This window comes from Paramisgurnus dabryanus, chromosome 22 (genome assembly GCF_030506205.2).
Source record: "Paramisgurnus dabryanus chromosome 22, PD_genome_1.1, whole genome shotgun sequence".
Taxonomy (NCBI): Eukaryota; Metazoa; Chordata; class Actinopteri; order Cypriniformes; family Cobitidae; genus Paramisgurnus; species Paramisgurnus dabryanus.
In genome coordinates, this window is record NC_133358.1 from 32,062,660 (window position 1) to 32,206,838 (window position 144,179).

Genomic DNA, 144,179 nt, shown 5'->3' on the forward strand with positions numbered 1-144,179 from the left:
AATGCTTTATTTGTGTTTGGAGCAGTTCTCTGTCCAGAGATTTTCTCGCCTCGGGGAACGCTGTTGATTTTCTTCATGATTTATATAGATGTGTTTCCTCGGGTAGATTCACAACAGCCTAAAACATATTACCTGTCTGTCTCTCTGTGCTCTTTTACATTATATTGTGATGTAGCATAAGGACATCATATTGAACTCCCATATGAATGAAAACTCACTGATGAGATCTCTTTAATTATTAAATGAATTTAATGGAGAGCAGTGGAAACTTTCACCAAAGTCTTATAGATCTCAGATCATTTTTCTTGCCAAACATCCCATAAATGTCTTCATAACAATTTTAGATGTGATCTCAACAAAATCACAAACTGAGCTCAGATGTGACAAGTTTGCAAATTAAAGTCAATATTATTAAAGATTTCATGATTAACTTAAACATTTCTTATCAAATTGACCCAAATTCAAACTGTTTTACAGCTCAAAACTCTCAAATGCATTTAAACAATTTTCTCTTAAGGAGTCTTTAGATCCTGAGATATGGACGACCAAATAATAAACAATAAAATTTGCTGTAATTGTGACCGTGTGGACAGGGAGTGAGAAAATGTGCGTCTGAAATTTATGTTAGCACTTTTTCAGCAAAAAAAATCTTATTATCTCAATATCTTATTATTATAGTGTTGGCGTTAATGGGTCTTAATCTGGGTTACCGGTGGGTCTAAACTATTACTGGTCATATTCAGTAAACAGATAAATGATTATTCAACACAAATAGACTTTTATATGGGATGCATTCGCCCACAGATGAATGATGTTGAGAAGTTTGGCCTTGTCAACAATAATTGATTGGAGAAGGTTAAGAAGAGATTTCTGGAATGAGGAGAGAGAGAGAGAGAGAGAGAGAGAGAGAGAGAGAGAGAGAGAGAGAGAGAGAGAGAGAGAGAGAGAGAGAGAGAGAGAGAGAGAGAGAGAGAGAGAGAAAGAGAATTGTTTTTCTCTCTTTTTTCACACAATACACTTAAATCAAGTGATCAGTGATCAGTCAAGAAATGAATCAACACATGACATCGGTTGTTTAAATGATTTCTTCTATCAGCTCTGTATTCGCCTTCAGGCCCCTAAGGGTCCAATAATATGACAGAGACCACCGGGAGACAGCGAGATAAAAACAGTGAAACTAAATCAAATTAAATCCTAATTTTTAAGAAATGAGTCTTTTTACTTCATTCTGCTCAAAAACGCTCAAGATGTGTTTAGTGCCAAGAGAAGTCACACTAAACACTGACGATGCCTAAAGAAGACATATATATAACATATTTCCTGTATTTTCTGTTTGCATCTTATTAAAATAGATTGAAAAATAAATATGGATGGACTTTAAAACTTCTAAAACAACAAGTCTGGTGGTGGTGGCCTAACTGTGGGTTCACACCAGACGCGAGTTCAACGATTTGCGCGAGTAGATTAAATACAAAATCAATGCAAAGATGTGATTAGACGTGTCCTCGCGTGGGGCGATGCAAATGATGAAGGATATGGGTTGCGCGTTTGCCACGAAAACACGCACTATTCGCCTCAAACGCACCTGCGCCCAAGTTGAAAATATTTAACCCAAGCCAAAAATTTGCATGAAACGAAGTTAAGTCCCGCGAGTGATCTAGAGTGAGCAACGCGATGCTACACGTTTGGTGTGTACGTACAGTAGCATGAGACTTTTGCACAGTACACTATTAAGCAATTTCGCTCGAGTAGTTTGTATTATAGCTTGGCCTCATACCTCTTGCCTAATCACAGACATGATGATATAAAGCTGTAGATCGATATTTTGCTTTTATACAACAGTTCAATGGCACAAGTTAAAAAAAGAAAACTAGAAAACAACCACAGAGTTATGTTAAAAGCCTCTTTGTTGGGGAAATACTTTTTTATTTGAAGGCCAGAATGACAGGTAAGACATTCGGCTGTTTGTTTTCAATGTCATAACAACTCATTAGACGGAATAGCCTTTTCTTAATATTACCGTTTCTTGGTCACAAAGTGTAGTTTTAAGATTATTTCAGACGAGAAGTGTGTATAATATGCAAATCTGCAGTCAATTAGTAAAGATAGTGCCTATGTGAATATTTGCATAAAAAGATTCGGATGTGAGATCCAGTGTTTGCTCACCCCGCAGATCACTGCCTTCTCTGATGTATCTGTGTTTGATAGTCAAAATTAGATTTTATTTGTTTTGGATTGATCAAGCCAGCAGTATTTGTTCTCATAAATGTATAACTTGTCACTTTTATTCATATTTAGTCTTTATGTTATTGTTCTGGCACGAGGTAAAAGTTAATAAAACTTTATTTATATACTATTGATTTTCCATTTAATCTTAACACGATACAAGCACTTGCTTTATTACTGGACTACATAAAACAGAATAATTAAGTTAAGTGTTTTATATTGTATCCAGTTTTTTTAATAAGTCAGAGAGATGTTTCAGCATGCTGCTTATAAATATCAGGGATGATTTCTCACAGCGTGTCAAAGTATCCGTCAAAGTATCCCAATGTAAGAGCCAGTATCCTTACCTGCAGTTACAAATGGCGTTTTGGTATCCTTTTATTGGGAGGAGAGACGTAGACAGATAAAATGATTGTTTTTATTGCTTAATCGCCAAGTGTATTTTAATCGTCCACACAATGTGACATTATTGCAGTACATCCCCAAAAGTTTAACAGTTACATCCAAGAGCTCTGATCTTCGACGGGTTTAGGGATAATCACTTCCCATTGGGATTCACAGACACAGACTTATTGAGACACACGGAAAGTGTTTACAACATAGTTTGTGCCCATGGATGTGTGTGTGACCATCCGCTCTATAGTGGCAGTTTTTCCAGTCATAGATCTATGTCATGTCCAAGTATAACTCACGTGTAGCCTCATTTACTAATACTAAAATGACCAATAGGTGTCAGAATGATAGAAACGGTGAAGCAGTTACTGTAATGTTATCAGTAGAATATGTCACGTCTGGGAAGGGCTCTTAGCCATCAGATTTGATAACCAGAAATAACTGCTGTATAATATAGTATAATATGTTGCTTTATGTACATTGTGTTGATCAATGTCTGATCAAACTAAATTTAACATATATATTAAATGAGTTTTGCACGAGAAAGTAGCTCCAACTCTTCTGAAAGTTTGCAAAGTTTTATTTTTTGTTTTAGTGCAGTTTTTTCTCTCCGAGGATCTGTAAAGTCTGAACTCATCTGTAGTGGTGTATCCGTCCAGCTATGCTGTTTAAGTCTCTCTGTGGGACTAATAAACTGAATTCCTGTCTAACAGGGAGGTTAGTTGCTCAATAGAAATGCATCAGAAGCTGAAACAGCAACAAAGAGAATATTGAACAGAGAGTTCGGTAAAGTTACCCATCATGCACCAGTGCTGTCCAGACTGCTTCTTCATTGTTAACACACTGCTGTGAATAATTTCTGGACTGAATTTATTCAGCTGTCAGTCTGATTCAAATAAATGCAGGTGCTTTTGATGTGAGAAATGTGATGCAATCTATGCATCCATCCCTCCATTGCAATTATTAATAATCATAACTCTTTATTGATTTATTGTATACAGTAGTGTGTATATAATAAATGTATGGACACTTAACATACAGTACCCATACATGAGTGTATTTATAAAATGATATACTGCCTCCATCTGGCAGTAAATAGAAGTGCATGTTATGTATGTTTCAAATAAAGTTTAATGAGACTCCATGGGAATTGTGTTTAAATAATCAAATGTACACAAACAACAAAGATACAAATAGATTATCATGAGCTGAACTCTGTGTGCCCGTTCCTTTAAATCTCTCGTCCACTGAAAGTCTATTAGTCTAAAGTCCTGGCAGACGCCGGCGAGCACAGATATGATGAATGAAGTTAAATGAAAGGAGATCTGCATTAAAGGTGATACAGTGAGCGCAGCAGTGCATTGTGGGAAGGGATGCTGTCATCTGTCATCCGCTGCGATCTGTTAGCGCTCTGTCGTGCGTCTCTTTCAGCATCGGACCGGTCGTGGGCCGTGATCGTTCATCTCTCTGAAGATGTTGATGAGATTTAGATTTTTTATTAGATGACTATAAATACCTCACTGTGTAAACATGCTGTTGATTTAAATAAACATCAATAAATCTGTGTGCCATCACATTCAGTTAAATCTCTTCACAAACACATATATTTACATTCTTGACACTTATTATGCAAAGCTCATCAACAGAAGAGAAATTTGAGCAGAAATGTATACTTTATTTTTCACTTATTATAATGATCTACTCAATTCAGAAAACAAGCTCAGGTCCTATTGTATATTTTTTTATATTCAGTAAAAACACTGATGAACAATGAACTCAGATCAGTTATTCACTGCTGATTCCACATCCTTCACATCATCCTGCGATGTGTGAAAACCATTTGTCCCCATCAGTGTCAGCGATCTGATTGGCTCCCAGCAGTCCTGACGGCTGACCCATCAATAACATTGACAAATCATCACCAGTGGGGCGGAGTCATCCATCAAACTGTGCCAGCCCCTTCAGGAACCGTGACCCGACGGCGACGTTTCAGTGATTCAATGCGTTCTGTTCACCTGTAGCTTGTCAGGGTTTAACAGATCCTCATCCTCAGAGAGCAAACATCTGTCACGCTGAACGGATCTGAATGTCTCAATTATTACTCATGACAGGTTTTTCCCCGGCCTGGCGAGAGAAGCAGCTCTCTTTACATCAGTTTTATGAGAAATGAGTCTTTTTAAAACATGTAGTTTCTCAGTCTCTCAGCACAATGACAGAATTTAAATTTTGAACAGATGAAATCTCTATAACAATATTAATAATAATAATAAAGTTGATTTAATTGTGTCAGTTGAGAGAAGTTTATCCCTGCATCTGAAATCGCCTACTATATATAAAGTGGAAATCAGTTTTCAAAAAGTTCGAGTATGCATTGGATGGACACTTTTCTATCCCATGAGACCACAGGAGCTAAAGAAGACAAAAAAACTGTGACACCCGTTTCACACCACACCCGTAAGCAGCACATATTTTATTCAGCACCCATGTTAACAAGTTATGGGGCGTATACACCAAATGCAAATTCAATGATTTGCGCAAGTAGATTACATACAAAGTCAATGCACAAACATACTAATGCTACATACACACCAAACGCGGGGCATCACGTTGCTCGCTCTAGATTACTCGCGGGTTTTAACTTCGTGCCATGCACATTTTTCGCTTAAGTTGAATATTTTCAACTTGGACCAAAGCGCGTTTGAGGCGAATAGCTTGAGGCAAATCATTTTTTTTTGCGCGAGTAGATTACATACAAAGTCAATGCAAATGCAAATGACGCAATACGGATGGTGCGTTTCTGCGAAACTCGTGCTATTCGCATCAAACGCGTCTTCACCCAAGTTGAAAATATTCAATTAGAGCTAAAAATTTGCATGACATGAAGTTAAATCCGGCGAGTAATCTAGAGCGAGTAACGTGATGCCTTGCGTTTGGTGTGTACGTAGCATTAGACGTGAACTTGTGCGAGGCGATGCGAATGATGCGAATTGGGTGGTGCAATTGCCTTAAACACGTCTTCGTGCAAATTGTAAATATTCAACTCAAGCAAAAAATTTGCATGACTTGAAGTTAAATAATCTAGAGCGAGGATTCAGGTTTGTTGTACGCAGCATTAAAGCTTTCATACTGCAAGCGTAAGCAGCGCGTAAACATTATAATATGAAACTGTTAATACAAAATAAAAAACGATGACATTGTGTAATTTATGTTTGTGTGTTTGTCATTTCTTCTATGTGTCCGTGCTGTTTCAGGCACTTGTGATTTCACTCATAGGGGGCGGGACACTTCAGCATCTATAGAGCATTTAATCGAACAGGACGTGTAGCTGAAGCTGAAGTGTAGGATGACGTCATAAATATTCTAGACTCTTTTAGCTCACATCCCTGTACGTTGTGAATGCTTATATGTTCTGTATTAGAATTTTGTCAGCAGTTTGGACCATAACAGTTTATATATACCCCTAAAGCTGCCTTTTCACTGTACACGACATTCAGACACGACCGTCGCTGTTCGCCCCCTAGTGGCAGTCGTAATGAAGTTCAGTTTAATGGTAAATCTATGGCAGCATTGCAGAGAAGCTCATTCCAGCGCCAGAGCGTTTAATCTGCCACAAATTACTTAAATATTGAGTCATATGTGTAAGGGATCTCAGGTTTCGGAAGGGGAACAAAACTGCAATCATTCCCCGGTTTCGGACACAATATGTCTGAGAGCGTTGCTAGAGTACGAATATATTGTATTGCAATATGGAGCGTTTAAGTGTTAACACTAAATCAAAACTAAAAAACAGATTTGTAAATGAAAAGGTTTAATTACAGTACTGACTTAAAGTTACAGTTGAAATGGTTACACTATAAATGCATGAAATGCTAAATAATACAAACAATTAACTGTTTCCAATGTATGTGAGATATTACCTGCTAAGATAGAGAACAGAGAAAGAAAGAAAGTTTAGAAGAAAGAGAATCACCATTAAGAACTGGAATCTTGGCCTAATGGCCTAAACCCAAGAACTCAGGTAAAGAAGAAAAGCAGAGGGCAGAAAGCAAATGGCAAATGCCAAAAGGCAAAAGCCCAGAGCTCATGAAAACCAAGACCTTTATTCTCTATTCCTTGACCATGTGACTAAACCTAACATGATACATGATACATTCAAACTGACCAATCAGAAGACCACACCTTTAACCCCCACTGTATTGAACAAACAGCTGTAACAATAGTCCTTGTAAGCACAGGAATGCAGATGGTACAGTATGGAAATGGGGGTTGTGACAAGTTGTGACGAAGTAATAAATTCCTATATTTTTAATATTACCAATCCCTATATTTTTAATCCTACAAATCCGCCCTTGGCACCGTGGGCCACACGTAAGAAGACCCATGGTGACATAGTTCATAAGATCATGCTTTCAGTTGTGTGCAGTTGTCATCTTCAGACATATTGTCCAAACTTGTTGCTGATGAGTCTTGAAGACATCCTTCTCCTTACAGCTGTAAGATAATTTCCTAAATAAGATAGCACCTCCCCAAAGGACACTGCATGGGGGCAAAGTGAGTGTGCGGGAAAAGCCACTCTCCACGATTCACAGTGGACTTCCCACTGAGACACATTTGGGTTTCAAAGACACACCTTTAGGGTGTCATACATTTGTATTCTTTTCTCTAAAAGCAAACTGTATATGAAATGCTACATGCACAAAGAATCTAAAATCTGTATCTTATTTGTTTTCTATTGGAATGTCTCATTGCAAGTGGTTACAGGTCTCACTCATATAACAACAGAATTCAATGTTATGTGAAACTTCATTCAATGTTGATAGACACCTCCCTTTCTAAGCATAAACCAATCACCCACTGTATACAGATTAAGGACAGCCCTTAGTTTTACCAACAACCAATCAGTACCAAATTCCTATATGCTTTGTTCTCTGGTTATTTAAGGAGATGTGTAGAAGATTTAGGCGGGTCTTTCTGTTCATGGAAGTTCACCCCCATGATGCTGTATCTTTGATACAGCATCATGTATTTTATTTTACTTTGAGAAATCTGTAACCAGATATTCATCACTTGCCAGGTATGCATTATTCTCATTTGATTATATTTGTTTTCTCGTATTTGAATTGGAATGTGAATTGGCTTCTGAATTATGTTTTACCTACCTGGTTAATAAATTGTTATATTTGATTTTATTCTGTGTTGCTCGGTAAATGTTGACACTGCAAGTAATATCGTTGTATCCGTAGTTACCGTAAGGACTGAAATCAGGCTAGGATCGGCCCAAACCCAGTTAGATAGTGAATAATACATCAGCTGAGGATTTGTGAGATACGAATAGCAATTGGCGTTAGTTTAAGTGTACTTAGAAGCGTGGAGGCTGTGTTTCCGTTTAGAGTAACATTTCTGATTACTCTAAATAGGGTCAGCCTCAACCTCTGTTTATTTCAATGTTATTCTATTCATTAATCTTGATTAGAAATAATAATTGTAATAATTAAGTGTCACCTCTAAGGGGACTAAACAAAGTATGTTTAAAGTTGAGCACGCAGAAAGCGGCCGCTTAAGCGTATAGTCCAACCTCTGGCAGCGACCAACACTGATTCGCTTACGACCGTTGACCAGTATATTAATTATGAGGCCCATACTAGGATCATGTGCGACTGTGAGAACCGAATGAACGAGTGTAATACCAGAGCTTTATCAGAATAAATAAACAAACATCCATCTAAATTCTGTAAGCTTTAAAAGTAATAATCAATCAAATTTGTAATATAATATAAACTAAATCTTTGTCTTTGGAGTCAGATTAGAGATAAATATACCTAAATTACGTAACGCCAAAACGTCATCTGCAAAGCTCCGGAAAAGACCGAACGCGCTATCAATCCTTCCCATGCGGTTTGGACTTCGCCATTGGGCCAAACGGATGGATGGGGGATATAAAATTCACCCCCTTACATATGCACTTATATTTAACTTCACAGTACTCAAAGTATGTATGTGCTTTAAAACTTAAATGGTTTGAGGCAATCGGTTTCCACTAATGGTTTAAGTTGAGTTAACTTATCTTAACCAGTTTTACAATGTGGAGCAAAAGTCTCAATATTAAAAATCTTCAATCTCATTACTGTCAACTAAATATACAGGCATTATATCTCATAAAATACCTTTTAGTTTTGAGTTGAAATGGTTTGGTCATGTAAGTTTTTCTGATAGTAAAGTTGTTGACTGATGTTTACCGTGGTGAGTTACACAACCTCTCCAAACTCATTTCAGAAAGACCAGAGGCCAAAAAACTTTAAATTTCATTCGGTCTCTCTTGCCCTCGTATTTCATGAGCATCAAGATTTCTTTTCAGCTTTAAATTGTGCCCAAATGTGTTTTTCTTGACACACAATGCTGTTGTATGTGATTATCTCCATTACACGCTGACCTGTTAGTGTCGCTGACTGCTATTTTGGCTTTGTTTTATTTTCTGCAACGTTTTGCTGCCGTAGGCAAAATGGTAAACTTGTGTGTGTGTGTGTTACAGGGGAAAAAAATATTATTTAGGCCATGAAAATAAGCCCATCTTTTGGGTGATATGTTGTGTTTCTAATCCTCTGTTGATTCATATTCATCAGACATGTGTGTGTGTGTGTGTATGATCTCAGACTGATCTTACAGTCTTACACAGATGTTAAACCAGAAACTCTAACAGTCACTAAATCAGATGGGCTGAGATAAGTTCATGAAGAGCTTCTGGGTTTCTTTGTACCTCTATAAGCACAGCCGATGATTTATATCGTGAACATTAAAAAGAATGGAGTTATAAAAACTGGTTTATTCCATCAGGTTGTGCCGGTGGATAATTTCTCAAACTCTCAGGGGTAAAGTTTACTGCCTGTTTTTATCATTTAAGACAAACACAAATGACTCTGTCATGTGATGATCTGATGCACACCATTATAAAAACACGTCCAGTCGAAACACAATGATTCATAACATTAATAAGCAGCTTTAAGTCTTTTGCTATCACTTTAGCGCTGTCACCTCTTTCCAGTCAAGATCTCTGGTATCTCTTGACATTTGTGGTGTTTAAATATGAGATGATGATGCATTGAACGTGTGATGGTGCTGTACGTTTTGCACCTGATCTCTGGCAACAACAGGACATGAGACTGACCGGCTACCAGTTCGGTCAATCATGCATAAAATCGCCCAATTCTAATCTCTGGCCGGTCGATCGGTGCATCTCTACTTATTTGTGATGTTTCTGTTTATTTACCTGAGTACTCCGTCAAGGTTGAGAGTTAAAATAAGAAAAGTCTGACTCTGTATCTAGGCAACCGTCTCTGAGAAACTCTGATGCTGTATTCTTCTTTTAACTTCTGTCTATTCAATTTGATGATGCTCAAACACAATAAAAGTTACTTTAGTTTGACTCATTTACATTTAGCAGACCCTTTTATCCAAAATGAGGATAAACAGCAAAGCAATAACAAAGGAAAGCAAAAACATGAGATACAGTACAGAACTGTGCAAGGTTGCTGGATGGTTGATGTTGTTTCATTATCTGACACGTAAAAGTGTCTGATCACACTTCTCAACATACAGCAGGATTTGAGGAATCATTCATGTCTGGAATAAATCCTGAATATGTTAATGGATTTGATACCTCTAGCATTATGCCATTATTAAACCCAACACACAAAGTCAATGTTGTGTTGTGTGTTTGTATCTGGAGACTTCAGTTTGATCACAGCTCTGAGCACAAACACATTCAAATACAAACATTTATATTTATACACATGCCAGACACTTGAATCTGAGAGAGAGAGAGAGAGAGAGAGAGAGAGAGAGAGAGAGAGAGAGAGAGAGAGAGAGAGAGAGAGAGAAAGAAAGAGAGAGAGAGAGAGAGAGAGGAAACCCCTGATCAGTTTTGACTCTTGTAGTTGATTTTCAGGTGCATCTTACTTGTTATTGCCCAGAAGATGCTATTTTATATATTAAGAGTGTCATTAGTGTTTAATTTAAAATGATTTTAATAGATGTGTGCATATGACTGCATGTCCTCAGAAAGCAGTAAAACACATCTAGGATAAATCCAGTCATATCTGAAAAAGCTTGTTACCATAACAACATAATGAATGACCAATCATTTTAAGGTTAGGATATGTGGGGGTGTGGCTAAACGAGTGTCACTCTTGTGTTGTCTGGATTGTGATACACAAACTGTGTTGTTGTACTCTTTATTTGCATATACACATGTGTGATTGCTCATTTACATATGTGAGTATATGCCATCATAAGTCTTGTGTGTGTGTGTGTGTGTGTGCGTGCGTGCGTGCGTGCGTGCGTGCGTGTGCGTGCGTGTGTGCTTGCGTGTTTATGTGTCAGAAAGATAAAGCAGATCCACAGAACCTACAAACTGTTCTGTCAGTTTCATGGAGACACATGCACAAAGACACACACACACACACACACACACACACACACACACACACACACACACACACACACACACTGTAACGTCACTGTGATTCCTCAGTGAGATGTCCCTTGAGCTAAATACCCACACAGTAACACATGTGATCATCACGCAGGGTTACTCTTATTGCTCAGATGCTCTTTTATACCTCAGGAGTCATAAACAGAGTTTTTAGTTTTGTTTTGTTTTATTATTAACTTTATCTCCAAAGTCTCTAGTAACATCTGAAGAAATAAAAACAGACACAAATGAGAGAATTGTTAACATACAGGGCTACAGAGATATAAAATGAAAATGGTTTGAATAGCTGAGATCATTTGTTCTTCAAAATTTATTTAAGAAATTAAGAAACTAGTAAAATACGTACAAATTACTTCATGCAAATTAGCCGACTCTAATAAGTTACTCTAATAAGTGCAAATACGTACGAATCACTTCATGCAAACTAATGCAAATTAGCCAACTAGTAAAATACGTACAAATCACTTCATACAAAATCATGCAAATTAACCGAATTGTAAAATAAGTAAGAATCACTTCATGCAAACTCATGCAACTCAGCCAACTAGTAAAATACAAACGAATCACTTCTTGCGAAATCATGCAAATTAGCCAACTCAAAAAATATGTAAGAAACAATTCATGCAAACTCATGCAACTTAGCCAACTAGTAAAATACATACGAATCACTTCAAAATCATGCAAATTAGCCGACTCTAATAAGTGACTCTAATAAGTGCAAACTCATGCAAATTAGCCAACTAGTAAAATACAAACGAATTACTTCATGCGAAATCATGCAAATTAGCCAACTCAAAAAATATGTAAGAAACAATTCATGCAAACTCATGCAACTTAGCCAACTAGTAAAATACATACGAATCACTTCATGCAAACTCATGCAAATTAGCCAACTAGTAAAATACATACAAAACACTTCATGTGAACTCATGCAAATTAGCCAATTAGTAAAATACAAACGAATCACTTCATGCAAAATCATGCAAATTAGCCAACTCAAAAAATATGTAAGAAACAATTCATGCAAACTCATGCAAATTAGCCAACTAGTAAAGTACGTACGAATCACTTCATATGAAATCATACAAATTATCCAACTCGAAAAATACGTACGAATCACTTCATACGAAATCATGCAAATTAGCCAACTAGTAAAATACGTACGAATCATTTTATAAGAAATCATGCAAATTAGCCGATTCGTAAAATATGTATGAATCACTTCATGCAAACTCATGCAAATTAGCCAACTAGTAAAATTCGTATTAATCACTTCATACAAAATCATGCGAATTAGGCAACGTGTAAAATATGTATGAATCACTTCATGCGACATCATGCAAATTGGCCTATAGGGAATGTTAATGTACGTCACCGCAGTGTTGCATTATGGGACGTGGGCGCCATGTTTAGAGGCACCGCCGACCGCTATGCCATTTAATTGTGAGTGTGTTAAGCTAAAACTAAGTAAACTTGAAGAAGAACCGAAGAAATTGAGGAGTTTAAAAGAAAAAGAGAAGGGACCCTATCGGGAGAAACTAAGTGCTACTGCCAAAAAACTTTATTTGGACAAATAAACAACAGATCCATAGGATTTAGCAGCCCATGACTGGATTACGGATCCAGACGCACTACCTCCGCTCACATATCTGTTATTATTACCTTGTTTTTGGATTGAGTGCATACACTTTGCAGGAGTTTAAGAGCTATAAATCCCTACAAGCTCATAGTAAGATGACATTCTTCTTTCGGAGTTTTATGACGGTTGGCAAACCAGCTAAAAGAAATATGCCATTTACTTACAATGTATTAATACCTAAGTATCTTAATGATTCTATAAAAAATATCCGTTGTATTCTGTGCAATGAATCAACACATGTTCATAAGATGGCACTTCTGTTCTTGGCCAAGTTATTAAAACAAACAAAATGCTAAATATTTAGCTAACGTTATGTTATTTTAAAGATTCACAAGCAGTGGGTTTGAGCAGTTGCATTTAGTAAAAAATATTTGTTATAATCGTCAAAATTGTCTAAAGATTTATTTTTATAACTCATGTGGTGAGGTTGATCAGAAATGTATAAATAACGTTACATAATTTACATTTACAAGTTAGTTTGACAGTGTTAGCATAAAAACAAGACAATTTAAGTGGTTCTGCTTTTATTAATCACAAATTACTGAATGACTGAAAATGCAGCAAACACACTCTCGCTGATGCAGGGATTTTTTTGAAAAGTAAAAGTTTTTCTCCTGATTGCGGCAGGCAAACCACGCGATCCGGCGTCTTTTCATCAGCTCCTCCACCGGCTTCCCCCAAATAAAAGCTGAAAAAAACGTATTCCGTTGTTCAGTTTCCTCCCTGAACGATCGTGTGACCTGCTGTGGCAGTTCTTGATCGAGCAGTACTGACCAAACATATCGAAGTTTATTAAAATCTCGACAGAAAATACAAAAACAACCTCCAACACACTAACTCAAATACAGCGGGATAGGAGGTGATCCTGCAAATATGGCGGATTACTCATAATGCCACACGGCGTGACGTCAACTCCACATTCCCTATACTCGCACAATACCTAAGAATTACTTTATCCAAAATCATGTGAATTAGCTGACTCGTAAAATATATACAAATCACTTCATGAGAAATCATTCAAAATAGCTGACTCGTAAAAAATGTATGAATTATTTTGAGATCAGGCTGCTCATTTTACAATACTGTCATGCTTTAAACAGATAAAAACAATCTGCTATTATTCAACAATCTTTTGTTCTGATGTTGTTTTTATTTTGTTTACAAAATGTTCCTTTACATTTCATTTAACACTAAATTATTTGTAGTGCTTCAGCTGAAAGGATATTCTCACTAATTCACATCATGATGTCATCTTTGTTTTGCTTGACTTATCTTATATTCGTTTGTTTGGTGTTTCTCTGTGCACATGCTCACTCCGTCTCTTCCCCTTCAGTTATCTTTAAAAGAGCATTCACATGAACGAGCATGTTTTTCTCTCTCTCTCTCTCTTTCTCTCTCTCTCGCTCATTCTGACAGAATTAGGGTTTTAGTAGAGCTTCTGCTCTTGGCGTCTGTTAATATGAAGCGACTGCTGTGGGCGTATGCAGCTGTGTGTAGTTCAGCATCACGCGATCACTAGAGCTTGAGAAATATTACTAAATACATCAGGCATATAAGGAGGTTCTGACTGGAGACGAACGGACCCGTGACCATCATGTCCTGAGTTCAGTGAGGTCTTCCACATGAGGATAAACTCACTCCTGAGCATTCGCACCCATAGCATGGGTTGATGTCTGCGTGTGGTCGTTTAAGACATGAGGAGTTTGTGTGGTGGTGTGGTACTACAGGTCGCTCCATCAGCTCGCTGTCAGCGGTGTTTGTGAGGGGTGTTCAGGGTGTTTGGGGTTGGCGGGTGTAACGGCAGCGGCCCGATGCAGCGCTAAGGATCATGGTCGTAAACCTGATGTTGAATCTGTTGACCGAGGTGCTTCAGTGTTCCGCTCTCATGCCGCTCTGTGAGTCCGGCTGCATCCGCTGGGATGAAATTAACGTCCCCCGTCTGACCACCGACAACACTGAGGTGAGATATTTAACACAGTTTGTGTCTGTGTGAAGGACAAAACCTCTCATTGAGTTGTACTTGAGAACAATCATGCTTAGGTTAAAATTTCTTTATAAATTCACCAAAAATCAAATGATCTGTTAAACTATCTACATTTATTTTAAGATGATGTCAACAGTTGTCTCTTTGTGTTTGAGTATCACTGGGACTGAAATGAAATGAACACATGTGAGTGTAAATGTGTTTAATATACATGCACATGATGTCTTCATTATGCCTTCATAAGTGATCTGATCTTGGTTGGGTTTGGTTGATAGTACTGTAAGCACACTGATCTCAGAGCAGTCAGTAAGGCTTTGAATGATGGTTACGTTTGGCACGATGACAGATGAATCCTCTTAGCTTAACATGGAAGAGCGGAGCTGTAAACCGCTGGACTTGATTCCTGATGGCAGACAAAAGCCATGAATGAGATGAGAAGCGACAGAGTCGAGGGTTGTGGGATTCTTTTACCTTCAGTTCAGTTAGTTATAAATATCACTTTTTAGCTAAATTTGGTTACTAATCGAGGTTATTTTATCTCAGAATGAGTATTAGAAAGTAAACAGTGCCAGGAATTAAGAGGTTTGATCTTAATCCTTAGAGAATAGGTTTGAATGGATGGTCTTTGAAACTATCGGATGTTTGCACATGGATTTACCAGGATTTTGTTTTTATATTTGTCAAATCAACATAACAATTTACTGGTATCATACTTTAAATCAAAGAACAGCATTATGTGAGGAAAATCTTCTGTGTAAACCTTTTTAATCTTCAGTCATGTTTTTAATCTTTTGTTACATCATCAGATTGAGTTTTTCTTAGGATTGTAAGTGCTGCTGTTCAGAAAATCTCTGGTTTAAATCTCGTTTAATATCTATGTTGAATTGGTAATCGGCGACTCTTTATGACAGATTTCTTAGTTTGATCTATTTATAAATAAAAGAACAACAGAAGTGACATCAGAGGCGGCCCTCCCTATACGTGAAGTAAACGTCTGCTTACGGCCCCCGCCAGCGCTAGGAGGCCCCCAAATTACATTTACCAGATTCTGACTGACCTGCATGGGCAACCCTATGAATGTTGGTAATGTTTGGTGATGCTGATAGAGCGACAAGCAAGGATTATGATGTTTGATCAATGGAAAACTGGCAACAATGATGACCTACATTACATACGAAGCAAAGCCTGCTGCCCAGCGTTACCGCTTATGAATGACCTTTGCCCACTGCCACCACCGTTCCCTTCCCAGGACTTGGATTTAGTTTGGACCACAAAAATCTAAATGAGTCTATCATTCAGGCGCAGAAAAGGGATAAAGAAGAAGGATGGCTAAGAGAAGAGACAAACGCAAAGTAATTTTGGCCAAAAAACATTGCCATTAATGTGAAATTACTTAACCTAAACATAACAGCTTGATAAACAAATGCTCTTTTACATGAAAACACGTCAGAAGAAGGCCATGGCTGGACGTCTTTTCTGAGGCCTTATCGTGCCTCGCCAGGGCTTCCTCGGGACCAAAGTACAGTGTTGTCCTATAAATACAGAACTGCCATATAGAAACTGAAGTCTTTCAAATAATGACCAGTCCCTCCAGAAAAACGTGATTATGGGATTGCATGATTTAATGCATAATCAGCCAAAGTCTGCATATTTATGCAGGGGATGCATTTTTTCAAATATGCTGCACTTTCGCAGCATAAATTGCAGATTTCTGTGCGCATAATATGCAGGTATTTTCGTTGCAGAAATCACAAATATCTTAGCAAAAAGTTGAAAAATGTTGCATTTAATTCACACATGCACAGCCATGTCCCCTGTTGCCATGGAAATGTTATGAAGTGACGTGATTATGTGACGTAAACATCATTGAAAAGCTGCAAAAGCTGAAACAGTTTTTGCAAGTTCACGCAATTTTTGCAAGTTCACGCAATTTCATAGCATAAAATTGCATAAATATCCCACATATTCCATCGCATTTTTATAAAATGTGGCGCAATATCAAGGATTTTTGCCCGCAACAATCACAAAAAAACTCTGCATTTCCTGGAAGGACTGAATGACATTATATTATAGATAATGAGATGAAGTGATGTAGTCTGCATGTAGATGCTGTAAGACTTGAACTTCACATCATTTATGTCTCTGTGTGTTTTCCGACTGAACCAGTAAATTTTAAAAGCACATTACAGCACACATTTACACTAAAATTGTGATCTGTCAATGTAGATTAAATGATTGAATCATGTTATTATCTCTGCATTGATATTCAACTCTTTCTATTTATAAAATAATTAAAGGAGCAGTATGTAAGAAATGTATATCAATTAATCATAAAATGGTCGTGATATGTCACTAGACATTAAGAAATCATTTTCATTTCAAATAATTATATCACTGACAACAGTGGTCCGGCCAGGGTATTGTCATTTAAAAAGTGGAGTTGCAGCCCTCAACTGATGTTTATGTTGTCATTTTGTGTATTGGCTACTAGTTGGGTGATTGCAGTACCAGTTTTAGCCACAAGTTTTGTTATTGCAATACCAGTTTTAGCCACAATCCTACATACTGTTCCTTTAAAGGGGACATATCATGAAAATCTGACTTTTTTCATGTTTAAAGGGACACTTCACCCATTTGCATTAAGCTTTGCATTAAGGTTAAAACCCCAGTCATGTTTTTGAATGGTCGTGCGCGATTTCCTCAGTTGCCGCTGAGACAGGAGAAATACAGATTTCAGTGTTGCACTTCCTTCTTTCAATGATGTAAAAATCATCATTTTGCATCATTGAAAGAAGGAAGTCCAATATCTTTGTTGAGGGAGTGAGACTACAAACACCCATTTTCTCTGTCAAATAGGCACCAAATTTGAAATGTATGTTACATTTTGACTACAAATATGACGCACTTTCAATAAAGATTAATGTTTCTACGGGTGAAATGCTCCTTTAAGTAATTGGGTCCCCAGTGCTTCTATCAACCTAATGATCAACCCAGTAACTTAGTTTTGGTAAACCATTCCCTGCAAGCATGTGGAAAAATAGCTCATTGAAACTTGGCTTGTAATGTCAGAAGGGGATCTTATTATGATAATACCGCCCATTAATCTGCACTATCCAACCACGGCACTGCCATTTAGTGCAGAGATCAGCTCATTTGCATTTAAAAGGACACACCCAGAAGCGGCATATTTTTGCTCACAACTACAAAGTTTCAATTTTAAGATGTTATAATAAATTATCTGTGCTGTATTTTGAGCTAAAACTTCACATATGTACTCTGGGGCACCAAAGATTTATTTGACATCTTAAAAAAAGTATTTTGAAATTTCCCATTTAATAGCAAATGAGAATGTGAATCATAATAAAGGAGATACTCACTAGCAGCACAAAAATATTTAATATCAACACCATTAGCTCATAAAACAAATTTCTTTAGTTGAGTATTAAAAAGTTTACTTTTTCTGCGCCTTGTTCGCACAGAGGGCTTTCAGGGAATGTTATGGGAATAGATCCTATTTCCGTGAGCAATCCCAGGACGTGTTTGTGTTCATTTGTTTTCTGGGACCAAAGTGCTGTGTGAATGAGGTTATACAGAGACAAGAGTTCGTACAGTAAAGTGTTTCTGTTCATCTTTACTCTTGAATAGTTTATGACTCTGAACATCACTCTTAGATTAGGATTTTAATAAGTTTAGGATTGAACCTTTCAAAAAACAGTATTCAGTTCAGATTTCACAATGAAGAAAAAAATCTTTCTGCAAAGTAAAGTTTCTTAGTTTTCCCTTTGGTTTAGGGGTAAAATACGAACTGAACATTAGTGTGAGATTCAACCTCAATATAACACAATATATTCAATGTGCTGAGGGCAAACAGCTTCCGGTCTCTCTTCAGTTGGCAAGAATTTTAGATTTGTATTTTTAGCTGTGCTCTAGGATTGAATTATTTAACTGGCTATCAAACCCAGAGGACCTGAAATAACAAGAGATGGAGGTCTTGTTAACGCTGACAGGTCTAAAGTTTGTTTATAGTAGAAATTGAGGCTTTTAAATATTTAATGTGCTATATTTCCAGAAGAATTTCTGAGATCAAACCCTGGTTTCCTTTATCATTCACGATCAGCCCCTGAAATATCCGAGAGTTAGGGATTATAAGAGTTTTTATTGAGTTCCAAAAATGCCAAATAAAAAAACTTCAAACACAAATGTAATATGTTTGCACTCATTTAAAAAAAAAGAAGATGAAGTGTATTCATAAACGAATTCAACTCTGCGTATATGATGTTTTATCATATAGTTTTTGACATTTAAACTAGTCCTCATATGATACAGTACATTTAAATATTACATTGATGTTCTGAATACTCTATTCTGATTGGTCAGTATTTTGATGGTGATATTTTATCAGCTCATTTTACAGATTTGCGGGATTTATTAGATTTTAGACATTAACCTGCATTTACTGTAAAATAAACAGGGAAAGATAAAATTTGTAGCTGTATTTTTTGTCAGTGTTTCAGATGGATGAGTGAATTTTCCTCTGAATGAACAATTTAATGAGACGTCTCAGATGAATCATTATCATTGGAGTTTTATTATTCTGCCCATCATTGAGATTTGGGTCAGAGAAGAATCGATCGCTCAAGATTCCTCTTGAAAAATCATCTGAAAGTCTGTCCTCAGGACTGTAGATTGACTCTATAATCATGAAATATATTTCAGAGATTTATAACCAACACAAAAATTAAAATCCTGTCATCATTTTTTCAGTTATGGATCTTACCCTGTATGAATTTAAACACAAAGAGGATATTTTAAGCACTGTTTGAAACCAAATAGTTTTAGAGCACCATTGACTTCCATTGTATTTTTCCCACTATGAAAGTCAATGGTGCTCCTGCTTACTTATACAAGCTTGGAACAGCATGAGGGGAAATAAATGATGCCAGTTTTCATTTTTGGGTGAAGTATCCCTTTAAGGATTGAACTATGTGTATATGTAGGGTTCCTAATGTGTTTTGCTTCACGCTTCACAAAACAGATTTGTAAAGTTTAGTTTAGTCTTTGGGGTTTCTAAAAATAAGCGGTGATGTCCTTGGGGAATATCTTTACTCAGAGATGAGCTTTCAGAGCTCTGATAGGTGCTGAATAATGCCGAAACACTGAACTGAGATCAGCTCGTTCTAATTCAACAACCGGATGATTTTTTTACAGAAGAGATGAAGCGTGATGCCAGCTGACGTCTGGACATATTTTGATTATTTACATGTTAAATATGACAACCATACATATATCACACTATAAAAATGAAAAAAAGATCATTTTAATGTACATTTAATTAAATAATGGTTTGTTATGAAGTGAACATAGAGTCTGACTACAGTATAAACACAGAGAGGCTGTCAGTGAGTTATGTCAGTATGAGACGATGTGGACAGATTTCAGTCTTGAGGTCAAATGACCTGAAGTTCATCAGCTGTCCAGCACCTACAGTACACACGTCAAACACATTTAAACTCATTCAGACGCGTGACATCACCGACTGCTCTCTCAAAGACTGAGACCTGTGACCTGCCAAACAATACAAATCTTGTTATAGGTCAAGTTTTACTCTGACTCTTTCTCCAGAGATAGTGATTAATCATACAGCTTGTTGAGGAGAGATGTGATGTGACTTCTTTCAGTGATCTGATGATTTTTTCACTAGAGGACTTTTACAGTATATCTACAGATCAGACCTCTGCTAAAACTAAGAAACTACAAAGCATTGTTTTACATAAAATTAAGTACAATGTTGTTACACTGATAATAACAAAGTTGTGACTGCTGAGTTAGTGCTATATGCTAGTTAATGCTACAGACTCAAACATAAGATCTGTTTATACACACAGAGAGCTACTGAAAGAGCTGCTCTGAGAAACAGCCAATCAGAGCTGAACTCAACATTATTATTCATGACCCTTCCAAATAAGGTAATAATAGACCATTTCATTCTAAAGGCAAAACCTAGAGGTGTAAATGGGCATCTAAAACTGACTCTGGGTCATTTTTACACTTAATAAAGCCACCCCTGCTGAAAAAACAGCATCAAACCAGCATGGGAATTATGCTGGTCTATTCTGGTTTGATGCTGGTTTAGCTGGTGGTCACCAGCATACCAACATGGTATGATCAACATGGGATGCTGGTGCTAATGCTGGTTTAGCTGGTGTTAATGCTGGTGCTGATGCTGGTTTAGTGCTGGTTTAGCTGGTGCTGGTTAAGCTGGTGTTAATGCTGGTGCTGATGCTGGTTTGGGGCTGGTTTAGCTGGTGTTCACTAGCAAAACACAACATATGCTGGTCTTGCTGGTATGCTGTTTTTTCAGCAGAGACAAACCTTCTGTGTAGATATCAGAGAACAATTTAACAGATTATTACAACGCATTCTTTGGCACCTTTAAGTCTTGAATACACAACCGCTGATATGCAGTCCGGACCACAACAATTGTTGCAGAAACTTTTAATCCATCTGCAGAGTTTGGGCAGTCGGTGCTGACAGAAGATCATCTTATATGTAATCTCTTACATTTCAGATTCCACTGTTTAGATTTGCATCCATTTGCACTCCAGATTTTGATCATCTTTATTCTTTAGTACTTTGAATGAAATGTGTAAATATCAGTTTGTTTGTTGTTAAAAAATTTCACCTATTGTCAAATGATTATGAGATCATTGATGTAATTGAGGATGATTTTATATTATATTATGCCACAGGTTATATTATATATCTACTACATTGTGCCGCATTATTACTTTAGTTGTGCTTTATTTTCGAATAATTCAATGGCCCATCATCAATTACTGTATTTCTGACGTGGCGCATGAAAAGAAAGATTGTATATTGACTATGGTGACTCTTTGTGATAAATGTTTTTAAATTTGATCAATTTTGTATCCCACACTTGTATGCAGTTTTGATTTTGTTTAACACAACAGGAAAGAAATCATGTTTCAACATTCATCAGATTGTCATTTATTATGATTCTTCATTTTCTTTTGTGTTCCTCAAAAGTAAGTCAGATAAGTGAAGGAATGACTTGAGGGTACATGAACAATGGCAAATTTTTGATAATATGACTTTTTTAAAGCTTGTTTCAATGTTAATGTTAAGTTTTCTACCTTTCCAGGTGCTGTCTCTGGGTGCAGACGTTCTTCCCGAGTATAAGCTTCAGGCTCCTCGCATACACAAGTGGACGGTCCTTCACTACAGTCCCTTTAAAGCCGTTTGGGATTGGCTGATCTTGTTGCTGGTGATCTACACGGCCATCCTCACGCCGTACTCGGCTGCGTTCCTGTTGAACGATGACCAAGACGTCTCGGTGCAGACCTGCGGCTATTCCTGCAGTCCGCTCAACGTGGTGGATCTCATCGTGGACATCATGTTCATCATCGACATCGTCATCAACTTCCGCACGACGTACGTCAATGCCAACGACGAGGTGGTCAGCCACCCGCTGCGTATCGCCGTCCATTACTTCAAAGGCTGGTTTCTCATTGACATGGTGGCCGCCATCCCCTTCGACCTGCTCATATACCGCAACGGTGATGCAGAAGAAGTGAATGCAGAGGTGAGGGGAATTATGGGAAATGTGTATATATGTATAGTATAACACAGTATATTGTTGTTTTACTGAGCATTTGTTCTTAATTTTTGTCTCAAGACCACCACTCTCATCGGGCTGCTGAAGACGGCGCGTCTCTTACGACTCGTCCGAGTGGCGCGTAAACTGGACCGTTACTCTGAATACGGCGCGGCCGTTCTCTTTCTGCTCATGTGCACCTTCGCGCTCATCGCTCATTGGCTGGCTTGTATCTGGTACGCCATTGGAAGCGTGGAACGGAACGGCTCTATTGGCTGGCTCCACTCATTGGGTGATCAGTTAGGAAAACATTACAACTCCAGCATCCCCGGATCAGGACCCTCCATCAAAGATAAATATGTGACGGCTTTATACTTCACCTTTAGCAGTCTGACCAGCGTGGGCTTTGGAAATGTGTCACCAAACACCAACTCGGAAAAGATCTTCTCTATATGTGTCATGCTTATAGGATGTGAGTATGTTGATTTATGTTTTATGTGTTGTTGTTGTTGTTAAAAACGAGGGGAAGTAATAATAAAAAATATTACAAATGTTTTCACATGAAATTGTTATACTAATGGTAAAAATATTTGTCTTTATAATCAGACTGTTATGATAAAAGCGCTTTTAAGCAAGTTTGTGTGTGTCATAAGATATACATTAGTGATGCTAACTGAAAATATACATTATCTATAGGATTATTATTTCAAGTGATATTAAGTAAATAAACAAATGTTTAGTATTGTCTGCTTTGTAACCTTTTATGAACCCCAATCTAAATGCCTCCAGTGCCTCTAGTGGACACCGAAAGATGCAGCGATCTGGAGCAGGAGAAAAGTCTTTTTAGGTTATGCATAACTTTAGGCAGAGCTCGTAAATCAAATGAGCCTGTGTAGCAAAATCTTGTCTTCATCATAAATGTTTTTTTAGTTCAGTGATTGTTAATGGATCAGATGGGTTTGTAATCTCTCTTTATATTGTGCACTATATAATCAAACCTCAGTAAAAACATCCTCCTCAGTTTTTAATTCTTACTGAAGAAATCAAGCTGAGAGCTCATTTCTGCTCCTCTCCTTCACAGTTTTCATGATAAATCGTCTAAAAATCGTTTAATTTTGCCGCAGCACATAAATCAGAGGGCAATAACCAGCGAGTAATTGCTGTTTTTATGGCCTGTTGAAGCATTTATCATCAACGCTACCAAATTACATTTTCACTGGAGGATAAAGTTCAAAATGTCTGCAGAAGCAGCGTGACCTCTCTGATCTGATACAAAATCTGATCTAAGATCAGTGCCGAGGCCAGAAACTGAGCGGACCTTAGTGAATTAGCCTACACAATTTTACAATAGTGTTTAAATAGATTACATTACATTTTTTGAGTCATTTTGGATCAGCAAAAAATGGATATAAGGAAAATATAAAATAAGAACAGGAAGTTATTAAATTATAAGAAATGATAAGCATATGGAAATAGAAAAGAACAAAGTTATAAATAAAGTATAACAGTAGTAAATAGGAAAAGAAATATAATTACATCTTTAGTCTTCTTCATTCTATTAATTAAATACAATCAATCTTTATAAAAATACAGAAGTGATTTTCATTTTGTCTTCTCAGATTCAAATACTCAAGCATCACTATTTTATTAATTTTCAGTTTTAAACTTTTTGTCGAGTACGTGTTTGATGTTACTGTTCATATTTATCATATTTAGGGATGAAGATGTTTTGCACAGACAAACACCTCACATTTTCTTTTAAATGATGTAAACCTCCTGTAAGGTGGAGAGATGATGTGTTTGTCAGAATTTGCTTCTTTCTTTGTTTGTTATTTTTGATGTTTTGTTGTGTAATTTATAGCTTTGAGTAGAGTCACAAAACACCGCAGTAAAACACACAATATAGTAAAGCTGAAGTCTATGACTCATTCATGAGATATAAAAATGAAAAATAAAGGGTTAGTTGTAGATCAAACTTTTTTAGAAACATCTATTATTTTACTGTCACATAATTTGTCATATTGGTATATTCATATAAGGTATATTCTCTGTATTTACTGTGGTAACACTATAGAAACTGTACTGTATATAAATGTGGTAACGTTCAGTATCAAGGACAAGGACTAGTATGATGGATTTATTATCTAATACATCACTTTACCGTGATACCGTGGTAAATCAGTTTTTGAAGTATGACAGGATCAAGGACTTTGCTGCTGCTGATATATGGTGTTAGAAGATTTTTAATCATAATGTTTCATTTCACAGCGCTCATGTATGCCAGTATCTTTGGAAACGTGTCAGCCATCATCCAGCGGTTATACTCCGGAACGGCTCGATATCACACACAGATGCTGCGAGTGAGAGAATTTATCCGTTTCCATCAGATTCCCAACCCGCTGCGACAGAGACTGGAGGAATATTTCCAACACGCCTGGTCTTACACCAACGGCATCGACATGAACGCTGTGAGTCACCTGCTTCTTTACACATTGACATTAAATACTGACAACCTACAGTAAGACCCTCTCTATAGGCTACTGTATTTATCTGTCTGTGATCAATCAATATCATATATAATCTAAACTCTTATTGGACATCTCATACATACACTGTCAGAAAATGGTCAACAAATATTCCCTAGCTGTCAATGGGGCAGAACCCTTTAAAAAGTCCTAATATGTACCATTTAGGTACAGATATGTATACATTTGGTACTAATATGTACCTCTGACGTACTGATATGCACCTTTTGGTGCTGATTTGGAACTCTGAGGTACCGCTATGCACCCTTTGGTGCCGATATGGACCATTGATGTACGGTATGCGCCCATTTGTGCCAATATGGACCATTGGTGTGCCCATATACACCCTTTGTTGGCGGTATGGACCTCTGCGGTACTGGTATGCACTCTTCGGTGCCAATATGGACCATTCAGGTATCTGTATGCACCCTTTGATGGCAATATGGATCATTGGGTTGCCGATATGCACCCTTTGTTGCCGATATGGACCTCTGGGGTACCAGTACGCACTCTTTGGTGCCAATATGGACAATTGAGGTACAGTATGCACCCTTTGGTGCTGGTATGGACCTCTGAGGTACCAGTATGCACCCTTTGGTGCCAATGTGGACCATTGAGGTTGCCGATATTCACCCTTTGTTGCCGATATGGACCTCTGGGGTACCAGTACGCACTCTTTGGTGCCAATGTGGACCATTGAGGTTGCCGATATACACCCTTTGTTGGCGGTATGGACCTCTGATGTACTGATATGCACTCTTCTGTGCCAATATGTACCATTGAGGTACTGGTGTGGACCCTTTGGTGCCGGTATGGACCTCTGGGGTGCCAGTATCCACGCTTTGGTCTCGGTATGGACTGATATGAATTTTAGGGGCAAAGATTTACTTTTTGTAAGGGTACTGTCCCGTTAACACAGAGGAATCATTTGTTTCACCATTTTTTTCTGACAGTGTAAAGGTCATTGATCTGAAAGCATCACAGAGTTTCTAATCTTTAAACATTTCGACTACCAGAGACTCACAGTTATTTTCAACATTAAACAAGATTCTGGGAAATACATTTGAAAAAAATATGACACACTTTAGTCGTAATGTGTGATTTGTGAAATGAATAACATGAATAAGTTTTAAATCTTAATGAAGGCTGATTGCAACAGAAAAAGGATCTTTGCATCAGTCAGTCATTTATTATATAGAATGAATGAATAAAGCAGGTGTTAGTTAAGTTTCCCCTTTACTGAATTTTCTTACCTGTCCCAAACATATGGTCTGAATTATATATTACAGTACGCATTTATTTATGTACAGAAAACAAATGTGTGTGTCAGTTGTGTCTCTGTGTGCGGGCTGAACTTATTAAAGAGCAGTGAAGCGTTCTGATTGGACAGTCAGATCTCTTATGATTGGTGTTTTACAGAGGAAATGGAATTACACATCTGTATTCTGTATACTTATGTACACCAAAGACAAGATTGAGCACTCATATTAATATAAACATGGATGCAACCCAGAATAGGTCGATCTGGTGACTGAAGTCCTGCATTACAGTTTAAAGAATACTTATAATATGTGTTGTGTACAGAACATGGGTCATGGGTTTGATACAGAAAGGTCATGGGTTCGATTCCCATGAAAGCACTGTAAGACTTTATATAAAAGCATGTGCCAATTGCATAAATAAATAACTGTAAATGTGTTATTAATATTTTCTGCTGATCTTCCATCAGGTGCTGAAGGGTTTCCCAGAGTGTCTACAAGCTGATATTTGTCTTCATCTGAACCGAACCCTCCTACAGAACTGTAAAGCGTTTAAAGGATCCACTAAGGGTTGCCTGCGAGCGCTGGCTATGAAGTTTAAGACCACTCACGCCCCGCCGGGCGACACGCTGGTACACGCTGGAGACGTTCTCACCGCTCTCTACTTCATCTCACGCGGATCCATCGAGATCTTACGTGGTGATGTTGTGGTGGCCATATTAGGTAGATCTGCTTTCCTTCATCCACTGAGGTCTGTGTTATTGTCATGTTTTAAAACATTATACTAATAATTCACTTTAAAATAAAGAAATTTCATGCATTTATCCTCTTCTGCCCCCTACAGGATATCTTAAATCTCATACACACTTTTAGTACAAATGCATTTTGGCCATATTTAATCCCATTGTTTTGACTTGTTTAATTAAATGTTAATGGATGTTTTTGAATCATACATCATAGGTAAAAACGATATATTCGGTGAGCCCATCAATCTGTATGCACGCCCGGGGAAGTCGAACGCTGATGTTAGAGCCCTGACGTACTGTGATCTTCATAAGATCCACAGAGAAGATGTGCTGGAGGTGTTGGACATGTACCCAGAGTTCTCAGACTTCTTCTGGAGTAACCTTGAGATCACCTTTAACCTCAGAGATGTGAGGATTTCTCATACACTACACCAGGGGTCTCCAACATTTTTGTGAGCAAGGTCTACCACAATGGATAAAACAATCAGGAGGGCTACTTTTTTAATGTAGTCTATTGAAAAAACAATTGTTTTACTTGTTTATTTTATTTTATTATTGTTCAAAGTGTTAAAAAACATAAAAGTAGCCAAGGTAATATAACAATTTGTCATAAATAAATATTAAATGGAGGCCATTATTTGTGCTTTGGCATCACGGGCATCATGTTGGAGACACTGCACTACAGTAATGAAACATAAAGTCATATTACATTATTCCAAGTTTATTAAGGTGAATATCTGTGTTCCCGTACAGACAAACATGATTCCCGGATCTCCAAGCAGCGATGATTCCGACTGCACCGGCTTTAACAAACTTCGGAGGAGAAAACTTTCATTTCGCCGGCGGACAGAAAAAGGTTTCAAATTATTCACGTTAACACCGTGATTCATTTCACATCTTCTGTGATATTCTGGATATTTATATTTCAAAAGAACAGAATAACTATCTGAGGGATTTTGTAGGATAATATTCTATAAATCATATTAAAGTTCTGTTGTATTGATAGAAGGCATCAGGTCTGAGGTTTCTCGGGTCCAAAGAAATGTACCCAACCCAAAATGAATTTTTGTTTTAAGAAAGACCCAACCCGAGACAAACCCGAGACTGGACCCCAGTGTAAACGGCAATGACATGTGTATGCAGTCTGTTTGGCAAAAACACATTCATTTTATATTAACCGAGACCCAATGCCGCTTTTTATTATACCCGGCCCGTGTCCGAGGCACACGTGAAACTTTTAGACCCAAACCCGCTCGGGTCTCGGTTGGACCTCAGGTTTTCGGATCAAAGTGGACCGGTGAGGACCTCTAGTGTGCAGTCAGCAGCCTGCATGCACCAGAAAAAAATCTGGTGGCCTTGCAACAAATTTGGCCTGCTGCTCCATTTATTTTCATTTGTTATCTGAAGATGACACCAAGGTAACACTGCAGTGTGCATTTAAAATTGATTGACAGGTCTGGCTTAATTAAAATATTACAAAACCCTACTGGCAGCCACTTTATGTCGCAAGCCCTCTTGGCAAACATGTTAAACATAAAATGTTTCCTGTAGGACAAATCTTTAAAATGTTATGATATCGACGATAATTACAGACCATATATACAAGCATAAGGACAATAAAACACATCTACTCATCCTGAATATTCAGTGTGTGTTTGTTTCTCCAGATGATGCGGACGCTGGAGAGGTCAAGAAGAACCAGAAATCCCTTCGGAGAAACCGGAAACAAGCTGCCTGTAACAAGAACGAACTCAAGCCGGGTTGGGAGGAGCCTGGAAATTCAATCTCCTCCCATTCCAGCGGTGAGGAGGAGGAGCCTGTGCACACACGCCCCGCCCCTCCCACTGTGCTCATGGAGTCATCTCAAATACAGAGCACTTATATGAACTTTAATGATGTGAATGAGGGCGAAGCTGATCCCAAAACAGGGAACACGTGTAACGCTCTGTCGGGTGAGACACAGCAGCACCTGTCAATTCATCTGACCTTAGATCTGTGGAAAAGATTTGTCCAACATTGAAATGATTTTAGATGGTTTTATCATAGTTATAATATATCCATCACGTTCATTGCTCAGTTTTTTTTACATTCATATTGCTGAATCTAAAAATAAATAAAGTCGAAACTAATATAAAGTATTTAGCTGTGGACTAGCAGCTAGTAAGAATAGATGTGTATAATATGTCAGTAATGATAATAATGTTTGTTTGTTTGTGTTTTCAGGTGCATTCTCAGGTGTGTCTAATATCTTCAGTTTTTGGGGTGATAGTAGGGGCAGACAGTATCAGGAGTTGCACCGATGTAATCTGTCATCGCCCCCCGTGCATCCCAGCACCCCTCTGCACAGCATCAGTCGACAACAACGCAATCACATGGAGAACAGACTGGACCTTCTCCAGAAACAGATCAGCAGGTGACACCAACACAACTGAGTACTGAAATCAATCATCAGGATTATATTATAGCTGATTCATGTGTAGAAGCCATGCATGGTTAAATAAAGTTATGTGAAATGAGTGGTTGTGCATTACAGGACCTTGGGCACAACCGTTTTAAAGTGTTTCATACAATAGCCAACCTGACCTTAGTACAAGAAGTGTATATGTGTGTGTACAGATTGGAGAGCCGTATGTCGTCTGATATCGGTGCGATCATGGCGTTATTACAGAGACAGATGACTTTGGTTCCTCCTGCATACAGCAGCGTGTCGTCTCCACCGCAGGTTGATCGACTCCTACAGTCTGGAACACCAATGGAGTCTGACACACTGGCATCTCTCTCACAGGTAACAACACACATGTACAGAAGACATACATTATTTAACATGGATGCAGAAGAAGGTTAGGAACTGTTCGAATATGTACAGTCACCGATTTTTAACCAGGTTTTTGGATATTTCCTAGACAGCATATAAATTACTTTCGGGTGGTTTGGGGAATTTTTTCAAGGCTTATTGTCTAATGTAACCTATCGCTGGGCTAATTATGATTAGCAATGTGGATTATTTAAAGAGATCATTCAAAGTATGGCACACACATCTATCGCTGTATGTTTGTTTAACATTTAAGCTAAATAGCGTGGTTGGCGACTTTTCACCTATAAAACTGAAACTGGTTGATTTGTACTAGATAAATCCAACACACCAGTAGATATGCATAGATTATTTTACCTAATATGAAGTGTGCACTGCAAACACGAGCATTATTTATGATCGTCTCCATCCAGTATGTACCCCGTATTGCATTCTACTTAAATTGTCTTCTTGATTTCTGTGAAGGAATGTCTGCCGGGATCCGGTAAAACTTTAGTTTTGAACCAAAGTGCTGTTCCTTCTATTCTGGCAGCCAAAATACAACAAGATGACATTTTAAAGTCAAAACCTCAAACTTTTAGAGCGATTAAGGGGTCTATACCAGTGGTTCTCAAACTTTTTCCGTGTGCGCCCCCCCCCTTGTGTACGGTGCACTTCTTCGCGGCCCCCCCAAAGAAAATTTATGACAAAAAAAAACATTCTAATATTTAACATTTTAATTAAACAACACATATAAAGTTATACAAAGTAGTGCTGTTGGCTAGTAGCCTTATTTTCTTTAGGTTTAATTACACAGAATTCATGCTAAATGAATGTATTTTATAAAATGTCATAAAACTGGGGCCCCCCTGGCACCATCTCGTGGCCCCCCAGGGGGCCCCGGCCCCCAGTTTGAGAACCACTGGTCTATACATTCTAAAAAGTAAAGCTGCTGGCTCTTTGATCGCCTCCTGGTGGCTGGATGCAGTACAAGTCATAAACCCCGCCCTCTTCATGCAAACAAACGAGACTTATTACACTTCCAATAAAATTTTCTGAAAGATGCTTTTGGTCCTTTAAGGTAGTTGTTATCATGCTGATATATGTCCAAGTGTTTATTTTTGTGATAAGCTTCATTTGAGCTAGTAATTTGATGCTATAGATACGGGGCGTGTTATTATGATTGACATTTGGGATTGACAGCTTTTCTGAGCAGACTTTTTTGTGTTATTTCACATTGACAAAATGAGTTGTGTTTAACTTACCTTATTTTAGCAAGCCAAAAAATGAGACCTAAGGGGCATGGTTGAATTGGGCACGCGTTTTTCCGTAACATGTCAGCGCCCATCGTCGTACAATTTACGTTCAGTTTATTACAAATTAAAGGAAGCCCTGTCGCGTCTATGTTGAACAACAGCACAGATAGGCAAGGCATGGCAAGTTTATTTGTATAGCACGTTTCATACACAAAGGTCATTCAAAGTGCTTCACATAGAAATTAAATAAAAAATAAAAATTTAAAGATGGTTAAATTCACAATAAACACACAAAATCTGTGTTTTTAAAACCTAGGTTCAAACCCAGATCAAGGTGATCTACAAAATATGGCCCTGTAATTCGGTCTATACTGTAAATATAAGTGTACTGATATATAGGTTGATATAGACCAATTTAGAGTAGACGTCACAGTTACGTCACTGCAAGCTGCGCGCGCAATGCGGTTGCAGAAAAACAGTGGAAATGAATTAGACACGAGTGAAAAGAGCAAGATAACTCACTGGAAAATGTCCGGTTGTGCTGTTAAGTGTCAGAATAAGAATGCCAAAAAAGATGGCTTTCATTTTTATAGAATACAATCGTCGAAGACATCATTTGAAGATAAACGTAGGTGTTTATGATTACAATAAGCCCTTAAACGGACAGAATGGAGCGAGGAAATCATCTGGAAATCTTTTAATAATTAGAATAGAAAATAAGTAGAGAAGATGTCCGGTGTTCTGTCGAAGTCTGTTCCCTCCATGTGTTTCTTATAGCGTTTTTATCATGTTACAATTATAATTTATTAAGGAAGAAATAATAAAAAACAGGAAAATTATGAAATATTTAATAAACGCTATTATATATAATACATGATAGTATTGCTTTTATATGTACTTTAGCGATTCAGACTGTAAAAATATTTGATTTAGCAAAAAAGAACAATAAATATACATTACATACATGCATATCAGTAGCCAAGCCATTTAAACTTTTTATCTATCTAAAAAAATAAACGTAATGTGATTAAAACGCTATAAGAAACATTGCACTAAAAGGAAACATAGGGGAATCAGACTTCGACAGAACACCGGATCCATAAAAATCACCGTTTAATGCTAAAACACTTCACAACCCTACTGCGGAGCAGTCACTTTCTGCAACCAGTTTGGCTCCGCCCACAAAAAACGTCATCTCTGTTTGCAAACACGAAATTGGTCTATAGATATCAATTTGAGTAATCAGACTTTATATCAAATAAAAATAAAAAGCAAATATACATTTTGTCAAGTTGAGTATTCAAGCGTATCTTTTTCTTGCAGTCGTGTGAATCTTTGGGCAGCACCACAGAACTTCACAATCCTTCAGAGAGTCCTCTGCTCAGTCCGACCGAAGCTCCTCACGCCGGCTTCTCCAACCTCCAGGACGCTCAGCGCCGCTTCTCCTTACAGGAACCCCAGACATCGGCGGATTTACGGACATCGCAGAAGCACGGCTCCGACCCCGGGAGCTAAGGAGAAAACAACGGCATCTCTACAATCCTCTCGCTTTCCTCTAACACATCTCCTCTCAGAGATACACTGGAGGTTCTGCTGGATGTTTTCAATCACATCTGATGATAAAAGCTGGAGATGAAGTTTAGTGTCACAGGACACAAACACACACAGGCTGTCGTCCAGTATTGGATATCCGTAAACCAATAATAATTATTATTACTAATTTATCAAGTAGCCATTATGTCTTGCACTGAATTTTCCAGACTCTTAATCTTTATGTCTGCTGCGCTTCCAAACAACAAACTGACTAAACTTGTTAGTGTTAGCTGGCCTAACAGAAGAAAATAATAATAACAATAATAACCTGATGTTTTCTGTCTGTCTGTCACTGCCTGTCATGTCATTTGCTGTGGATCCATGAAGAGGGCGGAGCCTCTGGCCACGCCTGAGCACACTGGATTGGCTGGATTGCCCTGGTCTGGGTGATTGATGGGTTGGGGAGTGGGTATTTAAAACCACGCTATTGTAAAATCCCAGTGAGGCAAATCCAAGCGAGCACTGAGCAAGAAATGAAATCCACACGTCATATCTAAAGTTCCCACAGGACATCTTTTTATCGCATTCACAACAGATTTACTTCAGCAATACAGAATCATTTCTATTAAAATCAAGAATAGATTTAACCAAATACTTTCACTGTAAAAGTTTTTTTTTTTTACATTATAAGTCCCATTTTATATTTGATTTGACCAATAATGGGTAAACTCAAACCTCAACGCTTCATTAAACCAGATTTTAGTTTCGTTTTTGAATGACGTGTGGACTGCTGAAAAAGTGAATTTTTTTAACCCGACCTTATTAAGCATGTGATATTTTATAACTATAATTATATTAAAATGACAGTAATATTATAAATCGATCTAAGGGAAGCATGATCATTTATTAATTATTTGCAGGCGTCCGTACATGAGAAAGATGACAAAGATTGTATTATTCTGTCTGTCGAATTTACAGCTGTGTTTTTATTTGGATACCAAATATAATATTTAATATTAATGAGGGAGTTTAAAGAGGCAGTACATCTGTATGTGTATGTATGATGTATAACAGATCAAAGCAGCACTACGTTATATTTTACCATCTACCTTGGCGAATGCTGAATTTTGCACATATTTATTTCATGTTTTGTTTTCATTCTTGTGCACCGTGATTGTTTTGCAGTTGTTTATAAACTCATGGTTTAAGATCGGGTCACAGGTTTAATCCTGCTGTTGAACTGGATGAGTTTTATAAATGAAGTTTGTGGTTATTTTGGTTGTTAAAATACTTTATGTCCCAGATTAATGTTGGATCATCTTTAACCTCAGTTTGCTATTCCTGCGATTACATGTGAGCTCTTGTGTATAACCCATCTGTAAGCCTTTGGGATCTAAACTCAGGCCCACTGAAAGCAGAATTAGATCAGCTGACCTTTAATTGTTTGTTTATGAAATCTTTTGGTTATTGGCTACCAGTAAGAGAGAGAGATTCTCTCAGGTCTGCTCATCGGATCAAATCTGAATTTATTCTGCAGATTTTATATTAGTTTACCTGTTTCTTCAGACTTTTACCCTCAAAAAGAGAAGAAATGACTGAATTAAGAATGCTGTGAACCATTTCTGTGTGTCTGAAATCTAATTGGTTGAAAGAAATGTTGATTAATGAAATGACTGATCCATGTTTATCTTTGTGACATCACTGTAAGCATGCGATGCAGGTGAAAAACTAAGAGCCAACAGCAGGTTAGAGACATTCAGCACTTTAAACTTTAACCAAAGCCACACACAGGACACATTTCAGTCAAAATTTCAAAAATAATATTACAATATATCTATATTTTAGGTAGATCATTACCATTAATAGTAGATCTGGACCCCCCCCCCCATTATAGCCACTGTATTTATTATTTAAATATATAGAACAATTTTTACTACCATGAAACTAAACTGCTTAAAAAATAAAAATAATAAAATCATAAGGGGGCATATCATAAAAAATCTGACTTCATGTTTAAGTGCTATAATTGGGTCCCCAGTGCTTCTACAACTTAGAAAATGCTCCTCAGAAATCAACCCAGTAACTTAGTTTTGGTAAACCATTCTCTGCAAGCATGTGAAAAAATAGCTTGTGATGTCAGAAGGGGAACTTATTATTATAATACCACCCCTTAATCTGCACTATCCAATCACGGCAAAGCCAGTGCAGAGATCAGCTCATTTGCATTTTAAAGGAAACACACAAAAAACAGCAAATTTTTGCTCGATTTTAACATGTTATAATAATATGATATATTAATCTAAAACATACATACTCTGGGACACCAATGATTTATCTTACAAATGTCTCACCTTTTAAAGGTGATTGTCATGACAATGATTTGTGGAAAAGGTCTTACTGATGAATAGGCTTCATTTTTATGGAAATTTATTTTGGGTTGAAATACGATAATGTTCTTGATGGTTTTGTGAAGTTCACTGATATTTGAAAACACAGACAGAGAAATCAAACACTGTCCCGACCAGTGATGGGCTAGTAACTCAAACAAAAATGTAATATATTACTCATAACTAGTTACTCTTTTCAAAAGTAAAATGATTACTTTACTCATCTCTCCCAATCAACAGTAATAACACTAGCTATATTACTTCTCCATCGCACCACCAAAAATTGGTAATTGCATATTTTTTCGTGAATCCATGATAGCTACAGATAAATTACTGGCTGAAACACTTCTGTAATTTAATAAAGCAGTAACATTTAAACTGAAATCAGCAGTAGGGCTCAAATATTGGCAAAAACGAAAAAGAGCAAACTTCATTAAGCAACTACACTCTAAGAAAGAATGTCTATTTTTAAGTTTTGTGTTATTCTATTTAACACATTGTGTCGTTTTTTGTTGATTTTGGGTTAAAATAAATAAAAGGGATAACACAAAACAGAGATATGTCTATTTAAGGACAACACATTAAATGTCTTGTCCTTAAAGGAACATGCCCACATTTTGGGAATTTAGCTTATTCACCGTATCCCCCAGAGTTAGATAAGTCCATACATCTCCATGTGTGCTGTAACTGTCTGACGCAGCCCCCGCTAGCTTAGCTTAGCACAAAGACTGGAACTGAATGGCTCCAGCTAGCAAACTGCTCCCAATAAATGACAAAATAATGCCAACATTTTCCTATTTATGTGTTGTGATTTGTATAGTCACACCGTGTACAAATAGCAAGGTCATATGAGACACAGCCATCTTTTAACAGTATACATACTGGGAACTATATTCTCAGAAGACGAAGCACTGCTACTGGGCGGAGTGATTTGCTCACAGCACCCGAGAAGCCCCTGGTGAGGAGCAGAGAGTGCGGTCAGAGTCGTGCAAATCACTTCGCCCAAGTAGCAGTGCTTTTGTCACTTATTGGGAGCAGTTTGCTAGCTGGAGCCATTCACTTCCAGTCTTTGAGCTAAGCTAAGCTAGCGGGGGCTGCGTCAGACAGAGTTACAGCACGCACGGAGATGAGAAAGGTATGTATGGACTTATCTTAAATATATAATATATAAAGCTAAATTCCCAAAATGTGGGCGTGTTCCTTTAACTACATCTGTTGTTTTAACACATTCGTTTTAAGAGTATAGTAAGTAGACAAATCTTTTAGATTATTACATTTTTTGTAATAATAAGTTACCCTACTAGTTACCAAAGAAAGTAATATTATTAGAGTAATATTATTACTAGTAATTAGTTATTGCCCAACACTTTCCCGACACTTTTAATCCGTTTATTATCAGTTTATAGCCCTTACAGAAAAAACACATGAATTTCACATGTTTTTCACTTGTGAAATGTGTGTTTTTGGAACATTTTGTTGTAATCCCATGTAAAACACATGTGAATAATGTGGTGACAATTTTGTTCACATGGGATTTACACAAAAATGTGAATTTGCATGTGAAATTCATGTGACTTTCTGTATAAGGGTTGTTTGTAATCCAGGTTATTCTTAATCTGTGTCACGTGACTACAGCTGAGCTGTATTTCTACCTTGATAAAACAGATTATTGTCTTAATGTCCAAACAAGAATTCAGAGGTGAGAGTGTTTTATTTCTGTGTCCGTCTCTCTGAAATCACTGTGTGTGTAATAGTTTTGTGTCTCTCTTGTTGTCTGCCTCTAGTGTAAACTTCTGTGTTTGGTGTTTGGCTTTGCACTTTACACACTGGATCTCACATTGGTCTATTTACAGGGATTTTAAGCCAAGGGCCCTTTAACCATCACCTACAGATGATGTAAAACAGGCCACACAAATCCTTACAGACGACTAGAACAGAATACCTTTATTGTCATTGTACAGCTTTGATCTGAAAAGAGGCTTTATTATGAAGTCTACCAGGAACATTTCAATTAAATGACGTCCTGTATGTGTACAGATTTTTCAACCTTTTGGGTTTTCATTTATTTTGGTAACTCGTTTACACTGGATTGATATTTTTCTCCTTCCCAATTTTACTGTAAATAATGAAATCTTTGAAAGAACTGAATTCTTGGCATCCCTATAGCCGACACTATGCAGAAACGCATTTCCATGGCATGCTCAGAAATGCTGAAAAAAGAAACTGTAGAGGAAATATACATTTATGTTTGACTTTTCTTTTTTTATAATCATGTGAATAACTCTGCTAATAATGATGTAATGATATGAATTCTTCTATATTATATATATAAATATATATACCATGATATTATGATAATAACAAAGTTAAATGAACACATTTGATCTGCATGCTGCACTGAGGTTTTCCAGCGGTAAGAGATTGCAGATGAATTAGTGAATGTGTAGACTGAGGCACTGTTTATATCACAGCTCATTTAATCTTCTTCCAGATTGTGGAAGACTGGACATTGTGACACTAAACTCTGTACACTTTTAAAAATAAAGGTGCTTTACAATGCTGTATGAATCATTTATTGCTACTTGGTTCCATAAAGAACCTTAAACATCTGAAAAAACTTTCTGTTTCATGAAAGGATCTTTGTGATGATAAAAGCTTCTTCAGATTTTAGAAAGATAAAGACAAACTAAAGAAATTTTGACTGAACAGCAAAAACGCCATTGTTGTTAAGCACCTTTATTTTTAAAAGCGTACTCTTCTTACATTACTGAGGTCTGGATTTATGAATGTCTGACTGATCTCTGATGATCTCAGTGTGAATTCTTACAGAAATTCCAGATGTTGATTGTGTGCTAGCATTATAAACCACTGACTTTATAAAATTTTAAATATTTATTTCAATAAACCGCTTTGAAAATGACTAAAGTGACTTTACTGTGTATAATTTTTCATATGCTGTCAACCTATCTTTAATTAAACATTGAAGTAAAGGCAACTTAATATTTTGTGTTTTGGACCTTAAAAAATTTTTTGTTCAAAAAGAAGCTAATTCCCGGACAGGGATTAGACTAGTCCTAGACTAAAATAAATGTAAAAGCTATCCAAAGTCAAAACAACTTAAAATACATCAGTGCCTTTTGTTTTGCCTCAAAAGCACACAAGTAATGTTTTAATAACATTTGTTTGTTAAAACTAGTTATATTTCCTAGTCCTAGTCCTGGCTTAAACTTATCCCTGTCTGGGAAACCACTCTTAAAGGTTTAGGGGTACAAAATGAATTAAACTAAAACATTCAAGTAAACGGAACTTAAAATCATCAGTACATGTTGTGAGAAATTCTTATAACTCATAAATCCTTTGTGCCTGAATATTTTGATTATTTTTGCTTTATCACAGAATAAGAACTGATAAGAACTTTTAATACATTTGTTTATTAAATGTCATAGAGGTTTAAGCTCTTATATTATTGATGTTGTTTTGTTGTAAATGATTATTTTGTGAAGTCACTTTGTTTACTTATAGCACATTTTCCTGCATTTCTCTCCACAGTACTGACAATGCATGTTGAAAATGCAGTTTTTGTATGTGTGTCAAATCAAATTAAATCACTTTATTGTCACATCACCAATAGCACATGTTAGGACAAAATCACACTTTTACATAATATACATTATACACAGATGTACACAATGTACATAGAAGATATACACAATATATACATAATACACAGAACACAATGTACTCATGAAGTGCACAGTGGGTGTGCATATGGATAGATGTACATTTAATATAAGTACAGATTAAATACAGTGCAGTTATGTTATCCCAGATAGGGCAGTATGTAGTTGTGAGTCCTGTATGTAGTTGTGGTGCAGTTATAAATCCGGTTTGATGTGTATTTATGGCAGAGATAGAGTGGGGATGTGCAATGTCTGTCAAATTTATTCAAAGATTAACTTATAGTACGTCATAAATGTTGTGTTGTAATACACTAAAAGTAATATAAGTTAAAATAGAAAATCTTTTAACTTAACTTAAGTGGAGATGTTGGACAAAGCAATTGATATTACAGATTAAATCAACATAAAATTAAGTTTATGGAACTAGAAATGTTAAGTAAAATAAAGTTAAGCTATTTTTGTTCAACTTAATAGTTAAAACATATCCTCAAAAAAATCATAATGTGAACTAATGCTTTTTTGTTAACACTAATGCCAACTTGATTTGTCTGTTACACCCACTAAAGGTTCATGTTAATACAACTTAACCTGTTTAGTTTCACACTGTGTTAAAACTAAAATGATTTCATGCAACGGGTTTCCATGCAATTTTCTAGTAAAGTCAAGTAATTCGAGGTTAAGAGTGTAGGCATTGCAACAATTTTTAGTTTAGGAATAGGTTATAAAAAATATTTTAAGCTGTAATCATATGTTTATAGATCTTCTTTATTGTATTTGAAAATATTCTGCATTTTTCACCAAATACAGTTCCTTCTCAAACAATTCAAGATGTTTGGTTACACTTTGTTTTGATAGTCCACTTTAGACATTCTAAAAAAATAACTTTGTCAACTAATTTTCTTTAATTTTCAACTCAACTAACTGTCATTAGAGTATTAGTAGACTGTTAGGGTTAGGGTTAGTTAAAAAGTTACTGATAATTAGTAAAATGTCTAAAATGGACTATCAAAATAAAATGCTACTGTGTTTTTATAAAACAAAATATTGCTACACTGTACTACATTATTTTAAATTTTCACTTTATTTTCCTTATCCATATGATAATATTTGAATCAATTTTAATAATATTATTATATATATTTGATGAATTTATTTTCTCTGTAAAGTTTATTCCCACTAATCAAACTAACAGAAGAGTCGTGAGACTTTAATCTGACCAGCAGGTGGCGACGTCCAACCTTCCATTGATTTCACTTTCACTTCAAGTATTCTGGTTTCTGTAACTATATGCATTATGGGGGCAGTATTGCTAAATATTACATATTAATACTTTTAAAGTTTTAGTACATTCTTCCGGCCATTATCCCACAATAAAACACGACATAAACTAAAGTACAGTCATTTATAAATGATAGAGTTAAATGATGTATTTTGCAACTTTCGGTTTCAATAAACCATTGAAAATTAAAGTATTGTATAAAATATAAAGTTTGTTTAATTATATATTCATTGGCTCTACTCTGGTCCGTATAAGGAGTCAAACTCTCTCATTGCCCGCGACGCTTGTCCGTCAAAAGTGCGCCAGTTGGACAGGCGACATCAGACGTGGAGACACGTTAACCGGCTTGTGATTGGAGGAAACACCTATCCGTTATCTTTTCCTGCTCTGTGATTGGCTAAGCCTGTCAAGGGCGGTGACGAGAGTCTGCGGTCAGTGAAGAGCGCAGGGCGGATCAGCGCGAGGCCGCAACGCTGACACACGCGCGAAAACTCTAACAACTCAACGAAAACGGTGAGAATAAACGCATTTCTAATCGGTAATGTCGTTATTTATATTCGTCTTTTCGAACCGAAAGTGTGACGTGTACGCGCGCCGGCGCAGGGCTGTTTGCGTGAGCGTGTGAGAGTGAGTGAACGGTTTGTGAATAAAGTGTGCGTGCGTGTGTTTGAAGAGTTGTTGTGTAAGTGTTTGTGTATTTTGTGGGTATGTGAGTGCGTAAAATGGGGTCAGTGAAGTGTGTGTAGTTTAGTGTCTGTGTATTTGTGACAAAAATGTGTGTCAGTGAAGTGTGTGTAGTTAAGTGTCGGTGTATAAAGTGCGTATTTGAGAATAATGTGTGTGTGTGTGAGTCAGTGTGTTGCTGAGTTGACAGGCTACACACACAAACACACACATACGCAGTGAACTTGTGTGTATTAACCTCTGATCAGATTGAATCAGATAATTCTGCTGCTGACATCAGATCAGTTCACACATCATATGTGTGCTTGTGTGTGATCACTGTATAATGTTGTAATACAGGCTGGTTTATCTTGCATGATGACATGTGGTCATTTTGATATTAATGTGTTTTACCGGCAACAGAATTGTCTATAAAAAAATATTATTTATTTATTTTAATGTTGTGTAAAGGAGGTGTTGTAATATTATAATTATTTGATTAATTTGCAAAACTTAAACAAAATGCGGGGTTGACTAGCAAACAATAATTTTAATGTCTGGAGAAAGTTGGTGACGTCTGTATGCTCTTTGGTCCCCAAAAATTTCCGTTAAACTGTCAGAGAGTCTTCAGTGTGAACACAAACGCGTCCTGTAAATGTTCTGGGATCACTCCCATAAAGAGGACCTAGAGTAACATTGCTGTAACGTTCACGGAAAGCATTCTGTGTGAACAAGAGGCAGAAATAATGCCGTAAGGGGCGTGCCGTAGTGAGGACGCACGTGTCATCGCAACCAGAAGTTATGGTTCAGCTCTTTGACACAAACGCAGATCAACATTCCCGACGAGAAATGTCGGGAAACTTGACTGAAGCAGAGATCAGGGAGCTCGTCACTATCAGCGCTGGAACTGATATCATTCACCAGGATAAAAGAACAGAGCATCATGCACTTCTTATGATCTTGTCATAAAATTAAATGCACGCGTGTGGTTTCTTGAGAGATAATTAGTAAACTAGTAAATACGTCACATGTCTTCACGCGATCTTTAAAGTATGTCTGTTAATGCACGCACAGATTCCAGAAAAAAAATTGGATTGACCAATATGGATTTTTTTGTGCCGATACCGATTTTTGATACAGGTTGACGATTTTCTTGAGGCGATACTGCTTTTGCTCACTCAATTTACATCAAAAAAATGACACACATTTAGAAATAGGATAAACAGGTGAGGTGCTATGGAACCATGAACTGTGCTCTACAGAATAAAGAGGAACTATCAGCAAAGGATATTAATTTCTAGCGCTTTACTACTACAAATATACATAGAGATGAGAAATAAAAACCCGCTTTGTCCAGCTATGATCAGCTGTTAGGCCAAGCTTTAATTGTTATCATGGAAAGGTTTGTTGTTTTTAGTCACTTGACCTGCAATCGCTTGCGGCTTCCTGTAAATAATGCCGGAAAAACACTATCGGCCGGCCGATATATCGGTCTATCACTAGTTTGAATGAACCAAAAATCAACGATACCGGATGCATTTTCCGTGCTTTTTCCGTAATCTCTGTGTGGAAAGGGCTTAAGAAGAGAGCAGAGAGATATTATGCTTTTTTTCCGCTGAGAAATAATAATCCAACTCTTTCTTTGAATGAGTAAATGAGTCCTGGTTTTGCAGATTATAATGTTATCTCTCTTTCATTAGACTTCTGCCTGCTGGATTTGCTGAATGTGTGAAAACGCATGTTTATTGTGCAGTATACGTGACGTAAAGGCTTTCTTTTAGATTATATTACGTTTTATTATATTTGTCTTAGTGATTTTATAGATACTGATCTATTTTTGTAGGCCAGACTGATCATTGAGTAAACATAATGTAAGATTTATAAATTGCCTTTAAAGTAAATTCATGTACAGTAATGTTTTTTGTATTCAGTTCTTGCCCGTTCTGTTGTTATAGGCCATAAAGAAGCACTAATCCTCACTAAACCATAGTTTAATCTGTGGAAAAAAAAGTGAATAGTTTATTTGACATGAATGTTTTGTGTGTGTGTGTGTTGAGCTCAGATTATTTACAAGGAAGAGATCATAGTACAGTGATTTCATAGGGTGTGTCTATGGAGGCATGTGTTCTCATAAAGGTGTAAATGTAAACAGTCAGAATCTGTGTGTTTGTGTGTCTGTGTTTGTCTGTATGTCTCCGTGTGTGTCTGTGTGTAAGGAGTGCTGAGTCACAAACCAAACACCCCCAACATGAGAGAGAGAGAGAGAGAGAGAGAGAGAGAGAGAGAGAGAGAGAGAGGAAATGTGAATGGTAAATGTCCTGCAATCTGTAGTTGTTGTTATTGATCTGTCAGTGTGTGATTATGTAAACTGTGTGTTGGAGGTCATTGCATGTCTCTGTTGCGTTGCTGTCTTCATAGCATACTGTCTAGTTAGTCCCTTTGGATTGAAGCACCTGACAGACGATTGTGAACTGTATGTAATAGATATTTATACCATGTGATGGTCTGGCCATCTATTCAGGGTGTATCCTGTCTGTGACCCGAGATGCTATGACCCTGCTGAGGACAAGTGGGTTCAGAATATGGATGGATTAAATATATTAAGTTTTGCAGTCTTATTTTTGTTAAAGTAATTGATTGAGTTTAAACTGCTGTGTTATCAACATGTTAAGTTTTTTTGTGGATTTGTATAGTCTCATCTAGGGCTGGGAAAAAAATCGATTTGATTTTAAAATCGAGTTGGCAGGTCAAATCGATTCATATTTTAAAAAAATCGATTTTTTTAGATTTTTTTCTCCCCCTCTGCAGTATAGAGCAGTACATACAGTGTTTCCCAAACATAGGCTCTACTGGGCATTCCGCCCAGGTAAAATGGACACGCCCAGGAAAAAAAATCACTTTACGAATTTCCGTATTTTCTGAACTCGACTGGATGACCCGTGTTTTGTTGAGAGAGCCCGTGAAGATGCACGCGTCATAAACTCATTATCCAGCGCATCATAAACTCATCATCCAGCGCGGCAAACTGGATCAACTGCAGCACATACTGAGGTAACTGAGCAGCCAGCGAACTACACTGCGACCAAAATGGTCGCATATGCTTATGTGCATATGTGTTTATAGCATCCAAGTTGGCTTCATTTTGCGTGCAAGCACGTTGTGTCTCTCCCGTTGAGTGTCCGTTCACGTGCTCTTCGTTTCTCAATGAATTGGGTGCGACGCGAAGCAAGCTCAGTGTCACATTGTATCCTTTATGTTTCTGAACTTGAGCAGAGTTTTACCATTAGAGGTCTTTCTTCCCTGAGAGGACCCGTACGGTTCCGGGTTTATATTAGAAATGGTCAGCCTGGTCCGGGTCGGTCCTAGTTTATTACTTTGAGTCCCAAGTATGATTAATATTGTGTGTAAAACCCGATTCGACCGGAGAACTGCCGTGAGCGCTACCTAAAGCTCGAGTGAAGTTTCAGCGTGCCTCCGGTTTCTATGGTGATGACAACTGGCTCTTGTTGCGCCCACGCGCTGCATTTTCTTTAATCCATTTTTTTATAATCTAATCTATACTATTAATAGACCATATCTTTTCTAAAATCTAAAAAGTTTGCACAGAGATTGTAGCAAAAAGCAGTGCTAATGTCAAGCCCATTGCACTGAACGAGCAAAGCTAAAGCTGACTCAGGATATAAAAAAACGCTAAGCTGTAATGTAAAGTCTGTCATCAGGACAGCAAGTAAACTTTTAAATCTGAAATAATGAGTGGATTAAGCTTTTTTAATCGGCAAAAGAGAAATAGAAAGCAGAAGCAGTAAAAGTGCCTATCTCTAGAAATTATTACCATTATAACATCAGTCACATTTATAATCTATAGACCTGCACTGTCTTTTAATATACTGTACATAGTATTGTATATATTGAGTTTGATAAAAGGGGTCGTCAAATTGCTTCATATACCAGTGCAAAAACAGAAAGTGTTTTCGTGGTGCTTTGACAAACAGTGTCAGCTTTGTTCATGACAAAGAAAGTTTGGGGTGGTTAGATTAATGAACTATAATGTGAAATTAATATTAATGTTCAATAATTCAAAGTATTGTGTTGTGTCACACATTATTAGTTCTGTGTCACATGTATAGTAGACCATTTTTTGTCAGTGGATTATAATGATTGCCCTTTTCACCAGCTACCACCACAAGTAAATTTCAGATCTGTGGGAAACACTGACATACATTTTGCATTCGCCAATCTTCATTCCTTCCCAATTTTTGTTGATGCATTTTAATTAAATATAATAAATATATATTTTAAAAATATATACAGTTTGCAATTATTTTGTTTTAAATGGGGTCGGGGAAAAAAAATCGATTCGAATCGTAAATCGAGTTTTTTATAAAAAAATCTCAGATTTTTTTATGGGGACGAATCGCCCAGCCCTAGTCTCATCTTCATGTGTTGTGAGCTGATCTTGGTTTCCATGGATTTATGGGTGGAGCTGAATGATTCCTCATTAATAATGTATGACTGTAAAGTGATAGAGGGGGTGGTGCGCTCTTAATGTGTCTTTTTTATTTCTAGGGTTTCTATGTGCAATACATTACATTAAAACATATAGATGTATACAGCTCTTAATGTTTCTGACAGTGTAGAGATTAGGAGAAATGTAATTTCTCTCTCTTGTTTGTGATTGGTTAAGACGAAACGTCACCTGGAAGTATGCATGTTGATAAGCGTTGCAAAGGGGTGGAAATATTCCAAAATGTAAACTTAACAGGAATTTATGGGAATTTTATATAAACTACCATATACAAAACATAAATTTGTGTTGGGCCGATAAATCAGCAGATGATGCTTGCTATGCTTTTCTAGGGACCTATAATTTCCGTGATCACGGAATCGCAGACGGAATTGCGGAATTGGCAAATTAACACGGAATCTAGTATTAACGCAAAATTTCGCAGAATTTTACATATTTTGAATAAAATTCTGTTTTTGTGTGGGAGAAGAACGTATGTCTGGGGGAAATGCAGACCGGGGAAAGTAAATCTGGGCGACCCACCCCCTCCCGTCGTTTCAGAACCCCTCCAAATCACTGAAACCATGGCAAAGCGGCTCCTTTTTTTACAGTCAATGATTTACACACGCGTCTCCAGGAAATTTTCTAGAAAGTTTCCAGCCATGGAAATTCCCAGATTTTTGCAACCCTAATGTTGATCCATACCTATTATTCCCCTAAAACACACAGGGTGGGTTGCACCAACAAGGATTAAATTAAGCAGAGTTTAGAGCTAATCTAGGGTTTGTTGATCTCAGTTTAATTTTAATTCGAGTTGTGTTGCACCACTTAAATTTAAACACAGATTAACAAATCTTAGATTAAAACTTTAAACTGTATTAAACCCTTCATCTGTGATTTATTTTGTCCGCCATGTTGAATTTTCCGGTGTTAATAAACAGCAACAATGTTGACGTTGTCATTCAAAAAGGAAATAAACAGTTTATGCAGGCAAAGGTAATGTAATTTTTCATTATTTTGATTTTAAATCACCTACATACGCCGGTAGGCTAATCTAAAGGTCTGATTCATATAAAAACATTTGACAATCTTTTAAAACAACTGTATTGATTAACAGATCAGGAAATATTGTGACAGGAAATATCGCAAAGCTCAGATATTGTGATATAATTAAAAAGATGTGTCGACGCATTTGTCATGAAGCGCCACCATGTGTCCGTTCATTCACTGTCGTTCGCCTGACTGGAGCGCGCGTGACAGAGGAGAAGCACATACGAGCATCGCTTTCAGCGGTGCTGTTAATAATATTTTTGAGCCGCCAAACACACTTTGTTGAGACGTTATAATAAACGCATCTTTGAATAGCGCCACCAAGCTCGCGGTATGTGTTTCTAATCATTCAACCAGACATTTAATTGTAAAAAAAAACATATTTAAACCTCCTCATATGCAAGTTTAAAGTTAATCCCTCACTGAGATTTAAAACAGAGTTTAAAGTAATGGAGCAACAGGATTAAAGATAATCTAGATTTACTGTAAGATTTAAACCTGGATCAAAATGACAGTTTAAATTTAAACCTGTTTATTTTTAAACAGGTTTAAAGTTTGGTGCAACGGAATTATTAAATAAGCTTTGATTTAAACCAGATTTAGGCTTAATCCTTGTTGGTGCAACCCACCCACAGTATACTTGATGTGAGTGTTATTGAGTTATTCGTAGGGTTCTGTTTGCTCCCCTGAGCTTTTGTGCTAAATGACTGTGATAGATTAGTGAAGATGTGTAATCTTGCTGACTGGCCATAGCGTAGCAATCTCAAAGCATTACTCCCAATCATCCGCTGGGACATCTCCAAAAAAAACATCATCATGATGCCCAAGTGAGAGAGAGATTTGAGATTGATGTGATGAACAGAACACATAACAGAGAAGAGAAGAGAGAGAGAGCTTGTTGATATTACACATTATGGTCTCTTGACCATGTGTCCTGTCATGATGTGTTGAGTTTGACAATGAGCAGCTGAGTTATAGTTAGTGACATGGTTTGATTTGAACAGAAATAGGTATTTTTATTGGAGGGTGCATAGATATTTTAAAGTATATCAGTATTTTTAGTATCAATATTCTTATTCCAAGCATCAGTATTTATTAAAGAAGATTTAGGTGCAGGGGCTGGTGGGTCGGTGTGTCTGCTGATAGTATTCTGTCCTGTTATAAAGTCAGTCCTATGCTTCGGTCTTAGGTGCACATTTAAATTGAGTCATAGCATAATCTTATGAACACGTTTACATATGAAAGACACGTGTGTGCATGACAGCGGTCGAATCTTGACTCCAGCTGGAGATTATTGATGAGTTGTGGCTGACCTGCTGTATTCATGTCAATTCTCAAAAGCATTTATCCTCTGATGATTTGACGGAGAAACAGATCAAACGCTGTGTTTTAATCTGAATATGCTGATTCATTCAAAACGAATGACTGGATGTAATTAGAGCTGCAACTATCGACTATTTTTTCAACCGATTAATCTATCGATTATTTGTTGATTAATCGAATAGTCTAATGATTTTTTTATACATATAATTCCCCAACAAATAATAAATGTAACATCTGCCATTAACGCTAACATTTTATTTAAGCATTTTCTTAATTAAACAAACACACAAACCAAAATTTTCAACATGAAAAATAAAGTGGCAGTGCCACTTTAAAAGAGGCATTATTCACCTTAAACAATAAAATAGGCATATATTAATATTTTAAACATTAGTTTATGATTAGTACATGCATTAACTCAGCATTAGTTCAGACTGAAGTAAAAATAAGTTCATTGTGATTCATGAACCCTTATATAAGATGTAATGGTTATATTATTACTGTTAATATTATTACTAACTGCATTCTCATTTAACTTTAACATTTAACTTTTCTTAAGTTCCGGGTAAAAAACAAGTTCAGTTAGTATGATCTTCTAATATTTTATAAACAGCGTTTACGCCGCTGTTACTTTAAATAAACGCATGTCAGGAATACCTTACAAGACGAGCTTCTGTAATATCTGCGCACATATTCGCAAAAAAGACGTTCATTGGGAACTCCGCACTGCCAGCTGGCTTTCAGTGCACGCGGGCACATGCCTATCAGTTCTCAATGTGACAGTAACTTATTATTTCATAACTTCTTAATATAAAAACATGTCCTGCTCTTTATTAACTGTTTCAACATACTGCCCAGAAGCGATGCAATGTCACGTCTGTCAGGCGTCTCGCAGCTCGTATTAAACGAAGATGTAAACGCAGCTGTATTAAGCACAATATGTATTGATTCTGTTGTTTATAGAGTAAGTATAAAAACTTACTGTAATAGTTCAAATTCTTACGCTGACGTCTCGTCATTTTGAGGTCGGAGAGCTCCAGGTTTTCTTCTTTTAAGATGATCATACACAGGTGTTGCGCTGCTGTGGTATGCCATTTCAGTTTTACACAGGATGTGTTTTATTTGGTCTCTGCTTAAATTATTCCCACACTTTTGAGCGCGTTCTGTCTGTTTGGTATTACACTTGTATCACCCGGTCGGAGCTGAAGCCGCCTTCATTTCAAAATGTAAACAGTGCGACGCATCGACGCATTTCCGGCAAATCGACGTAATTACGTAATCGACGTAATCGACTACGTCGACGCGTCGTTCCAGCCCTAGATGTAATAAAAAGTCGTCTAAACATTATGCAGCAATGGATGTTGCAAGCAGTTGTGACACGACCTCAGAAATAATATTGGTGCACTTTTTGACACACAGTTTTTTTTCTTAATGTGATTTGGAACACACTAATCCTAATCTAGAGCGAACAAAAAACATAATCTACATAACAGACTGCACAGTCGGCATATAAATATCTTCTTTATTTAGTTCGACATGTTTTTGTGGAGAAAGAAAACCATATTTATCCTACTTGCTCCGGTGAAAGCATGTTCTTCTGACTACAATAATGCTGGGGCTGTTCCGTGGTTATCTGGTTATAACAACAGATGAATCTAACAAGAATATCTGAATTTAACATTAAATTTATTTTAACATGAGCTGACTTTATACCTTATCGCTGACTGCAAAGTTACGAGCTTTACAAAGATGGAGCTATCGCTACTGTTGGAGGTTAAACAGCCATCTGCAGTTATCTGGTTCGTTTTCACAGGATATAATAAATGTTTTCCGTTTTGTTTCGTTCTCCGCGTCAGTCTCGTTTAGCTCTAAATTAACAAAATAAAGTCGGCTGTATAACACAAAGTTAACAAATCTCTCATGATGCAGCAAAGCACGTCTAAATAACAAAACCGGTGGACCAAAACAGACATCCCGGCATTAAAACTCGAAATATTTAAATTAGTATGTGATAGGGGTGTAACGGTGCGTGTATTCGAACCGGACCGTTTCGGTTCAGGGCTTTCGGCACGGTGCGCACGTGCACCGAAAGGCCGAATGCATTTTGTTTGCGCCTGTGCGGAACATAATACGTGCGTTTCCGCACGAACATATTAAGTGGCGGAAGTCTCCGCGTTCAGCGCAAGTCTTCTGTCAAACATATAACATAATTCGGCCCGCAGAAAGATTTTTATTTACTTAGTTGTATATCCGTTTGATTATTGATGTAAACGTTTACGTGTCGTATCTAAAAGCGCATGTTAAACGCGTGTCAACGCGCTGCTTTGTTCTTTCAAAAGTGCGTGAGAGGATGCACGTCTTTCGTTGCTACGCATTCATGAGACGCACTTTCTGTGACAGCAAGAATAAGGAATGCGTGATCAGATTTTTCATCTGCATATCACGTCAATCATATCATTGTCACAATGCGATCAGCTGGTCGGGACCGAGAAGAGCTGTAACCCGGGCTTACTCAGCTGTTACTCAGATGCGGAGGGGTTCGTAAGTAAAGTCACAGCTTACATTGACAACACAAGCAAAGATTAGGAGAAACGTGCAAAAGATCAAAGATGGCTATGTATGCAGCTCACTAATCTCAAAATGAGTGTATCATCATGTTGCTTGCTATGCAGTTACACATAGAGCAGTAATATTATTTTTATACAGAGATGGTACATAGCCAATTCAATTCTGTGAGTTAAACAATCCAAAATAAATCAAAACAGAAAATTTTTAGTGGCAAAAATGTAGGCTAATAGTTCATAAATGTATTCAGGAATTGAATTTGTTAGTTCAAGGTTTTAGTAGAAAAAGTTTAAGAGAAGGTTACCTTCTGTTATAAAATAATGTAAAAAATAACTTTGCAGTAGTATTTTATTTATAATTTTTTCATTTTATATATATTTTATCTGTTATATTTTAATAAAGTGTTTAAAAAAGTGTAAACAAATTGTAAAAAAAAGTTTAAAGTAATAAACAACCTGCAGTTTAATGTTTGCATTTCTCCCTTACTGTACCGAAAATGAACCGAACCGTGGCTTCAAAACCGGGGTTCGCACCGAACCGTGATTTTTGCGTACCGTTACACCCCTAGTATGTGATCTAAATTGCCAAAACAACCCAAAATGCATACAATTTTTTTATGTATATTTTACATTAAAGTCTGTAAAAGACACTACAGATATCATATATTACATTGAATGAAGCTGTTTGTGTGGTTTATCCTCTGTGATCTGGGGAGGAAGTTTTAAGTTCCTAAAGTTAAAGTAGGCCTATGTTTTCATTGTACATAAAGTGTCATGTCTCAGTCGAGCTTCCATATCTTCCAAGATATGTCCACTGGTACTGGATCAGTAAAATACACAGTTTGTATTCTGTTCAGTTGCTTATTTACACATGATGACAAAGTGATTTGTTTTTCATTGGTACACAGATCTTTGGACGTTCATCAGCTGTTTTTAGATCAGGTTTTTTTAAATGACCACATGGAAATATAACCTGTCTATAGCCAGTTTAATTTTACATAGTGAACACTTACAAACAACTGTGACATTGTTGATATTCATGCTCTGGGTGTGTGTTTCATAAATCCTCCAGTGAGACTTAAACCCCATGTCTTTAATATTATTAAAGCGGAAGTCGATCAAAAGTGAACGTTATCACTTTCATCCTTGTTTTTGCCATTATTTTACATTCAGTGCCTGTGTTATGATGATTTTACTACGGTAAATGTTTCAGAGGCTGTATCACAGAAACACAAGATCTCTTACGGCTCATCTCTTTATATCCTCACTGCCGTGTGAAACAGGCTGAAAAACAATACGAATGTAAGATGAGGGTTAAAGAGTCGATCATTGACTGATCATTAGATGACCCAGAGCGAGGTTACGGTGTAAATAGTAAATTCTGTATTTGTGCAGACTGTGATAAGACATAGAGGTGTTGTATGTTCAGTGTGTGTTCAACATGTGTGTGTGTTTAGTGTTGGGTTGAGCTGTGATTATGAGTCACAGACGAGTTCCCCACCAAACTGGCAGTGGTGTCACGTTAGGGAATTTCAAGCATTCCTGGAACGTTGGGAGGCTCTTATACACACACACACCCTGAGGCCAGAAACATACTCTATGCAAATATGCAAACACAGTTGTGAATGGTTGGAAAGTGTGCTTTCCTGTTATACATTCTCAGTTTGTGTTATTACGGTTTTGTGCTCGTAACAGACCTCGTACTCAATGAGGCGATAACCGTTCCTTTAAATGTGTGTGCTGGATTGTAGGGCTGCAACAACTAATCGATAAAATTAGATAATGAAATTTGTTGTCAACGAAAAATCTAATTGATTAACATTTGTTTTATCCGATTAGTCGATTAATCGGAAAAATAATCGCCCGATTAATCGATTATGAAAATAATTGTTAGTTGCAGCCCTACTATATATTTTCAGGAATGTTAAATTTCATTAAAATGATTAATTTAATTATGTAAGGAATAATTGGCTATTGACTAAAATTTAATACATTTGAAATACATTGAAAAATAATTAATACTCATGGAACATTTCTCAACCTCAGAATAAAGCATTCAACACCCCCATGGTATAATTATTATTAAGTCCACGTAAGATACCACTGCAGTCATTGCTAGGATGTACATCACAGTTCAAAATCATTTTGATCTGAAAGCATATGGATGCATGATTGACCAAAGTTGGGCGAAATGTAAAATAATTGTGCCGTATGGTCTTCAGGGGTTCATCATTGTGAATGATCATGGCACTCTCTTCAATTTAAAAGCTTTTAAAAGTTAAAATAACTCTCCTATGAGAGTAAAACATGAGCGTATTGTCAACAGTTGTTGTTTGATCCATCACGTTGTGTTACAGCATATGTGATTATTAGCAGAGAGAAAAACAGAAGTTATATAAGGAACAGAGAAGCTGACTCAGTAGAATATGAAATACAGATCTGCAATATTTTTTTAAGAGCCGTATTATATTTTTGAAGATGTAGCCAAACAGGAACCTGTGAGCATTTGCATTTCATTATTTAAAATAAGACGACAAATCAGACCTTCTGAAAAATCTTGATGAATGCCTTCAAGCACAGAAATTTGTTTTAAAACCTGCAGAGCTTCCAATCCAGTCAGATTTGTTGTGTAGGAATGAGGTAAAGTTAGATTACAAAAGTAATGACATTGCTGAAGACGTGTGGGTGAAGTTAACCAGTATGATTTGGCTAAATTACAGACATTTTACCCTAAATGATATTAAGCCATCTGGAAGCAGTTATACCACCCGTGGTGGGCACATTTAAAGGGACACAAGGCAGCATTTTTATGTTAATAAATCATCTTCATAAGTCGGTATATGGTTAAATGACTCATTACATGACGAATGAAGACTCTCTCGCCCGCCCCTACCGTCTGTAGGAAGAATACCCCACTTGCAAGTTCGCTGTATCCGACCCGGTGTCCTTCAGTCTCGTATAGTCTTAGATATAGAACGCATTTACTCCCAGACACTAGGGGGAGCTAGTAGAGAGATAATACTCAGACTTGCCTTGTGTGCCTTTAAAGTAAACAATAAAATCATTACAGACAAGACTCAGAAACGACATTGGTGTCTGCATTTGTCTTTGAAAGACCAAAACACAGATGAAATGCATGTCTATGACACATTGTCTATAGAGTGTTAATGTAGTGTGTGTATTTGAGTCTCATATAGGGCCTTTTTACACCTGGTCACTTCATGCGTTTTCTCTGATCGGATAGCTATCTGATTTGTTAAAACTGTTCCATTTACATTTGGCCACATAAATGCGTCTTGGCAAAACGAATATGAATCCGATATTTTACCCCCGCCCAAAATGCAAATACACTATTTATTACTCCGCCTTAAAAAACTTAAGATGACGTTTACGCAACAATATGCAGCACTTACTGTATGTTGTACTGTATGTTGGGCAGGGGACGCGCGTCTCCTTGCTCGGCATGAGCTGAAGCGCGCAGTACAGCACACAAGGAGAGTGACAGCGCGATGATTTAATGCAGGTCCATGACGGGAAAAGCATTCACAAAACTCTCTCTTAACGTTATATTTCTTTGTTTCATATCATTAGAGTTTGTCATTAGACTCTTTTATTGATTCTAGGAAGCTTTTTTACCCGCTGTCATCACTCCATAAAGCAATAGGCGTGTCACCTTTGTTTGTTTGGCGCTCTTCCAGCTTACTTGCGAGTGACGTGTTTACGTTTGGGAGGAGTAAAGCGCGACGTATGTGGTTTCATCAACCAGATGCATTTACACTTCTCTGAAATGCGTCCCAGACCACCTCCTGAAGTGGTTTGAGCGATCGGATTTAAATCCGTCTCGAAATCGTTTCAGAGGGCATTTACACCTGGTCTTTTTATGATCAGATAGCTATCCGATCAGAGAAAACGCATGAAGTGACCAGGTGTAAAAAGCCCCATAGATGATGTAATACTCGGATTCAGATGTAATAAACTCATCTCTTCTAAAAACATTTGTCTTCAATGCACTTTCAGAACAAGGAAAAGAAAATACATTGTATTCAACTCCATTCAGGTTTATATTTGATCTGTGTTGTATATGTTTGTATATGTTTTGGATTGCTTTAGTCTGTTCAGGCTGTTGCGTGCTAGATTTGAATTTGTGTTGCCCTTCACAGCTCAATGTGTTTTGTTTTTAGGGATGCACCGATAACACTTTTTTGAAATACGAGTATGAGTACGAGTACTTGCATTTCAGTACGTGCCGATACCGAGTACTTAATAAAAAAACATGATTTAAATTTACAGGTAACAGCTTTAGTCATATAATTTAACAAAAAAACAAAGGACAAGTTTTCCAGTTTGTTGTAAACTCTGCCTCTTTGGACAACACAAGAGGCATTAACCCCTTACACGCCACTCAAACATAGACATTTCTCAGACCGTGGTATCGATTCCAGGTATCGGGGGCATTTTAACGAGTACGAGTACTTTAGAAAATGTGGGATCGAGGCCAATACCAGTATCCGTATCGGTGCATCCCTATTTGTTTTCTTTGTTAATGGCTTATTTAATTATTCATTATAGAAGCTATGGCTACAATTAGGGGAGTAACTGTACAAAATTCATGGTTTTTAATTATTTTCAATTATTTTGGTACAATTGGGGGGGAAAAGTGAAACATAAAATTACTTAGTTTATTTTTGATGTTTGTAAACATCAACATTTGTAAACATAAACAGTTTACATTTTTAAAAAACAATTTTAAATAAAACACCTGCTTGGTTTAAATAAATGAAAATAACAAAAATGAAAGAATAATGGAAATTGCCATGCAACTTTCTACTCTAAAAATGGTTGTCCCGCCTCCGTGATTTCCTGATTGGTCCACTGTTCTGGGACTGACATTGATGAGCTGCGCTGTGAAAAAGTTGAATTTTTTTAACTTGACACAATATCTTAAAAACGTGGTGGTCATATACAAGATGTTGCAAAAGATGTGAGTCGTGCACGTAATGGTCAAACATGTTCGTCTACTGCGTGTTTACATAAAGAAACAATGGAAAAGTAGCGCAGCTATAAGAAAAACACATTTGATAAATGGCAACCTAACGAGAAGTCCTGTACCGAAATGATTCTGTATAAATAGGTGTACTGTAACGGTATGAGATTTTGACGTGATAAAGATAACCGTCTCAGAAAATAGATAAAAAACACGGTTTCACGGTATATGCTTAAACAATCATTATTATTATTATTATTATTATTATTATAGAAACATAAGCTATAATGACCCTTAAATAAATGAAAACAAGTAGGATTTTTGTGTTGGACATATGGTTTATTGTATCAAACTTTTTCTTAAAAAAAAAAAATTATGAAAGTATGAGTCTACTAATTAAAAAAATATAAAGATAAAGTAAAGCAGCACATCTCGCATTTGAATAAAATAAGGAATAAGTTATTTCTCTTTAGATTAGACAAAAATATACCAGGAAAAGCAAAGGCCAGGGCCATTTTCGGATACCCAAAGTATTCCCATACTGCAGATTTTAAGTCTAAGCAGTTGAAAAAAGTTGCATATGTGCAGCAGCGCAGGTTAGATCTGCTTTAATTTTTGCCCAAAACCATGGATAAGCAAATGTTCAGTACAGTATTGTCTTGTATGTCAGTACATGAAGAATGAATGAAAGTGTTTGTGTGTGTTTCTAATGTCAGATAAAGTGTGTGTGTGTGTGTGTGTGTGTGTGTCACTTTAGATAGTATCTGTGTGTTTGGATTCCTGACACACCCGTGATTCAAACTCATGTGTGCAGAAAATTTTGGGGAAAGTTTGCCTGTCTGTCTGTGTGTGTGTGTACATGCGTTTGTGCATTTGTGTAAGGACTCAGCATACCTGTGTGTGTTTGTGTATTTGCTCTGTATTTACTCTAGTAGTTAATCAAACACACTTATCTCTACCGGTGACCTCACTTGGCCAGAGAGTTTTAGTCAGGTTTATTAAATAAAATTGCCGGTTGAAACCCACTCTTTAGCCCAGTTTCCTTCCTTTGTTCAAACATAATGACTTCCGATGCGCTCCGCCACATTTTATTAGGCTCACAGCCAGAATAACTCGTCTTGTTTGTAATGGCTTGAACCAGTGCGCCCAGTGCAATGTTGTGTAATCAGACAATGTTTTCCTAGAGTCTGATCCACTTTGCCAGAAAACATGTGTTTAATGATGAATCTCACCACTGGGACTTGCAGTAAATTTAGACATTGAAAGCACAAATATAGACACAGTTTGGCTGGGAAACATGATTCAACAGGTTTATAAAGAATAGTTGCTGTGGTCATAATCTTACAAAAAATGTTTGGTTAAATATTTTAGTCCCAGAATGTGATGCTAAAATTACCAACTATTGTCTCGTATGTGTCTCCAAAGGTCGCATGCTCACAAGGCGTTGTGTGACCTCATGACTGTTGTCATTAAACACTGTGTACTGGTTTGTTTGTGTTGCCCGGATCTGATCCGGGCTCTCGGGTGAACTGGAGACTCCATTGCTGTTTTTAGGCATTAGTTTGTCTGATGATTGCAGTCATCTCACAATAGTTTGATGATCTCATGAAGTTCTTCTATTGCATGTTACGAGTGCAATAGTGAAAGTTCAAAATACCGCTTGAATACACCCACTTCCTGTCTGAAAGACTTTTCTTTTTCTCCAGAAAGTTCTGTTCATCTTTCTGATACGTCACCACTAGAGGACATCATACAGACTGTGACTCAGGACTGTGAATCATGATACATGAAAAAAATTATAAAACACAGAAAATGGGAGAAGTATTAATAAATATATATATATATATATATTATAAAAAAAGAATTTATAATATCAGAATATATGGTATTAATGTACTCTTACATACTTAATAGACCTTTAAATTAGGGGTAATAATTGGACACAGTACTATACGATATCGATTCTCTCAGCCAGCTATGCGGTTTCGATTCAGGAGCAAATACAACTCAGTCTGTCGCCCTGTTGATTTCAAACCAAGGCTGTGAGGGATGGACGTCCAGAGCGGGCACTTTAAACCTATTGTTTTTATCAGAATGCTGCTCATTCAGCCAATAAAACACAGAAAATAATTTTCAAATTTGCACTGCACAAGAACCTCAGAAATCATGTATTTGTTATAATGAGAAGGGACATATGACTTAATTTTGAGATAAAAGCAGCGCAATGTGTACATAAAATCTGTTTTGTTACTAGCCTATTGGCTAATTGCTAATTTCTAATAAGCATGCTTATTTTTAAGCATGATTGTTTTTTATTGTTTTGATCTAAATGACCAGCATGCTGAAACAAAACAATAGGTTTAAATTGCACGCTCTGGCGTCCATCCCTCACAGCCTTGGTTTAGAATCAACATGGCGGCAGACCGAATAAGGTGTATTGATTGATTTATTGATATTTGGACAGCATCTGATGGAAGACACAACATTTTCTGTGTCTTTTCGCTGCAACAACCGTTTTGTTTCCCAATCTGAGGCAAAGGCAGACAATATTGACAGTAAATAAAAATGCACGCTTTGGCAGAAATTGCATAGATGGATGTTACGTAACGTAAACATGTGGGGTATCAAAATAATGGTACCTAATATTTTGCATGTGGCATTTGTGCAACTTCTCGTTAGACATTTGATCGATGCATCAATCTGTATCAATGTGTTGTTACACCCCTGCTGTATGAAATGTTTTTAACTGTTTTATTAACTATGATTTTAATATTAACTCTTCATGCAGATAATTTTGCTAGTGTTCACTTTTATAATATATGCAATAATACCATGTATTCAGTACTCTATAACACGTCCATAATACACACTGTATGAGTTTTTAACAGAGTTGCTGATTTAATCAGATGTCTGTGTTTGTGATGGACGTTCATCCTTTGGTGTCCCACAGTGATAATCCCGCTGTCAAACACTACAGTCACATGTTTAATCTCTGTGGTTTAGGAAAGCACAAGCAAAATATCTTGAGATTATACGTCACAGCTAGGGTAATACACATTGAGTTTTGGTAGTATATCTGTATACAGTATGAGTCAATACCATCTATATCCGTATGGCCTGATATGACCCTCTTTGATTGCAACAGAAGCTCTGTTATGACTGAGCAAAGACATAAGCTTGTTGTGCACATGTTGTGCAGCTGTATATAAAACAGGAATAGAAACCCTGTTTTTGAGTTTTATTTTTATTGTAAACAGTACACACATCATTCCCCGCCAGTTTTTTAAAAAAAAAGTTTTACAAAATGTCTTCAATAAAATCTTCTATATTTATAGAAACATGCAAATATATCAAATGAAAGAACAGACCCCTGCTTTCAAACAAACAATCAAAAAATAAACAAAAAAAAGTATCCTATCTTCATTTACTTAGTTCTCTTTTTATCACCTCCCAAATATGGATAGGTTTCTTCAAAAATACAAAATTTTGAGCAAAAAGCTGAAATAATTGCATTTTTGTAAAGGACTTTTGTTAGAAATCAGATTCGGAGTGATGATCAAAACATACACAGAGTTTTTTATTTTGTTAAATTAGTTGATGCTTCAGTTTTTATAAGTTGGGTAAGAGCGCCACCTAGTGGATAATAGCAGAATTATAGATTACAGTAAAAAACGTCAGTGGCAGGGAAGTGTTTTTTTCATTATTGATGAGATAACTCCGCAATGGTGGGGAAAGAGTTAATAAATGTGTTTATGACCGATCCCACACGAGGCTTTGTTTTTGGTACCATACAATAAAAAAAAAAAAATGTATTTACATATTATGTAGGGCATCGATTCAGATGTTCCAGATCGATACAAATTCGATTCACAAGCTATCAAATCGATTCGATTCCGATTCTCGATTCCAGTTCTTGGGATGCTTCCATAACTCTTACTTTTAATGTTAAGGTGGCATCAACATTGATGAAGCACCTAAAACCGCCATTTTAAGCACTGAATGAAAGAATGACAGGCTCCTTGGTAACATCGCGCAAGGCAAAAAAGAGTGTGACATCTAGTAAAGAAGAATAGTAATTTGATTAACGTTAATCTTACATTCATTGTTTGCAAGCAAAAATATAAAAAAAAATCGATTCTGCTCTTTGAGAATCGATTCTGAATTGACCACGTATAAAAAAAACGATTAATCGAAAAATCTATTTTTTACCCAGCCCTAATATTATGTATTATCGAATGCATATTATTGCCTTTTATGTGTACTTTAGTGATTCATACTGCAAAATGTATTTGATTTACCAATAAAGAACAATACATATACATTAAATACATGCACACATCTCCGTAGCCAAGCCATTTAAACTTTTAATCCATCTAAAAAATAAACGTAACATGATGAAAATGCTATAAGAAACATTACACTAAAAGGAAACATAGGGGGAACAGACTTTGACAGAACACCGGATCCATAACACCGCTTCTGCAGACACTTTCTTACACCAGTTGGGCTCCGCCCACAAAATACATCATCTCTGTTACAAACACACAATAGGTCTATAAGATTGTGATAACAGATATGATGCACATGAATCCAATGCTTTAAGTACAAAAATGATTTAAATGAATAAGTTTGTCATGATGCATTAAAGACACAGACCTCTTAAGTATTTTAAATGAGTGCACTTTGTTTTAACTGTTTCCTTTTGCAGAAATTTGAATATGACAGCCTTTTATGTTATTTTTACTAAATGTGTTATGACTCTGTGTTACAGTAAGAATCATGGCAGATCTGAGTTTAACCGACGCTCTGAACGACAGCGTTCCTGATGTGGAGAAGGAGGTGGAAAGAGATTTTGTGGCCACTCTGGAGGCGGAGAGTTTTGATGATCAGGTCGGTGAGATGGTGGGCAAGACGGATTACATCCCACTGTTAGACAATGATGGGAAGGGTGAGTCTGAATTACTCAATGAAAACATCAGACATGTAATGCAATACTATGTGAATCACTATAGAAGTTTTGTTGTGGAGTATGGAGGTGAGGGATGTTGTAGTATCAGTATGTTTTTTCTCAACAATAACATAATGCATCGGATTGAGACATTCTGGTAAACAGTCTGGTTTTATTAAATCTGAGTTATTATTTGTGATGAATCCCTTTGAAGAGAAAGACTATTTGTGTCAAGATGAAAGATATTTGCAGACATGTCTTCTGTTTAAATAAGTGACAATGTTTATTGTATGCATGTCTGTGAAATAAGAGCAGGACGCTCCCAATGCATCTGTGCTCAACATCAACGTTATTTACGGCGTCAATCTTTTGTTGACGGGGGTCCGGCTGTTTGCATTGAGTAAATGGTCTGCTTGACATCAATCTGGTGTCTGGTTTTGAAGTTTTATTTGCTCGGATGTCTCTGATTGTTAAGTACATCTGTGTGTGTGTGTTTGTGTGTACGATGAGCAGATCCCAGTACAGTAGCAGAGAACAGAGATCAGAAAGCCCAAGGGGCTCAGAACCTTGGTAAGATACCTCAAAAACTTATCATCGCCCTGATTCAGTTTTTGGGTGTCACTTCATGTTTCCTCATCTTATGGTTTTTTATTTTCAGCTTTGCCATTATTTTCAGTTTTGTGGTAGTTTATCATGATATGTTATTATTTGTGCTTTGGTTTGGTAGAAAGCCACTTTCAGCGGGTGTATTTTACTCTGTTGTTTAATCTAAATGATGCAATAAACACACACATTAGGATTTGAAAGATTTGAAAGATATTGACATGAATATGTATTGGCCAAATATTTAATGTTGACTAATCAGTTCAGTATGCAAACATTAAGATAATGAACAATGATTACATTGGCAAACAGCATCTGTCTCATTAAAATCAATGAAGTATTAGACGTCACTGATTATAACAAAAGTAGTAACAAAAGACATTAGAGAGACAGTGTAGGGAAGTTTTACAACCTGAATGTTTAGAAATGCCAACATAAGACTGAAGTTAGATGAGCTTTGTATGTTAAGGAGCTAAATTTAATGGGAGTGTAATGCTGCGTACACCAAACGTGAAGCTTCTTATTCGCAACTTCTTATTCGCAACGTCTTATTCGCAACGTCTTATTCGCAACGTCTTATTCGCAACGTCTTATTCGCATGTTTGGATTGATTTTGTATGTAATCTACTCACGCAAATCGTTGGATTCGCATTTGTTGTGTAGCCCCATAAGAGATTAACAGGCAGGTGATTGATAACTGATGATGGATGTAGATTGTAAGTCAATACAGTCAAACACTTACGAGCTCTTTGTAAATCTATCAGTTGTGTTTGCTCAATAAGAGTTTTGATGATAGATCTTTACAACTTTATTTACACTGTCACGTAACTAAAGCAAACATACAAATTACTATTGATACTGACTCACCCATACTAACATGTTTACTCAGTGATAAGAATAACTATGTATATGAATATAATACACAGGTGTCCATTATGTATTAAACATGTTTCGTGTTTGTGTTAAAATACAGTTTGGGATGAGTGGAAAGTTTCTGTGGTAATCCATAGATCACTGAACTTTATTAGACCTGACTGATGCTTTATAATGAAATATCCCTCCTTTATTTGAGATTTAATGTGGGGTGCTTGTGAAATCAGATTTGTATATTTAATAAAGCAGAATAGATCAATGCATTGTCATGTAGAGAGTCAAGGAATCAAAGTATTTCCATTTCCATGTCACTGTTCGTTGCTTTATTAGTTTATTGACCTGAAACACAAGTCGGTACACATTTCCGTCGCATTGAATTCATTTGATTGTTGTTGTTGTGAGGTGTAGAGTCTGTAAAGTGGCTTCAATTATTTTATCGTTTCAGTTCATCAATGTGTTTTCTGTTGGCTTATTTTCTTTGTCATACTTGAGTTTATATTTGTGATGTTACATGCCGAGGGGTATTAGACGTTACTGTCGTCTCTTTTAACTCTCAAAGCTTTTTGCTATTCTTCTAAATTAAAGGTTTGTGTTGACTGACCGCATCGGTTCTGGTCGTTTTCTGTCCACACATTAATAAAACTCTGAATAGAAGAGCAGAAAGCTACAAATGGAGAGTAATCAGACTGTCATTGCATGATGTAATCGTTCTGTCACAGACATTGTGATGATGTAATGCAGATAAAGAGTATTTACGGTTGCGTTAAAACAACACAATCTGTTTTATTTTAGGGAAAAGACACTAAACGGTTTGTCAAAAACTAGATAACACAGTTTGTGTTACTTTTAACACTTTTAACTTGTGTTGTGCCGTTTTATTTGTTGAATGAACATAAATGGACACATAATGACACAACGTGTTAAATAGCATAACACAAACCATGTGTAAAAAATGAACATATCGTTTTTTTTTATCTCTGGACACCTGAGGTCAGTGCAGCTCACAGACAGACGGAGGGGTCAGACAAACGGGTGGTCAGTCAGACACACAGACAAAGTCAGATGGACAGTTAGTCAGACGCACATACAGTCGGACAGTCAGTCAGTTTGTGTTATTAAATGTAATTGAACACGGGAGTGTTTGATAACATTTTGTGTTATTTCGTCCTTAAGATGGCGCTGTCGTGCTGTATTTTTCCCCATGAACCCCAGCAAGACCTGGATTACTGCACATTTATCAATGTTATGAAAAGTTTCCGTTTCTTTCTCTTTCAGGAAGTAAGTAGGGCAGTAAATATAGATCTGTGATCTGAAGCTAATACAGGTGTCCAGGGAATAAAGACGCTCAACATTTCTATTTATAAGCATGCAGGCATGACTTTATTTATTTGCTGATTGGGACAATGCATGTGCATGAGGCAGGGCATGGGGCAGTAGGGTTGGGGCTGTAATGATTGACGGATCTAACCAGCTCTTTTGTTTTTTCTCTTTGTACTCTTTTCTGGACTCCTGTCGCACATCTCTCTCTCTTTCTGTCTTTCTCTTTTCGCCCTGCGTTGTGTGTGTTTTCTGACCCTGTGTTTCGCTCCAGACGTCTAGATCTTCTGCAGCTGACTCTCATCTCACCCTTGTGCTATGTGCTGCTCCGTCACCCGGCAGGACCTTCTGGAAAACCTGCCATCCTCTTCAAACGCTTTGCTTAACCACTTGAGTGAATTAACACATTCAGAAACACATCATGGCGTTGTTCAAAAATGTTATGAGATGCCTTGCTTTCCACCGCTATATATTGTTGACTTCTAAGGTGCCTTACATGTGCATTTTGCTGTCATGTTGTGTTTTTACGCCAATGAATGGGCCAAACATTGACCTTTTGCGTTTTTTTACTAAGCATACCACAGTGCATTCTGGGATTGCATTCCTTGTGAAGGATGCATTGATAAATTTGGTGGGATGTCTTAGGCCCTATGATCAAATCACAAGTGGACGACACTATATACAGGTGTAAACGAGGTGTGAAACGTTTTTAACTCATCCACTTTTGACCACATCCATAGGTAGTTGAAAATGCTTTCGACCAGATTGCTTTTGTTGTGTACACTCACCTAAACGATCATTAGGAACATCTGTTAAATTTCTCATTAATGTAATGGTATAATGGTGTGGGGGATGTTTTCTTGGCACACTTTAGGCCCCTTAGTGCCAAATGGGCACCGTTTAAATGCCACAACCTACCTGAGCATTGTTTCTGACCCTGTCCATCCCCTTATGACCACCATGTATCCATCCTCTGATGGCTACTTCCAGCAGGATAATGCACCATGTCACAAAGCACGAATCATTTCAAATTGGTTTCTTGAACATGACAATGAGTTCACTGTACTAAAATGGCCCCCACAGTCACCAGATCTCAACCCAATAGAGCATCTTTGGGATGTAGTGGAACGGGAGCTTCGTGCCCCGGATGTGCATCCCACAAATCTCCATCAACTGCAAGATGCTATCCTATCAATATGGGCCAACATTTCTAAAGAATGCTTTCAGCACCTTGTTGAATCAATGCCACGTAGAATTAAGTCAGTTCTGAAGGTGAAATGGGGTCAAACACAGTATTAGTATGGTGTTCCTAATAATCCTTTAGGTGAGTGTAGATGCTAAAAGACCGCCTACTCTCCGCCTTTTTATCCAATGTGTGATGTACCGATCACAATGTTGTGAACCCACAGTGTTCAGTGTGATTTTTACACTTTCATTGATATACCTAAAGCGACTTCTCTCCGCCTCTTTCATTTCCATTTCATTTTGTGAGGGAAAGTTGCACATGCTTATTTTATCAAAAGCTCTTATGTATACATGTACAAAACTATGTGCAGCATGTTTACTAACAACACAAGCAGCGGTACCAATAGACCATCCCTATGAAGTAATCAGGACAGAAGCGGTCGAAAGTGGACGAAAGAGACGGATTATTACACCAGATGCAAAGCTAGTGTAAGCTAGCGTGCCACAACATTATACTTTTGTAAAGACAAATACACTGACTGAAAAAACATTTAGGTGAGATCGTTAAAAAATGTATTGTCTAAAAATGACCCTCCCTTCTTCCATATATCACCCATTTTGGAATATTTCCAAAATTTACCGGAAACTTTCCGCCCCTTTGCAACCCTAATCTTGATACCAGGTGCTCCTAAAAGTGTCACACTACTATTTAGAAAAGTCTTTGCTTTTTATGCATGCATATTCTTATATTGTCTGCATTTCATCTCACAGTTATGAAACACAAAGAAACTGTCCAGCATTGTATTTCAGACACTACACTCGACCGCACACATTTAAAGAAACACATTTCCTCTTCCTCTCTGGCAAAGTCATTTCAACCACGCTGAACATCAGCACAGCCACAGGACTCTTTGAACAAACGGCACCGGACGAAATCTTTCATTGTCTTGAGAAGCAGGGTCTTGTGAGGGAATCGTAGCTCAGAGTTAATGTTGATATATGTGATAATGATGGCCTGTACACACATGAAAACTTTATCTGTTTACTGTATTAGAGCCGCTCATAGAAACACATTTATCAAATCAAATTATCGTTTGTCAGCATGTCCTACAGAGAGATCTTGCAACTTATTTTCCTTCATCAACATGTCAGATATGTTTAATAATAACGTTGTGTTTATCATCATACAGCAGTCGCCCAAAGAAACCAATAGATAGTGCTTTTATTCTTATTACAAACATTTACATAGATTGGCCTTAAACAGCATTTGGACACTTCAGGCATGCTTACAAATATTTAAGTGTCGTTTTATTAGATAGCAAAATATCAAAGCAAGTGCTCGATTGTTGCTGGAGCTTTTCTTGTAACTAACTTCACTTTTGATTCATTTTTGCTGTTTTAATAAACTGTATCAATGTGATTTTTATTGAATATGAAGTCAGCAGAGTAACCACAGATGGAGATGTTTCACAAACACCAGTGTTACAATACTTTTTCTATTTGTTTTAAACTTTATAGCATTTACCTTATTAGATATTTGTACTTGATATTTGCTCTGATATTTTATGATATAATCCAAATCAATTTGTTCATTAACTGCAATTGTCCAGATGCATTTTGGGCTCACTGTAGCAAAATCTTTTTAAACTTACACATGCACACGCACACACATGCACATGCACACACATGCACGCGCACACACATGCTCGTCAGTCCTCATCTGCAAGATTTCATTGACACGCACACAGTAACACTTCCAGCCCATCTCAGTGACATTATATAACCTCCTTTAATCTGTCTAATACAACACTTAAGTTAATTTCACATCAAATCTGTGTTCTGGATATGCAATTTTGTGTTGTTTCAGCTGTTTGTTTCTTATGTCTTTATGTGAAGCATCTGTGACTTTCTTTGTAAATGAATAATGGTTCTTCTCATTAACATCCTCAGACCTCACTACAAGACTGAAGCTGGTCGCCATGTGCACATTTAGAGATTTAGTTTTATATGCTTACTAGTTTAAGTGTGCTCATAAGTGTGCATACAGCAACTGATGCAGCTTTTCAGAGAATGCATGTTTCTACATTACAGTGTTTCAGTCTGTTATAAGTGTACACTTTAAAATCACCTCTCATAAGATAAATAGCTCTTTGCTAATATCATGTATGATCACAGGTTGAAGCTTCAGTCTTCTAGTGTGCGCTTGGCTTTACTGATGTTTCTGCATTATATGTATTCACAGCCACTGCATGCTTGATTTTATTTTATGAATTAATTTTATTATAGATCTCACTTGTGACCCTGAACCACAAAACCAGGCCTAAATAGCATGGGTATGGGTATATTTGTAGCAATAGCAAATACATTGTGTGGGTCAAAATTAGAGATGCACCAATATATCAGCAAATATCTGTATTGATAAAAGCCATTTTTATCACTTTGGGCCGAACAGAAATATTAATGTTCAATATTAATGGTTATTATAGGAATGAATAACATTTTGAAAAATTAATCTTCAGGATTTAGTTAATGCAAGTTAATATGACCTCTAAACTATCGTTGTCGGCCGATATCAGTTTAAATAATCTGTATATGTTGGCAAATTGAATATCGGTGCATCTCTAGTGAAATCATTAGTATATTAAGTAAAGATTATGATCCATGAAGATATTTCCTACCTTAAATATATAAGAAAATGTGTTCCCAAGGACTCCCAAGGAATTTAAACAACTTTAAATGCTATTTTCTGTCAAATAGTTGTATCTTGGCCAAATATTGTCCTATCCTAATAAATCATACATCAATGGAAAAGTTAATTATTCAACTTTGATGATGTAAAACTTTCAATTTAAAAAATTAACTCTTGTGGTTTTGTGGTCCTGGGAAATATTTCCTAAGATATTAGACTTCAAATAATCTCACATATTGCAAACGCTCTGCTCTCAGGCTCCTGTAGTCTGCAGTATATTATAAATTATATCTTATATATATATATATGTACATGGTGTTTTTCTAGTGTCAATACAGCTAATAAAGTTTTTATTGACTGCAACTGAATGTCTAAATTCTTTCACTATTTCTCAACTTGAAAGCCTGGTTATTTGTTACAGTATTGACTCTGGGATGTTTTTAAAGATGAAGTGTGTAACTTCAATACAACTAGCATCATCAAACATAAGTCAAATAAAAGTCTGGATAGGGGAAAGTATCCATCTTGTATTCATCACTCTTTGCTCTTCCTCATTGAGATGGTGAGACCACACCAGCTCCAGTAACAAACAGAGATACGGCTGGTGTGTTCGGGCGTCATCTATGCAGTGGTATCTCCTACGGGAGCCCTATATGGGTCAGCGTGGCCTCATTCAGTCTGGTTTAGGGCTTGAGCGGCCCGCAGCACATCCTGAATCGCTGTGTCCCTGATTCTCCTGGGAACTAAAAACTCTGTTGAACCTCTGTGATGTCCATCTCTGATCCAGCTAATACGCTCTTCACTAATATGTGTGCGCTTATCTAAAACAAACATACTTGCATATGATTTACAAAGAATATGTACGATTGTAGAGATATATGGGTAAGGTTAGATGAATCATAAATCTTCACCAGTTACTTTAAATAATCTCCTAAACGAACAGTGAAAGTGAATGTGACTTTCATACTTCAAAGTTGTTTAAATAGAGCATTGATTTTTCCCTTGGCTTACTTGGTTGTTTTGTAACTCCCCGTTCAGACCACCAGACACTTTCTCCCGTCTCTTTCAATGAGGTCGTTAGGAAGAGTTTCTAATTCTAGTTGTCAGAAACTTAACTGACTAGAGATAGATGACGTGAACTCTTTACTGCTTTGCTCTCATTGGCAGGCGCTCCCGAAAGTCTCTCATCATTTGTATAAAGTTAAACTTTCCTCAACTTTGTTGTGTCGCTGGAGACACCCGGTCACTGACCCCAGAAGTTGGCAAGGTTCAATTGAAATGAGTACTGCTACTGCTAGTCGCTGGCGGTCTAAATGGGGTTTAACACAACAACTGTTTTGCATTTGTTACAGCACACGTTGCGAGGCCACCGGGGGTCTCTTTCTGTTTGACTGGTGCCTGTGGGGGTGCAGTTTACATTCAGGTCCAGTCGGGTTAAAAAAATTGCTCAGGTCATTTTGGGTCGAGTACATTTCTTGAAGACCTGAGAAGACCTCTAATTGCGTGTCTGCATTTGTAATATCCTTGCTACAATGTGACATTTGATAATTTTGTAGCATTTATTGTTCAGCGCCAACTTCATTTTATAATCCGTTTAATCTTCTCTTACATCTGCTGTCCTGACCTGGGATCAGTTCCATGATATTAATGACATTTTTAGATGGAGGGGACTCGCCATGGACATAGCCAGAGAAGCTGGCATGGTGTTAAAAAGAAAAGAGGGAGTGGCAGACATAATGACATGCAGCTGAACTCAAATCTGTCACTGCGGGTGGTCGGCTTGTGGGATTTTTAATGCAAATGACATTTCTGCTCAGCAACAGCTAACGGGAGGGAGGTTTTATTGTCTACAAATTTAAATAACTTTTAAATACATTGGTTTAGAATAGTTTGTTTTGAATCCTTGAATGGACTTTGTGATAGGAGATGTAATGTGGTAATACACATCCTCTTATAACAAACATGACACTAAAGCGTGAGTAGGTCACAGTGATGCCCACTTTCAAGTCCTTATTCTAAAATCTTTCCTCTTAGTTTAAGATCTTGTTGCCCGTTTGATGACCTTATGTCTGTAGGTTCCCTGTGATGTGTTAGTAAAGCCCTACAGCGCTGAAGCGCACAGTCTCCTCTCTGTTCCTGTCTCATCTCACACCATGTAATACTGCGATAGACGAATCTGAACTGAGGTCAGCTGTGAGGCTGCTTCTGCACCGATGTTTCTGAAGGAGCCGTTACCCATAATCCTTTTCTGCAGAGGAGCTTTTCTCTGTCTCCTCATTCTTAGGATTTGTCTTTTGAAGATGTTTGGATGTATTTTAAATCATTTTTAATTCCTTATATTGCGTAACCACTGTAATCCTTAAGCTAAATGTAGTAAATGTTAATGGAGCGTCATGTTAGGAGGACCCCTGCAGCGGGAGACTTTGAAGGGCAGATGAAGGGTCCTGTCTGCTGCTCGTAGGGATAATTCTTGTCCTAGTTTGACTGTGGTTCTGTATAAGAGCATCTGAGCGACTGTCTGGTCTGATTTTGAAGTTATTGGGTCAGCCAGAGGACGCAGTCTTTTTAATGCGCTCCTCGTCTTTATCCTTCATGTTTACTTTCTCTTTAGGCAGCTACTGACATTTCATTGTGCATAAGTTTCATTGCATTTTTTTTTTTTTTTGCTTTAATGAATATCAAGAAATGTGCGTGTCAGAACAGAAGACATTTTTATATACAGGTAAAAGTAATAAAGACTATAAAGTGCGATAAGAGCCTTTTATGGTAACAGTGGGATAGTCATTTTGACGTCTGATAACTAAATACTCAATGAATAACCTAGTTTATTATTATCATGTTTAACTTAACTAAGAGTTCACATTGCACTTTTTAGAGGTTATAGACATTATAAACATTAACTTTATGTAGCAGACACCTCCGGGCAAGGTTATAGTTGTCCATACTGTAGTTCAGGATACCGACAGCTGATTGGCTGTTAGTGATCACACGTGTTTGTCCCCAGGTGATGTTATTGATATAAATAAAATCTTATAACAGACAGACAGTAGTTCAGTCATGAGGTCACTTAGACATTGTGTCATTGCTCTGATCCTCAGGCAAATGTGTCATGAGATGAGATGTTTGCCCAGCCAGCATTTCTCTGCTCTGCCTGTGTCCTCATTGGCAATGCTGTAAAAATAGATAAGGGTCTGTGTGCGACCCAAGGGAGATTTGGAAGCACAAAGATACAGAAACAGAAAGCCACAAAATATATCGGGAGGTTACCAACACTGTTGTTGGTAAGATTGATGGTATAACGGCATAAAGACTTTCAATAAAACACTAAATAACATCAAACCTCAGCTTTATTTCTCAGAACATAAACCAGCACAGGCAATTAATCCATCTGTATTATCATCCGTCACTCACATTCTTATTATTATATAAAGAAACATATTTTATTAAATGAATAATGGAATGTTTAAATATATTATGCATCATTTAAAAACAAATTTATTTGTGCTGTATCTGTAGCATGATGTCAGCCAATAGCATATCATTATGTATAGCTCAGTGGTAAAGCATTACATTAGCAGCACAAAAAATCACAGGTTCAAACCTATAAAAATGTATACTTTATGATGCACTATAAGTCGCTTTGGATAAAGCATCTGGATTATGAAGATATGCTGTATTATGAATGCCCCAGCACATTACTTAAAAATATAGTTTTTCATAGTGCATTACATTTCATTACTTGTTGTAGCTCTCAAACGCATCATTGCATTTTAAATGAGAAGGCTGAGTTACCATCCTTGTATACCCGAAGAGGTTTTAATTGGTATTGTTTTATATACAAGTCGATTTGTGGTCTTACCCACATTACCTGTCTCTTACCTTTTCAAATTCAAACGAACACTACAAACTTCTTTCAAATGATTTGTTGCATCTTAAAGTTCCCAGGGTTTAAACAGACGTTATGCAGGCGGTTCTGGACGTAGACATTTTGCATGCGGTTCTGGACCTAGACGTTATGCATGCAGTACTGAACCTAGACGTTATGCATGCAGTATAGGATGTAGACTCTATGCATACGTTGCTGGACATAGACCTCATGAATGCGTTGCTGGCCATAGACAGCATGCATGCGGTGCTGGCCATAGACAAAATACATTCGGTGATGGCCATAGACGTCAAGCATTCCGTGCTGGCCATTAGGGCTGTCACTTTTGAGAAAAATCTAATTCGAACGGATTTCGAATATCATGCAATGTATCCGAATATATTCAAATATCTAGGCGCCGCCCCCCACGCGCATCAAAAACCCACCGTAATGGAGATTCAATCACAAAATTATTAACAGTGACAGTCATACACAGGGTTGTCTGGATTACTTTTTACTTTATGTTTGAAACGGCAGGTTATCAACTTATGAATAACAAACTTATATATATATAAAAATGATTCAGAACAGTTACAAACAATAACGTGACAACTTAAATAGCAGCAGGAGTATATAGGCAGACGCAAACGGAATTCGCGCCCACAGATTTCGGCAGAAAACTCCGCGGAATTTCGCGGATTTAATGCCCATCATTGACAAGCACACATATCCCGCGCTTGAGCGTGTTTGTGACCAGAACTGTCATTGACAACAAGCACACACGCGCGTTTGTGAGCCGTCATTCACAAGTACATTAACCCTGCGCGTGCTGTTTGCTTGCCCGTTTTCAATGATAAAGAGCACAAACCCTTTGATACTTGAGATGAAATTAAACTTATAGATGAGTTAATCAGATCTCACTTGACTCTGTCGTCTATGTGACGTGCGACAGTCAGCACATGATCATTTAAAATCCGTTTACAAGACAAATGCTGTTGTTTAATATAAAGTTTACATTGCGTTGTAAAAATGATGAAATTATCTTCATACGTGCTAATTTCATAATGCGAACGTATTAACACAAGCTTTTTATTCTGCTATAATATTTAACACTATAAACAATATGTCATTTTATATACAAACTATAATTCTATCTTGACATGCACATCAGATTCATTTTGGTCCCATTTGATTCCCTCTCTTGCGCACAGTTGCTGTCGTCGGTCTCACTCTCATCCTTCTTCCTATTACGAGGTGTTACTGTAAAAAATGCGCTACACATGGCATTTAAAAAACCGGATGGTTTATTTATAGTTCGAATACGGATATTTCACGTCATGTTCGAATGCATATTTGAATATCGAATAAAAAATGACAGCCCTACTGGCCATAGATGTCATGCATGCGGTGCTGGACATAGGCGGTATGCATGCGGTACTGGACATAGGCAATATGCATGCGGTGACATAGGCGGTATGCATGCGGTACTGGACATAGGCGATATGCATGTGGTACTAGACATAGGCATCATGCATGCATTGCTGCCCATAGACGGCATGCATGCGGTGCTGGACATAGGTGGTATGCATGTGGTGCTGGACATAGGTGGTATGCATGCGATACTGGACATAGGTGGTATGCATGCGGTACTGGACATAGGTGGTATGCATGCGGTACTGGACATAGGTGGTATATATGTGGTACTGGACAATGCGTGAGTATATTCAACAACTGAAAACGTTTCTCATTACATTAAATAACAAAAGACATCTACAATCAAACAATGCTGGGGTTTTCATGAACACACATACTGATAAAATGCATAGGTTTGAATGGTATGTTAGTCACTTTGTATAAAGTATCTGCCAGATGCATGAATGTAAATGTTTTCATAGCGCTCGGCTGAGTTGTTTGTTGGCGAGCGGTTGTTTGACTGAGCGAGCTCCTCTTACAATCTTCACTGGAGGGAACTCAACATGACTTGACAGTTCTGGGCTACATGACCCTGAGTTTTTGGCTGCTGGTCTTGCCGTCTCTTTCTGGATTGTGTACAGCTCTGAACTCCAGCCAGCTTTCCCTGCACTAACCTCAGCATCACCCCGAATGCCCATCACACACCCGGAAGATTTAGAAGATGCACAGAGGATGTCACACCCATCTTACAGTTCAGCTCCTGGAGCAACATTAAGAAGAAGAACCTTGCTAAGAGGACACAGTAGGGATGCTTATTGATGTACTTTAAAGTCACACCACCCCGGCTGTTCATCTCACATTTGTGCTCACTTTGAAAACTCACTTTAGGAGTCTTGTGACATTCTCATAGCAGCACATTATGTCTTAAACCAGATGGCTTATGTGAAAAACTGCTGTAAGATGAGGAGTTTAAGGAAATCAGATGATGAATGAAATAGTTCATTTCTGATATTTTCATTCCTGAAATAAGCATCTGTCTGTCTGTCTGTCTATATTTTCATTAAAAAAATCATGTTTATGTGCATGCATTTTTTGGGGGATGATATAAGCTGGTTATGTAAATAAAGTCTATGCTTCATAAAGCTATCTTAATATATCTATAGGTCTAAATTTTCATCTAAACCTGCCTGTAAAACACGGATAGCTCCCAGTTGCAGCTCTGTTTGGGTTCTGGTTCCCCACAGCGCTGCTTTGACTTTGGTTTCCATACTGTCGGGTCTTTTTATCGTCAGCCACTGACCCGTCAGAGAGGCGTGGGGAGGGATTTTGGGAGGGTTTTTTCTCACCCACCACCTCCACTTCAGTTTCAGTCAGAAGTTTCCTCACTGAGATTGGACCATGAGTTCACAGTGAGCCAGTCCGGGATCACTTTAGGCCACTTTAACCCAGCGGTTTCTGCTGTGGTGTAGCACTGAGTTATTGACAGTAATGAGTTGTGTTCTTAAATCAGGCCAGGTGAGTTGAAGGCGTTGATGCTATAAAAAGTTTTTGGTTAGTAATCAGAGCAGAAAAGTAATTGTATTTCTCTTACAGATGCAGTAAATCCACTGGACGCGCCAGGACTGATTTCAACATCGTGGCCAGAGATGCAGGATTATGTACAACCACATCAGACTGACCAGCAGGCCTTTGGAACTGATTTAATAACAGGTGAGATGATTCATGTGTCCACTTTAGATGCGGCCTCGCGGATATTTGCTAAAGATTGTAACATATAGGTGGTTGCCAAAGCTTTGCTAACTTGTTCTAAAGTGTTCATAGTTGGTTTTAACCTGTTGCCATGCAGGCCCAATTCAAAAACCCTCTCCCAGTTTTACATTTATAAAGGTCTTGTGAACTGAATTTTGATTATTTCTGTTCAACGATAGAATTAAAGTTTCATTTCCATTTGGACAGGTACATTTCAGTACAGAAGTCACAAAAATGTTTACACAAAATAGAATACACAAATTGACTGAATTATGAAAATTAGATATTTTTGTGAGATGTTACAATGGTATACTGAAGTATAAATACAAGCATTTCATAAGCGTCAAAGGCTTTTATTGACAAGTACATTAAGTTAATGCAACGAGTCAATATTTGGAGTGTATACCCTTCTTTTTAAAGACCTCTGCACCCTCTTTCACCCTGGCATGCCCTCAATAATATGCTAATTTAAATAGGGAAAGTTTATCATCTGTACATGTTTCAAAGACTTGCAAATGTTTACACTCAAGTGATTTTAAACAATTTAACAGCAAAAAGGCACTAAAGTGAGCAGTTCTCTGTACACACAGATGCACGTGCGGTTAAATGTGTCCAATCAGCTGTGATGATCCCTACACCCTTCAGAGATCAGAATTCTTGATGTGTAAACTTTAGAGAGAGTTGTGTTGCGGTGTCTCATACTGTAGTTCATTAAAATACATTTGGTGAATAGAGCAAAGGAAAAACAACTTCACTTTTCTCTTTATGTGGAGCGACTGTTTATGCTGCATCTCCTTCCCGAAGCGTTGTTTGGAATTCACCCTCCGTCTGCATGTGGGCGCGGGTTTAAGGGCACTCAGTAGTGCATACACGGAGAGACTTGTTTTGAAAAGCTAGTGAACATTAAATCTTTCTGTTCTTGACAGGACACATACAAACAAAATGATCTGGAAAACCACAGTATTCTTTTTCTAATAAAAACATTTGTTTATGTCTTAAGTGTATAAGGCAGAAAACAGTCCATGCTCATCTTAAAGAGACAGTAACCTAAATTAACATACTTAAGTCTGTGTCATTAATGTTAATCAAACAACACAAGACAAAGAGAAAATCACTTCTGTAGCTCCAATAAATAAATTTACATTTACATTTACATTTAGTCATTTAGCAGACGCTTTTGTCCAAAGCGACTTACAAGTGAGGTAAACAATAGAAGCAATTATGGCAACATAAGACAGCAATACATAAGTGCACTGGAAATAGTCTCATCAAGTCCAACACAATATACATAGCCAAGGGTATGTTAGTAGTTTTTTTTTTTTTTTTTTTTTTTTTTTTAGATAAAGAGGAAGGTAGATAGAGAAAGAGATAAAGAGAAGGGTAACTAAATAAAGATAGTAAATCTGTAACTAGATAGAAAAGTTTGAAGACAAACTTTATGTTGGCTTGACAAAGCCTAGCCTGAACGTTTAAAACAGATTGAGAGAAATTTAAAACAAGTTTAGTTTAGTTTTATAACTTTCCGTAAACATGATACCAAAAGTTACCATGTTAGCATGTTTAGCAGTAAGTTAGCATGATGCTAACATGAATTAGCATGAAGCTAGCATGATGCTAACATGAATTAGCATGAAGCTAACATGAATTAGCATGAAGCTAACCTGATGCTAACATGAATTAGCATGAAGCTAGCATGGTGCTAACATGAATTAGCATGAAGCTAGCATGATGCTAACATGAATTAGCATGAAGCTACCATGATGCTAACATGAATTAGCATTAAGCTAGCATGATGCTAACATGAATTAGCATGAAGATAGCATGATGCTAACATGAATTAGCATTGTGCTAACATGAATTAGCATGAAGCTAGCATGATGCTAACATGAATTAGCATGAAGCTAGTATGATGCTAACATGAATTAGCATGAAGCTAGCATGATGCTAACATGAATTAGCATGAAGCTAGCATGATGCTAACATGAATTAGCATGAAGCTAGCATGATGCTAACATGAATTAGCATGAAGCTAGCATGATGCTAACATGAATTAGCATGAAGCTAGCATGATGCTAACATGAATTAGCATGAAGCTAGCATGATGCTAACATGAATTAGCATGAAGCTAGCATGATGCTAACATGAATTAGCATTGTGCTATCATGAATTAGCATGAAGCTAGCATGATGCTAACATGAATTAGCATGAAGCTAGCATGATGCTAACATGAATAAGCATGAAGCTAGCATGATGCTAACATGAATTAGCATGAAGCTAGCATGATGCTAATATGAATTAGCATGAAGTTAGCATGATGTTAGCATGATTAGCAGGAAGCTAGCATGAAGCTAACATGAATTAGCATGAAGCTAGCACGACGCTAACATGAATTAGCATGAAGCTAGCACGACGTTAACATGAATTAGCATGAAGCTAGCACGACGCTAACATGAATTACCATGAAGCTAGCACGATGCTAACATGAATTAGCATGAAGCTAGCACGATGCTAACATGAATTAGCATGAAGCTAGCACGATGCTAACATGAATTAGCATGAAGCTAGCACGATGCTAACATAAATTAGCATGAAGCTAGCACGATGCTAACATGAATTAGCATGAAGCTAGCACGATGCTAACATGAATTAGCATGAAGCTAGCACGATGCTAACATGAATTAGCATGAAGCTAGCACGATGCTAACATGAATTAGCATGAAGCTAGCATGAAGCTAACATGAATTAGCATGAAGCTAGCATGATGTTAACATGATTAGCATGAAGCTAGCATGATGCTAACATGATTAGCATGAAGTTAGCAAGATTTATTATGAAATTAGCATAAAGCTAGCACAAAACTAGCATGAAGCTAGTATGACTTAGCATGGAGCTAGCATAAGGCGAACATGACCAAAAGACCCAACCCCCATGTCTCTATGATGTTCGGATCCAGAGATATAAGGCTTTGTTCATTATGTTGCTAGGGTGCTCATATTTGGTTGCTAGGGGCGTGGCTTAATACCTCAATAAGAATCCTCCGAGACTGATTGGATGCCTGAGTAAAATGAGCCCACCCCCATGTCTCTGTGACACTGTGCTGCAAAGATATCCATCTGGGGATTTTATAATGGCAGTCTATGGGATATGTTGCTAGGGTGCCCAAAAATGGTTGCTAGGGGCGTGGCTTAATAGCTATGGGGCGATCCTGAGAGACTGTTTGGATGCCTGAGTAAAATGAGCCCACCCCCATGTCTCTACGACACTCTAAAGTGAAGATATTCCATCTGGGACGCTTTTATTCCCTTATATGGGCATGTTCCCTGCCCCATTATAAGTCAATGGGGAAAATTGGGTGGTCCTTACGCCCCAGGGGTGAAACTTACACCCCAACGTGATGTATGTTCTTACACAGTCTGACAGCCTCTTCAAATGTGGTAACCCACAAGTTTCTACAAATTTCTCGCTTGCAGCTATGACCCGTCAAAGTTTGTCGTAATGTTAAGTCAATGGAAAATTTGGGGTGTTTGAGCGCCCCGTTTAGGAATTCGGAAGGTCCCATCAGTTGGAAAAGATATAGCATAAATCTACGTACCAGTCTTAAAAGTTTTGTAAAGTTTTGTGGGTGTAGCTTGAAAGCTCTAGGAGGAGTTACTGTTAGAAAAAAGTGTGAACAGAAGAATAATAATAATAATAAGCTTAGATCGAAGAACAGTATGTTGGCTTTGTCAAGCCAACATAATTAGGAAGTTAGGTAATGGTGGAAGAGATGGGTTTTTAGCCGAGTCTTAAAGACAGCTACAGTGTCAGCTGATCGTGTCACGACCGGCAGATCATTCCACAGTTGTGGGACAGTTCCTGAGAAGGTACGCGTTAGTGTTTTTTTCCCTTTTTGAGATGGTACCACAAGTCGGCGCTCGGTGGCAGAGCGCAGTGATCGAGAGGGTACATAAGGCTCTATAAGCAAGCGAAGGTAAGGGGGTGCTGACCCAGTGGTGGTTTTAAAGGCCAGGAGCAGAGCCTTAAATTTGATGCGGGCTGCTATAGGAAGCCAGTGTAACTTGACAAAGAGAGGAGTGACGTGCGCCCTCTTTGGCTCATTGAAGACCACTCTTGCCGCTGCGTTCTGAATCATCTGTAAGGGTTTGGTCGTGCAGGCTGGAAGTCCTGCCAGTAGCGCGTTGCAGTAGTCCAGCCTGGACAGGACAAGAGCTTGGACCAGGACCTGCGTAGCATGCTCATCTAGGAAAGGTCTAATTTTCCTAATATTGTAGAGGATGAATCTACAAGAGCGAGCGGTGCTGGCAACATGCTCCGTGAAGCTAAGCCGATCATCAATGACCACTCCCAGGTTTTTGGCCGTCTTGGAAGGCGTGATGGTCGAGGAACCTAGCTGAATGGAAAAGTTGTGCTGAATCTTTGGTTCGGATGATATGACAAGCAGTTCTGTCTTCGCAAGGTTAAGCTGGAGATGGTGATCCTTCATCCAGAGTGAGATGTCCCTCAGGCATGCCGAGATGCGGGCAGAAACCGTAGGATCATCAGGGTGGAACGACAAGTGGAGTTGAGTGTCGTCTGCATAGCAGTGGTAGGAAAAGCCATGTTTCCGAATGACAGAGCCCAGGGATGTCATGTATATCGAAAAGAGCAGCGGTCCAAGCACAGAGCCTTGAGGGACCCCAGTATCTAGACGTTGGGGTTCGGAGACGTCACCTCTCCAGGATACCCGAAATGACCTATCTGAGAGGTACGACTTGAACCATAAAAGCGCTGTGTCAGTGACACCCATAGACATGAGAGTCGACAGGAGGATGCGGTGATTGACGGTGTCAAAAGCTGCAGATAGATCCAGTAAGATCAGCACAGATGATTTGGAGGCTGCCCTTGCCTGCCTTAGGGCCTCAATGACTGATAGCAGCGCAGTCTCAGTGGAGTGACCACTTTTGAATCCAGACTGATTGCTATCCAGGAGGTTATTTTGTGTGAAGAAAGTGGAGAGCTGGTTGAACACAATGCGTTCAAGAGTCTTGGAAATGAAGGGAAGAATATTATATTTAATTTATACAATAAAGATAAAGAAGTGTTATTATTCATTTGATTCGATTTCTGTAACTAATGCTTATTTTAGACCTTACTTAATGTGCAACTTTATTCTTTTTTATAAATTCTTGTAATTTCTTAATTTGTTCTTATTAGATTTTTTCCACCCCTTTTTTGCTGATTTGAAAAATTATCTGATCTGTGCCTCAAAAACCATAATGTGATCGGAACCGCGAGTTTTGTGATCCATCACACCCTTAATGGACACAAAATTTTGATGTATTGTTCCCAAGCTGCTTAGTTATCACTAGTTATTGCTCTATAATGCTGAAAAGGCATAGTTGGTCACCAAATGGTTCTTGGATGGTTGTTAGAAGTCGCTCTCCGAGGATGTTTTTCTACCGTTCTTGTTTCATGTCTGATTCAGCTGCGGGTGATGAGTCATCTCAGACGCTTCAACTCTGATGCTGCGTTTCACCACCTGTTACAGACCTTACATGGCTTCTGTCAAATCTCATATATCTGCAATCTTATCTACCATATATTTATTAATAATAAACATGTGTATGTCTTAATATCTTCATTAAAATCATTTAAGATTTTATTTATATCTTAATATACCTCTTCTATACGTTGCTTTAGTAATACGTGCAATTATAATATTGAGTCATAGCCGCAGCAAATTTAACTGCTCATGCTATCATGTATTTTGTTGTGCTATCTGTCGTTTTCTGTGCTTTTCACTGCTTCTATTTATGTAAAGCTGCTTTGAAACAATTGACTTTTGTGATAAGCGCTATATAAATAAAATTGAATTGAATTGAATTGAATTAAGAAGGTTCATACAGACGAACACTATTTTCATTTATACAATGGGTCTGTTGGACGCTTTCATGGGTATGTATTATTTTTCGATATACGCACACCGGCCCTGTCAAATACCTTAAAATAACCGTGCTATAAGTGGAATAATTGACTCCTGTCCTTTGAAGTATTTAAAAAATAATGCACACCTCTGCTTCGCGTCGTGCTGCTTTACCACCCTGGGTTTGCATTATTTTAAAACGGCCTGTTATCAATTATTCCCTGTCCGACAGATTTCTCTGAGCCCAGCGTGATGTCAGCACTGAACACAGGTGAGAGTCCTGCTCCTCTACAGACAGAAAGACCATCTGAACCACAAGAGTCACCAGCAATCCAGGCCACTGAAGCCCCCAAAATACCCGATGAACCCCTGATAGCCATCACACCCAAGAGCCCACTAGACACATCTGCAGGTAGAGGACACACATACATCATAATTATATTCATTTCTCTTGGATGTAAACTATGGTTATAGTGTTCCTGTCATTACAGTGATGCAAATGTACTGGGAATTATGGGATAGCTGCAGGAGCTCTGTGGGCTCTGTGTTTGTTTTTATACTGTGCAATGATCCTCCAGTAGGAGGCACTGTAATCAATGACAATCACAGCTTTACTGACAGTTGTCAATACTCATCTAATGTACAGTCATCCTATATTATGGGACTGTCTTGTGCCTGCTTGCATACAAAGTGAAAGACATCTACCAGATGCAAGGTTTAATCTGTTGAGCAGACATGATTTGTTCAATATTATTTATTCAGTTTCCACATGTATAATGTAGACACTAGATTAGACTAAATTATATCTATTTAAAGGATCACTCCACCTTCATTAAAAAAATCCAGACGGTTTATCTGATTAATAACAATAAGATAAATCAAACAGATGAATCTATGCTGTTCAATCTGATGTAGGAGAACCTGTGAGTATCCAGTGCATTGTGGGAGATCTGTAATCCTGAAGAAAATATGTAAATGCATAGGTTTTGCTATTAATGTACACTTGCTTTCACACACTTAAATGTTACTCCACTTTCACATTTCACAAAAAATCTGATAATTTACTACATCCAAGATGTTTATGTATTTCATTGTTCAGTCGAGAAGAAATAATTTTTTTTGAAGATATCATTCCATGATTTTTTCCTTATAGTGGACACTGTGGACCTCAACAGTTTACCCGCTGCAAAAAATGACTTGCTAAAAATTCTTAAAAAACACAAAACACATTTTTCTAAGAACCTAAGAAAAATGTGCAACTTTTTTTCTTAAACACTTAATTTATGAAAAATGTTCTGTCATTGGCATTTTTTTTTCTTTTGCTTGTTTTAAGCACAAATTCACTTAAATTTGGTATTTCTTGTCTTAAAACTACACTTTTTTTAAGGTGGATTTTCTTGATAAGCAAAATTTTCTTAATTTAAGAATTTTTTTATATTTGTACTGAAAACAAGACAAAAATACTAAGTAAGAAAGTAATTTTTAGCAGTGTAGTTTTAATGTAGCTTTAAAGCGCTCTAAACGATCCCAACCGAGGCCTAAGGGTCTTATCTAGCAAAATGATTTTCATCGCCAAAATTAATACTTTGTAACCCCAACTTCTCATCTTGCACTAGACGTGTGATGGAACAGCGTGACCTTCCATATAACTTCGTAAGGTCACGCATGACGTATGCAAAACTACCATTCCAGTGTTTAAAAGTGTGGAGAAAGAGGAGCGTTTAGACGACAATGTATGTGTTATGATACTAATTAATGTCTGTGTGTCAGTTTATTGTTTAAAATTTTCTGCAAGTGTGCGTTTTACATATGTAACCTTTCGACGGGATTACGTATTACATAGATTTGCGCTGTGGGGATAAACTGCTAGTACAAGATGAGAAGTTGTGGTTTAAAAGTACATATTTTTTATTTTTCTTGACAAAAATAACGATCATTTTGCTAGATAAGACCCTTATTCCTCGGTTGGGATTGTTAGAGTCCTTCGAAGCTGCATTGAAACTGTAAACTGTTGAGATCCACTATATGGAGAAAAATCCTGAAATGTTTTCTTCAAAAAACTTAATTTCTTTTCGACTGATCAATAAAAAAACTATCTTGGATGACATGAAGGTGAGTAAATAATTTTTTTGTAAAAGTGGAGTAATCCTTTAAATATGTGAAAGCAAGTGATTACAAAGTCATTTACACCATTTCTTCATGACCACAGATCTCCCACAATGCACTGCATACTCACAGGTTCTCCCAAATCAGATTGAGCAGCATAGATTCATCTGTTTGAATTATCTTAGTGTTATTCATCAGATAGACCGTCTGTCAGAATGACGCTACACAACCCTATTTCCTATCAAGACATTTGAGTCATATCCCACAATCTATTGCTTCTGCTCATTGCTTTAGATAAGGAGACTAGAGATTCCAGTTGATTGCAGTTTTAACTGGGTTTTTATGAAAAGTAAACCTTCTGATTTGTTTATCTTTATTACATTTGGCAGACTCTTTTATCACGTGACTTACAGTGCATTCAGTCTATATCCATGTCTTTTATCAATATGTGTGCACCTTGTGATTGATCCCTTGACCTTTCTTTTGCTAACGCAGTGCCAGACAAGTTGAGCTAAAGAAAGCAGCTGTGCGTTGCTGTGTTCACGTTAGGGTTTATTTTGCATTGATTAATTCGTACTCTAGTGATTTGTGTTGATATTCCTGAACTGCATTTACAGAAATATGATCAAGCAGTTTCAGTAATTTTGCTTATTAGATCTGTCATTGTACTGTCAAACTTAATCTTTACAGGACTTTAGTGGGAGACAGTCCATCTCATGCTGCCAATGTTTAAATTCATTTTTTAAGTGGGTGAATGAGAATGTGTATGTATTTAAAGGAACATTCCACTTTTTTTTAAAAATAAACTCATTTTCCCGCTCCCCTAGAGTTAAACATTAGATTTTTACCGTTTTGCAATCCATTCAGCTGATCTCCGGGTCTGGCGCTCCCACTTTTAGCATAGCTTAGCACAATCCATTGAATCTGATAAGACCATTAGCATTGCGCTAAAAAATAACCAAAGAGTTTCGATATTTTTTTTATTTAAAACTTGACTCTTCTGTAGTTACATGTGCAATGCTAATGGTCTAATCAGATTCAATAGATTATGCTAAGCTTTGCTAAAAGTGGTAGCGCCAGACCCAGAGATCAGCTGAATGGATTCCAAAAAATGGTAAAAATCAAATGTTTAACTCTAGGGGAACGGGAAAATGAGTATGTGGAATGTCCCTTTAAGAGACATGAGTGTTGCTCTAATTTTCTTTCTTCTTTGCATACGAGGTATCTTTGGTGAGCGCTGGTCTAATGAGGCCGGCATCCCATCTGATCTGCCCTTCACACCCAGCGTTTCCACGGTTATCAGTCACCATGCCAGTCACCTGGCTGAAAGTTCACATGATAAGCTCGATTCTCATTGGTCCCCCAAAGAAAGTGGAGCTGGAGATGGTGATGAGAGAGAAGGTGAAGGATCTGACCGTAAAAAAGACAAGAGAAAGAAGAAAAGAAGACCCAGGGATGAGGTGTTTGACTTTCACACAGAAATTCAAAGTGAAAGTGCTTTAACTGACAGCCCGCATCATTCGTCCCCACGCAAGGAACGGGACAGAGATGCAGGCTGGGAGGACGCCGGTCGAGTTGGTGGTAGAGTCAAGAAGCCCAAAAGTCGAAAGAAGATTCCAGAGGAATGGGCGATCCACGCAGAACCATTTGTCCCTGCTTCCATGTCAAAAGAGTTTGGAAGTGATTTTACCTCTCCACTTGCAGATGACAGTGGTTTAATATCGCTCTCTGAAGATTACACTGATGAGAGCCTCATTCCTATGTCTCTTACACAAGATCTTCTATCCCTCACTGCCACTACCCCACCGTCCACACTGCCACTTCAACCTAAAGTGTCATCCCCAAAGTCTCCAGATCAGACTTCAAGTCTCTCTCCGCAGCTTCCCTTGTCCATGTCATCTGGCTTCCATGACATCATCATAGAAACAGACAACACCTTCTTGGATAATCCACCTGATGCTTTTGAATTGCCGTCACCACTAGGCAAAGCTGGTTCCCCTGCTTGCCGCATCGATGAAAGTCAATCTTTCATGTCTGTTGGTGGAACCTTTGAAGAGGCCATGTTAGAACAAGAACCCTACACTTCTTCAGTCACTGACACCCAAGTAACAGTTGAGTCCCCAGGAAAGGAACCACTGATGTCCACCCCCGGAAGCACTTGTTTTGTACCACCTATGGAGGCACTGATCTCTGCACCACCATTCTCACCGTCTGGACCCGCTTGGTCTCTAAATAATCACAATCAGCCCTTTGATCTTGCTGGGATTGAAGGTGTGCCCTTTGAGACTCCAGCACCGCTACTTTCACCAAAGAACAAAACCCCGAAAGACTCCAAAGCCAAACATGGGAAGAAGTCCCGTTCATCCTCATCAAAGAGTCCCACCACTCCCGACGCTAAGTTGCCCTCTCCTCAGAATTCTGGTCTGAATCCATCTGCACCACCATTTTTCCCCAGTTTTGCCGAGCCTCGGGAACCCATTGCGGGAATGCCTGTTACCCATGAAGGTTTGTTGTGGAAGTTTGGGGAGTGGATCCACGTAATGCATGGCTGTGTGGATTCTAGGCCTGTGATTTATTAAGCTGGCCTTGAGTGAATCATTTCTGCACCGCAATAACTAACACGTCACCCTATCAGCTGGACTTGAGTGTTAGGGATCGCTCACCCCGGGTTGGCTTGGTTTGGCTTGGCTTGGGTGTTTCATCCACAGTGAATGAACAACTGTGCTCCCCCCATTAACCATGTGATCCAGGGTTTACTAATCACAACGCTTTTGGTTTGCAGTTGATCAAGAAGGCGTTGTTGTTGTTCCCTCACGTTCCCAACACGCTATTGTTGTGATTGTGTGCTGTACTACCACTGGTGGCACCTAACAATGAAAATTGTTTCTTTTCACTACCTCTCCATATTTTCTCTTCTAGCACATTGCAGTGTGAAAATGCACCACTTTGTCCCATTTTTTTGCATGTGTACAAAGTAAAATACAGTTTTAATAATACTCTTTTTCTTTTCTCCCCCTTGTCCTGCTGACATCATCATCTTTTCTTCATCATCAACTCAGGTAAGTCAACATTTCGTTCAGTATCATTTTCTTTTTTTGTCAATTTCTGTATATTTTATTTCATAGGAAAGCCTACATTTTTACTTGTACACTAGATATGTGCCATCCATCACAAAGCATACTTAATTTGACTCGAATGTTTATATAGGCGTTGGTTGCATGCAATACCTTTCCTGGCCTAGACGGGTTTATAAGATGTTAAATGAAGGGGTGACGCTACGAATGCGTATATAGGTGTTGGATGCATGCAATACCTCTCCTGGCCTACAGGAGTCTATAAGAGGATGTTTAGTAAAGTGGTGATGCTACGAAAACGTATATAGGCGTTGGACGCATGCAATACCTCTCTTGGCCTACGTGAGTCTATAAGAGGATGTTTAGTAAAGTGGTGATGCTACGAAAACGTATATAGGCGTTGGACGCATGCAATACCTCTCCTGGCCTACAGGAGTCTATAAGAGGATGTTTAGTAAAGTGGTGATGCTACGAAAATGTATATAGGCGTTGGACGCATGCAATACCTCTCCTGGCCTACAGGAGTCTATAACAGGATGTTTAGTAAAGTGGTGATGCTACGAAAAAGTATATAGGCGTTGGATGCATGAAATACCTCTCCTGGCCTACAGGAGTCTATAAGAGGATGTTTAGTAAAGTGGTGATGCTACGAATGCATATATAGGCGTTAGACGCATGCAATACCTCTCTTGGCCTACGTGAGTCTATAAGAGGATGTTAAGTAAAGGGCTATCTCTACGAATGCATATATAGGCGTTAGACGCATGCAATACCTCTCCTGGCCTACAGGGATCTGTAAGGAGATGTTAAAACTCATGGTACAGTTGTATAAATGAGAAAACGTCCAGACCTTTCATATATGGCCTCCACTGTCGATGTAGCTTGCACGTGCTTCAGTCTGTTTTGTTTATGCGGTTTTTAGTACGTTGTAATTCAATGCCCCCAGGACATGGTTGCCACCCTGAGGATAAACTGATTACTGCAAGAAAATTATATGTGCACGTGTGACCGGTGTGTGACGATCTGCGTCACATGCACTGTACGCTGACCCTCACTACACGTAAGAAGTGACCTATACTGCTGTGTTTATCACACCTCATGGAAAGAATGATTTCATGCTTTTATTTAGAAAGACTGATCTATAAAAGTCAACATGAACTCAGAATTAACCCTGCAGCTCCAATCATGGGCATTTAATAATTAGTCAGGTAAATCTTTTTTTTTTTGCTTATTTACTTGTTTTTAAATGAAGTTAGAATAGCAGGACTACAGAAATGGCAGTGGAGTTTGTCTGTGTGTGTGTTTATAGTGCAGTTGTGTGCGTCTGGTAGCGTTACACAGCTGTCTCTTCAGTTTCTTTGTAATTTTCAGTTCTTTCTTCAGTAGGGAGGAACTTTGTCATCGAGGGAGCTACTTATACACTCCAGGAGACAGTTTGATGTTAGGCTTCTCAACATGCAAATTAATGGCAGTGTAGTGTGTGTCTGTTTGTGTGTGTTGTGTAGTTTAAGCTTATACGTTAAGAAACACTGAAGACTTAGACTCAAATATCTGTGAGTTTATTTATCCGTGTTGCTTGCTGTAATTCTTTTCTTTTACCATGGCACATTTTTAGCATTTCTCAGCTTTATGAAAGCAGTGATTTTGAGTTTAGAAACTCTAGACCAGGGGTGTCAAACATAAAGCCCACGGGCCGAATACGTCCCACAAAGGTGTCCAATGCCCGCGTGATGATTTATACTGTTTTATAAAATATTAAATACATATTTTAAAAACCATATCAGGCGAGAATCTAGTTCATTTTCAATAGGAGAGATATGCTGAGAGCCGCAAAACGTGGAGCGTATACAGTCTGCAAGAGGTGCCCAAATTCCAAAAATCTTGCCTTTTTTTGTTGCTTTTTGCTATGCAGGTGCTGAGAAAAGTTGCAGCCACCCTGCGATTCTGTCGCTTAACGCGTATTGTCTGTGAAATGCCCATGAATCAGTTTCTGCCTTAACAATTGTGACACGCAATGAACAGCAGTGGGTTCTAGTTTAGAAACGGTTTCTATTAATGTCGTGCTTGGTCTGGACTTACGCACAGACGTTTAAGGGGCGTGCACACCAAAGTGTTTAAAAACGGCTGAAAACACCAGGCAGACGGCGACTGTAGGCGCTTGCCAGCTTTTTTTCAGCTGAGCGCTTTGGTTGCTATGAAACTTCTGCTTTGTTTATCAGTCATTGAGCGATGCGGCAATTGGTTGTTGTGATATTTGTCCCACCCCTCCTCTACTGTGATTGGATGGCTAAGTGAGAAGTGACATTGACGAGCTAAGCTTTTCACCCAAAGTTAAACATTTTTCAGCTCTCTGCGTGAAGAAAACCCACCAGCTGCTGGCTAAAAATATAAAATATTTAGCAGATTGTCACACTTTATATAATCACATGCTAGTAATCTAAAACACATTTATTATACTTTATTAAAACCATATTATTAGTACCTCCCACCTTAGTGCACTCTTTGGTTTTGGTCACTGCCTCATCTAGCATTTTCATTTTCTAAATGATCGTTCTCATTACAAATATAAGCCAAAGAAAAGTAAATGGATTATGATTTTGGCACTAATAAGATATACAAAAGGATGTTAAATTAAGGCTTTTCAACCTAATTCATTTGTAGTTGGTTTAGTTAATATGAAAACAATTATCAGCAAACTAAGGTTTAAAAAAAATCTGTCTCTCAAACAGTGACTTTATTTACCATTCGTCCCTCAGCCTAAAATGAGTTTGACACCCCTGCTTTAGACTTTTTTACCCAGAAAGGTACACGATGTAACACACTTACTGACTCAGGATTAGTCACATCTCAGTTGCCATGGTAACACAGTTATATCTCACTAAACTATTAAAGGTGACATAGAATGATTGAACAGGGTATTTATCCTTGTTCTGTGATGTGACATGTAGACAAAAATGTTTTGTTTGGGTCTGTAATGCCTTAGAAGCTTCCTAAAAACCTCTCTCAGATAGCTCTATTAGGGTGGGGGATTTTAAACAAGTGGTTTTGCACCTATTTGGCTCCCCCTACTGGCTTAACTTGCAATCTCATTACTGATTGGCTGACTTTGCTGCCACTCAAAAAATGTAGCCAATTATTTTAAAGTGGAGGGGCAGTGAGATGCCTGTGATGTCATAAGCATCAGTTTTTCAGATTGGGCCGTTTTCTGGCTGACATTTCTAAAAGAGGAATTTCTATGAGACTGAGATGGTTCGCATGTCTAGCACTTTTTGTATGTTCGTGAATGTGGGAAGACTTCCATTATTCAACAAAGACAAGGTAAAAATGTTTTTTCATTCTCTGTCCCCTTTAAAGTAAGATGGGTTGAATCTGAACGGTTTGGATGTTTGGTTGCGCTTAATTGAATTCAGCAATTGCATAGCAACACAGGTGTTTCTGTAGCTGAACTGGTTGAGTTTTGTGTTAGCAGCGCAAAGATTATGGGTTTGAATCCTAGGAAACATGAAATACTTGTACTAGAAGTTGCTTTCAAATCTTTGTAATGTAAACAGAAAGTATGACATTGTTTTCCAACAAGAATCATTTGTGCCAGTGGAAAACAGATTTTTTTATATAAGAACAATTTGTAAAATTAAACCTTTGATGGAAAGGAGCGTTTCTTAGCAACATAAGCTTCGCATGTTTGTGAATGTTGATTGGTTTTGCTGTTGTAGGTGTGAAAGACACTATGACCAGAAGCATTGATTGTGACTTCAAGTAGTCTTTTATTTTCTGAGTGATTATGACAAACACAGATCTCGACTGACGTACTTCTCTTTTATTCAGTTCTTCCTGTTTGCTGTATAAGTCTCTTTGCCTTTTCTATGAATGTCAACACATATTTTGTAAACACACATAAGCAGATATCTTGATGACTTTAAAATCAATCTCTTGTCTTGTGTGCATCTATGAGCTCCGTCAGTTTTTGTTTTCAGTTCAGTTTAAATAATGTGCTTCAGGAGGACATGCTATAATTTTACATTGCTAGATTTTTACACCCGTTAAAATGATTGAGGTGCATTAAATTGCTGTCTTCATTTGGTTCTGAATCTCCTTCAGTCTCACGCTTATAAACAATAACATTTTGTTTCGATTCTTCTGAGGATTAAATGTTAGTTGTTGTTGTGTTATATGTGTAAGAGCATCAATTTCAGACACACTGCAAAAAATGACTTTCTTACTTGGTATATTTGTCTTGTTTTTAGTGCAAATATCTAAATGCATTTTCTTGATGAGCAAAATAAGTCTAGTTTTAGACAACAAAAAAAACCCATACAATTTAACATAAGTTTGAACTTTTTCTTAAATACTTAATTTAAAAAAAATCACACATTTTTCTTACCCCATTGTTGTAAGCACACATTCACTTAAATTGTACATTTTTATCTAAAAACTAGACTTATATTCTTATGTCATTTTGCTAATCAAGACAATACATCTTGATTTAAGATTTGTAGATATTTGTATTGAAAACAAGACAAAAATATTGGGTAAGAAATTAATTGTTGCAGGGCAGAGCTGTAGTGTAAACCCAATCCATTATTTTGTCAATGAATGCAAACATAAGAGACAAAAATATCAGATAAACATATAAATATCTCATATCTGACCTTCTTTGTTTAGTGTATGTGACCCTGGACCACAAAACCAGTCAACAATACATTGTATGGGTCAAAATTATTGATTTTTTTATGCCAAAAAACATAAGTATATAAAGTAAAGATCATATTCCTAGAAGATATTTTTTTACCTTTCCTACCAGAAATATAAAAATGTATTTATCATTTATGTTGCTAAAACTTAAAGATGATTTTCTCAATATTTAGATTTTAATAATAATAGTCCAGATCTCGACCAAATATTGTTGTCCAAACCATATATCAATGGAAAGCTTATTTATTCATCTTTCCATGGGAATGTATGGGAATTAATGGGAATAAACTGGGAATTTGTGAAAAACAAAAAACATTTAATGCAATTTCAGTTGATTTTCTACCCTGCACATTCCTCAGTCTTTTTCTTCCATAACATGCACAGATAATTTCTTAAAGCAAGTAAATGAGATATCAAAAATGTAGGCTAGCACTATTTCATTAAAAATGTATGTATCATGTAGCTAGCTCAAGCTATGATGCTCTTTCTTCTACTTTCTGCTAGCCAGTTTTCTGTTATTATACAGAATTACTGTTACGCCTAAAAAACACATTACTATTTTTAATGTTTTTTAAAGAAGTCTCTTATGCTCATCAAGTCTGCATTTATTTGATCAAATAAATCCACGGCTTGATCCACGGATTTTTCAAAATCTGTAATACATTGCTTGCATGTCTGCTTATGACCAAACAAAATGTTTATTTATGTTTGTATATGATAAAGTTTATACACATTTCCAAATTATTCACATGAATTCCCTTTAAGTTTCCTTTTTGGAATATTTCCCAAAATATTTACCCAAAACTTTCCGCCCTTCACAAGTCTGGTTTTGTGGTTCAGGGTCATATGTGTTTCATTGTGTTGTGTCTAGCTGATATTGAACTCTTTTTGTGTTTACACCGCTGATGAAGGTTATTTATGTTTGTGTCTCATATGGTGCTTCAATAGTTCACTAATCTTTAGGTTTGACTGCTGGAGTCTGAAAATATATGGATTATTTATTTATTAATCGAGTATTTAAGGATGATTTTGTGTGATCGGTGAGTGTTTTATCACACAGAATTGAGTTCATCACCTAATTGAGATGCAGCTGGTCAGTCAAACATTATGATAATCCCATCATTTGAGACCAGCAAAATGATGAAGCACTAAAGGTCAATAATGCTGTAAACATGGACTGCCTCCAGGGAGGGCGTGTCTAAAGTCTGTCTAGTTGCCATGGTGACTGAAAAGAAGCTGATGTTTCTATGGTAACAGGGACATATGCTGAAAAATCAGTATCCGTGGCCGGCATGTGGCTTGTCAAATCACATTTTTTTGTCTTAAGATGCTGTAATACTGTAATCATTACAATGTGGTGTACACCATAATCCTCTAAATGGTAGTTGATATTTTTAAGAATAAAATTAACAGTTATGATAAGATCAGACTGAAATAGAAATATAGGTCTGCAAAAGCTGATTCTGGTGTTGAAGGATCTTAATTATGCAAATATGTAAATGAGGCACCCTGAGGTCTGGATTCTGCATCAGTCGCTGTATTTCTCGTGATTCTGACAAATCATGGGTGATGTGAGCAACGAGAACCGACTGCCATCAACTCAATAATATCCACCTGCTCATTGATGCATTGGCTTATCACTGCAGTCTGACTTACATTATTTTTTTCATTCACTTATTTATAACCCATTTAACAAACTGTGAGGCTTTTTAAATCCGGCACTGCTGTGAAATGTTGAATAGTTTTATGTCATACGGTAAAGCAACCGATGAACATGATATTGACTAAAGATATTGACTAAATTATCTGAAGTGAGATTTAATTTAATTTCTTGCAAAATGACATTACAGTCAGTCAAGTCAATGTTAAAGATCAGTCGTGAATGATGTGCCAGTTGGTTGTTGTAATATTTGTCCCGCCCCTCCTCCACTGTGATTGGACAGCCAAGTCGGAAGTGACATTTACGAGCTGAGCGTTTCACCCAAAGTTGAATATTTTTCAACTCTCAGCGCGGAAAAAACGCAGAGTGTCGGCGCTCAGTGCGGACAAAACCCGCCAGCTGCTGGCATTTTTGAAAAAGCTGGCGCTTACTTTGAAAAAATTGAAAACGCCAAGCCGTAGCCGTCATTTTACCGTCTTGGTTAACTACAGACTGATATAGTTCAGCTATGAGTAAACCACTAAAAATAAACTACATGCTGTTTTTGCAAAAATAACTTGAAGAGATGTCTGATATTCCATCATGTTAACAAAGTCAACAGTAGCTGCTTTTCCTTTGCAGATTTTTGCAAAACTTTAGCGTAATTTTTTAAATGTCGACTTAATGGTGCATTCCCACCAGCCACTGTAGAGGCGGCACAAACGCGCTATTCGCACGTTGTTGGAACATTTGAGTTCACTCGCTTCATTCGCGCTTGAAATTCTTGTCATTTGAGACATTCACGCGGAAATTCGTATCATGAGAGGGGCTTTGGGACTCCGCGAGCAGGAATCACGTCACTACTACAGCAAGGTCAATGCAGCGCGGAAATCCACCGAAGTTCAGATTTTTCAACTCTCAACTGGCGCAGAACGCGCCATCGGCGCCGCACGTTCTGCTCAATTGGCGCCGCACTTACCGCGTGTCCCGCACCGCAGGATGCCTAATCACGTCTTTGCATTGACTTGGCATGTAAATCCCTCGCGCTTGCCGCGTCTACCGCGTCTGGTATAAACCCTGCATAACTGTGGGTTTACACCAAACGCGAAGCGTGCAATCGCATCGCGTTGCTTGCTCTAAATTACTGGCAGGATTTAACTTTGTGTCATGCGAATTTTTCGCTCAAGTTGAATATTTTCAACTTGGGTGAAGACGTGTTTGAGGCGAATAGCGCATGTTTTCACGGCAAACGCATCGCCCATATCGCGTCATTCGCATCGCCCCACACGAGGACGCGTCAGATCGTGTCTTTGCATTGACTTTGTATGTAATCTACTCGCGCAAATTGTTGAACTCGCATCTGGTGTAAACCCACAGTAAGACTATTGCAAAATGTATGATGCCTTAAAATGCTATTTAGGAAGAATCTTACTAGGTTTTAGCAGATTATCATGTGAATTACTCACAGTAGTAAGAATTATTTGATTCTTCTGGGAATATTAAAAGTACATTTTGTAAGCTGTGTTTTATATTAGACAAGACTCCTGCAGTTGAACTTAAACCTTGAATCTCTTTCAGATAATCCATTGAACGTCATTGCTGGTTATTTTTAAACTAAAGAACATTAAGCAGTCTGATTTTTCTTTTTAGCAATGACATACTTTAGACAGCTCGACTCACGGATGTGTTTTTGCTTTCTTTTACTAGATCAATGTGTAGATGCTACGGCAGGTGCTCGCTCTGCTTTAAATCTTCATATTCTCTCTGTTGTTGATCCACCATGACCAAAAGATGTGTGCTACAGATTAACTAGCTGTTAAATTGGTGTTTGTCTTATAGTAAGTCAAGTTGAGTTATTTTTAGTGTTGGAATGTATCAGGAGGGGGCGGTTGGATGAAATTAAAGATATCTGCTGGTTTTGGTCGGGTTCTTCTGCCGTGTCATTTCCCATAATGCCTTACTCATGTTATATTTTTGGACATCATTGTGCTTTAGAATCGATTCAGACACCCCCACCCGCATCTCTGTCTGCGCTCGGGTTGACAGGGTTCCTGTTGCCATGGTGATGAGAGGCAGTTGCTCGGGAGACCTAAGGAAGCAGGACTACTAAGAAAACAATGTTGGCTCTTAAGAGGATAGATGACAAGCTAAATATAGAATGTGGGTAGACGGTCGCAGTTGAATTATCTCGCTTTTTGTTCCTAACTTCGCTTTTTTACTGTGACAATGAATAATGTGCTCAGATGAAGCACCATCTGAGACGACAAAGAGGAGCACCTTGTTCTTTTTTGTTTTCTTTTTTTGTAATCTCATTTTCAACGTGAAGCAAAAGACAAAAACCCTTGTAGTGTAATTAAAGTATACATGCTTCAGCAAACTCAGATCGTGCTTTTATTTCTCTGCTCTGGCCTTTATTGTCCCAGTATGTTTGAAAGACTTTCACAGCATTATGCTACATAATCATACAGGTCAGCCAAGAGATTGTACATATACATGCATACATACATACATTTATATAGGTCAGATTTCTCAGGAGGTCTGTGCTCACCACTGCTATCTTTTGTTCAGGCAACAAAAATATGGTTTTATGTTTGTCATATTTGTCTCATGTGTTTAGTTGTTTAATACAAAGGATTTTAAATCATTTTTACAAACCATTGTCATATGTGGTTTGAAATCCAATTTAAGTCAGGTTTTTAGAAATGCTCTCAGTTCGAACAGTCAGATTGGATTTGCTGTAAAATATTTTTTGTCATCAAGCGTGATGTGCATGAGATGTTGTTTACCGTGTAGTCACCGAGTCTGTATTCATTTATTTTTACTTGATTATAAACTCAAGTTTTTTTTAGCACTGCAGTGAAATGTTGAAAAGTTTTGTGTAATACGGTTTAGTAACTGATGTACCTGATATTGCCTAAACAATCTGTAGAGAAAGATTTGATTCCATTCCTCGCAAAATGACGGTGCAATCAGTCAGTGTTAAAGCAACACTATGTAGTTTCCATGTAAAAATGACTTACAGCTCCCCCATGTGGTTGAAAAGCGCAACAGTGCCTGGTATCAGACACTCTTCTGCAGGCAGGAGGAGGGGCGGGGCTGTGTTTCCTACCCTCCACCGCCACTTTCAGAGTGTGCTTGTAGCAGCTAGGAGGCTGCTCAGGTTGCAGCAACAGTACATTTTGTCCAGTTAAAAGTTGTTATATCACTGAAATAATTTTAGAGACATTATTTAAAGGTAAAAAACTACATAGTGTTGCTTTAAAGATCAGATTTGAAAAGCAAATATCAATTGGGTGCAATTAAATTGGAGTAACAGCGCAAAAGCTGTCATCTTATGTTTTTTTACGAAAGCAAAAACGACTTCTTTCCTCACAATATTTAAGGGTAATTTATTGTATAATAGCATATCCTCTTGGTTTAATGTGAGTCTATGAACTCTAGTTTATAAGGTCAGTGGTAGTTTATTTGGGGTCAGTTAAGGATGACTCCTCAGTGTTTCTGTCTCTGATGGCCTGGACGTCGATCGTCTGGGGACACAACATTGATGTGACAGATTCAATGGCCGGTCAGACCCACAGCCATTACACATCGTAGTATTCAAGGACAGATTCAGAGTTATAAATGGGTGGTAAAATTCTGTCGATTGGTGTTTGCTAATACCTCACCATGTGTTAAATCATGCGACCATGTTTATAATGATTAAACATACACAAACATCTTAAAGGATTAGTCCATTTTCTTAAAAAAAATCCAGATAATTTACTCACCACCATGTCATCCAAAATGTTGATGTCTTTCTTTGTTCAGTCGAGAAGAAAATATGTTTTTTGAGGAAAACATTCCAGGATTTTTCTCATTTTAATGGACTTTAATGGACCCCAACACGTAACAGATTTAATGCACTTTAAAATTGCAGTTTCAAAGGACTCTTAACGATCCCAAACGAGGCATAAAGGTCTTTTCTAGTGAAACGATTGTCATTTTTGACAAGAAAAATTAAAAATATGCATTTTTAAACCACAACTTCTCATCCATCTCCAGTCCTGTGATGCGCCAGTGCGACCTCATGCAATACGTCATCAGTCATCACGTCAAGAGGTCACGGATACCGTATGCGAAACTACTCCCCAGTGTTTACAAGTGTGGAGAAAGTGGACCGTTCTGACGTTGTTGTAGGTCGAATGATACTAATTAATGTCTTTGTGTCAGTTTATTGTTTACAATGGTCCACAAATGTGCGTTTCATATATGTAACACGTGACCTTTCTACGTCACTACGCATTTACGTGAGGTCGCACTGGCGCGTCACAGGACCAGAGATAGACGAGAAATTGTGGTTTAAAAGTGCATATTGTCAAAAATGACAATCATTTCGCTAGACAAGACCCTTATGCCTCGTTTGGGATCATTTAGAGTCCATTTAAATTAGAAAAATCCTGGAATGTTTTCCTAAAAAAACATGATTTCCTCTCGACTAAACAAAGAAAGACATCAACATATTGAATGACATGGTGGTGAGTAAATTATCTGGATTTTTTTTTTAAGAAAATGGACTAATCCTTTAAATTGCACTTTAAAAGCAATCTGACTTACTGGTTCCTATATCTGGATTTCAGAAAATATTTTAAACTTTTAAAATTATTGATCTATTAGTCTTTCAGTCAGTCATTGTGTCAAATAACTTCATTAGGGACATTATGAGATGACTTTAATACAAAAATACAATACAAAATTTTTACAAAAAAAAATATATATATTCATATAAAGATTCATCTGTGAGCATATTTTAATGTTTCTTCAAACATTGTTTTTTTAATTAAGAGGATAACCTGGTTATGAGATTAAACATGAATTCAGTCAATTATGTCCATCATAGTTTGTTTGTAAATTTAATTCAGATATAGACCATTTCAAAAGATGTAAACAGCACTGGTCCAGAAGCACTTCCTGTTTCCTTTTTTTAACACTAGATAAACGTTGGGATAAAATAAACCAACAGAACATATAAACCTGAATTAACTGAAGTTAAACAAACATCTTAAAGATAATAATATATGTGAAATAAAAAAATAACTGTCACAAACTGTAACAGGAAGTGCTTCTGGACCAGTGTTGTTTACATCATTTGAACTGGTCTATATATTTCTGCATTCAAGATTTTTTTCTGGTCATTTTTCCATTTTTGTTTGTTCCTTTTTCCCAGCCCATTAAGCTTTTCATAATTTATTTTTTATGTTCATTAAGCCATTTCACATTATTCTGGTGGCATGTAGCCTTAGGCATGATAGTAGCATATCAGCATCTGTGAGAGGAGAGGGGAGCAGAAAAGATGGATGCAGAAAGGACAACGTGGAGAAAACGAGAGCGGCAGATGGGGAGGAGATCTTTACAAGAGGAGGGGCCAGCAAATGAACAGCCACAATAGGGAACATGTGATTCACACCACAGCAATAAGCTCATTGGTAGAGCGAGCATGTGTGTGTGTGTAAGAGAGAGAGAGCGAGAGAGAGAGGCGCCTCTAGATCTCAGTGCATCTTAGCCTATTGTTGTGTGAAGAAGAAAAGCAGAAGGTTACACATCTGGAGCTTTTCATTCACAGAAAAATCTCTCTTAGTCATCCAACGCATTGACAGAGAAAGAGGATCAGAAGCATGTCCTCTCTCTCCAATCAGCAGCCGGCGTCTCCGTTCTCAGAGTACAGTGAGCTATGTAAGGTCCCATCCATGTCCACATCTGCCGCTCCTCAGGGGTGGGACTGGCAGCGGGAAGATTTGGGGGCAACACCAGGTGGTCTTCAGGGACTGACGGACGAAGACAAGCTATGCTTTTATGAGTCACCTGCTGAGCTCAGCGTGCCCGGACGAGGAACCGTTCCTGCGAGCATGTCGTTCGGTAGCGCAGGAGACAGTCTGGAAAGCCCATCGTCCTCATCGCCATCAGCTGCATCTCCGGGTAAATTCACGGCTACGCTAAGATGTACCCCAGACAACAATGGGATGATGCTTCTAACACCTGCTCTGGACTCACCTGCGGATCACGAAGACGTGCCGGGACCCCTCAAACCAGCTTCGTTTGCCGGATCGCAAAGTCCCAGCACTCCGTCACCTCTCACGCCCCCCAACTACTGTGTCATAGGCATAGTGAACGACGGCTACCACGAGGACGAAGATGAGGTTAAAGGTGCACGGCCGAAGACCGAGGGCTCGTTGCATGAAAGCGAGGAAGAGGAGGAGGAAGATATCGAGCCCTGTTTTATGGGAAGAGCCGAGCAGCAGAGGAAGGCGATGAGACGAGCTATGTCCGAATGTTCGCACCTCTCCGTGCCCGCCAGCCTCGAGCTCCCGGACAAATACCCCGGCGGAGGCACGCTCGACGACTTGCCATCACCTCTGGGAGGACACCGTCGCCAGCATGCAGCAACCATGAAACGTTCTCTCACCGTAGCAGACGATCAGCCACCGACGCCTCCTCCCACCCTGTCAGCCGGTGCCACGCGAAGCGACCTTCACAATGACAGAGAAATACACTTCTCTCCTTTCTCCACACTTAAGAACCAAAGCAGGCTTCCCTTATCTCCTATGGAGGACCTTTTAGAAGGACCATTCATTGACAAGGATCAGGGAGTTGTTTTACCCGTGCCGGTTACTACACGTGCTCCCAATGGAACTGACCCGGTTATGGTAACACTTGAGGGTAGGTGATGGAGATTTCTTACTGATAGATGAGTACTTCCATTGGTGTAATGTCTACGAATTTTTTATAAAGGACCGTTTGTAATCATAATCTACTATTATTTCACTTAGAAACCGATAAACGGGTTAAATAAGAGATTTGGCTGTTTCAATGTCCGTTTATATTTAAATAAAATAAGGTTTTATTAGGGCGTGATCAGATATACGTGCTTGAACTTGTTATGCTGTCAGTCTTTGATGAGAAATGTTATGATGGATAAGAAGCAGAAGTAGGTGATCCACATATATCGTGTCACATCACGCCACCGTTCCACGCATGCTCATTCACATCTCCAGATGAACGCAGGACTTTCAACATCTTGATCTCCTCCTCTCAGCCAATCGAAGGGTAAAACTCCCTAAACGTGTAACGTATATTTATTGACGGATCTGCGGTTATCATCTCTCCATGCACCTGCCAACAGATGATGCTTGAAATGTGTCTCAGTTTTAATGATTGGTGATATGAATAGTTTTTGTTTAATGGTAAATATTACAATGGTTCAGTTTTCTTTGGATGGTTGATTATGGGCAAAAATAAAACACGATTACTAAATGACTTTGAAAACATGCATTTATTTCACCTTTTTATTAAGTAAATGTTGCAATAGGCTACACGTGGCAACGCAGTGTTGCCTTCAGAAGTGCCCTACAGAGACATCGGTCTAGCAGCATGCAATTTATATTTTAATTTATCTCGATTATCTTGTTTTTGTAAGTGTTTGAATCAAAAAATGAAAATCAAAAACGATTAATTGCACAGCCCTAGCAGGTTTTCAGTCTGTGTATTTCTGCTGTGAATTAGTATAAAATCATTTAATTGACTGTTTGAATGAAACATGAAGTAAAGCTTAACCATACCAGATGAAAGCACTTACTATAGTTAACCATGATTTTATTACAGTTAAAACCAAAACAACATGGTTACTGTAGTAAAACCAATTGTAGGCTAGGTGATGATATGTCAGAATAATTTTTTATATTTTAATATTTTGAAATAACTATTATAGAAGTTTCTCTCCTGTCTTTGTGTCAATGTGTATCAGAAATGTTTGTTGCATGAGTTGCATGAGAAACGGCTAATATAAATGCTCTTCACTGCATAGAGACTGATTCATTTGAATAAGATATTCAGTGTAGCTTCACACACACACACTGTGTACCTTTATAGTTTAGCAAAGGAAAATGCAGCCTGAATATCAACTACGTCTGTTGTTTTATTTCACTTTTCAATTCCGAATGCTCCTTTAGAACAGAGCTTCTTAAATTTACTTTTTTTAAATGAAAAATATAACTTTAAGAATGCAAAACTATATGTCATGATTCTAAAGAGCTTACAGGATGTAGAGTAATTACTGTTGTTTCTGGAAACAGATTCACTTTTTCTTGGTAAATTTAAAAGCATGATGCAGGTTTTGTTGTTACACATCACTATAGTAATGGATTATAACATTTCACATTTTTTTGTATAAATAGAGTGCAGCGCAACCATTTGTTTTTATTTGCGTAGCGTATACATCAATTATTGGGTTATTCACAGTAGGTTTTGCAGCAGCTTGGTCATGTGGGGTCACAAATGTCAGTTCAGGTCATTGGTGGCCATCATTGGAAACTACAGCATGTGCTTCAGCTGATCACTCTTATGCTACATGAACACTGCAAGCGACTTTGTGTTGAGCTAGGAAAAATTATAAGCAAATACAGTAAGTAACCATCCTCTTAGTAATGGGACAGTCACACTACAGTTTTTGTTCAACTGACTTCCATTCATAAGCATGTCAATGCATCATACCGAAATGCGAGCTTGTGTGAAGATATTCTGCACTTCGCTGAATACAACAGTTAAACTTTGACCTGTGAATTTGTATCACGTGGAAATGTAAACCGTAGAATACGGGTATGTCAGGTGTGACGTTTCTACTTAAAAATAAAAGATGGAGTCCCATTAATAGTCATTCCCAAAAGTTACTCATCATTTGCATAATGTTTTGCAACTTTTCTCAACATTGTCCGTAACTTGACGCACCCACTTCCTGTCGCCAACAGTCAGTTACACCGGAAGTCGCCAAGTTTTCATTGAAAGTTTGCGTTGCTTTGGCATTGCTAGTTGCTGGTGGTAGGCACACAAATTTACTGTAGCTAAAGACGCGATGCCTCAAATCATACAAACATATATAACATCTGTTAATTGAGTGACCTGAGCCATATCTAAAATACCAGATTAACATGTTTTTCCCAACAGAAGATTTCCTCCATAGCATTTACTTTTATAAATATGGAAATTTGACATGCTGAGCCAAATCCATATGTTGCACATCACATGATTTATTATTTAATGAATTTTTCCTGTCTTCTTATAGGAAACTCTGAGAAAAACAAGCCAGAAGAGAACAAAATGGACAACATTCAGAAATCTGACGACTTTGATGTTTTCAACAAGATGGACAAAGATCAGCAAATGATTTATGAGAAAGACAAAACTGAGCCCATAGACAAACAGACGGCCAAAAACACAGAAACAACCACACCTGATAAAACACCTGAGAAAATGGACATCAGTGAAGTTGGCAAAGTAGAAACACCAGTGAAGGTTGAAGTGATCGAGAAAGTAGATCATTTAGAAAAAACTATAGCACAAGACGTGTTTGAGAAAGATGATACGGTTAAGAAAACAGAAGATAAGAAAGAGACAACAGAGAAGATTGAATCCTCCCCAAAGATGGACATAGAGAAAGTAGATCAGGTAGAAAAAGCCGAAGTGAAAACAGAGAAAGTCAAAGCAGAAGAGATCAAAGCTGAGCAAGACACAGCAGAAGATAAGAAGCTGGATCTGAGACTAGAAAATGACAAAGTTGAACCAAAGACAGACGATAAAGCTGAAAAGAAGACAGAAAAGGTTGAGTCCGCTGAAAAGAAACCTGCCAAAGCTGAAAAGGACGAGAAAAGTGAGAAAGTCAAAAAGCCAGCTGCTAAAACCTCTGCGGCCAAACCTGCAGTAACTAACGGTGTACCTGGAAAAGACTTGACCAGTCCTGACAAGAAGACCAAGGTGTGTGAGAACATTTCTGATTTTACTTCATCCTCCACGGACATTCCTGCTATTGCTTTTGCTAATGCTTATACCTTTTTTTGGTAACACTTTACTTGAAGGGGTGTTCATAAGACTGACATGGCACCTTCATAATCATGACACATGTTTATGTGAACTGTCATTAAGTTCATGTCAGTCTTATGAACACCCCTTCAAGTAAAGTGTTACCAGTTTTTTATTTTGGTTTAAGCAGCATCTGATAAAAACACATTAGTCTCTTGTATAGGGGTGTAAGTGATTATTTAAAATGGTTAAATGCCTTACCCCTACACTTATGACTCTTATTTTATCATAATGGTACTCTAGAGATGATAATTTAGATCAGATATTTAGCATTTAACTGCCGGCTTTGCTTACGTTTGCTGTCATTATCATTTGTCCTTTTTCTTTTTGTTCATCGTTTTCCATCTATCCCTTGGGTTTGCTGTTCATCCGCGCAGCCTGTCGCTGGGGCAACCAAACTTAGCTCCTTGAAGCCCCGGCCAAGCTCCGCCTCCACCGCTACAGCTGCCCCCAAGCGTCCAACCCCTACCTCATCCACCAGTGCACCTGCCCCCCTCAGCAAAAAAGCCCCTGTGCTCAAAGCACCCACCCCAGCCGCTGGCACCAAACGGCCAGCCGCGGCGTCCACCCGACCCAGCACAAATGCTGCCGCACCCGGTGCAGTGACCAGAGAGGTCAAACCCAAGGTGAGTATCTGCCCAAATCTGCCTAAGAGGAGTTCTGAAGCCCATTCCAGAGGTCAAAACCAGCTCGATCCGGCTTTGCATTGACTCACTATTGGTGTGCATGCATGCTTGACGGCATTGTGTGATTTGTTCTTTTGTTAGCAATATATATATATAAAGTGAACGACAAAAAATGAATGACCGATAAAGTGTAGTTTTTCCTGTCATGTCTGTGTTTAGTAGCATGATTGAAATTCATAATGCAGATTATTTCTCTGTTATTAGATTTTTCCCAAAATTGATTTTTTGGATAAACAGCTCTTTAATAAGAAGCATGTTGGCATCGACTGTAGAAGAGTATTATAATTCAGTCCGTTTCATTTTTAACTTCCTCTGTTTCTGTGTGTTTTCTGGCAGACGGCCACAGAGAAACGCCCATCTGTGCCAAAGGTCACGCATGCACCTGCGTCTGCGCGGCCCACCGCCCCTAAAAATGATTCATCTGCAACAACAGAAAACAAACCTGCAACCACAACACGCACAGCAACCTCAACACGCCCGACATCCAGCGCGTCTGCAACCCGACGTCCGGGTCAGTCTGGATCTCACACACATTTTCATCAGATTTATTTAAAAATGCGATTTAAAAATATTTGTAGTACTAAAAAAATTTACAATTTATTTCTGTTTTCCCACACATTTAGTCACAAAGACTGACAGCAAACCAGAAGAGAAGAAACCAGCCACACTGAAAACTGCAGGTATTGATTGATTCCTGACATTGTTTGTTAACATTTCATAAGACTTTTTAAAAAGTAAAATAAATATTTGGTACAATTGGTCAGATTTCGTGATATATCCCAGTTTGAGTCACACATCAGTGGTACAAATGTGTATAGTTAGTGTTTCACATCCATGTCTTTAAGTAGTAAACTCCAGCATGTAAATCACAAACCGTTTGAACTGCAGACAATGATGGGAGATGGTATTACCGGTCAGATTTTTAAACAAACTGCATCCCTTAGATTTATTATATGTCAACATATCAATATTCACACCTCAATATTACAGAAATTGCTCTAGAATATTGAATAGCGAGTTTTGTTTTATTGCAGGGTGTCCATATAAACTTTTATGATTCAGTTGGTCTCACCTTTACTGTTTCTGCAATGCATTCAGATGCTGCTCGTCCTAAAACGACACCACTCAAAACATCCACCACTACAAGCATCGCCAGCACTCGCCCTCGCCTCACAAAAACATCCACCACCACCAGCAGCACCACAGGAGCCGCTGCACCCGAGAAGAAGCCGCCTGTATCCCGCGCCCCACGACCCAGCTCAACCACCACCAGTACTGCAGCTCGCCCCGCTCCCCGCGTCAGCTCCGCCACTGGACCGGATATTAAAAACATCCGCTCTAAGATCGGCTCCACAGACAACATGAAACACCAGCCTGGAGGAGGAAAGGTAGAACACACCGGACACTAAACCTCATACATCTGCCCTTCATAGTGGGCATCTTTCAGATCAACAGTTAACTGTACTTTATGATGGTGATGTTGCAGTGTTTACACATAATATTCACATTCACCTAACCTTGTAGCTGTAAACTTAAAAAAAATATTGTGGTACCAGTGAGGTAACATTATGGTATGTTGATATATATCTTGGTACTGTATGATTATTATTTATAAATAGTATTAACATTGGGTCATACAGTGTACAAAACATGTTTTAATGACCATAGTATTTCCATGGTACAGTACTATTTTATTATAATAGGCCTTACTTTTTCAGGATAGTAATGGGTTTAGGCATAGCTCTATTTTTAACTTTTATTAAAGGCACAATATGTAAGATTTTTGCATTAAACTATCAAAAAATACTAGCACAACACGGGTTATCCTCAGTTTGTGCTTTTGGCTGCATTGAAACCTTAGGTATGTTTGACTTTACGCACCAATCGGCCAATGACATTAAAATATTGTGAGTTTGATTCTATTGTGAGTACTGTTGTGTTGCTCTCGTGATACTTGGATGTCATAAGCAGATCGATCTGCGCAGAGCAGTATGCACTAGTGGCGATTAGCACTACTAGCATCTGTTGCTGCTTCTATCAACCCACACTGTAGTCTTACATTATAATGTAACGGTTATGAAACTTTACTTTATCCGTAAACATATTTTTTTAGTCATCAAGCTACGCTGTTATTGTTTGGCGACCCCTAGTGGTGAAAATTACATATTGTGTCTTTAAACATCAGTCAGTCATATTTGATATAAGGTATCCAAAATTTTATTTCACTTATCTGTTATGTAAACACACCTGCTGCTTTTCTGCATGATTTTCACTCTTGATCAAACTTACTGTGTGATTATGAGTGCCGGAGATACAACATGCATCTGTAAATAGCTGCGTAACCATTATTTGACACTCACATCATTCACTGCATCTTCACATGTTTATCATTCATCTTTTCCTGGCCGAGTTCTCAGTAGCGTTTTCATTACTCTTCAAGTTGTGCAAATTGAAGTAGCGAATTGAAAATGCACCCAATGGAAACACGGCAATTTCGCATAAGCTCCCATATATCGCAATTTTTTTTTTTGAGGTGTTTTATCCTCAAAACTGCAATGGAAACAGTTTTTTCCACATTTACAGGTCACCTGACATACGTAAAAGTCACATGATTATTCTTTAAATATGGCACGTACACTCACCTAAAGGATTATTAGGAACACCTGTTCAATTTCTCAATAATGCAATGGCGTGGGGGGTGTTTTCTTGGCACACTTTAGGCCCCTTAGTGCCAATTGGGAATCGTTTAAATGCCATGGCCTACCTGAGCATTGTTTCTGACCACATCCATCCATTTATGACATTCCTCTGATAGTTACTTCCAGTAGGATAATGCACCATGTCACAAAGCTCAAATCATTTCAAATTGGTACTAAAATGGCCCCCACAGTCACCAGATCTCAACCCAATAGAGCATTTTTGGGATGTGGTCGAACAGGAGCTTCGTGCCCTGGATGTGCATCCCACAAATCTCCATCCACTGCAAGATGCTATCCTATCAATATAGGCCAACATTTCTAAAGAATGCTTTCAGCACCTTGTTGAATCAATGCCACGTAGAATTAAGGCAGTTCTGAAGGTGAAAGGGGGTCAAACACAGTATTAGTATGGTGTTCCTAATAATCCTTTAGGTGAGTGTATGTTTGATTGAAGGAGGTGTGTTCAAGTACACTAAGAGTGATTTGGGAGTCGACTGTTCTGTATGCTTTCAGGTCGCTCTCGTGGTATTTTGATGTCATACGAATGTCGTCTGCACAGTGCCGTTTGTGGCTGAACACTCCTGCCACAATAGTTTTTGAAATTACATAAAATTATGTTATAGTCGCATATCATCAGTTAATAGGGCTGTGACGCTGCATCGCGTTCCCCATTAAAAAGACCTGCTTGAAATCGATTCTGAATCGCAAGGCTCCGATTCTGTGTTTCATGCACAGCTTGTGCGTGTACTACAGCTCTGTAATCAGAAGGAAGTCCTTATCAATCTAAATCATTATGAGTTTGAGTCGTTTATAACATGTATTTAAATAAGCAACACTCGTCAAACATAATCATTTAAAATATTCTTTATTATCATGAAAATACCTGAAACAATCTGAACAACAGCGATGTAAATATTCCTGAAATAGCGTTTGTAATGGTTCTTCTTCTGTGGCACAAATTGTGTTTCTGCATGAGAGCGCCCCCTGGCTTTGGGATGTGGCGGCATTTCACCATAATTCATGAAAATTCATTCATTGAGAAAACGCGCATTTGCACGCTTAATCGTCACAGCCCTATCGGTTAATGAAAATGTTTTGATTTCACAAACATTTTTTCAACATTTAGAAAGTAACGTTAAAAGTTTTGCGCACATCTGTAATGAAAACGCAGCTACTGTCAGCTAACACTGCTAGTGTTGTTCCCCCTAATGCCTTTATGAGAAATTTCTACTGTCACCACAAAGTTCAAATACATCATTTAGTGAAGTATCTGCACAGTAAAATCTGATAAACCCAACCTGCCTTCTTCTCTGATCCTTTCAGCTTTATATATGATCTTAGCAGTTGGTTAAGAAGCTGATGTTAGGTCAGTCGAGCCCCTCTCATTTTTACATATATGAGTGATTGATCGGAGGTTGGGGTATTTTGGGTTGTTCCACCAGGTCACAGTTTCTCAGAACCTTCAGGCCTCCAAAGACAACAGCCAGGGCAAAGTGAGTTCATCTCATCACACATCTCATCTCTTGTTTGTCTCCTTCCAGCTGTCTTTGTCTTATTGTCCTCCTCACGTGGTTGGGCGTCTCTTCTTGATTGTTTGCACATTTTGGATTTTGTTTAGTTTGAAATATGGGCTCGAGTATCCGTGTTGGCTTGAGCTCCCATAAGTTATCTTTACAACAAAAACATCCAGAAGTCTTTGGAGCATTTACATTTCATGTCATTACATAACATTGGACATTACAGCAGGGATGCTGAAATGATGTAGCTCAAATGTCTGTGAATTAAATCCTCTCCTTATTCTAATGATAGATCATGTGCACATTATTTTAGTGTCGAATTTTCTGTAAAACATGGTGGTTATTGGATTTTGAGCATCCCTGCATTGCAGTGTTCACAGATTCATCATCAAACTCAATCACCAGCTGCCCTTCTTAATCAACGAGGAGCACAAGTCTCTTCAGATAGCGACTAGTAAAGATAAAACACACCAGCTTTAGTTAACCGTACTCAATGTGTAGTGCATGAAATGGGGTTCTAGAAGCTTCTGCTCTCTTCCTCTGTTGTCTTTCCTCTCTAACCTAAACCTCCCTGGTGTCCCGTCCCTCCCGACCCGCCGTGCTGTTTAGGTTCACATAGTCTCCAAAAAAGTGGACTACAGTCACGTCACGTCTCGCTTGGGCTCCAAGGACAATATGAAACATGTTCCTGGTGGAGGGAACGTAAGTAACGTTACTGCATGCGGTCTACAAAACAAACGCAATCATTTCTCCTCTGTCCATTGTCTCACGTCCGCACAAACGCTCGGGTCTGATACTCTTACACCGAACAATGACTCTTTCTTCCATGAACAAATAAGACCTGCTGATGCTCAAGGAGGAACGTTGCCAGATCTTTTCCCAAATCCATCGGTGCTGAGCTTTATTTGTCAAAACAACATTTCAGACCAACTCTCGGTGACAGGAGAGGTTTGGAGCTCTATGACATTTGTTGATAATCTTCTCTCACACTAACACGCTGTGTCAAACCTCAAATCCGCTTCACTGCACCTTCACTGGATTTTCTTCAGCTGTTTTTAATCTGACAGAGCTGCATGCACGGCATGCAAATGATATTTTGAGAAGCCTTAAGTTTCGAAATGTGTGGATTGTATTGTTTTAGGATGTATTGTACATGTTCACAGGTCCAGATTCTCAGCAAGAAGGTTGATGTTAGTAAAATAACCTCAAAGTGTGGCTCCAAATCCAACATGAAACATAAACCAGGTAAACTAGCTTCCTCAGCACGTGCCACTTCTCTTCACTTCATGAAGCACGTCTTCAAATCGGTGTTTTATTTTCCACAGGTGGAGGCGATGTAAAGATTGAGAGTCATAAGGTGAATTTCAAAGACAAAGCTCAGTCCAAAGTCGGCTCAATGGATAATGTCAGTCATGAGCCTGGTGGAGGTAAAGTCAAGGTGAGATTGATGTTCACAAACATGAACGGTGAGATGATGTAGAGCTACACATGTGATCATTCAATGGCACAATGATTATGAAGTATATTATACAGCAGATCTTTCTTGTTCTCCAATCTGATTGGCTGATAGCCGTGAGATATTTCACTAGTATTGTCATGGGAACCGCTTCACAATTTCGCATCGATTACATTCCGCCACTGGTGATTTTAGAACAAGTAAGGGAGTCGTGTGAACCACTATAGCCGTACGGTCACTCGCATAACTCACAAGGTCGTGAATCAGGGTTTTTATTTTTTTTGAGGAAGTTGCGAGATTGTGTCTCATATCGTGGCCGAATAAAATACATTTGGCAAATAGAAAACAATAATTGTGTCTTTATCTGGAGCATCTGTTTACGCGCGTCCCCTTTTTCGAAGTGCTGTTTGGAATGAACCCAGCTACCATATCATATACAGGTACACAAAACGACACCACTGATATTTATAAGCATCACACAGAAACGATCACTCTCTGACGATTTTTTCAAAAGCTTTTTAAAGTACAATATAAAAACACTTAATTATTCTGTTTCATGTAGTACAGACCAAAACAAGTTGGTTAGATCTATCGAAAACAAATTAACCGATTAAACGATTTACCTGTCATTCTGAGCTTCACGTGCGTGGCGAAAGAAAGTAGTTCCTCACAAAAGAGGGTTTTAAAATCACTTCGTTGTTGTTTTCTTGTTTTTGTTTTTCAAGCGTGTGCCGTCGAACTGTTGTATAAAAGCAATATCACGCTCGGAGTCGTGTGATATAGGTCTATATCATCACGGCTAGGGATGCTTAACGATTAATCGCGATTAATCTATAGCAGAATAAATCATATGTGTGTGTAAACTGTGTATAATAAATATGTATATGTATATAAATATGCACACATGCATGTGTAATATTAAGTAAAAATTATATATTAAGTATTTATATTTATATATTATATAAATTATACATAAATATACAAATGTATATACACATGTAAACATTTCTTAAATATAAACATGAACGTGTGTGCATTTATTTATACAAAGTTATTACACACAGTTCACACACATATATGATGTAAACAAAAACTTTTATTCTGCTATAGATTAATCACGATTAATCGTTAAGCATCCCCAATCACGGCTGTGATTGGCTGCGGCCGCGTGCCTCACATTCCTAACCGAGCGATATTGCTTTATCTTTGTGTGGTATTTGGGGTTTTCTGCTAACTTTTAGATCATGTATTGCTATATACTTGAGGAAATCATTTGAATGAGACTTTTTTCCAAGATAATAGACATATATAGATATATATTTTGCTCAGTTTCTCTCTAGGGGCTTGTTTAAAGTTTTATCCAATAAAGTGCTTTTTTTAATGTGAATGTATAAATAGTTTATTGCATGAATGTTTCAAATGTATTGAAAGCTAGATTAAGCTTCAACCAAAACACTTGAGTTTGCATGACTTTCTGATCATCATCAGTTTAGCTTTAAATAGATCTTCATTTTTTTTCTCATGTTTTTGTCAGTTCATGAGTTTTGCTGCTTTCATTTCAACCACAAAAGAATCACTTGTGTGTATTCGACAGTAACTACATTAATAAGGGGGGTTAAAGGACACCCTCAAAAATGAGATGGTTCATCACAAGGGGTTATCCTTGAAAAATAAAGAATATTGAATCAAACAGTTAGCAGAGAACTTCAGCACGGCTGTCATTGCTTTCGCAAACTCTGATTGGTGGGTCAGTTACTGCTCTGTGGATGTGATGTCACCTGCCCCTCAGCCTATAGTCATCCATTTCAGTCACATGACCACCTGCACCGTTTCATACCCATGCACACATTCAACATTGGTACACTGTAAAAAATTTCTGTAGAAATGACTGGCAGCTGGTTGCCAGTAACTACGTAAGGAATAATTGACATTGGGCCATTGAATTATAAGAAAATAATGCACACCCAAGGTGCAATGCGGCACGAGTCAATTATTCCTCGGTTACCACAAACATTGCTCTGGTGCCTATTTTTAAGACATTTGACAAGTTAGGTGTGCACTTATCTGAAATTAATGCATACGGAGCATTTCTCAGCCAATCAGAATACAGCATTCAACAGACCCGTGGTATAACTGTAGATTTTACATTGATGTTATTTACTGGCTACAGTTTGTTCAAAGTTAAATGAACATGAAACATTTTCAGTCTTTATCTTCTACAGTAAGTTACTGGCAACCAGCTGCATAATTACAGCAATTTTTTTACAGTGTACCGTCTTTCACACAAACACTTCATATTTATTTCAAGTGTTATTTTCTACTCTTATCAATTGAATTTATTGTTTAAGTTACTCAAAATTTACTTTTTATTACATATAATAGTCAACTGTGAGTTTGTTTGTCCTTATGATAAATGCCTTTTTCATTTAATTTTTCATGTTTATTCACACAGACATGTTCACCACCAGTCAAACATTTGGACATATCTGCTCATTTCTTCTTATTTTAAATGAAAGGACTTAAAACTAGAATGATATTATATATTACCAGAATGCACCGATATAAAATTGCTGTCCCGATACAGATGATATCGTAAATTATTTTATCTTTATCTATAGGTTGAAACATTGGTGCATCCCTAATTACTAACTTATTTAAAGTATATTCACACTTTACTCATTCTCATAAGCAACTTCATCAGATGCATCATGGGATGTTTTGAAGTAAATTGCATACTTTGAAATTGCAAATCTCATATACTACAGCAGAGAAAGATCATTTTAGTCCAGTGTTGTCCAAACGTTTGACTGGAGCTGAATGTCAGTCAGTTTTTTATATATTGTGTATTTGAGCACACACACCCATCATCATTTCACCCCCATTGTGTTTGTATTGACACCCTGCTGTGTGTTTTTAGGCTGAGGGGGCTGAGGAGACAGCTGAGGGTAGTGTGGCTCCCTCTAGTGGTGTCTCGGCCACCCAGCCGACAGACGGTTCTGCCCAGGAGAATGGGCTGAAGGAGGGCAATGCCTGCAGGAGTGAGGAGCTCCGGGACCCGCAGGGTCTGGACTCGCTCATCCCTGAAACAAGTAAGTTTAGATCAAAACCTGACCAAGACCCCCCCCCCTGTCAGTAGTTAGGGACACATTCATTTTCTTCATTTAATTTCATGCACATTATATTTTTTGTTTATTTTTTTAGCTGTTAGTTTTAGTTTCATGTGCATTCGGTTCTTCACTGTACTGACCAGGGTCAAAAATTAACCACGCAAAACATTTTATTTGATATAATTTAAACTTTTATTTAGGACTTAAAAGTGAAAAAAATATATAATATTGCATTTAGGAAAAGCTAAACTTTTATGTGCGCGTGCGATAGTTTCACGTGCTTACGCGAAAGTTTTACGTGAGCATGCAAAACTAAAAAAAAATCTGCACATGAAGGTTTCGCGTGAGCACATGAAACTAAACGTAAGATTTTTTTTACTCCAATGTCACCTTAGAGGCTCAGTAAAAAGCAGCTAAAGCCACATGTTGCTTTTATAATTAATTTTTAATTCGTATTATGGCTGTCAAAAGATTAATCATGATTAATCACTTACAAAATAAAAGTTTGTGTTTGCATAATATATTTGTGTGTATTGTGTGCAATTATTTTGTATATAAAAACACACATACAAGTATATATTTAAGAAAAATTTTATGTATTTTTATATAAAAAATATCAAATTTTAAATAAATATATTATCAAATACAAAACCAAACTTTTATTTTGTATGCAGTTAATCGTGATTAAACTTTTGACCGCCCTAATTCGTATAATTTCCAGAACACAAATTTGGACTCTTAGGAAGGTTAATTTCAGACCCTGGTCCCGAAGTGTTTGAAGTGCACTTCTCTGATCATCAAATTATTTTGACTTCTTATTTTTCAGGCATCTAACTCTGCTGTTTGCCATCACTTTATCCTTTCCATTTCAACCCCCCATCGCCTCCTCTCCTCCCATTTTTTATGTCCTGTGTTCTTCTGTCCTGCCTTTCCTCAAATCTCTGATGCAGATTGAGTCATTCAAGCTAAATTTCCGCGAGACTGCCCGCGCTCGCACGGACCACGGCGCCGACATCATCGCCTGGCCCATCTCGGGTGACAGCCCCGCCCACTCCCACCTGTTACGCAACAGCGTCTCGCTCAACGACTCCCTCGCGACCGCCGGCCTCCCTCGATCTCACACCACCCCGGCCCATCTCTCCTCCCAGGAACAAGGAGGCAACGTTGGCTCGCTCACCGGACTCCAGACGTGATTTTTTTTCTTACCGTGTATCTGTTGCTCTCGAAACCCCACCTCCAACCATTGCTATGACTCATTTGATTGGTTGTGCTTGTTGTCGATGTTTTTTTACCCTGATAGAGCACAAACATCAGACTGCATGAGAAATGATCACATTGAAGAGTGCTGGTAGTTTCTCCAGGACCGTGTGTACTCTGATGGTGAAGGTCTGGATGAAGTTTGGTCCTTAAAAAGCCTTTTCTCCTCTGCTAAACACATGCTAGTCAAACCTAACAATCACACTAACTGTCTCATCATACTGTATGTTGTAAAGCATGAAGTCTCATTTTAGGATTTTGTAGCTAACATGAACATGTGCCCATATGATCACAACAAACAACCACTCCCAAAAAAACATCTTGATCCATCTGACCATCATCTCATGCTGCTTTCAAGTCACCCTGGGAAGGTCCTTGCTATGAATTTGTACAATTTTGGGCTGTAAAACATAACATTTAATCCTTTTACGCTCTTCACTTTGAGACAAACATGAAGATTTTTGTCACAATATGAGGAGCTAAAAACTATTAGGTGTTTAATTGATAGGGCTGTCAAAAGATTAATCACGATTAATCGCATACAAAATAAAAGTTTTTGTTTGCATAATATATGTGTGTGTCTTATAAATGTGTGTGTGTGTAAATGTTTCTTAAATACATGCATGTATGTGTGTTTGTGTATTTATATATTACACACAGTGCACACACATATATTATGCAAAAACAAACTTTTATTTTGTATGCAATTAATCACGATTAACCTCTTAATTGATGCTTTTATTTGATTATTTTTGTGCAGAAAATAGTGTAGCACAAAGCATGATGGGAAATGAAGTTTGTGGGTTTTTAATGTGGCTAAATGAGTGGATTTTTGTTCCAGTAGAACACTGCATTACATTTTACAAGCTTCCACATTAATCAAAGTTTGGGATATTATTTTATATCACTCGGACTGTGTTTGGCTGAAAAGGTAAAAGTCTCATACACCGCTTGAGAATGAGTAAAATATGGTCCCATTTTTATTCATTTGAAAAAGATCCTGATTTTCCGATTGGTTATAATGATCGTAAATTCGATCATGACTTGAAGGCAGCATCATTCAACATACCGGGGCTGTCGTGTGATCCTGACCTCTCATTTGACCTTCAGTACAGTTAAACACATAGGCTATGTGAATCGCTGTGTTTTTGTGATCGTTGTGTTTCGAGTGAATATTGTAGAGTTGATTTTATCGGATTTATTTTTGTGATTGGTGGTTTATCCTTATTATTGTAAAGCAATATAAAAAGACATTCAACTCCATAAACACTTACAATACACTAAGCTCCAGACAGATTTGTGAAAGTGAAGAGGGTCTGCGGGCATGAAATAGTTGGGCACTTAAACTAAAAGCACTTGAGTTGTTGAAGCAAGGCTGTACCATATACGGTTTATTGAAGAAGGGTTGGTTTAATGGATGTGATGTTTAGGTATCTATATGGATACAGTACGTAAGGGAGGGAAGCACAGATTTATTACTAGAACATTTGGCTATGAACGACAACTATAGACAGAATGTCATGGATTGAAAACTTTTACCTAAGTAAAAGAGTCAGTTTTGCGTCTGGTGGTTATTACGATAGGATGATGAAATTGCATTAGGTCTTATTTAAAAGTACAAGCTTTTAGTAATCTCATATGTTAAAAAGGTCCTGGGAGATTTTGACAGTGGAGCGTTTCTTGTAGCTTATCTTTCTTGTAGCATCTTCTGTAATCGATTATCTCCAAATATCTTGAGTTTTTTTATGGTCGGGTTATGAGCATCAGTGTGGAGATCATGTGAGCTTGACATGAGCGGTTTGGTTTGGTGTAATAATGAGACATGAACACATGCGGTTACTTTATTCATGTTTTTATCATCTGTGGTCAGTGTGGATGGAGGGATGTTTTTAGCGGGCTTGATGTTTTGTTTTATATGTTATTCTGACCTGATTTCTTACAGCCCTAAACATGCAAAGCAATAAGACCCCATATATTCTGACATTTAGGAATCTACATTTCTGCCCCCCCCCCAAAAAAAAAATCTGAAAATGATCAAACATGTTGATGAACGCTGTTATTGTAACTAATTTTAATGGGGCTTTTTTAATGAAGAATGGAAATACGGTTGTGGTATTTGGGTATTTAAAGTTGGCAGCAGCCTCCTGTTCACATTTGATAATAATAATTCACCGGTCACATATATAATTGTTAGTTCACTATTCTTATAATTGTTATTCTAATTAATTATGGGCAATAATTACAATTATTTATCTTTTTTGAAAAAAAATTAAGGGTGTGTAAATATTTGCATTTGGTCTGTGTTGTGCAGCTTTTGAATATTATGATGAATTTGCTTTAAGGCTTCTCTTTGATTTTAAGTACGGTTAATAATGTTTCTCAATGGCTTGTAGTGAAATGATCACATTCAGTTTCCTGTGCCTGAATTCAGCTAATATAATAATCACAGCGTAACTTATTTTTCTCTTTTCAAATATTTACGGTTGTTTTCTTTCCCCATTCTAAGCAAGCTGTTATATGTAAATACACATTGACATCTAATGCACTCGATATTGCCACAGGAGTGAAAGCAACGGTTAAATAAGAAATATTTAAAGATGAGTTCTTTATATGATGTATCTTTAATGCCTGTTATTCAAATTAATCATTATTATTGTTGTCATTGTGGCCCTGTAAAAAGCAACAAACGAACAAATGGGCTTGAAATACAATAAAGATGCAAAGCACTTGTAATTGAGTCCTCTGACTGCTGCGTCTTTAATGTTTTGGTTGTGGATGATGCCAGGTGGGGCATGCCCACGTGGGCATTGATCATTTTAAACATTTTCTATTAATCAGATTGAATCTCACATACTAAAGCCCCTTATTTATGATGCTGTTGAAACTGAAACCTGGGTTGGGTGGGGATGCAATGATTGTGTTGCACTGATTTTATTGTGGCATGAAGGACCAGGGCATCCTATCAAAGCAGGCAGTGAGCGGAGAGGTCCATTTATTCTTCTCATTATTAATATTTTATTTTATTTCATAACGTTTCATGTCTGTGTGTAATCTGGAAGAGATGTTGCCCTATAGATTATATAGATGTACAACCCTAAACTAACATGAAAACTAAGAAACACAGCATTCGTGTGCAGGAATCCGTTGGGTTTCTTGTGATGCAGTCAAGATCTGCTGACTAGGACGCATTGAGAAAATATAAAGAAACCAGATATTGTTAAGTTTCTTGATTGTTTGCTTTCCTTTATTTCTGAGTTATTTTTGTTAAAAAAAAAAACAAATTTCATTTTATTTTTGGTTTGAATGAGGTGTTTACTGTGGTTAACTGTTAACTATGATGTGATTATTAAACATTAAATAAAAATAAAGTGTTTAAATCATTATACAGTTGTTCTGTTTTCGCTCTACACTTCTGTCAAACAGGTTTTACTCAAAAACACTCCAGTTTCTTGTCAATGATGAGAAAATCACAACTGCAGTAGCCTAAATTTGCTCAACCGTCCTATTTTCGGACCGTTTATTTCAATACACTAAAAATCTATTTATGCATTAATAATATTTAGTATACGTTATCAAGTGCATACTACTGAAACAGACTACTTTTAATTAGTATATTTGTAGTGCTTAACTTAAAAAAAGTAATACAAAAGCTAGCTACTTGCTGGTATTTAAGTAACTTAGGCTATATTTTGAAGTATACTTTATTTTTTACCTGGGATAGGTTTTGTTAAACTAATTTAACTAACTACATACTGTGACATATATATTTTTTTTACTTTTGTATATTATTTCAGAAATTTTAAAATTATACAAGGAGTTATAAATAAATATACAACTCGCAACAATTGAAAACCAAATAAACACAGATTATAAAGTAATTAAATAAATAAATAATGAGTAAAAGAAATAGAGAAAAAAATCCCAGTGGTAAGTTACAACAATGTAAAGTAACACAAAGCTTCATGAGTGTTTTTTTTTTTGCCTTTTTGATTTTGTCTAATGTAATACCATATTGTTTAATTTCTTTTAAAAATTGTTCAAAGTTTGGCTTAGCTTTCGTCCATCTTGGATGTGATATTTTTCAACTAAAATAAAAAGTTTTAAAAGGAAACACAGCTTACTTTTGGAATCAACAATGTCCTGCAGGGGCGTCATGCACCAATTTTTTTTAAGGGGGCACAGTGTGCAAAGCTCACAGAAATTTGTGCATACACATACATCAAACAAATTATATTATAGAGCTTTCAGTCTTTTCCATGGCACTTACATTTCTAACATTCTAAAGGCCCCTGCCATAGTGCAAAAACCTCCAAAATAAAAGTGTTGACTAACTTTCATATCAAATACTGTTCAATCGGATTAATGACATATTGGCATCATATTTACATCTGAAACGGCATGTGTCCTATTTACGTTTTGTTTAATGACTTGTTTAATTCTGTCATTAATGCATTTTTCACAACAACTGGCAAAAATTCTTCGTACAAGAAGGCCATTCTCAAATAACGAATCTATAACCACATATGTGTAAAAACTCCACCAACCTGTACAAAATCATACTACGATTGCACGGATGTACACTTACTGACAAGAATACGGAAGCAATGCAAATGAAAAACAACAACAATAGAACAATAGAAATCATGGTTATTTAAAATGCTTTTCAAATAATTCTTAACTAAGTACAACTCCAGCAACACATAAACTAAAACAAGATAATATCAAAACAAAACATACTATGACATCCCTTCACAAATCTTGTCACGACAACCGCCAAAACCACTAAACACACAATAAAGACTTTTAAATGATGTGATAGAGCACACATATCCAACTAAAACACTAAATAAAACTCTTAGTATAACAGAGCTAAATGCAAAAACAAGTCTTACCTTTTGTCATCGTGCAGTTTTTATTCCACAAGTGGACAAAAACGCGTGCAACAATTCCCAGTTGAAGAGAACATGTTTATTTATCCACAGTGCAAATCATTACTTCTGGAATATGCAATATGCAAAGCGCGAGTGTGGGTAGAACCATGAGTTTGTTTAAATGTTAAAAATACAGATTATAAAAGCAGCGGTCATCATGAGACCTCCTGCAGCGCGAAACTCACTATAGATTGTGTTCGACTTCAAGCTGCGCAGCAAGAACGACAGGCTGATGACGTCAAAGTACCGCGAGGGTGAGTCGAGGAATCATCAGAAGAGTTTGATTTCAAACCGCTTTCGCGGCACGTTGATGTCATCCGTTTGTCGGTTCCAGTGTTATAGCATGAAGTCGAACACACGTGTAAATGATCCTTATTAGTGATGTACCAATGTTTAGATATGTTCTACTGAAAATATTTAAAATGATCTTTAATGAGCATCATTATAGCCTGTTGATTTCTGGTGTTTTTTCTGAATGCTAGGGTATGGTAACTGCCAATACCCTGCCATACGCAAACGCCGCCCCTGCTACTAATATAAGGTCGAGACGGTCACATTTTAAACCATACAATTTCTACACAGAGGAGGTTAACAACACATTACCGTACTGGGGATTTGGAAATGTTGTGAGCGTGTCTTACACGTTTTAATTCCTAAGATAGCCAAATGCAGCCAGCAGCAACAGCTAAGCTCGTGAACGCGCGCAGACGCTGACGTCTGCGGCTGCGCCGACTGCAGCGCCTGACGCCAGAAAGTAATGTACACGATCAAAACATTATCAAAACTCTGAAAAGTGAAACGGATGCAGCACAAAATTGACAATTTGGGCATTTTAAACAGATTAAAAGATTAATGGACGCTTTTTTATTTTTGAGGTTGCTTGCAAAATCCATTTGGCTCAAAAATCCGAGGGGGCAGCTGCCCCCTTAGTTTCAATGGGCATGACGCCTCTGATGTCCTGTACAAAGAAAAAAATTACATCATATAGATCAATTTGTATACATATTTCACACAACTTAGAAATGAAGTTAGATACATCTACCCATTTTTGAGTATACGCAATTACTCTGACATAAGGCTTGTTTGAGATGCAGCTTGCCTCGCCTGAAATATAGGCGAGAGTAGCCGGCTGCAGTGAGGGGAGGTGTGAAAAAAGTGGAGGCAAGCCGGACGCTTCATGAATCTCGCAATGTTGTTGACTGCAAACGTCACCAATGGAAGAGATCGCGTTCGCGTATTTTATCGCGGATTAAATAGATGCAACTGAAATACCAACAAATGCATTTACATTAAGATGTTTATCAGGAGAATTAACAAAGCTGAACTGTTCATTATTGGAAAAGGCTTCTTAGTAAATTTTGGGATGTAATCTAAGTCTAGACGTAATACAAATTCGTTTCTGTGTGAAATATAAACAGCACACTGTACAATAATACAACACAAATACAAAAGTTTAAAGGAATTTTTTAATAATATAAATGTCATAAGTCAAGAACAAGTTGAATAAATATAAAAACTACTACAGGAAGTGGAGTTTTTAGAATTAAAAAGTCATCAGCTGACATTCCAGGGCAAATCAGCATTAAGCTGTGTCGTCAGCAAGTCTTTTCCCATGGTGCTTTTCGTCAACGCAGTCGGTGGAGAGCAACTGCGACCGGCTATGGAAGGCCAACAGGGCAAAAACGTGTTAAAAATACGTGTTAACACGCACTACGTGTTAACGCGTAAATCACGTGTTAACACGCACTACGTGTTAACGCGTAAGTGCGTGTTAACACGTAAATCACGTGTTAACGCGTTAGAAATCATGGACATGGAGTTTTACCACCATCTAGTGGTGTGGCGAATCTGACCTAAATACACTGAACGGACAGATAGATAGGATTGTAAATTGAAGTATTTTATCCTAAATATATATTTTTAAAAGTAATTAACAGTGAATAATGATCATAAATAGTTTACAGCTTGGACTATATATAATAATTATAGTATCATTTAATTTTGTTATAAATAATTTTGTTAGCTTTGTGAATTAGGCAATAGTCCCAATTTCTATTTACTTTGTGTCTAATGTCTTGTTCTTTTAGTACCTGCCTATGGAAATAATTATATTCTTAAAAACATAGGTGTTAAATGATGACACAGTAGTGTCACACAATTCTTATAAACAGTAGAGGATGATTAATATTGCAAGAAAAAATTCTTTAAACACTACTTAACCACAGGTAATCTAATTAAGTTTATGTTAATAACAATTGGTTAATAGCAAGATTATGAACGTAAATGGAATGTATGCTCAAGCAGATGGTACATCTGCATCATTTTTGAACACACACACACACACACATTATGATGTTCTATGTATGAAGTCTTTGGACTACCTGCCATCATGATCTGATTGCACTTAAAGCTAGTTCAGCTAGTTTATAAATGCCTTATAAAATTTGTTTTTCACTAGTGTCATACACATATCCTTAATAATACAGTGTAGCAATACCACACTATATAATTACAACCAATTTAGCATATGAACATCAGATGGAACTCTATATGTATGGCCTAATGGGAGAACATCAATGTCATTGTATAGAGCAGTTAGGCTTTAAAACATGCTTTTTGAGTTTAATTAATAATCTTATTTTGTCTGAAGGAGGCTCTCTACTACAAACCTTTTAAGCTTTTTTTTTTACTTTTTGGCACGCGTTGCCTCAGACAAAGTTTCCATATCAGAAAGTATGTGTCATAGATCAATCTGAAGCTTCCAATGGATTAGTCACGCTCAGACTGTTTCTTTGTCATAGTAACTAGAACTACTCTGCAGCAGATACTAGAACAATTATGCAAATGTAATAAACTTTTGATGCTTTTTTTCTGTGTATTTTCTGATCTATAAGACACTTTGGATGAATGTATTTGCTAAATGAATAAATGCATATGTGATGACTGGAAAAAAAGAAGAATGGCAATAAAACACATGTCTATAGCTTTGATTGGAATTAAAAAAAAGTGCTTTCTTGTTTTCACCTTTAGTTTATTTCCATCTGATCCTTTTTAAGGAAAAGTAAAAGTGACATAATGACCAATGTATGGTAACCCATACTTGAAATGTGACGTCTGAATTTAACCTATCAAGTGAGTGGTGAACACGCACTGCACGTCGTGAACATACACACCCACAGCAGTACTGCAGTGCCCGGGAAACACTGGGAGACAGGTGGCTGGCTCAAGGCACCTCAGTCGCAACCTGTCAGCCGCGAGACTCGAACCAGCAAAACTCTCAGGTTATAAGGTCGACTCTAACTATTGGACCATGACTGCCTATTATTTTATGATGTAAATATTATGTTATATTTAAGAAGTTAAGCTTTTTTGGTAACTGTTAACAGCCTTTTATCAATTCATTGTTTCACATATTGATACAAAGTAAAAGCGTAAGTGCAATTGTTTTTAAATTAAGCGAGCCCAAACATATATTTTAGTCTAATAATTTTAGGATAAGCCCCTAGGATAAGTTAAATAATGAAATGAATATTTATGATGAACACTTGCTGTTAACAAGAAAGATAAAAAGAAGAAGTCATCCTAACAGTGATTAGTTTTACCTTTACTTAGCTGAGCACTTGACCCCAAACATTTTATTGTTTGTCTTGATGCATTGTGATAGTTCGTAGGAAGAATACAAAAAATTCTGTGGTAATTTTTAACACCTTGGGTGTGGATCTAAGCAGTGTTGATTTAACTCTGGAGCTTTGCTGAAATTAGAAGTAGTTTCAACTACCCTAACCTAAAGGACTGAGTGGCAAGGTAAGGAAAATAACAGGACAAAGAGTACACTTCTATTAGTAATCATAATAACTTCTTACATTGAACTGATTATACTTTGATTTCTGTAATTTTGTTATTATATTTGTGTGTAAGTATGAACAGGGTTGGGAGAACTACTTCAACATAATTCCAGTACAGTTACAAATAACCTTAAAGAGATGCAGTAACCTAATTCAAGTATCACAAAATGAAAGTAATCAAGACTTAGCTTTAGACTACTTCAAATATGTAAATAAACTTAATAGAAAAGCATCAGAAGAGTCTTTCAAACTCCAAGCAGATATGAGACAGATAGGCTACTCACTACAGGGGGCTGCAAGAATAAAACAAAAATATTTATTTTTGATTATGCCCTCGATAATCATGATAATTAATGTTGATTAATAAACTACATTAAAATGCTTAATTGCATTTTTATAGGTAATTCATTTTATAGGCTAAAACGTTTGAATGGTTTTTGCTTGCTTACTAATTTAAGACATCACAATGACTTTCTGAGTGACATGGAAACAAAAGGTTTTTCAAACTTGGACTAAATTGTATAGAAATTGGCTACACTGCACAATAAAACTCCCTTTATAATGGATGACGTGGGGATTACTTGGCCCGTCTGACCTTTGGATTATAATCAGTACAATCAATGTACAGTAGAGAACACAGCAAAATTGTATTGGGAGCAATTTAGGGGCAGTTTCCCGGACAGGGATTAGACTAGTCTTAGACTAAAATAAATGTAAGAGCTGTACAAACTAAAAAAAAAATGCATGACATATCTTAAAATACATCAGTGCTCTTTGTTTTGCCTTAAAATGCACACAAGTAATGTTTTTAGCAAGGTATGTTTGTTTATTTTTTCCTAATTAGGCTTAATCTTGGTTTAAGAAACCCCCTGTCCGGGAAAACACCACTTTGTTTGTCATTTAGTGTTTTGCGTTCATATTCTTAACTTTGGACATAGATTTATTAATATATTATTAAAATGATAAGATCATTAATGCATTGTCGGTAAACCATGCTTTCAATGAAACTGGCTTTAAAAACAATAACTCGTTTTAGTCATTTGTGCATTGCATGTCGTTACCACTAATGAGCACAAGATGGCAGATGACTTCTTCGCCACTATCATTTTGAGTCGTATTTTAAAGGAAGATTTACAAGCAATAGCATGCAATGATTTTACTATAGCCAACTTATTAAATGAAGATCCAAAATCAGGAAGCCAAATGCAGTTTGAGATTTATTAAGAATAGTGTGTTATATAACAGGATATAGAAGAGGCAGATCATTATTTTCACACTCCATCACAGCAGGTGGCGGTATGCACCTTTAAAGTTGGTTCGTAACCCGCCATTAAACCAAAAGAAGAAGATGAAGATCGTAACGTCAGCTCATCGTAAGCATTAGGTAAGTGCTCGCTCACAAGCTTATGAATAATTATATTGCAGCGAATGCGTTACGACAGGCACTGTCATTGTGTGAATAATTAATGATATAGTGATCCAAGCATTACGTCGAGTTTGCCGTAAGCTTACCTCATAGCCATCATAAGCCAGGTACGCTGACGGAAGGGTAACGTAACCACACGGAAGAGCCAAAAAGTACTATGGAGGAATACAAACACAAAAGAAGCAGCAGTAACAACAGAAGACAGTTTTGTCATGTAAATGGCCTTGGGCAAAAGTCTTTATAACTGCAATAACATAAGTTAGTGGAAACAGTGTCAGGCTTTCCCAGATGGAGACAATATAGTGAGGTAAAATTTTAGTGCTGTTTAAATGAATGCGTTGTGTTCGTTATTCATTTAAAAATATGAACATAAAGTTATGACTCATGACAAACTGGCAAGAGAGTTAATAACACAGATCTGTCCAAATATGAGGGGAGCTATATTCCTTTGTAGGCCTACTGTGTAGCATTATTAGAGTACGTTGATCTATATAATTTCCTTGTTGATTTTACATTAATACTATGATTTTACATTTGAATAACCATTGTTTCAAAAATCATAAAAACAAATCTGATTCTAGTTATTACTAATACAAGCAACTTTTTATGGTTTTCTATATGCTTGTCTTTCACAGATTATTCACCCAGTGTTTATTCACAAGATTGACCAAATCTTATTTAGATGACCAAATTATGAACAATGACCCACCCTGAGGCTGTAAGAGTGTGCCTGATGAGAGAATGCATACTTGAACCAGTTATAAGACTTAATATATTCAAGAAGACCAAGCGATCCTTATAGGACTACATGCAAAGCAATGTACTCCAGGCCGCACAACTGGACATACAAGTACTTTTTAAAAAGCTCATTATTCTTCTTAACTTAAACATGCATGCTTATTCTTTTTGCTATTGTCTGTTTTATTATTAGTAAACAGTTTTGTTTTAAATTGTTAAAACATCTTTATCCTTTTTCAGATTATATTTTTGTTAAAGATTTTTATTATCTACATGTCATGTCTGTGTTTATTTCAAGTGCAAACAGTAGAACTGTCACAAATGAATATATCTATGACTTTGCACCTGCACTTAATTTAGATATTTTTAAGCATTTTAGATCAAAATCAGAGTGTAACTTTTACTTTTCATACTTAATGAAATATTCAGCCCCAAATAGCACTTGATTACAGAAGAGTTTTCACTTGTTAACCTGGCCGATACAGCAACCATCACACCAAACATTCCAAAACCTGTTTCATTAGATAGAAACAATCAATGAATTTGGGCAACCAGTATGTGATTGAATACTATAGCTAAAAGTGTGTCACAGCTTTGTTCTGATCGGTTGTTTCTGTTTATGTGTTTTGTACGCTGTGTGTTTTGTCATTGGTTTGTTTTGACAGGTGGCCATGCACGTACCAGTCATTGTCTTAAGCCCAGGATACACTGCAAGATTTTTGCTCTCCTATAATATCATTACCTTATCACACTGTGCGACATGGATCATTTAAACTTGGGTACGACAAGCATGTAGACTGTATAATGATGACACCTATTGACTCATAGGTTGTGATGAGTGTGACTCCAGTTAAGTGCAATGTCACCAGAATGTGCTAGTGTTAAACAAATACTGGTACGCTGGTCGACATAGGACCACCGAAGAGCCACGATCACAGAAATTGCCACAAATGATGGTAATCTTTCATTTGGGACTGCCAAAAATCATGCAGTGTATCCCAGCTATATCCTCCCCTCCCTCTAGTCATCATCTCATTAATTATGAGATGCGCTGTCAGTGCTTTTTCTTTCTGACTCTTCTCTGTTCTCTCCAGATTGTGCCCTGATGCCATCTGCCCCGTTCTCCCAGCCTCATCTTCCCTCTCTATGCCTAGCTTTAAATCGGTTGGCTCTTCTTTTGGCTCTCTTCATCCCGTCTGCCTGCCTCGCTGCTCTCCCTGATAACATTTCCTGACTGATGCCTTGCACTCTGACTCTTTCTACAAGGTGCCATTCTGAGCAGTGACTCAATTTAGTGCCACTCTGCTGCTTGGTGAGTCTCTGCATTCTGGAATTGAGATTTTCATTGCCCATTCAATAAACTGTTTGGTGCCTACAGTTGAGTCTGTGACTTTTTTTTGACCAAGTGATGTAAGTAAGGTCTCAACTTTATACCTTTTAATATTGATTTCTAGTTACACAGTTGTCTTTATGATGGGCCTAGCATTTTTTAGAGAGTCTGTATTTCTGTTTCCTATGTCAAGACTACCTATTACAATGTTTTTGGTTGAAAACAATTATATGACTTTGTTGCCAATGTTTGTTGTTTATGGGTTTTATTAATAATCAAATATTAAATAAGATTCATTTATAACTGAGCAAAAAAAATCCTTTTGGAGTTTATATTCCATTATAATTTGCCTAATTCTTACTAGAGTACATGTAATAAAGTTCTGTTTTCTTTTTCATTTATGTTTTTACTACAGTACATTCTGATTGTATGAAGTTATAAGACTTAACAGTTTACAGGCTGTGATGTGCATTAAGCCTACATATACTAACATTCCTAGGTCACCCATTTCCCAGGGCAGCACAATAAACTTTACCATTTATGTGTTGCAGGCATTGCACTTCTGAGGTCATCACCATCTTTCTTCAGCCAACCAAAATGATTCTCACCAACCACCCCAGCTCTGCTAAGCTTGATGTTGGAGGTCTGCTGTTTTTGAAGCAGGGGACCACTGTCCATTAAAGGCTTCATAAACCATTTAACAAAATCACATAAGATAGGGTAGTTCATACTCCATGCGATGTGCCATACAATGGAAGGGCCATGTTCCTTATCACATCTGGATGCTGCAAAGCTCCTGTCTCCTCAACAATTTACGAACTAATCAATTATTAAATGAAGAAATGCTATGTAAATGCAAAGATATTTCTTCCTGTGGAATTTGAGTCTTAAATTTAGTAATTACTGTTTTATGGCATAAATAAAAGTTAAATATTATATTATTTTAAAAGCATCATGTATCTTTTTTCATTCCTAATGTATTCTACTAGTAGTGTGTCAGGCACTTTAACCCTTATGAAAAAAGCCAAGGAAAATAGAGAGCATCATATCAAAACAACTGTTTATTTGCACATGCAACATTAAACTATGGTATACATCTCTGTTTTCCTAACAATACTGAAAAGGATGAGTATTTAGAGTCTACAGTACTGCTTGCTCAATCTCCAGCAAAGATAAAAACATCCTAAGAAAAAGGACTCATTCACATAGTATTCCTCTTTTTACAACCGCGACACATTTTACACAGACAACACAGCATCTGGAGGACGTATATGATCCTCACCAGTGTTATTTATTGTTTTTTCCTGTGTGTGTCTAATGATAATAAAAAAATTATAATTGATCAATTATACTTTGAAGGATAAAGCAAAACTACTATATTTACTATAAAGCTATCTAAACCAATAGCAGCTTCATAAGACTTAAGGTAGTTATCAAAGGAACTAACAAACAAATATAATGCATATGGGTTGACCTGTGAAAACATAATGTCCTGTTTTCATTTGTCAGTTACCAGTTAGGCTTTAGAAACATGATAAAGTTAAAGTGTATTTAAAAATATAGTTTGAAGAAATTTGTGAAAGTGGTCATGAATTTCAAGGGTTGAATGATTATAGTTAACTGTTTAAAAATATGTAGTTGTAGCCTACTAATGCTTTTATAAAATGCTCAAAATATATTTTAGATTACATCCTGTGATATCCAAGCCTTCTTTGTTTCTGTGTTTTCAAAGCTCCACACCAGTAGGTGGTGGTAAAGAAAACAGTGTAGGTACGCGTTAACACGTGATTTACGTGTTAACACGCACTTACGCGTTAACACGTAGTGCGTGTTAACACGTGATTTACGCGTTAACACGTAGTGCGTGTTAACACGTATTTTTAACACGTTTTTGCCCTGTTGGCCTTCCATAATCGGCTGTAGAATCCGACGAGCCCGCCTCTCCATCGCGAGCGTTATTTTGTACACGTCAGCGTGACATCAGAGCAAGTCGGACGTAAGTCGGACACTTTTCTAACCGCAATGCATCTTGCGCTGATCACCGGTGATCGATTCTGCGCAGAATTTGCTTATCTCAAACAAGCCTATTTTCACATGAATGCGCACGACAACGTGACGTCAGACGCAGCCTGTCGTACCCGCTCACGTCACATCTGCAGCAGGGCATTTTTCAAAGAGCGCGAAACTCATAACCGTCATTTTACCTCAGAGGTTCAACATCATTAAGGATGTAACATTCAAGGTAACGAATATGTATTCATATTTATTCAAACTGCTCGAAATATTCATAGTATGTAGTGTTATGTGTAGTTAAATGATTTATTATTGTGTTTTATTGGCGCAAAAGAACTGTAGGCAACGTTATGAGACTGAGGCAACGACCTTTTAATTCAGCATAAGTTATGATTAAGTTGGTTTGTAAAGTTGACAAACCAAAGAAATCTATGAGTTTAACAAAAGTTGTCCATATTTGATGGATTAGATCAACTAAATTTGGCTTAGTGACTTTGATGAGGGGAAATAGTACATATTGTTTTTACTCCGGAGGTTTTAATCTATGATTTGTCAAATGTTAGTTAGTCTTTACAGTAGAAGAGGAAGCGAAATACAGTGCAGATAATTACACGAGCACACTTCACATAATAATTAATGTAAACGGATAATACAGCATTTACCGGTAAGTTAAAGCCAAATTCCTTATCGAGAAAAGGAAATGTACTATTTAATTTGTTGACATCATCAAGACAGATCTGTCTGAATGTTGACAACGTGCAGCAGCACTTCATCGAAAACATTTTAACAGGGTTTTGCTCATGCATAAAACCACATTTTGTGTATACTAGTCACTAGATTTAAATGAACTAGTGATAAACGGTGATAAACCATTGCACAGCGCCTAAAAACTATCTTTTAACTGCCGATCTCTCTAGGACACGGGGATGGCCGAACACTGACGGAAAAACACGAGATATTTCTCCTAGGACACGGGGATGACCGAACACTCACGGAGAAGCACAAGATGATCCCCATTCATTTTGTCAGTAGAAAAACTTTAGTTATAATATAAAAACTATAAAACTTTAGTTATATATACTTTAGAAATGTAACAAGGTAAGTGGTGATAAGAACTGATGATATCTTATTACACTAAAATGCATCTGCTTTCTAAATCAGGTATTGTATAGCATTGTGCATAAAATACCCTGCAAATTTCAATCTGAGAAACAGAACTAAATATAATACAATATAGGTCTCATTTTTAAACTGTTAAAAGCATGGAATACATTACCATAATCTAAAACAATTTTTTAAAAGTCCAAGCAAGTCCAGATGTGAAAGTGTCCACACCAGTGTGTATAAAAAAGGTCATGCAAAATCCTTGAGACTTGTCTGCAACAGTAAGTCAACTCCACTATCCAGCAGTCGTTTGAGTTAAGATAAGCTAACCATGTGCTTATGCTGCCTTCTTTTATGTCTGCTTCCATTTTCTGCCATGTACTTACAGTATGAGCAGACCAGGTAAATAAAACACATACACATAAAAAATGAACCCCCAGTTTCACAGAGAAGGCTTAAGGCTAGTCCAAGACGAAAATACATGTTTCAACTGAAAATAACTTGCACTGACAGACCTTGAAATATGCCAGCGCCATTATTAAACAAAACAACGATTTTATACAAGAATCCTGAACGTGCTCTGAACAACCATGGAGGAGAACAAATTGTTGAATAAAATCATTTGTTTTGTTTTCTTTGCGCACCAAAGTATTCTTGTCGCTTCATAAAATTATTATTGACCGACTAGTGGAACATGGACTTTTTTGGCGATGTCTTTCATTCTTTTAATGGGAAAAGAATTTTGAAGCTAACTTAAGTCAATAGGACAGACAAAAGCCTCCCAGTTTTCATCAAAAATATCTAAAAATGTGTTCTGAAGACAATCGGAGCAATTTGCGGTTTAGAACGACACAGGGGTAAGTGATTTATGATAAAATTAAAATTTTTTGGTGAACTATACCTTTAAAGATAGAAAAGTCAATTCTACAGAACCCTGGGAAGGAACTTTGGCAAAAAATAAATAATCCTTGTTTTTTTGCAAAGCTACCTTCTTGGGATTCTAACAAACCCAACCAAATATTAATCAAACAAATTATACAAACATATTGCAAAATTGTAATATGTTTTGTTAGTGTTTGAAAGATAACTTTTTTTCTTAATTAATTTTAAGCATGGAAGAGAAATAGACAAAAACCCACAGACTCAAGAATTTAAAGAATTGCTTTTTTATGAGAACTACGAAATAGACATGACTAGGACACTACAACATGACTTCACAGGAAACAGGATTTATAGTAGAGGATTACTCTTCATCATGTCCTTTCTGTTGAAAAGATCAAAAACGAAGACATATTACCAACTTAGTTTTATTAATATAAGTGTCATTGTTAGCTGTTTTGTACTATATTTACAGGTTTATTTTTACACAAAAATTACCTTGGTTCCTGTATCACGGCTCTTAGCTCTCAGCTTGTTGACCTGAGATTCAGCAATATCAGCCCTCTCCTCTGCTTCATCCAGCTCATGCTGCAGTTTGCGGAACTTGCCAAGGTTAACGTTGGCCTGCTCTTCCTAAAACACAACATTAAAAAAACAATATTACTCAACAAAACATGACAGAAACCAAATATTTCTATGAGTGATTTTGTTTACTCACAGCCTCCTCTGCACATCTCTTGTAGGACTTGACCTTCAACTGAAGTTTGTCCACCAGGTCCTGAAGACGAGCCAGATTCTTCTTGTCTTCCTCAGTCTGTTAACAGACTTGTGATTATTTTCTTTCACATTATCTAGGTGGTCTGAGAGTTGCAAAATTTTATTAAAGAAACATTACCTGGTAGGTAAGCTCCTTGATGCGTCTCTCATATTTACGAATTCCTTTCACAGAGTCGCTTCCCTTTCTCTGTTCCATTTCCACCTCATTTTCCAGCTCTCTCACCTGGCATAAAAGAATGTGACTTTAAACTGGAATCCAAAAAGTCATGATTGAACATGATGAACTGTACAAATACTGAGATTCATAAACTAACCCTGGCCTCCAGTTTCTGGACCTGCTTCTTGCCACCCTTCATGGCGATCTGCTCAGCTTCATCCAGACGGTGCTGCAGGTCCTTGATGGTCTGCTCCATGTTCTTCTTCATACGCTCCAGATGAGCACTGGTGTCCTGTTCCTTCTTCAGTTCCTCTGCCATCATGGCAGCATCAGTGATGGACTTCTTGGCTTTTTCTTCAGCATTTCTGCACTCCTGCACTGCCTCTTCAACCTCAGTCTGAAGCTGAGAATTGTCTCCCTCTAGCTTCTTCTTCTGATTCAACAGGCTGGTGTTCTAAACATTGAGAACATTTATATAATCTCACATATCTAATACAATGAGATTAAATATTTAACATTTAAAAGTTATCATGTGTTACCTGAGAATGCAGTAGCTGGACCCTCTCACTGACATCCAGCAGTTCCTGCTCAGCCAGTTTTCTTCCTCTCTCAGTCTGTTCCACCAGGGATCTCAGCTCATCCAGTTCAGCCTGAAGCAAATTGTTGCGTCTATCCACAATAGCAATGTTCTCTTTGAGATCATCATTACCGCGCAGAGCTTCATCCAGCTGCAGCTGGGCATCCTATAATGTACAAATTTTACAAATGAAGAGTTGTGGGATTACACTGTTTTGGGCGACACACAATATGACTTATTTAAAAAACAATCATACTTTAAGATGTCCATGAAGACCCTTGAGTTGCTTCTGGGCTTCTGCTGCCTGTCTGTTAGCTTGGCTGAGCTGAATCTCCATCTCATTAAGATCTCCCTCCATCTTCTTTTTCACCCTGAGAGCTTCATTCCTGCTGCGGGTCTCTGCTTCAAGTGAGCTCTGTAGGGTATCCACCACTCTCTGCTGGTTCCTCTTAGCCTGCTCCATCTCTTCATCTTTCTCAGACAGCTTACGTTCAATGTCAGCCTTTACTTGATTGAACTCCAGTTGGGATCTCAAGATTTTGCCTTCCTCATGTTCAAGGGAACCCTTTCAATGTGAAAGTAAGTCTTCAGTTTTTTTCGTTCAAATATAATTGCAGGTGAGCCATAAAAAATGTAATTTCAATCAGGGTACCTCAGCCTCCTCCAGGGCTGTCTGGATCTCTGCTTTTTCTTGCTCCAACTGCTTTCTAATTTTCTCCAACTCGTGGATGTTTTTTCCTGACTCTCCAAGTTGCTCAGTGAGGTCAGAAATTTCCTCTGCATAATAAAATAACAAGTTTTAAAAAATGCCAGATATAAATTGCTATTGCTGTTGTTAAACTTTAATGAATCATAGTCACCTTGGAGGTTCTTATTTTCTCTTTTCATGGTCTCAAGATGATCCAGGATCTCTTCATAAGAGTTCTTGAGTTTGAAGAGCTCTGTGCTGAGAGATCTAGACTCTTTCTGGGCACTCTCTAGTTCAGTCTGAGACTCCTCATACTTCTGCTTCCACTCAGCCAAAACCTGATTATACATTTATGTTAGGCGCTTACCCAAAAACTTTCAATGAATCATTAAATAGTTCATTAAATTATTAATTGAATAAAGCAAAAGATGTTGCTTTTTTGGCACCTTGTCAAAGTTTCTTTGTTTCTTGTCAAGAGCAGCAGCAGCAGCATTGGATCTCTCCACATCAACCATGAGATCTTCAATCTCATTCTGCAGCCTGTGCTTAGTCTTTTCCAGAGAGGAGCATTTAGCATTGACCGCTTCCACAGCTTCTTCTGCTTCTTGGAGGCGCTGAGCCAGTTTTTTCCTGAAGGTATCAGTAAACAGAAAGTTTAGGACTTGATTACAAGCTAAAAAGAACAGAAAATAATTGTTTTTTTGTATTAACAGAATATCTGAAAACATATATTTCCTGCATCTTACTTAGCATCCTCAAGCTCCTCTGTCCTCTGGATGGCATCGGTTTCATATTTGGTTCTCCACTGAGCCACCTCAGAGTTTGCTTTGGAGAGACTACGCTGCAGTTCAGCTTTGGCTTCCTGCTCCTCCTCAAACTGCTCCCTCAGCAGATCGGAATCATGACGAGCAGACTGCACTGCATGGGCCAGGGCATTCTTAGCCTAAATAACACACAGTAAGTTCTATTGCCCAATCATGTGAAGAGAGTTTAACCCTTAGAAAGGCATGGACTTAGAAATAAACCTTGACTTCCTCCTCCAGTTGTCTCTTGAGGTCCTCAATCTGCTGAGTGTAAGACTGCTTGCCTCTTGTCAGCTGAGAGACCAAAGAATCCTTCTCCTCCAGCTGTCTGGACAGTTCACCTGAGAAGCAAATTCATCAGAATACTAAGTGATTTGTGTTGTTTATTTAGTTACAAATTGTAATAGCTATGGTTGTGTTCTCACCATTCTCAGTTTGCAGTTTGGCTTTTTGCATGTTGAAATCATTGATTGTGCGCTGCCCTTCTTCAGCCTTGGTTCTGTACTCACTCATCTGGTCCTCCAGAGTTCTGCACATTTTCTCCAAATTACTCTGATAAAGTATTTAAAAACATAAATTACAGTTTTTTTACATTGCATTTTTACACAATTCTTACTGAATTTATTTTTGGGTTGCTACTAACCTTTGACTTCACAATTTGTTCCATGTTTGAGACCACATCATCAAGCTCTAACTTGAGTTCACTCTTCTCTTTTTCAAGCTTCTGCTTCACTCTCTGAAGGTTGTCAATCTGCTCTCCAAGATCAGCCACACTGTCTGCATGTTTCTTCCTCAGTGTAGCAGCGGTAGCTTCATGATGCAGTGTGGCCTCTTCAAGGTCTCTGCGCAGTTTCTGGAACTCAGCTTCACGTTTCTTGTTCATTTCAATCTGGGCAGCAGTGGCACCACCAGCTTCCTCCAATCTCTCACTGATCTCCTCCAGTTCTCTGGAGAGATCTGCTCTCTGTTTCTCCACTTTGGCACGAGCAGCTCTCTCAGCCTCAAGCTCTTCCTCAAGCTCTTCAATACGAGCCTAGAAATGAAAAATTGATGTTTGGAATTCATTCTTTTTTTTTTTTTTTTTTTTTTTGAGAAATTCTGCGTCTATGACATGGTTTCATTATTAAACTTACTTGCAACTCCTTTAGTTTCTTCTGGAGCTGGGCACCAAGGGCTTGTTCATCCTCAATTTTACTATTGAGCTGGCCGATTTCAAAGTCTTTCCTGAAAGGTGATATCACATATTTGATGAGATATTTTAATATGATACCAATATTGATAAATACATTTGAAATGTTGCAAATGTTCTTACTTTTTTAGCTTCTCTTCCATCTGCTGTTTATCATTTTCCAAGTCCATAATGCTCTCCTGGGTCAATTTTAAGTCACCCTCAAGCTTTCTCTTTGCCCTCTCAAGATCCATGCGCAGCTTTTTTTCTTGCTCAAGTGATCCCTCAAGCTTTTAATATATGATTGAATTACTTTTAATGTTTTCTGAAACAATTTATACCAGCGGTTTAAATACCATTTTGCGATATACTTACATCGTCCACTTGTTGCTCCAGCTTGGATTTGGCTTTGGTGAGTGTGTTGACTTTGTCTTCCTCACTCTGGAGGTCGTCAAGTGTTTGTTGATGGGCCTCTTGCAGAGCTTTCTTCTCCTTTGTCAGCTTGGCAATTATTTCATCTAGACCTGCCATCTCTTCAGTCAGGTTTTTAACCTAGGGAAAAGTGCCAGTATGCCAACAAACACTCAAAAATTTTTTAATGCTGAGATATATCTAATTATAATAGCTAACCTTGTTCTCCGTGGCATGTTTCTCTTTCTCCACTTTGGCCAGAGTGAGCTCAAGATCATCAATGTCTTTCTTGAGTTCAGAACATTCATCCTCCAACTTTCTCTTCTTTGCAACCAACTCAGCATTCATTTCTTCTTCATCTTCAACTCTCTCTGTCAGCTCTTTGACTTTGGCCTCAAGCTGAATCTTACTCTTGATCAGACCCTCACATCTCTCCTCAGCATCTGTAAGGTTATCTTGCTCCTATGAAAGTGAAAAAATAATGAGTTTTTTTTGCTGTTCACATTTAACTTCAAAATCTAAAAACAGCTTATTGTTCCCAAATGGACTTACAGACTGCATTGCAAGCTGCAGGTCATTCTTCTCCTGGAGAAGAGAAACCATCTTTTCCTCAAGCTCCTTTTTGCGGGCTTCAGATTTAGCATAAGCTTCCTTCAGCTTGGTGAATTCTTCTTTCATGTTGGCCATCTCCTTCTCAGTCTCAGCAGTTTTCAGCAGTGGTTTGATCTTGAAGTAGAGCTTCATCCAGGGCCAATTCTTGACACCCATGAATGCACGTACATTCCACTGGATCACAAGCAATGAATCTCTGTAATGTAGAATAACGTATGTTAGAATTGCCAAATTGTAAAAGTGACATCTTTATTTAAATAATAAAGCATAATGACGTTTAACCTGCGCTCAACAATCTTCTGGAATTCAATTCTTGAGAGAATACCACGAGCTCTTGCTTGAATACCAGTAATGATCAGAGCAAGACGATCATCTCTCATCTCTTCAAGGACACCCAGCAGACCAGCCTTAAAGAACACCTGAGGGTAAAAAGACATTTAATGTCTTTCTGTTGAAAGATTCTTTTAATTAGCCATTTAATCAGTAAAAGATTTTTGATGTTTTGTACCTTAGTGTGTCCTAACTTGTACTGGTTGTGATCAATATCCAGAGAGCCCAGAAGTTTTTCCGCTGCTTTCTTATTGTCTATAAATTGTCCCTCAGGAATAGCAGATGGGTTCAAAATACGGTATCTGAAAAGAGGTTTCAGTAATTTAGTATTTCTGTTACAGTCTTTGTTTTTGGTCTGTTTGTTTGTTCATTTATGATGTTTACCTCTGTTTGAAATCTCCATAAAGTATCCTGTTGGGGAATCCTTTTCTGCAGATTCTGATACCCTCCAGCACACCGTTACAGCGCAGCTGGTGCATGACCAGAGGATTCTCCATCGCCCCAGGAGTCTTTGTCTCATTGGGGATAAGGCATCGCACAAAGTGAGGGTGAGTGGACCTCAAGTTAGTCATCAGTTTGTTTAAGTTCTCCTATGACCAGAAATGAAACACAAAGTCAGCAATATTATTTAATTTCATACTGTCAATCTATTTTTATTTGTTGATCATTTATTTTAACAATCCACTGCTCTTACCCTGTGGAGTGCTGACACAGTCTGGAAAGAAGAACCCTTCTTTTTGCCACCTCCTTTGCCACCTTTACCATCTTGGGCTAAAATTAATGGAAGATTAAAATAACATTTTATGCCTCATAATTGTTAAACTATGAAATATCACAGTTTAAAGCCAGAACAAATTACACACTTAAAAATATTACAAGATTAGTACTCACTTGAGTCAGCTCCAGAATAATTAGCGAAGAGGATGGACAGTAGTTTCACAGTAGACTTTTGGAAGAGTCCGACAACAGTCTCATTGAGGGGATCCTTGTTCTTTACCAGCCAGTTTGAGATGTTGTAGTCAACAGTGCCAGCGTAGTGAACCAGGGAGAAATGAGCCTCTGGTCTACCCTTGACAATCCTGGGCTTCTGGAAGGTAGGGTTCTTACCCAAGTGGTTGTCATAAAGCTTTGCTTTAAATGTTTGATCAGTTGCTTTGGGGAACATGCACTCTTCTTCAAGGATTGACATGATACCCATAGGCTAAAAGAAGAGTGTAGAAATGCAGTGTTAATTATATGGAGTGTAGCAAATAAATCATAGAAAGTCTCTCTTTGTATTATAAAAACCTACCTTCTCGATAAGCTCAATGCAAGCCTGCAAGTCCATGCCAAAGTCAATGAACTCCCATTCAATTCCCTCCTTCTTGTATTCTTCTTGCTCCAGCACAAACATGTGGTGGTTGAAGAACTGCTGCAACTTCTCATTAGTGAAGTTGATGCACAGCTGCTCAAAGGTGTTAAACTGCAAGTGAAATAGATTGTGTGATCACAACAGTGCCACTGTGGATGTGTTTGTAAATAACAATAATGAGTTAATATTAGCTTACATCAAAGATCTCAAATCCAGCAATGTCCAGCACACCAATGAAATACTGGCGAGGCTGCTTGGTGTCCAGGGATTGGTTGATTCTTACAACCATCCAGAGGAACATCTTCTCGTACACTGACTTTGCCAGAGCACCAATAGAGTAGTTCACCTGGTAGGAGTTCAATTAAACATTGAGAAAAATGCATTCTTTTACTTATCATACTGGGAAGAATGTTATACGTGATGCAGGAAATTTTTTCACCTGCTGGACATTTTGTCCCTTAGTGACCCACTCGTTTCCTACTTTTACTCTTGGATGACACAAACCCTTTATGAGGTCAGCAGAGTTCAGGCCCATCAGATATGCAACCTTGTCAGCATCTTTGGAAGATCAAAAGTTTTGTTAAAGATTTTGAACCATTTTCTAGAGATTCACTAGTGGCGGTATAGTACTGATTGTACAACATAACTTGCCTTCAGTCCCATCAGCCTCTGCCTGTTCCTCTCTTTGCTTCTGTTTGAACTTCATGTTGCCAAAGTGCATGATGGCACCTGTTAGCTTGTAGATGCCCATCTTTTCATCTGTATTGAAGCCTAACACATCAAAAGCTTCCTGCATGGCAAAGCAATATGTATAGTTTAGGTTTATTGTACTTTACTTGTAATATTGTTTTCTCTAGAGCCCTTGAAAATTCACTAAAGTTGGGCTAGGTTCTTTTTATAAGACTTCTTTTTATAAGACTTGTGATATTTCACTAACATCAGTAGCCATCAGCTCATCAGCATCATTAATAGAGGCCACTTGCGTCTCTCCTTGGGAGATGTAGGAATAGTCATAAGGGTTGTTTGTGATGAGCAGCATCTCTGTAAGGAAGGGACATCACAGTTAGGTATACAGATAAGCACATTGGTTATGCATGTAATATAGTACTCGTTGAAACCTACCTAACAGTTCTGGTTTCTTCTGAGACAGAATCTGATAGAAGATGTGGTAGTCTCTCTCAGCCTTGAGCTGATAAGTGACACGGGACTTTTCCAGAAGATCTTAACGATGGAAATTCATATAGCATTAATGACTATGTTAAATATTTGCAGGCATATCATTGGTATTGCGGGAAAAAATATGCGTACTCACAAGTCTCAATATCAGCCGATGCCAATTTTCCACTTACACCAAAGTGAATTCGGATGAATTTACCCTATTTAGTGAGAAAGATTAAATCTTATAATTATTGATGACAATTGTTGCAAAATTCTTATAGCATATTCTTTATCATGGGGAAAACTTACGAAACGTGAAGAGTTATCATTTCTAATGGTCTTAGCATTGCCAAAGGCCTCCAGGGCAGGGTTAGCTTGGATGATTTGATCTTCCAGGGTACCCTAAAAGCAAACAATCATGTTTAAAGTTTTCAACTCAACACAATAAATCTGTGACAACATAATTTGGTTGGTTAGCATTAAAGTTATCAACGCTATATAGTTTTACTATAGTATGTGTAGGCTATATTAACCTTTTTCTCAGAGGCTGCATCTTTTTTGCCAGATACAGCAGCAATGCTGGCAAAGTACTGAATGACTCTCTTGGTGTTCACAGTCTTACCAGCACCGGATTCTCCACTGTGGGTATTACAGAAAAAAGACAATTATAAAAAATCTTTGTGAGTCTGTATTCGAAAATGCATTGAAAAATGTACTAAATACAATAGAAAAAACAGTCAATTAAAGCGAATTGTTTAAATTTAAGGAAAACTGTATAATCTGAGATAACGTACGTGATCAGGACAGACTGGTTCTCTCTGTCTGTTGGAAAAATTTAAGAGAATTTTCAAAAAAATCAAAAAGATGATCATTTATACAATATCTAAAAGTTTTGAGCAGTTGAACAAATTTATACACAGTTCTGACCTGAAAGCATGTACTGGTAGGCATTGTCAGATATGGAGAAGATATGAGGAGGAGCTTCAGTCCTCTTCTTTCCTCTGTAGGCTTTGACCACAGATGAATCATACACTGGCAGCCACTTGTAGGGGTTGACAGTGACACAGAAGAGTCCTGAATAGGTCTGTAATGTGGGAGAGGAATATGTTCAGTACATCTTTTATGTCTGAGCATTTGCAGTAATTTCAGTTCTTCACTCACGTAAATCATCCAGGCTGCGTAACGCTCTTTGAGGTTAAACAGCACAGCAGGTTCATGCAGAAAGGTGAACATCGCCATGTCTTCAATTTTATCGAACTTTGGCGGGTTCTGAGGGTGAACGTCAACCTCCTTCACAGTTACTGTCTGTGAAAAACAAAGCACAAAAAAGTGTTTTGTTTTACTTTTATTGTTACAAATGGAGAGTTTTTGATTTGAGATCCTAATCTCAAGGTCATCCTTACCTTTCCGAATTCAGTCTCAACAGTGACTTTGTCACCGTCTCTACTGGTGACGGAGGCTTTGACATATTCAACCTCTGGGTCAGGCACAAAGCACTCTTTCTTCATGTCGAAGGGACGAGTTTGGGCTTCCAGACGCTCTTTTTCCGACTTACGTAAGAACGAAGCAGCGGCCCCAAACTCCGCCATTACAGCGTCAGCCATCTTGAAATCTAGAATTTAACAGACGAACAATTTTATACATGCTCCCTCCATCTTTAATAAAAACTCACAAAGAGAAAAGGGATTGTGTGCCACATACATGGCATCACAGTTACAAAAGTAACTTTGTATACAAAGGGTTGGTGATGGCGCAGTGGATAAGACACACGCCTTTGGTGTGAGAGACCCGGGCTCAAATCCACTGTGACACACCATTGTGTCCCTGAGCATGACACTTAACCCCTAGTTGCTCCAGAGGCATGCGACCTCTGACATTGGTATGTTGCTTTGGATATAAGTGTCAGCTAAATGTAATAAAGTAATGCATTTGAATACTTTGAATATATTTCAGCAGGTGGGTAACTTCTCACCTAGGGTTTGGCAGACCTCTGTACACCTTAACTGCAGAGATGTTATGCTAAGGATCACACAAAAAGAAAAAATTAACTTTTAATCGATCTGGAAATCAATATGAAGTCTTTATTAGCTCCAGGAGATATTTTTGGTTCTTACCTCAAGGTTGTCCTTTGTCTTGTCTCACACCAAAGTGATGCAACCTTTTTAAAGGGAGTCGCTTATCCAAAAATGGATGTTAGTCATGGATGCTCCACCCTGGTCCAGCTGAATGCCTTCAAGTGATTGGCTTAGGATGTTTTTGTACAGTTGACATATATGGTGTGATGTAACAATAGGCTTCAGAGAGGAAGGACAAAAGAAAATCCGTGTGGTCTAAAAGCTTTATCAACACCATCCTAATTAGGAACTCCATTTACGACGTTGTCACAGGTCAACCAGAACAACAGGTATCTATTTTGGATCCTTTCCACATGGAGAAACATCTAAGAAATGTGAACCTGTCGTGGTCTGTAACACAAATTGTATTGTCTTGAACAGTCTCATTGTTTTTTTAAAAGGATCTAACAAAACCTTAATGCATTGCGAGAGAATGTTTGTTCAGGAAGGTCACCACTTATGACTACTGGATTAGTAAATCTTTTGATAAATTAAATGTTAATCATTTCAATTTATTTCATCCACTGGCACTTCAACATATGTACACTGTAAGATATCAGGTTTATAGATTAAAACACAAAGTTGTTCAAGAAACCCATAACGAGTGATGAGAGGGTCAAAAATGTTCACCCCATGTTGCAAATAATAAAACTATTTCAGGTCTGTCTGTAGATGAATGCGATGGACAGCCAACAACTGTTCTTTTGTGTTAGACACACAAGTTCATTGTCATGTCTAGACCATAACCCTCTGCACGTCTTGTTGACAAGCATTGTTTTCCTTTATCCTTGAGGACAAAGATAACTGTAGCACATTTTTCTCACCTTCTTTCGAGTCACTGCTGAAGGTCTTGGACAGCTGTAGATCTGAGCCTTTGTGCTGTGAGAGGCTTCATCAGCTGTTCTACAAATGTTAAGGTGTGAATTGTTCCAAGAGCTGCATTTTATATTAGGAAGTCTGGGATCTTTAAACAAAAGAAGTTTAATCTTTAAAGAACATACAATCCATTTAACATCACTATTAAACTAATGATGTTTAGCATACATACTAATAAATTATATATACAACTTCAGTTTTGATTGATGTTTTTTAGATGCAATGGTGACGGCTTTGAAGGTCACAATAAAGGTTAAATTTAGTTACATTTTACTATGCAATGTATTTTCATAAAACGTTTACAATACTATTAAAAAAATTTTTTATTGGTGTTTTAAAACAATTTATGTACAGTTTTTATTTACAATCACCAATTATATGGTCCAATATATTTATTTTTTATAGTGTTACTTTAAAATATTTAAGAGTTACACCAGTTATGAAGGCATGTACGCCTTAATATGAAAATCTGACATTAAAAACATTCAATATTATCATTACTTAAAAAAAACTTTTTTAAACTAATGTAAAACTGATTTTAACCTATAGAAGCCACCATTAATGATGATGTATGTCAATGACGTATAGACGTCCTACTAACAGGTGAACTTTCATAGCTAACTCCTGTAGATGTAAAGTGTTATAAAATAAATATGGAAAATAATCGAAAGACACTATAAGAGTGTGTTTTTTATCTTATTGGTCAAAAACCGCACATACACAAATACATACATACAAGATGAAGAATAACCTAAATTTACCTGAATTGAAGTTAACTAGATTAATACAGTATGTCTGAATAACTGTCACACAAACAACCATAATGGCGTATGAGTAAAAAAGATTTCTCTAAATGTTCTCAAAGCTATAACATCTAGACTTTATAGCAGAGGTCCCCAACCACCGGGTCGCGACCCAGTACCGTTCTGTTACTTGAACTTGAACTTGGACTTGAGCCCGACCAAGATTCGAGCTGCCTTAGAGAACAGCAAGCCAAGTTCGTTTACTGTTAATTATTAAGACTAAATGGGCAGGCAAACTGAAACAATGATAGTAAAAAAACTATCCGTAAAATCTGGTTTTACACGTCTATATAAAATATACTAAATAAAGCAATTATTAATTTTTCCAATGCATGGTTGTTGGATTTTTCTTCCGTTTAAAACGTTTTTACCTTTTAAATAGCAACTCAGTTAAGATTAAACTTTATTTAGATGATGTACTAGAACTAAAGGAAATTCAGAGGACCTTATAATCATACACTTTTCTTTTATTTGCAAGGTCTGTCCCTGAGCATGACAAGGTGAAACATTGTGATCTTACTCTACCCTGAGATGGGGGCGACTCATTCTCAGCTGTTCTCAGGCACAGGCCCCTTGACGTCTCAGCTCACCAAAAGGTCAGTGACTTGACCCATTGTGCATCATGACCATTAACCAAGCTAATAATGGAGACTTGGGAGGGTGTGTTAGTGTGATTTACTTAGACAAATGGACTCACTGCTTGTGTGTCTTTGATTGAGTTGCTTGTCATTTCTTCATCATGCCTTGCCCAAACCAGAAGCACAATGGGAACACTGGATTACACGTACTTATAATTCAAGAATTCTATCTATTGAAAGCTAACTGTTGGGAATTGACAAGTAGACATAATTTTGCATTTGCATGCCTTTTGACCTCTCCTGTACTAATGTTTATTTTCCCTTCTTGTCTCCAGGTCCTCTTGATCTATACAGTCACACACATCTGCTGTATTTTGCTCTCTGTAAGTGAAGCAAAGTAGGACATCTCTAGTGCACCTCAGAGGCTCAGATGAATGAGGTAAGGCAATTTTTGTTTGATTCTGAGTGGTTTATAATATGTTAATCAGGAATCAAAAAGTTTAAGACAAATGTATTATGTTAAATTAAAAATAGTACAACTTTATAATATGGCTCTTTTTGCTAACATAAGGTAACTTTTAGTGCTGTGTTTAAAACTATTGATACAATACATTGTCATGAACTTGTGAAGATGCACATTCAGATACAGCACCTTTCAAATTAATTCTGACGCACTTTACAAGGTAGCTGGTCATGATGTTAAAGTAAAAGACGGCCTCGTAAGCAATCCACAATAAAACTATTGCACATGCTTAAAATCAATGAAGCGCTGGCTGCTGGATAATAATCCGCCTGTTTAATACAGTAATAGCTTTGGGAAGAAAAACGAGATAGAGCTGCATCTGTAAAGTGTGTCTCTAGGTGAAGAAATATAGGCCTACTTTAACCTATAGCACCGGTCACATTAATGATCTGATTTCATCTGTCTATATTGTATTTAGTCTGACTGCATGTTTATACATATATTCATAGATATAGAGGGAGTATATGAGAAATAAAAAAAACTATACAAATACTGTAGCTATAAATACAAATGTGTTCTGTAGCTCATATCTTTTTACAAGTTCTCCAAAAGCTAATAAATTACTGACAAAACACAACTGTTACAACACTGCTTATTCAAGATAATAATAATGTTAACATTATTTTGTTACTGAACAAAAAATGTCATTCAAATTCAACCTGTATTGTTGCCTTGGTATTGGGACATACTGCATCATATTTAGGGATAGAAACACAGGACAGACATACAAGAGGCATTTGCATACAGTATCTGCTATTGTTAAAAGTACAAGCCACAAGACTTTTCCACAGGTTATTGTTTTAAAACATCTTGCAAAATGTTTAATAAATTGTTGTCTAGAAAAGAGAAGCTGATGAGTTAAAAATGTGACAACTTGCCCTCTACTTTTCTACAGTATAAGAAATTTTCTGTATATTGGATAAGTGGCGTCCTCTAGTGGTGATGACTGACAATAGCACTTCTCAAATCAACAGCATCTTGTATGTTTTGAATAAATGTGAACCGTACTGGAAACTTGAGTCAGAATGAACAAATTAAAAAAAAAAATTATTTATATTTTGACATTATTTATTCAAAAAAAACCTTTAAACAATGTAGGATTTGTTGGAATCTAACAAAAAAAAAATGACAAAGCTACACATGTTTGAAGCTGACAGAATCAACCAACAAAGTCAAAAACAATATCTATAGGTAAAATATATGTTTAACTTTTTTCTTTTGTTTATTGTTTGATTGACATTGAGACAGACAGCTTTAAGATCTCATGTAATGCAAGGATCTAAAATAATCTTTCTCATCAGATATTTTTCCCCAACAGTTAATCAAACATTCACTTAAGAGAGATTATATCTGTGTGAGTTCTTGTCAAATAGATTGTAATTGTGTAGATGTCTTCATATCGGGGTCGCGCCCGTGCATCTGTGTGCACGCAAATCTATCATTTACCATGACGAAGATCATTTTCATGTCTTATGGCTCTCAATAACTCTATCAATATCAATCAGGTGCTGAACTTTATTTCTCTTTATAACTCTTTTAACATCAAGCAAGTCCTGCACTTTATTTTCTAATTTCTGCATGTTTTAAAACCAATGTCAGCCGAACATGTGGATGGAGAAGCATATTTGTATTAGATTAAGCATTTAGGACGGTACTCCTCTCAGAAAATGTACAAATAATGACCATTTCAGATGTTTAATGATAATTTAGACCTTTATGTACTTATTTTTATGAAAACCCCAATTTCGCCCAGATTTGATATTTATACTCATTTTGCCAGCACGGGTCACAAATGAATATTGCTGTCGAGAAGTATTGATAAAGAATCAAAATGTTTTTTACATGTCACACATTAAATGATAGGCTGTAAATTAATGATTGTCAGTATCCGCTCACAACAATAATTCATAGTCACAATTCAGTCTTTGAAGGTTTTTATAACATGATCAATTTAGAATTTTCTGCAGTTCTACAAAACTTTACCAAAGGTTATTGGTTTAAAACATCTTGTTTAATAAATTTTTTGAAGAAAATACACATTTTTCTATGCAGAAACTGACTAATTTGAGAATTTGATAAGTTAAAAATATGACAACTTGCCCTCTACTTTTCTACATTATAAGAAACTTTCTGTATATTTGATAACTGGGGTCCTCTAGTGGTGATGGCTGACAATAGCACTTTTCAAATTAACAGCATCTTATATGTTCAGGATAAATGAAAATTGCTGTTAATAAGTGTTCATGACATAGAATCAGAAAAGGTTTTTTACATGATGCACATTAAATTAGAGGCTGTAAATGAATGACTTTCAGTGTCTGTTAACAACCCAAATTAATAATCACAACTCTGTGAAGGTTTATATTACATGATCTACTTTTAATTGTTTCTGCAGTTCTAATTAAAAATTATTTTAAGTTATGCAATGGAGAAAGATATCATAGCAAATGCTTTTAATGTGATATATATGAGCCTATATCTATTACTTACTTTCATTCTGAGAATTTGTGACATGTGATAGGGCAAAGCCAATAACACAATTTAATTGGTTAAATCTTTTTATGGTTGACCTGCACGTGATAGTAAACACTTTAAACAAAACACTTATTTTAAAGGCTTCTTTATATAGGTCTACTTTATATAGGGCTTTTCACAATTGTTTCATTGTTTCAAAGCAGCATTACATTAATAAATGCAAGAGAAAACACAGAAAAATCAATGGACAACATAAGCAGCAGAGTACAGTGGCTAAGATTAAAACGTACTAGCAAGTGTAGTAATAATGTAACGTATAAAAGAGGGTGCTAAATTAAGCCAATGTCAGCTGACTTCCTAATGAATATTAAATCATTTAAATAGGAGAAACAGCTAATAAGTGTTTTAATTAAATAAATATCAGATAATCTTTTTATTCACAGTTTATTGGGCTCTTTTGCAGTGTTTTGGAGTCTGTGCGACAACTAATACACAGGCAAAGACATTACCTGTCACTCTCACTTTTCTTGCTCCCTTAGAAAAAAACTGTGTTTTACTGCCATTTAACAGAATATACATTTTTAGATCATAATCGTTTACTACATATGATTATTATATTGCCATATAATTATTTATAGCACATAAAGTCCCAAAATTTTGTCAACAGCCGGAGGAAGCTTTCTAATTTTGTATGCAGGAAAAATCCTCTTTACACCTTATGGTTGTAAAGGCTTTGATCTCATTTGCACTTTCAGTAAATGGATTTAAATGGTTTTCTGTGAGCACTTTTTATTGTTGTCAAATTTTTTTGTGTTTATCACGAAAAAGCTGCATACGACACAATTTTGCAGTTATATTTATTTACACTCTCTTTTGCACTTATGCTCAACCTCTGTATAAATGTGACTTAGTCGGTGGGCAGCTTGCCCCCCAACTTCCTACTAATGTTCAAAAGGTGAGT

The 144,179-nt window shown here is 37.4% G+C and overlaps 3 protein-coding genes and 1 long non-coding RNA gene across 13 annotated transcripts in view; 3 read left to right on the forward strand and 1 right to left on the reverse strand.

The window, feature by feature from the left end:
• kcnh2b (potassium voltage-gated channel, subfamily H (eag-related), member 2b) overlaps nucleotides 1-35,542 on the forward strand; it is a 169,662-nt gene extending 134,120 nt beyond the window's left edge. The window contains exons 6-15 of the mRNA XM_065258890.2: nucleotides 21,893-22,333; nucleotides 22,427-22,817; nucleotides 24,614-24,813; nucleotides 26,600-26,852; nucleotides 27,090-27,283; nucleotides 27,629-27,731; nucleotides 28,543-28,827; nucleotides 29,099-29,288; nucleotides 29,492-29,660; nucleotides 32,246-35,542. Of these exons, the coding sequence (XP_065114962.1) occupies nucleotides 21,893-22,333; nucleotides 22,427-22,817; nucleotides 24,614-24,813; nucleotides 26,600-26,852; nucleotides 27,090-27,283; nucleotides 27,629-27,731; nucleotides 28,543-28,827; nucleotides 29,099-29,288; nucleotides 29,492-29,660; nucleotides 32,246-32,437 (2,418 nt within the window). The 3' untranslated portion in view covers nucleotides 32,438-35,542. The remainder of the gene's footprint in view (nucleotides 1-21,892; nucleotides 22,334-22,426; nucleotides 22,818-24,613; nucleotides 24,814-26,599; nucleotides 26,853-27,089; nucleotides 27,284-27,628; nucleotides 27,732-28,542; nucleotides 28,828-29,098; nucleotides 29,289-29,491; nucleotides 29,661-32,245) is intronic.
• Nucleotides 35,543-40,198: 4,656 nt separating this feature from the next.
• Nucleotides 40,199-111,384, forward strand: LOC135740505 (uncharacterized). 8 transcript variants are annotated; one of them, XM_073813096.1, is made up of 17 exons: nucleotides 40,199-40,314; nucleotides 59,665-59,837; nucleotides 60,351-60,407; nucleotides 73,376-73,492; nucleotides 79,666-79,845; nucleotides 82,761-84,044; nucleotides 100,036-100,724; nucleotides 101,207-101,455; nucleotides 101,852-102,026; nucleotides 102,139-102,195; nucleotides 102,614-102,903; nucleotides 105,657-105,707; nucleotides 106,341-106,433; nucleotides 106,895-106,976; nucleotides 107,057-107,169; nucleotides 110,105-110,276; nucleotides 111,245-111,384. In XM_073813096.1, exons 2-17 carry the CDS (start codon nucleotides 59,669-59,671, stop codon nucleotides 111,247-111,249), a joined length of 3,783 nt encoding a protein of 1,260 aa, XP_073669197.1. In that variant the 5' UTR covers nucleotides 40,199-40,314; nucleotides 59,665-59,668; the 3' UTR covers nucleotides 111,250-111,384. The 8 variants fall into 8 exon arrangements, with proteins under 8 accessions (XP_073669197.1, XP_065114964.1, XP_073669200.1 ...); XM_065258892.1 differs by having other exon boundaries at nucleotides 111,121-111,261; XM_065258891.1 differs by having other exon boundaries at nucleotides 40,207-40,314; nucleotides 59,661-59,837; nucleotides 111,121-111,261.
• Nucleotides 111,385-121,559: 10,175 nt separating this feature from the next.
• Nucleotides 121,560-124,762, forward strand: LOC135740508 (uncharacterized). 3 transcript variants are annotated; one of them, XR_010529197.1, is made up of 4 exons: nucleotides 121,560-121,711; nucleotides 122,389-122,603; nucleotides 123,586-123,901; nucleotides 124,373-124,762. It is a non-coding gene; the product is annotated as an uncharacterized lncRNA (long non-coding RNA). The 3 variants fall into 3 exon arrangements; XR_010529196.1 differs by having other exon boundaries at nucleotides 123,586-123,803; XR_012335762.1 differs by lacking the exon at nucleotides 121,560-121,711 and adding an exon at nucleotides 121,718-122,060 and having other exon boundaries at nucleotides 123,586-123,803.
• A 3,419-nt stretch (nucleotides 124,763-128,181) lies between these two features.
• LOC135740507 (myosin-7-like) lies at nucleotides 128,182-137,453 on the reverse strand. Its single transcript, XM_065258902.1, has 37 exons — nucleotides 137,253-137,453; nucleotides 137,011-137,154; nucleotides 136,777-136,933; nucleotides 136,644-136,671; nucleotides 136,383-136,488; nucleotides 136,159-136,251; nucleotides 136,004-136,067; nucleotides 135,814-135,912; nucleotides 135,629-135,732; nucleotides 135,343-135,481; nucleotides 135,131-135,249; nucleotides 134,888-135,037; nucleotides 134,632-134,802; nucleotides 134,232-134,541; nucleotides 134,035-134,105; nucleotides 133,725-133,930; nucleotides 133,519-133,642; nucleotides 133,293-133,429; nucleotides 132,951-133,206; nucleotides 132,618-132,860; nucleotides 132,363-132,539; nucleotides 132,132-132,277; nucleotides 131,953-132,043; nucleotides 131,463-131,852; nucleotides 131,245-131,371; nucleotides 131,042-131,160; nucleotides 130,763-130,959; nucleotides 130,463-130,646; nucleotides 130,189-130,354; nucleotides 129,981-130,105; nucleotides 129,585-129,893; nucleotides 129,291-129,494; nucleotides 128,909-129,205; nucleotides 128,713-128,817; nucleotides 128,536-128,631; nucleotides 128,316-128,450; nucleotides 128,182-128,202 (listed from the first exon to the last, which is right to left on the reverse strand). The coding sequence occupies exons 1-37, from the start codon at nucleotides 137,451-137,453 to the stop codon at nucleotides 128,182-128,184; spliced, it is 5,811 nt and encodes a 1,936-aa protein (XP_065114974.1).
• Nucleotides 137,454-144,179: the final 6,726 nt, after the last annotated feature.

Bases quoted from the DNA above. Each gene is read 5' to 3' on its own strand.
- LOC135740505 (XM_065258892.1), top strand. From the start codon at position 59,669: ATGGCAGATCTGAGTTTAACCGACGCTCTGAACGACAGCGTTCCTGAT. The intron at 100,725-101,206 runs GTGTGTGAGAAC...TCATCCGCGCAG, and splicing joins GTCCTGACAAGAAGACCAAG to CCTGTCGCTGGGGCAACCAA. The intron at 102,904-105,656 runs GTAGAACACACC...TTGTTCCACCAG, and splicing joins ACCAGCCTGGAGGAGGAAAG to GTCACAGTTTCTCAGAACCT.
- LOC135740507 (XM_065258902.1), bottom strand. From the start codon at position 137,453: ATGGCTGACGCTGTAATGGCGGAGTTTGGGGCCGCTGCTTCGTTCTTA. The intron at 130,106-130,188 runs GTGACTATGATT...TTTATTATGCAG, and splicing joins AGAAAATAAGAACCTCCAAG to AGGAAATTTCTGACCTCACT. The intron at 128,632-128,712 runs GTAATGTTTCTT...GTCTGTTAACAG, and splicing joins TCAAGGAGCTTACCTACCAG to ACTGAGGAAGACAAGAAGAA.